Here is a 144,179-nt window from a genome sequence, read left to right on the forward strand (position 1 = left end):
CAAAGATGTTTGAGGTTCAATGTGATTCTTGTGGTGATTGCCTTGGAGCTATTCTGCTTCAAGAAGGGCATGCCATAGCATATGAGAGTCAAAGACTCAGCTCAGATGAGCAAGTATTGGGCATATACAAAAAGGAGCTACTAGCTGTCCTACATGCCCTAGACAGGTGGAAGCAGTATCTCATGGGGACTCCATTCATCTTACAAACAGATCATCAAAGCCTCAAGTATTTCATGATGCAAACCAAGTTATCCAACAAAAAAAGAGGTGAGCAAATTTTCTTTTGCAATTTAATTTTCATATTGCTCACATTGCTGGCAAGCACAATCAAGTGGCTGATGCACTCTTACGATGGCGAAAGGTAAATGCAGTATCCATAGGTACTCACAATGACCTACCTTCCATGATAGATGAGTATGCTATTGATCACAACTTCAAGTATGTCATTTGAACCCTTGCACTGGGGAAGAAAGAAGAACCATTCACTCTAGAGAATATTTTTCTTAGGTAAATGTAGTATCCATAGGTACTCACAATGACCTACTTTCCATGATAGATGAGTATGCTATTGATCCCAACTTCAAGTATGTCATTTGAACCCTTGCACTGGGGAAGAAAGAAGAACCATTCACTCTAGAGAATATTTTTCTTCTATATGGAAATAGGCTATGCATTACAAACTCACTCCGTGAGAAATTAATGTATGAATTTCATGCTCCTCCTTATGCGGGGCATGGAGGGATTCAATCTATTCTTTGAGGAATAGAAACGTACTTCTATTGGCCTACCATGAAAAGAGACGATCAAGAGTATGTCTCAAAATGTTTAATGTGCCTAGCCCCGGCAACAATTGTACCCATTGATAAATTGAAACAATACAATTTTATTGAACTTAAAGTGCCCATTTTTGTGAATTTTTGGAACTAGTTGAACAGAATGAAGATGTATGTGAGTGTCTACCTCTTGTAACTGCTGAAATGAGCTTTCAAATTCATGCAATGACACCCAAAACAAAGCTAGGACATGCATTTTAGGTAAGCTTGAAAATAGGGCCAAATTTTTCTAAGGGGAAAAGGGAAGTGTGGACGAGCATTGCATGGGACCTGACACATGTCAAGCCCACAAATCTGGGTTCCCCCTACACTCCAGTACAACTCCCCTTGACCCTGAGTCCACCCCAAGTTATAATGGGAGCTCCACTTGCCTATATAAAGACCCCTAGACCCCCCTCAATGGACACATTCGTTGCTATAAAAGCTCATTCAAGAGGGAGAGACTCTGCTGAATTTCACACACGTATTTGCATGCACACACATGCACGTACAAACACACATGCACGCTTGAAGTTAGAAGAGATTCGCCCGAGACGACGAAGAAGAGACTTGCAATCGACGTCTTGAGGCTTGCAAAATGAGTAACCAGAGGTAACCAAAACTCAATTCAGTATGCATACGCACTCTCTTATGATTAAGAGACACTCTCTCTCTTATTCAGATCCTTGAGTTTTCTCTCTCTAGAATTTTCTTAATCTTTCGTGCTACGTAACATGCAACTCTTGCATGTATGAATTTTTCTTGCATGAAGCCTTAGAAATCATATGGATCTCTAAAAGTTACAAAACTCTTGTATGCATGCTCATTATGCATTCGTACTTGCTCTATATGTGCATGCATGGACCTAGATATGCTTGTATCATCAGAATTACACATAATCACTCATAGATCATCAAATTTGGTTAAATAGCTATTAAACACTATAAAATTAACTAAGACCGTAAATTTTACTAATTGATAGCTAATTAACAATTAAGTATGCACCCAATGACGATTTTGATATCACTGATATCATAACTTTTAAAAATACTTTCAGCATGAAAAACATTAATTAAGATTTTTAACAGATATTGTTTAGCTTTAAAAATCCTTTTAGGCTTTAAAAAAAATGGATTTTACACTAGAAAAGCAATTTCAGCCCAGAAGAATTAGGGAGAACTAGTAAATACATTTCTAATTTTTTTTTAAAAATTTACAAAAGTTCTTGAGACTTGATTCATCTCTAGAAAATTTTTGGTGATTTTTATATAAATGCACAATTTCTAATAAATAAAATTTTACATAATTGCATACAAAAACGGCTTTTCACCTGATTTTTGGATCAAGTAGATTCACTAGACCCTTGAAACTAAGACTATTAATTACTTGGATGTTTTGATCGAATTAAGCTGTAAGGTCCCCAACCCGCCTATACCGAGATCGGGATGGGATCCTTGACAGGTCTCTAGGTCTTATAAAAATCAGAGTCTCTAGACAAGAAAAATCCAAGGAATAAACCTTTGCCATTGACAATGGCTTGGGTCTATAGCCTTAGAAGAAGACCTAGTCCTATCTCGCAGCGGAAACGGGACAACGTATTCAATACGGCCTATAAACAAATTCTTATTCCGGCCCTATAACTTCATTATTCAGATTATGGTTTCCTTAGCCAACGCTTTTTTCCCCCTAACATATGTGAGGGCACAGCCGTTGGTGGATTCCTCTTCCAAGTGAGAAGTTTCTAAAACGTTTTAGTGCACGGGAATGGATAGTTACCTGACTAATCAAGTCCACCCGTCCATGATTGACAACCTTAGTCAATCCCCACTTACCACCCCGCACTCACACAATTCATTTATCTTACTATCACATTGTTTTAACATTTAAAATTAATGGTTTCTTTTAACGTTTCATCATGGTAATTCCTTGAAGACAGTATTGAAAGCATTCTTTTAGAAAACAAACATCTTTAAACTTAAGACAGAGTACTCTCAATCAAAACATTATCCATAATAACCATGACCAGTACTCTTCTTGTCTCAAGACCACCTAAGGGTGAAAAACGGCACCCATTCCTTATTCAAATCCGGAGTGGACAAACCCCCACCCAAGGTTCCGGGTGCCCATACACCAAACCAGTTACCCATACAACCGGGCGGCTCCCCTAGGATAAAAACGGTATCCTAACTTAGGTAGAAACATCAAGACATGACACGGAGTAGAAACTCATCGTTCATGGGGGTAACCGACTTAACCGTGGCTAGAAAGCCAATCATTATCATCAATTTATATCAAGGAGTCGGAGGTGTCTTGAGACAAGCTGTCTTAAGGATGATCAAACATATCTTTCCTAATTCAACCAGTTTTAACCCAAAAAATTCTTTCCTATATTATAAACAAATGCACGTTGGATGTTACCTTCCGTTTTCAGTCAGTTTATCCTTCTTACCTATGCAATGCTAACTTATAAAATAACTTAAACTAATTAAAGACTTAATTGAACAATGGGACACCCACCTGGGACTGATTTTCCATATGCTGCTGCGCTGGCGCCTGAAGACTCTCCTCTGTAGGCCTACTACTAGGCCCGGCTTCATCGTCGTGCGACGCTCTAGTTTGTTTTGGAGCTACTTCCTCATCATCAGATGTAGGATTTGCTCAGGTTCTTTTTGGTGCCATAACTTCTTATCCTTATAAAAAGGACGTCTAATCATTAGGTAAATAATTCAAAATCTAGACTTAACCTTTGTATTCAACCGTAATCCATCCAAGGTTAAATTTATAGACTTAATTGATAAATTCTTGACCTAGTAATTTCTTATTTGTCTATATAAGCATGATAACTTTTTCCACCGCTTCCCTAAGGTTTTTCTAAGCTCTCCTAACTTTCTTATAATTTTCTATATCTTTTTCCTAATTTTCCCATCAACTTTTAAGCTAATAAACTACTTATTTTGGGCTTAATATTTATTGTATTTAATTTCTCTTAAAGATTTCATTTCCTTAATTTGATATCATAGGTTTACACTTACTATAATTTTTCTAAAAACTTTTAACGACAAAGTCTATCTATTTTAATTAATCATTTGCTAAAAATGGGACTTTTGGTCAATTATAATTTCATAACCTCACTAATTAACTATGGTAGAATTACCACAAGTAGATTATGATATTTTTGACTTCTTGTAATTATCTTATTATTTTCCGACTTAGTTATATAATTTCCATCTTCAATTTTTAACTAAAATTAGGATAATTTGACTTAAATAAATACTTATACTACTTTTGTAACCTTGACATATTTATCAAGGCCTCTTTATTATGTAATATAACTGTGATAAATAGAATGTAATCATATAGCATGATTTACTAATTTCTCCCTTGAAATTTTTACCAAAATTAGTATATTTTGACTTAGATAAATATCTATACTACTTTTCTAACCTTGGCATAATTTTCACCGCCTCTTTACCCTATAATACAGCTCTGATAAATAGCATGTAATCATATAGCACGATTTACTAATTTCCCTCTTTAATTTTTAGCTAAAAATGGTGTAATTTGACTTAGATAAATATTTATACTACTTTTCTAACCATGGAATAATTATCACGACCTCTTTACCCTATAATATAGCTCTGATAAATAGCATGTAATCATATATCATGATTTACTAAATTCCCTCTTTAGTTTTTAGCTACAAATAGTGTAATTTGACTTAGATAAATATCTATACTACTTTTCTAACCTTGGCATAATTATCATGGCCTCTTCTCCCTAGAATATAGCTCTGAAAAATAGCATGTAGTCATATAGCATGATTTACTAATTTCCATCTTTAGTTTTTAGCTAGAAATAGTGTACTTCGACTTAGATAAATATCTATACTACTTTTCTAACCTTGACATAATTATCACAGCCTTTTTACCCTATAATATAGCTCTGATAAATAACATGTAATCATATAGCATGAGTTACTAATTTCCCTCTTTAGTTTTTAGCTAAAAATAGTGTAATTTGACTTTGATAAATATCTATACTACTTTTCTAACCTTGGCATAATTAGCATGGCCTCTTCACCCTATAATATAGCTCTGATAAATAGCATGTAATTACAGAACATGATTTACTAATTTTCTCCTTTCATTTACCCCTAAAAATAGAGTAATTTCAATAGATAATTAGTTAAACTAATTATCTGAGATCAGCATTATCACGGGTTTCATACCTCTAATTAACCTCTAATAAATAACTCAATTCAATTTGAATCTATTTGCTAATTTCCCCTATTTAATTTGTATAAAAATCAGAGTTTTTCTACTAACATAATTATCTAGATTAATTATCATAGCTTTCCCTAGTTATCACTGGTTTCTTAATACCTAATTAACCCTTGATGAATAATCACAGCATTTGAATTAAATTTACTAATTTCCCCTATTTAAATTACTCAAAAAATAGAGTAATTCTGCTAACTTAATTAGCTACATTAACTTTATGAGATTCTCCTAATTATCACAGGTTCTTGAACACCTAATTAACTACTGATAAATATATCAAAATATTTGAAATCCATTTACTAATTTCCCCTATTTAAATCACTCCAAAAACAGAGTATTTCTGCTAAATTAATTAGCTAGATTAATTTTTTGAGCTTCTCCTAAATATCACGGGTTTCTAAACACCTAATTAACCACTTGAAAATATATCACAACATTTGAATTCCATTTACTAATTTCCCCTATTTAAATTTCTTAAAAAATAGGGTATTTTGGCAAAAGTAATTAGCTAGATTAATTTTCTGAGCTTTTCCTAATTATCACGTGTTCTTGAATACCTAATTAACCACTGATAATTATATCACAGTATTTGAATTCCATTTACTAATTTCCCCTATTTAAATTTCTCAAGAAATAGGGTATTTTAGCTACCGTAATTAGCTAGATTAATTTTCTGAGCTTCTCCTAATTATCATGGGTTCTTGAACACCTAGTTAACCACTGATAATTATATCACAACATTTAAAATCTATTTACTAATTTCCCCTAATGAAATTGTTCAAAAAATAGGGTAATTATGCCTAATTAATTAGGAAAACTTCTCAAAAATTATAGGATAATTTTCCTAGATTAATAACTGTCTAATGCATCTCTGATAAATAATTCAACTTAATCTAATCCTAATTAATATTTTTACCATTAATTCATGGTTAATTTGGCTAATTTCCGCCTTAATATGATAGGATAAATAATCAGCTTAGTATTACTAAGCTTAATTATAATAATCAGCAGAGATTAATTAATTTAAAGAGGTTTAAGGAGCATGCATAGGCCTAATCTTTGATTTATTAACAATTTATCTTAATCTAACCTTGCTAATTAAGAAGGATTAGGTTAATTACTGTTAGGGTTAATCAATTAGAGATTAAACTCTAATGATTTTTGCGTAGTGTTCTCTCTAGATGAGAGATAGAGTAGCAAGGCTCCGAGTCTGTCTAAAATGTGAAGCTAGGGGTCTTATTTATAGTTTTCTAGCACTCTTAAGCTCTCACAGGCTTAAAAAAGCAGTTGCTTGCAGTTCAAGCAGCCCCCTACAGGTCAAAAGCGACCCTTGCTGCTAAATGAGTCCCTGGCAGGTCAGTGATGACCCTCCCATTACCTACCAGCTTTTAAAATATCAATTATGCTATATTTTGACCTATTTTTGCTTAATTGGTAAATATCTTGTAAATATCTAGGAGGACTTTAATAAAGTCTATGCTTAAATGATTACTGTAAGCCTTCAATTTTACCTATTTTACTCAATTCACAGTGTAAACTTCCAGGGGTCATAACTATGCCAGTTTTTATCGGAATTCAATTCTGAAAATTTCTAGCCCGGGGTTTGCTGTGCTTAAGATTCCAAAAATACCAATATTCTCCATGGTCGGACAATTCTACATTGCTTTTTCAATAATCATATTAGTTTGATTAAGCTTTATACAACCTTTAAGGTTTCAGAAACTGGAAACCTTACATAAGCCCTCGGACATGCCTTTAGCATGAGAATTTCCCTTTTTCAACTAATTTTATCTTGTGCTGCACGATGGCCCGAAAAGTAGCAAAGAAGAACAACGATGGAGCTGGCCCAAGCCATGCTCCAATAGTCGAAGCAAACCAGCCACCGTAGAAGAACATGATTGCAAACCCAAACCAGGTACCGATTATGCTAAAGTTTATGCAATGTAGATAAGCATGACCTAGTTGAGCTTAGGGAACCGTAAGAAAAACATTGGCTGTATAAACATGACACATGTTTTCGTTCATAGAAACTTCGGTAGGAATTACTATTCGATGTTCAACTTACTGTTTGCATAAATTTTGGGTGAACTTCAAATGAATTGCATTTTTGAATAGAAACTAAAATGATTGGGTGGCAGCTTGATGCCGTGTTGGTGCATGTCATAAAAACTAATATCTAACTATCCCAAATGATTTTCTCATATTAAACTAATCATTTTAATGTGGGAAGATAAAAGGAAATAAAAGTTAGTATATTAGAATGTGCTGCTAGACTTATCTCACCAAGGGACCAAGAAGAGAGAGATGGTTGTATCTCTCTAAGCGTCCACAAGGGGATGGTCTACCAAAGAGCAATGTGCAACTAATGGAACTTAAAAGACCTTAAGTTAGCTTCATTAGAGACCTCCAAAGGTTAGCGTTAAAAGTCCTTAGACCAATGACCACTAATTAAAAACTATAACCAACATTAAACCTTAGGTGAACTAGAGCTGTGCTTAGGTGCTTGATGACTAAGGTGCTTGAGATAAGGTGTTTGATGACTAAAGAGTTTGAGGTAAAATTCCTATCGACTAAGGAGCTTGAGGGGCTTGAAGTCAACAAGCATGCCACAAAAAGGGGGCTGCCCTCTAGAGAGATGAGTTGAGAACACACACACATGCACAAACACTCCCAAGAGTCACCCTCCTACAAAAGGCACAAAGGACACATGTCAAGCCCTAGCTAAGCCCAAGCTATGTTTCCATCATAATGTGCCTCAAAGCCATTGGATATCCTATAGAGAGTTCAAATGAGAATTTAGTTTCATTAAAATAATTAATTAAGCTCTCTCTTTTAAAGGGGGAAAGAAGGACACTTGTCCAAATGCTACACCCCTTGATATTTATGAAGAAAGCCATTCATTGGCTAGGGTTAGAGGTGGACCAATGAGCTTCAAGCTATAGTAAAGATGCAAAATCAAACTCTCTCTCTCACACACACACATAGCCCATGAACCTCACACACACACACACACTCTTGGTTGTGAGTAATGAGCACAAGTCATCTCCTTCTCCAAGCTTGAGAAGTAGAGAGCCTACACCAACACCTCTTGGCTAGAGAATGCAAATCCAACCAAGAGCCATGATGAATGCAATGCTTATCATTCTCTTCGTCTTCATTATCACTATGCTAAGATATGCTCTAAAAGTGATTATGTGGAGAACACTTCTTTCTCATAAGAATACGTCTTCTTCCCTCATCTTCCTCACTCCCTACCAGCTCTCTCCACCTTCGACGGTGTTTGAGGTCTTGGGATTGAGGGTTCTATCAATTTCTTGTTTATTGCAGGTAGATTAATTGTTGTTATCAAGCCTAAGTTGGTGCATGAATCTTTCCATCTTCATGCCACAAAAGAGGTCTCCAGGAACACAAAGATTGTATTGTACCAAGTGTCTCTTTATGGGAGAGTCTATAATACAAATGTCTTTTGGAGGGGGGGCCAGCTAAATCCGGCCCTCAATTGTTGTCAATTTTTCTAATTCTATCTCTTTTACAAGTTATTGCTCATTCCATGTTAATTAGGAATGTGTAAATTGTTGCTATCTCCAACCAAGCACTCTCTCCATCTCCACTAAGTACTTTCTTAATGAAATACTCATTATGTGCAGTTCTCTTCCGCTACAATCAAGTTATTAGCTAAATACAATTATATTTGTATTAGAGCACATGGTTTCTTTTTTTTCTCCATGAAAGGTTGATTTGTCTTAATTAATCAAGGTAAGTAAGTTTGGAATCTATTAATGCGAGCATTAGCAACTTAAGACCTTGGGAGTTGTCGACTTAATAGTGGACTCTTACGGGAGGTATCGATGGTTTTACCGCTATTGAGCGATCGGCTAAGCCTAGCAAGCTTTTGTTGTTTCTAAAAGTCGTGCAATGTTATGACCCGACTTTTTGCTTTGCTTTATTAACACTAGAATGGTAATAGGACACTTTTATGTCCTTGGACACTTTTGTGTCCTGTTAAGTGACCATTTTGCTTGAATTATTTGAAGAGTATGAAAATGAATTTCTAGGTGCTATATATCCAAAAATTTGCCTTATGAGATGAAAAAAACTTAGCATTTTGTTTGGAGTATCGATCTCACCATTAACCTTACTCGTGCACAACATTTTTGAACCTAAACTGTGTGAAAAAACGGGTCCTGTTTTTGGCTTTTTTTTCAATTTTTGGCAACTATACCACTCTAAACTTCATGTTTGTGAGGTTTAGATGGCTAGAGGTTAGGCCTTCATAGTTCTCAACATGTTTTGATGCTTGTAGGGAGAGATAAGTGTTAAAATTGAAAGTTATGACCAATTTACAAGAATTGCATAATCCTGTTTTTTGGCCAAAATTAGAACTTTTATGATTTTTTTGGTGGCTTTCTTGATATCCAAATTCAATTTTGATTGTTTAAGTGTAATGTATAACATAAAGCTAATCTTCCTTGAGTTTTGGGAGACCTAATATGCTATATAGCATAGTATATGATGATGGTTGAGTTTTTTGATTGCTGAAGAATACGATACATTTTAGAGTAGCAAGTATAACTTTCTCAATATTGCTAGTTTCTTAGGCCAATTGTGTGTATTTTGTAGGTAGTAACCATATTTAATCATAGACTACAAACTTGGCTAGATATTGAGTAGTTTCTATGGGTTTCTAGAGGTCATAATGCTAAACCCAGGTTTTTCATGTTTGCTGTATTTAGCACTTTATACATTATCCTTTTGACATGCTCCATGGCTCCTTTTGGATCCAAAGGCCCAAAGGGAACTAAGAAAAAATGTATATAGTATCTGTATTGAGCGTGACTATAGAAACTTTGATGATAGGTCCGCAGAATGCCAAAAATGCAACTTTTTTGTACCTATTTTTTTTGCCCAAAAAAAAATTAGTGAGGTAAAAGCAACCATATGTTTTGGTCACCAACCCATTGAAGTTAACGGGGCATTTTATCGCATGTCCTACAAAAATCTCCACTCTTATCTATATGCAATCAACTATAAGAAATTGTTGTTTTGGGCAAAATGCACTGGTCCATCAACTTTGGAGGCTTGTAGTGACCAAGGGATGAGAAAAATTACAAGGTTCTCATTTTTTCCATATGTAGTAGTTATTGAACTATAAGCTCATGAAAGGATTTTTCGAAATGAGTGGATCTACTATGGTTTTGGAAATTTTTCCCAAAACCTTGAAAGGACACTTTTATGTCCTGTTAGGTTACCATTCTAGTGTTAAAGGATTTCTAATCATGGGTGTGGGTGCTTGAGTGCCAATTTTCAAGAGTAAGAGGAGTGGAAACTAGGGCTTTGAAGTGCCAAAGACTAAGTTAATCTACACATAAAATTCTATTAGCATGGTTGATAATAATAAAGAGAGTAGCATGAATATTGATAACTATGATTTTTCACATGAAGGTGCTATTGACAATGCTCTTATGCTTGTCAATCTTCTTGTTTCAAGGCTACAACAAGCTATAAAAAATCTTACTTTATAAGGTGAAGTATACCAACAACTTCACAATCATGGGATTCTCCAATCTCCCCAACAAGAGAGAGCACCTGTGAGGTCTCTTAGTGAGACTTTCAAAAGAGGGCTCTCTACGATGAGAGAAGAGGAGGACCCATACGAAGGGCTCCAATGACTACTTATGGACTTACCTTCACCCAAAAGGAGAGGTCAAGTCCCAAATGAAGAGCCCCCACAAAATGAAAGAGAAATAAGTGAGTCTCCTAATACTTCCGAAGATGTGGCCCCAAGAAGACGTCGGTCTCAACGATCTCCAACTCCTCCCAAGCGGAAAAGATCGCAGAAAAGTCCTCATCCCTGTAATCTCAAAAGGAAAGAGAGGTATCAAAGGAAAAAAAAGGAGAGAAAGAGGTCACCCTCTTCCCCATCTTCATCACCTTTCTCTTCTTCCGATGAAAGTAGTGGCTCTTCTCTCAAAGAGCCTAAGAGGAGAGTCCATCGCAAGTCCTATCCGGCATACAGTTCAAGGAGGGAGGAAAGAACATCTCTTTCCTTACCTATGGTGTCACCTTTGGTGCTAGGGACAAGTTCTTGGCCTTCACCCAACAATTTGATGCGGCCTTTGGTGATGAGGGCTTCAGAGAGTCCTCCAAGCTACATCATGTGGCTATGTATTTCTAGAAGTCCGCCCAACAACGGTGGGATAGCCTACGAGCCAAAGGTGAAGCTCCAAAGACATGGAAGGCTTTAACACTAGGTTGGTAACCTAACAGGACATAAAAGTGTCCTTTCAGGGTTTTGAAAAAAACCTCCAAAACCATAGTAGATCCACTCATTTTGTAAAATCCTTTCATGAGGTTATAGTTCAAGGCCTACTACACATGGAAAAAATAAGAAACTTGTAAATTTCTCATCTTTTGGTCACACCATGCCTACAAAGTTGATGGACCATTACATTTTCATCAAAACAATCATTCGTTATGTTTTGTTGCATAAAAATAAGATTAGGGATTTTTGTAGGACTTGAGATAAATTCCCTAGTTAACTTCAATGGGTTGGTGATCTGAACATATGATTGATTCTCACTCACTATTTTTTGTTTTTCCAAAATAAATAGGTACAAAAAAGTTGAATTTTTACCATTCTGCAAATCTATCATCAAAGTTTCTATAGCCACGCTCAATACAAATAATATATGCATGTTTTCTTAGTTCCCTATTGTCCTTTAGGTTCATAAGGAGCCATGGAGCATGTCAAAATAATAATACATCTCTTACCAAGGGGAATCTTGGGGACAAAGATGAAGTGCTAAATATAGCAAACATGAAAAAACTCGGTTCAACATTATGAGTTGTAGAATCCCATAGAAACTATTCAATATCTAGCCAAATTTGATCCTTATGACTAGATATGGTTACTACCTACAAAATGCATGTAGTTGTCACAAGAAACTAACAATAGTGAAAAATATATACTTGATATACTAGAATGTTTCATTTTCTTCTATAATTGAAAAAACCAACCATCGTTGTCTACTATGCAAAATAGGGTATTAGGTGCCCCAAAACTCAAGGAATATTAGCTTTATGTTACAATATGCGACATAGAAAATCAAAACTGCATTTGGATATCATGAAAGCCACCAAAAAAATCATAGAAGAGCTAAAATTGGCTAAAAAACAGGATTTGATAATTTTTGTAATTTGGTCATAACTTACAACTTTAACATTTATTTCTCCCTAGAAGCATCAGGACATGTTGAGGACTACTAAAGATAGTTCTCTAGCATTATAGACCTCACAAACATGAATTCTAGAGTGGTATAGTTGCAAAAAGTTGAAAAAAGCCAAAAACAGGACCCGTTTTTTCACACAGTTTAGGTTGTGAAATGTTGTGCAAGGACAAGGTTAAAGATGGAAGATATTCCAGAAAAATGTTGAGTTTTTTTCAGCTCATGAGACAACTTTCTAGACAGATAGCACCTCAAAATCCATTTTGAAACTCTTGACATGATTCAAGGAAAATGGTCATTTAACAGGACATAAAAGTGTCCCATTACCAACCTAGTGTTAAGAGCCTCCATAATGAAGCAGTTTCTTGCAAGCAATCCCAAATACAAAGTCCTTACTGAATGGGGAAGCTTGAAGCTCTCTCCCTACAAGTCTATCCAAAAGTATGTAGATAATTTTTGGGATTTACATCTCAAAGCCACTGTCTACAAAAAGATAGACTTTGGGGAGCAAAAGAAACAATTCTGCATGGGTCTTTTTGAAGAAATGTCCAAATATGATATCTCTCAAAGCCCTAGGACCATTTTGTCGATCATACACCATACTATGGTTGTTTCTCAAATCAATTTCCAACAAAAGGCTAAGAGAAATTCTAAGCCCATGGAAATGAAGGATCGAAATGAGTCCAGAGGGAAGAACAAGTATCAAAATTCTTCCAAAGGTAACTCTAGCAACAACAACAACAAATCAAAGGAGAATAGAATCTACAAAGGCAAGAATCAACTCTCTCCCAAAGAGATAGAGCGTTATCGTAAAGATAACTGATGTTTCAAGTGCGGGGAGCAAGGGCATGCATATCATGTGTGCCCCCAAAGGAATGTGCGTAATGAGCAACCTAGAGCTTCTATGGTAGAAGCTCCAAAAGAAGATGCTCATTGCCAAGGATCTCCCCTTTCCTATCCTTGGGGAAAGGTACAAGAGTATGATGCCTTCATCTTATTTGACCCTGGCTCAACTCACAACTTCATATCCATGGAGTTAGCCACAAAACTAGGCATACAAGCACATGAGATGGGAGATGCACTAAAAGCTGATGGAGCATTCAAGGGGCAAAACATCTCAATCACTCCCTTAATTGGGAAAATGAGGCTTCATGTCCAAAGCTATGTGGACACAGAGGATTTCTTCATCTCCCCTCTGAAGCATGAGGATGTCATCCTTGGGGCACCATGGTTCACTTGCATGACTGCCACCATGAAGCTCCCTGAAAGGAGGATCTATTTCAAGTACAGGGAAGAAGAAATGTACATAGATGTAAATGATTCGGGGAATACCATTTCCCTTGTAAATACGCTTCCTTTTGGTAAGTCAATGAAAAGCTCAATTTCCACATACATGATTTTTGTTAAAGAGTTTTTGAATAACACTAATGCTTTAACAAGTATCAATGAAAGGAATCAAGAGGAATTATGAGTTATCTAATTCGCCAAATGGATCCCAAGATGTTTTCATTGATGACATCCTTGGCGAGTTATCTTCGAAACGAGGGGATGACGACCATGCAATAGAGCTTTTACCAAGAAGCTCACCGCCTAATAAGCCAGCTTATCGAGCTTCACAAGCTAAAAAAGAGGAGATTATGAGGCAAGCACAAGAATTGGTAGAGAAAGGGATGGTGAGGCCTAGCTCCTCTCCATTTTTCCCACTAGTACTTTTAGTGCAAAAGAAAGACGGCACATATTGCATGTGTGTTGATTATAGAGCACTAAATAGGATCACTATCAAGAATAGATTTCTTGTGCCATGGATAGAAGATCTATTTGATCATCTACAAGGGTCTACCTACTTCGGTAGGATTGACCTAAAATGTGGCTATCATCAAATAAAAAATAGTGAACAAAGGTATCGTTAAGACCGCTTTTCGCACGACATTCGGTCTTTATGAATATCTTGTCATGCCTTTTGGCTTGAATAATTCTCCAGCTACATACAATCAAATGATGGAGAAGATCTTTAGGTCTTATCACAAGTTTATTGGAGTGTTCTTTGACGATATTATCATTTACTCCAATTCATTCGAAGAGCACAAGCAACACCTCTTGGTAATATTTCAAATTTTGAGAGAAAATAAGCTTTTCATAAATCAAAAGAAAAGTGAATTTTTCTTAGAGAAGATTCAATGCTTAAGCCACATTATCTCTAAGGATGGCATCCATATGGATCCATAAAAGCTAGAGATATAAAAGCAAAAGTCTAATCCAAGGGATTTCCATGAGCTACAAAGCTTTATAGGTATGTGTGCATACTATAGAAACTTTGTAGAAAAATTCTCGCTAATAGCAGGCCCATTACATGAATTAACGAAGAAGAATGCTACTTTACTTATGGACTGCAAAAGAGCAAGAAGCTTTTGAAAGCTTAAGGAGAAGCTTACCTCTCAACATGTGCTTACACTATCGGATCTCTTAAAGCCCTTTGAAGTCCAATGTGATGCTTCTGGTGATTGCTTTGGAGCTATTTTGTGTCAATAAGGGCATGCCATAGCATATAAGAGTCAAAAACTCAACTTTGATGAGCAAGTATTGGGAATATATGAAAAGGAGCTACTAGCTCTCCTACATGCCCTCGACACATGGAAGCACTATCTCTTGGGGACTCCATTCATCCTACAGACGGATCATCAAAGCCTCAAGTATTCCATGATGCAAACCAAGTTATTTGACAAAAAAATGAGGTGGGCAATTTTTCTTTTGCAATTTCATTTTCATATTTCTCACATCGCTAGCAAGCACAATCAAGTGCCCGATACACTCTCACAATAGCCAAAGGTGAATGCGGTATCCATAGCTACTCACAATGATCTATATTCCATGATAGATGAGTATGCTGTTGATCCCTACTTCAAGGATGTGATTTCAGCCCTTGCACTAGGCAAGAAAGAAGAACCATTCACTCTCAAGGATGGTTATCTTCTCTATAGCAATAGGCAGTGCATTACTAACTCACTCCGTGAGAAATTAATGTATGAATCCCATGCTCGCTCTTACGTACATGAAAAGAGACATACAAGAGTATGTTTCAAAATGCGTGGTATGCCAAAAGATGAATTTTGATAGAGGCAAGCAACCCGGATTGCTTCAGCCATTTCTTGTCCTTGATTCACCATGGGAAAGCATATCCATGAATTTTATCTTTGGATTGCCTAAGTATGTTCATTGGAATACATGAATATGGACAATAGTTAATAGGTTTAGCAAACAAGCCCATTTTATATTTTATACGTGTCAAAAGGACTATTAAGGCACGCACACCAAATGGCGAACCTCTTCATATCATAAACCTTCAAGTACCATGGCTTGCCAACATCTATCATGTTGGATAGAGATCCCAGAATGACCAGTAACTTCTTGTAGGGGTCTCTTTGAAAATCTAGCTAAAAGGTTGAGCTTCTCCTTGGCCTATCATCCACAAATGGATGGCCAAAGTGAGATAGCCAACCTTACGATTCTTGATCTACTAAAAGCCTATGTGACGGAAGTAGATCAATGCTCCCAATGGAAGAAGTACTTACCTTTAGTAGAGTATGCCTACAATAATATTGTACATACTTCTATAGGTAAAGCACCTTTTGAGATCATAGAGGGAAGATAAAAAAGTCCCTTGCTACTTAAGGTACATGGGAAGATCTTCGTTGCTAATGAGTATAGCTGTGACCTACAAGAATCTTTTAAAAATATTAAGGAGGCTATATCCATCTCACAACAAAGGCAAAAGGCTGCTGCTAGCAAGCAAAGAAGAGCCTTCATCTTTAAGGAAAATGATTGGGTCTTACTTAAGTTCCCCAAGGCTCGATTCAGGCACACTACGGGAAAGTATCCCATAGGCCATCAAAAGTATTATGATAAGCTAGCAAAAAGATACTATGGCCCCTTTCAAATTCTTAAGCCTATCAATGAGATGGCTTATCAATTGAAGTTGCCCAACCATTGGCTCATGCATAATGCATTTCACTTGAGCCTACTAAAGCGTTGTGAGCGGGATGGAAACACATACAACGCCTCTTTAATGACCCGACACACACTCTTGGGATGACACACACACACATTATGGGGCACCACTCGGCTTACACAACCAGCCTGGCCGAGACAGGAAACACACAGACGGAGTGAGAAGAGAGATTTCCCACTTGCCCACTCAATACTCACACACACACTCTCAATTCAGCTCAAAGGAGGAAAATTTCTGTTGTTTAGACTCAATGAAGCTCAGCCCAACACCAATGGGGCAAATAGTTTACACAGTATTGAGGAAATACACCAGATACAACCACAAAGTTAAGTAGAGGCTTCACTTACCGGAGAAGACTACACAAAAAAAAAGCAGAAAATCTTTGAGGAATTTGGCAATATGGATAGTGCCATTGCGTCGGGAACGCCCCAAAACCCCAGTCTACCATGTCAAAGTGCTCAAATCCGACCTCGGATGAGCAGTTTAGGGCCAAAAAATGCTCCAAAAACAGCAAAAACACACTTGCGGCTGTTCCTCCTCTCTTCTCCATGTTTTTTCTGGTCTTCTCTCAGTTTTTTCAGTTCCCACACTTAGCTTTATTAGTTGGGCACCCGTGGCCTTTTAGATGACCTCAAACGGACCACGAACAGGCCAAAAACAAACCTCGCAGTGCATAGTTGTCACCTTTTTGCATCATCCGCACACCTGGCACTCGGTTTTTCCAGATAATGCATCCCGCAACCACGTGAAGTGACCCCAAAAAGTGGTCCTCATGATGACCTTTCTGCATAAGTATCACAAAAAAACACCCACGTCGTGTCCATACTTCTCCGCGTGCAAGTATTGACCCCGTTCGACCTCTTGACGCCACTCGATGCCATCTGACGCACCTGCTTACCTCATGTCCTCAAACCGCGGATAGCTTCCTCGAGAAGTTTTACGTCCTACCAACTCCTCCTTATTGTAGAAAAAACACAGTGGTACTAGTAATAGTGAAAATCGATGCACTATGTACACCCTGTCCTACCTGTACACATGTGGGCCCCACGTAACCACCTGGCTCTGAAAAATGGGCAATTCTATATTTGATGCACCATGCATGTATATGTACATATGCGCAATCCCTTGCTCCAAAAAACTCCTGACATAATTTTCCCATCCCCTAGCCTGCTAGATCATTCATGATCAGCAGCAACAAAGAGAGATACGAAACTCGCCGCATCATAGGTCTCCTCATCCCTCACCAACATTGCTTGATCCACAGACAGCTCATCTTGCTCCACCATCATCAATCTAGCGTGATACAATTTAAGACGCAATCCATTTACCCTTGACTTATGTAGAACACCATCCAGGTTAGCCAGCTAATATGTGCCATTTGGAAAACACTCCACTACCTTGAAAGGGCCTTCCCACTTAATTTGAAACTTCTTTTGGAAGGTGTTGTCCAACTTACTGTTGTAGCACAAAACCAAGTCATGTTTCTTGATACCCTTACTTTTGACATTTTCATTTATCTTTGCCAAAGCCTTATCCTGCATCTACCCATAATGCTCCAATGCGCTCATCCTATCCAACTGGACCTCTTGTAACTGCAAGAGCCTCTCTTTGAATGCATCACTAGGCGGCCCAAGAAACTTCTCTAACATCTTGACCGCATGCAACTCTACCTGCACTGGCAATAGTGCTTCCTTTCCATACACCAAATGAAATGGAGTAAACCATGTACCTGTCTTCACTGAAGTACGGTAAGCCCATAATGCACTAGGTAATTCCAAATCCCAATTCTTTCCTTGGTGCTCTGTCACTTTCGAAAGAATCTGTACCAACTTACCATTGAATCTTTCATTTAAGCCATTACACTGTGGGTAATAAGGAGTGGTATGCTGGTGCCTAATCTTCATCTTTGTGCATAAGAAGTCTAGTAGTTTAGCTCTAAATCCTGGCCCCTTATCTGAAACTAGCTCTAATGGCACCCCAAACTTGCAACATATTTCATCATACACAAATTTTTGCACATCCTTTGCAGTGATCTGTTTTACTGCTATAGCCTCTGCCCATCTAGAGAGATAGTCCACCGCAGTCAAAATATAGCTTTTGCCCCTGCTTGTGATAGGTAACGGGCCTATTGCATCAATCCCCCACTTTTCAAACACATCAAATTCCATAATGGTTTTTCGTAGCTCTGGCTTCAACACTCTCTTCCCAAATGCTTCACACCTATTGCAAGACCTACACCAATGGTGAACATCCTTGTGCAAACTAGGCCATACATACCCCTCTTGCAAAATCTTATGCAAGGTGATCTTTAGAGAAAAATGGCCACCACATGCGCCTTCATGATTCTCTTCCAACACTCTGTAAAGCTCCTCCCTCCAAGGTACACATTGTCAGACATTTTTTGGATGAGTACAAAAGCCATAAATGATGCCAAAAAGACTTGCTAACCACCCTCATGTATATATATGTGCATAGTGCTTCCAGCTTTGAAAGTGTCCGTGTAAAAAACCCTGTACAAAGGCTTGGTTTTGGTCAAGTGGTTGGTTGAGTTTTGGGTTGGTCGAGCTTTCAAAAAATATCTTTTAATGAGCATTTCTAGCCGTGCTTGTTAGCTTGCAAATCGAACTCCGACATTATGAGTTACATGCACTCGAAGTGGAGGTTTTTTCACTTAAAAAGTGGCGACGGATGCACGTGGAAAGACGGCAAGTGGGCCGACTCGATGGTTTTTTTTAGCAATGGCATGTTTAAAAATTTCTAGAGTTAGTCGAGGTAATAAGTTCCAAGCCGTGCTTTACTGCGCTATATTTAGAGGTCGGGGTCACCCGCTACGTCTCCAAGAAAATGGTTCAGTTTGGGGGCAAAACAGAAAATTCAGGTTTGGGCATGGGGAAGATGGGGAAGTTGGGGAGAGCATGCCATGTGGTAATGGACTAAACCCACATGTGGGGGGTTGAGGGGAAAGTGGAGGGTATATGGAGGACTAGTCTATGGTGTACAAAATGGTAAAGGAATGCACTCAAGGCCTTGCAAGGGGGGCTCGTGGGCATTTTGGGGAGCTTGGGGTGCCATCTTGAGTTCCCACCATCCTGGCCAGGCACCTGGACAAAAATTTTGGTCCCCTGGACACTTTCCCCACCTCCCCCTTGGTCAAAATCACCGACATGGAGCTTTCCTTTCCAAAAAAAGGCCAAAAATAGCCCAATTAAAAGGGGAAAGGAGAGACAAAGATGACGGCTCAGAAAAGGGAGAAGACTCCACTTCAATAAAGTGGAAAATGCCCCCATTATTTTAGCTGTATTTTCCTGCACATTCTTTTTTGCTTACAGAGACTTGTTTTTTGAAGCTTTTGAGAGACCTTCCATCTTAAAAAGCTTGTAACTTTCTCGTCGGTTATCACAATCAAGCATATGGATGCTCTACGGAGATCCTCACGACACAAGCTTTGTCTTCATGGTCTCAATTTTCTTAAATTTTAGCCATGGTTTGAGTTAGAGCTGCTTCTCACCCACCTTCACAGGTGTTCGACTTTGGTGTTTTCTACCGTCATACAAGGTTTCTTTCCAACGGTGTGACTCGTGCAAAGCTATAGAGGCACTTGTTTTCCTTGTCGTTTGCACGCTAACAACGTCTCAACACGAGATCAGAACCTTTCATGTATAAGACATCACGAATCAATTTGTACCTGTATGCTCTAGGCACAAAGACATACTTCTCAGACTTCTGAATCTCCTTTGGAATGATTCCTGTTAGCAAAAACTCCTCTTCTTGAGCCAAACTTTCCCGGCCATGATAAAGAGGTAAAGTGCTCCTCAACACAAATAGCTCCCCAATCATGCCTTGAGCTTCTTCATGTGCCTCTCCATTTAGAGCACGTTCAATGTGTCTGATGATCCATGCTTCGAACTTTTTTAACAGGCCTTTAATTCTGAAGCACATTTTCTTCAATGAGGTGTTCTTGCTCTTCCACACACCCAGCACTTGCTTCACCACTAACAAGGCATCACCTTTTATGCTCTACCTTCGAATCCCATGCTTCAAACAAATGTGTAATCCGGCTTCCAGAGTAGCATATTCAGCCTCATTGTTACTATGAGCATCCAATTTGAACCCTCTCTTGCATACTAGCTTCCCCTCTGGATCATAAAGTGCTATACCCCCTGAAGCTGCATCATGGCTCTTTCTGTATGAACCATCAAAGAACAACACATGTGCATTGATGATCTGTGGCACTCCTTCAACTACCTTTCTCACCACCTCTTCCTTAACAATAAGGGGATTCTCCTTGTAGGTCAACAAATCAGTTAGGGTAGCCCTTGTACTATCTTCCACTAGAAAAGAGAACTCAAACTCTTGCAGCTCAATTACCCATTTCTTCACCACATTTGACATGTTAGTGCCATTAATTAACTGTGGCAAAAAGGCATAACTCGTCAAGAAAACAAAAGGTCGTGGTAGCAAGTAATGACGAAATCGTCGACAAACAAATATTACACTAGCCATCACTAGCTCTACTTCTGAGAACTTTCTCTTCGCTACCAACTTCACTCGGCTTGCACAATACATTGGCCTCATATAATAACTGCTCTTCCCATTTTGCAATAGCATGGCTCCAATGGCATCATCCCCTACTGAGGGATTTACATAAAAAACTTTCTCCCAATCAGGAGCCTGCATGGCTGACAACCCCCCTAACACCTCTTTCACCTCTTGAAACACTTCTTCACACTTGTCATCCCATTGCAATGGATCATGCTTTGCCACTTGTTGTAATGGATAAAGAATCTGAGAAGGCAATGGAATAAACCTTGCCATGTACTTCACTTTGTGTATAAAGGTTGCCAATAACCTGCCACTGAATCCAAGATCTGATCGATGAATGGAAGAGGATATGGGTTCTTCTTAGTGGCTGCATTTAAGGGTTTAAAATCTACAAAAATTCTCCACTTCCCATCCTTCTTTGGACTGACTACAACTGGACTCACCCATTCTGTGGTCATAGGGACTATGAACCCTACCTTCAATAACTTGTCCACCTCTTCTCGCAAGGCTTCCATTTGCTCTTGACCCATCCTTCTTAGCCTTTTCCGCATTGGCTTAGCACCTTCTTTCAACTCTATATGCATCTATTCACCGTTGAACCCTTTGATCTCTTCATATGAAGTAATGAACAAATCAGGAAAACTAGCCAGCATGTGCAAATATATATCCTTCTCCATAGTTGAGAGGTCTCCACTGATCATTTGTGTCATCAATTCCTGCTTCTTTGAAAACTCAACCTTGGCTTGCATCAGCCCTTCAATCACTTCATAAGGCCCTTCACTTTCATCTTCAACCTCATTCGCAAATGCAACTAAACCAAACTCCTGGATTTCTTTGTCCATCAAAAGAAATGCAACATCAGCATCTTCATCACTGCTGGTAGTGTTATCACTATCCTCATCTGTCACCGTGGAAGAGTCTTCATCACTAGACTCATCCTCATCTTCATAAAGCTCATCTAATCGTTTCTTGTGTCCATATTATAAAGCTTCTTGGTACCTGTCTTTCCATAGAGGCTAATCGTACCATGTCGCCAATCTTGAACAGCTCCCACTGCACGTAACCATGGTCTGCCCAGTATAATAGGATATGCTCCCAACCCTGCTGGCATCACATGAAAATCAACCACTGCCTTTGCATCATATGCCTCCACTTCTAAGCTCTTTACAACACCCAAGCATTTTACTTTTTGATGGTTTGCCAATGTGATTCCAAAACCTGACACCCTAGCCACTGTGAGACCCATCTTCTCAACGCATGAGTGTGTTATGACGCATATTTGGGCTCCACCATCCACATAACCTTGTCCCAAATTTTTCCTTTTATGCCACACATCTACTATTGGACAAATGTCTGGTAGCTCATCCATTGCCAACACCTTTACTGAACCTCTCTCTGGATCTTTCTCCATTGGGTTAACCATCCTCTTCCACTGTCGCTTTAGCTTGAGCACCATCTCTATAAGCTTCCCAAAAGTAACATCTGCCTTCCTGCTTGTTAGGTCCTCCTTCAAGTCATAGCTTAATTGCCCATCCCCTAGTGGAAAATCTGAATCATGAAACTTGCGACGAGCTCTCCTTTTCCTCTTGGCCTTGACATCCTGGCCTTCATGGCTCTTTCCTTTCTTCTTACTAGGACCTGAGGCACTTCTTCCTTCCTTATCCTCTGTGTTCCTCTTCCCAATAGGCATCACTAATGTATCCTCTAGCTTTGATGCCTTCTCCAAGGTGACTACACTTAGCACTTTTGTCTTTCCCTTTTCCTCCTGGGTAAGTCCACTCGTTCCTTCCTCTCCCTTAATTTCGATGCCATAATCATTTGACCTAGTTAGCACCTATCTTGGCAATGGATACATGTCTCCCCCCATCCTTGGTGGCTTATCACATTGCGGGCTAATGTGACCCAACTCTCCACAATTATAACATGTGGGCGTCTGCCTCCAGTACCTACCATTGCTTTGTCCAACACCATTCCTAGGCCTTTCTTCACCTCTTGGATGATTTTCAAACCTCCCTCGACCTCGATTATTTCCCACTTGACCTAGCATGTTTAGGCTGAGATTCTTCATCAAATCTACCACTTGCCTCATGTCTTGCCTTAGCCCATCATCTTGCACCGATGTAGTGACCACTGCTGGCATAACCTGAGTAGTAACAGGAACCACTGGTTCATGATGAACACCTGACATGCGACCTTGTAAAGACTCTATAGGCTGAAATTCAGACCTCATGGGCAAAGAATCCACCCCTAACTGTCATTTTCCTCAACTTCCACTCTTTGTTCCTTGCTACCTCTAGTGCATTTTCATATGTCCTAGGCTTCTTTAGCTCCACTTTCCAACATATATTCTCCCAAAGACCAGCCAAGAACCTGTCCTTCTTCATCATGTCAGGCGGGGGTACCTGTGGTGCTAAGGCATTGCACATTCGCTCCCATGCCAATGAAAACTTATGTATGTACGCATCTACTGACTCACCTTCCTTTTGCACCAAAGCCTGTACTTCTTGCCACAGTTTGTCAGGATCTTCTATCTTTACAAACTCCACTTCCAACCCATGTCGTAGATTGTCCCAACTCAACTTTACAGGTGGATCAGCCACACGCAACTCCTCTTCAAATGCTTTAGACCAAACTCGTGCATCACTCTTCAAACAAATTTGGAGAAGGCGTAACATCTGCGCAAGGTCATGAATCTGGTTGCTAATAAAGACAACCTCCATCTTTTCCAAAAATTCTTCCACATCTTCATCACTTCTTCCATGAAACTCCGGATAAGAGAAAGCCATGGCTACCCAAGTTATAATTCTTTGAGAACCCCTTCGAACACACGTGTAAGAACCCAAAACTTCTCACTACCCAATCCCCAGAAACTTCAATGGAGCTCAGCTTTAGATAAGGACAAACACATGCACATCAAATGAGTTTTCATAGTTGATTATCGGAATTACAACAGGCAAAGGACACTCCAAGATCTCTCGTAATCTTCTTGGCCCGAACATAAAGACTATGCGCTGCTGGAAAAAAATCTTCCTGGACACATGAACATTTATCTGGATTCTTTGAGTTAAATGAAATGGAGTGAATTGAGGGCCATTTTGATCATCCATTAAAACCAACCATGAAGCTCCCAAGAAGGCACACCTGACTTAACCTCTGATTTTGCCAAAATTTCAACAGCATAACAACATAAATGGCTCAAAATACCAAAAAACCAACCATCATAACTTGGAAACATTTTGGCAGAGTTTCCCCAGAAATAGAGCAGTAGGAACCCAAAATATAGACTGTATATGTATGCATAAACTGTCAACAATAGAACCCGAGCATCAAGTAGGACTCACTAGTACATAGCCTATGGCGAGGTCACAAAAAGGGTGCTCCAGCTACCTGTATCACCGAAAGGATCTCCACATTTGAGAATCCCCCAGCTCAATAAAAACCTCACGCTATCCACCCTCACACGAAGGCTAATGCAAATCGCGTATAGTCAAGTCTCAGAAATGACTATCTTCCAGACCAAGTCTCAGAAATGGCTGGGACTGCCAAATACAACCAAGTATGGCTCCACAAATGCGTACAATGGCACTTTCCGCAAGTAACGTACAATCCAACAGACAATGCGCTCAAATAGGCGCCAAGTGATGCATACCCACAACAACTGCAAGTGACATCACTGCTAGTATATCATTGTACTCCAGCTACCTGTACCTGTGTGAATCACCTATAACTGTACCTGTCCCTGTAACCTGTAACCTGTAGTTTGCAACCTGTAATCCTGAATCTCGAAGCTTGAAGCTCGAAACAGAAGGTACTCGAAGAAGATCCTTCGTGGGGGCGCCAAAAGAATGTGAGCGGGATGGAAACACATACAACGCCTCTTTAATGACCCGACACACACTCTTGGGATGACACACACACACATTATGGGGCACCACTCGGCTTACACAACCAGCCTGGCCGAGACAGGAAACACACAGACGGAGTGAGAAGAGAGATTTCCCACTTGCCCACTCAATACTCACACACACACTCTCAATTCAGCTCAAAGGAGGCAAATTTCTGTTGTTTAGACTCAATGAAGCTCAGCCCAACACCAATGGGGCAAATAGTTTACACAGTATTGAGGAAATACACCAGATACAACCACAAAGTTAAGTAGAGGCTTCACTTACCGGAGAAGATTACACAGAAAAAAAGCAGAAAATATTTGAGGAATTTGGAAATATGGATAGTGCCATTGCGTCCGGAACGCCCCAAAACCCCAATCTACAATGTCAAAGTGCTCAAATCCGACCTCGGATGAGCAGTTTAGGGCCAAAAAATGCTCCAAAAACAGCAAAAACACACTTGCGGCTGTTCCTCCTCTCTTCTCCATGTTTTTTCTGGTATTCTCTCAGTTTTTTCAGTTCCCACACTTAGCTTTATTAGTTGGGCACCCGTGGCCTTTTAGATGACCTCAAACGGACCTCGAACAGGCCAAAAACTGACCTCGCAGTGCATAGTTGTCACCTTTTTGCATCATCCGCACACCTGGCACTCGGTTTTTCCAAATAATGCATCCCACAACCACGTGAAGTGGCCCCAAAAATTGGTCCTCTTGATGACCTTTTTGCATAAGTATCACAAAAAAACACCCACGTCGTGTCCATACTTCTCCGCGTGCAAGTATTGACCCCGTTCGACCTCTTGACGCCACTCGATGCCATCTGATGCACCTGCTTACCTCATGTCGTCGGACCGCGGATAGATTCCTCGAGAAGTTTTACGTGCTACCAACTTCTCCTTATTGTAGAAAAAACACAGTGGTACTGGTAATAGTGAAAATCGATGCACTATGTACACCCTGTCCTACCTGTTCACATGTGGGCCCCACGTAACCACCTGGCTCTGAAAAATGGGCAATTCTTTATTTGATGCACCATGCATGTATATGTACATATGTGCAATCCCTTGCTCCAAAAAACTCCTGACAGCGTTACAAAAGAGATCCACCCAAGGAGACAATCATTGAAGACCCTTCAGAGATTGAGGACCAAGAAGATGTGATCGAACCTAAATCCATCCTTCAGCATACATAAATGAGGCCTCGTGTTGCATACATAAATGAGGCATCCAATCGCAGTTTGGTAAAGAGTGACATCAGCAGGATCGCCAGCATCATGTCGACTCAACTTCAAACCTATTTCCATGGGAGTGGCAATAGGTTTGCAATCCTCAAGTCCAAAGTTACATAGCAATGTCTCTATGTAACTTTCCTGACACAAGGCAATACCACCATCACACTGCTTAAACTGTATACCCAAGTAATGATGCAGCAGCCCCAAATCTTTCATCTTGAAAGTAGCATTCAAATCAGCCTTAAATTCAGAAATATGTCTCTCATTTGGTCCAGTGATCAACAAATCATGGATGTAAAGAACCACAATGAGAAGTACATCACCCTCACGCTTTACATACAATGTGCTTTCTATTCGACTGTTATGAAAGCCTTGTTTGACCAAATGAGTGTCAGCTTTCTCATACCAAGCACAAGACGATTGCTTCAACCCGTACAAAGCCTTCTTACATCTGCACACTTTGTCCTCTTGTCCTTTCTTGACAAAACCGCGAGGCTACGTTACATAAAATTCCTCAAATATGTCACCATGCAAGAAAGCAGTAACAATGTCTGATTGATGTACATCCCAACCAAAATGAGTTGCCAATGCACATAGAAAACGCACAGTAGTCATACGACAAGTGGGAGCAAGAGTCTCTTCATAATCTATGCCTTTTTGTTGTGCATAACCCTTTGCAACAAGTCGAGCCTTAGTTCGATCGATCTCACCATCCGACTTGAGTTTCAACTTGTAAACCCACTTCGTACCAATGGCCTTTTTTCCAAGAGGCAAATCACATAAAGTCCATGTGTCATTTTCTATAAGTGCATCATATTCTGATTGCATGGCAGCCATCCAATTTTATGAATTTTGTGCTTCATCAAAAGACAGAGGCTTCTCAACATCATGTAAGCTAGACACAACCAAAGCATAACAAGCTGATGCATAAGATGCATGGTGAGAGCCTGAACGAGTACGACTAGACAAAGGTGCATCCAATTTACTATCACGCAAAGTGTACACCAGCCATTTTGGCATACCTCTAGCCTGCTCATTTCCAACCCTTTCCTCATCAAGTACATCATGTACATCTGCATCAGTAATAGGCTGATCTGTGACATTTTCTAAAACCCCCATAGGCTCTACATTTACCTCATTGGAAATTACATTCGTATTTCCACCAGTGAAAAGAGGCAACAAAGTGTCATAAATGTCCTGTGAGCTTGCATTATTGTCTCTAGTACATGACAGCAAGGGCTGAGCAGAATCTTCCACAAACACTACATCCCGTGAAACCAAAATACGCTTTGTTTGTGGATGATATATCCTGTAACCTTTGCTTTCAGCACTATAACCAACAAAAATACATTTGACAGCCTTATCGTCCAATTTTCTACACTGTGTTTGTGGCACCAAAGCATATGCCAAACAGCCAAAAACATTCATGTGCTCAATAGAAGGCTTTCTATCATGCCATGCTTCATATGGAGTAATAGATCGCAAAGCTTTCGTAGGACACCTGTTAAGTACATAAGTGGCACACATGATGGCCTCAAGCCAAAAAGAATGCGGCAAAGCTTGACTTTTGACCATACATCGTGCCATTTCCGTCAGTGACCTGTTTTTCCTCTCAGCAACACCATTTTGCTGAGGTGTATAAGGCACTGTACATTTGTGTTTTATCCCATGACTAGCCAGAAATGCATTAAATCCATGAGACATATACTCCCCCCCTCGATCAGAACGGAGGTGCCCATAGTACATTTCGAGACATTTTCAGCCATAGCCAGAAATTGTTTGAAGCACATAAAAACTTTAGACTTCTCTTTAAGCGAAAATAGCCATGCATGCCTGGAGTAATCATCAATGAAAGTCATGAAGTAAAGGTAATTGCCCAAGGACGGAGTTTGCATGGGCCCACAAACATCACTATGCACAAGCTGCAACTTGCATGTGGCCCGAACTGAACCATCCTTTGGAACTTAGAACATTGCATCTTACCCAGAATACAGCCTTCACAAACATGTTTGACAGGTGCTTCAAGAGGCGGCAAAGAAACAACCATATCAGATTTCTGCAAACCCAACAAACTGGCAAAATTTAGATGACCAAAACGTGCATGCCAAAGTTTTGCATTTGAAATAGCCCTTGAATCTGCAACAACATTTGCGAAATTTTTTCCACACTTGTCATACAAAGTGAGCTTATACAGCCCACAACACAAAAGGCCAAATATAACAATTTCATCACCAAAACTAAGATAATGAATTGTACATCTGTCATCCACAAATTTGACTACAAGTCCAAGTCTAGCATGTGTGGATATAGACAAGAGATTCTTCTTGATCCCAGGTACATAAAGTGCATCAACAAGTGTGAAGGAACTTCCATTTGCAGCAGTAAGCACAATCTTTTCAACTCCCTGAATCGAATAAGAGGCATTGTTGGCACAAGTGATTGAATTCCCATGAGGGACAGACTCGAGAGAGGTAAACAATTCAAGATGTGAGGTAATGTGCTTTGTAGCACCACTATCAAAATACCACACATGTGAATCTACAACAACTGACAAGCATGTATCATGGACAACAGGATTGTAAGTGCACTCTGCATTAAAAGCCCATTCTGCATCAACATCAGCAACACAGTCTCCTTTCACAGAAGACTCAACAATGGCTACATTTGTAGTGGAACCAGCATTTGGAGTGGAACCCTCTTTCTTCTTAGCCTCTTTGGCCTTCAACTTAGGACACGACTTGATCAAGTGATCATTACTTTACAATAATGGCAACACATCTTCTTTTTGCTCTTATCACCACAATTTCTAGAAGAATTGCTGCCAGCAGAAGCATTCGCAGCAGAACCATAAGAAGTGGCCGCATTCTATTACCACCCTTTCTTTGAGAAGCAATAAAAACTTGTTCAACTGCATGCTGCCTAGTTCTGTTTTTTCTGGAAAGTGACTCTTGCAACAGCAATGTGCATAATGCATCAAACTTGACAACTTCAAGATTTCCTTGGGTCATCAGTCTCCAAGTACTAGCAAAAGTCTGGTAGGAATTTGGTAAGGCATCAAGAACAATCTGCACAAGGGAATTGTCTGAAATGACTTCACCTGCAAAAATAAGTTGCTCATTGATATCCTTGACACTAGCAAGGAAAGTGTCCATATCATCTTCCTCATGCATAATCTTCGACTTGAGATCTGTACGTAGCAAAGCAATTCTAGCTAGAATATCCCAAGCCTGTTTTGTAGATTTTGCTGAACGAATGTGAGGAAGAATGGTGCGCTTCACAGACAACGCAATCAATGCATGAACCTACGCGTCCTTTACATCCCAACGAGCTTGTTCTGCCGTAGGTAAAACAACTCTAATAGCAGCAATCCGTGCAGCAAGACCTGCAACATCCTCAACATCACCTACATCCTCAGAACTAGGATGTACATCAATGCCCTGCACAATGTTCCAGACGCCCTTTGATACAAGGACATGTTGCATCATATAAGCCCACATGAGGTAGTTGTCCCCATCCAACCTGTCCTCAGCAGCAAACATCTTAAACACATTTGTGTTGTTGTCAGCCATGGTAAATGCTACACCTGATGTAGAAACTACCCGAAAATAGGAGAAGCGGAGAAGGAACAACACGTGCTATATAGCACGAACCGTAGAAGACTATGAGGCACCTGTTATGCAAAAAATGGCACTGACAAAAATTCTGCACAAAATGACGAAATAGACTGTGCAGTATTGCCTGTAGTGGAAATGGAGGCCAAAATGAGCCTGCATCTTGAATTTTTTGTCGACTTGTGAACGCTTACCAAAGCTCACTGAAATCGGAGAAAGTGAGTATGCGTGTGCTGGAGCAGCTGGTGACTAAGCCCAGGAGAATGCAACCTGCTCTGATACTAATTGTTGGAATTAGGGTTGCAGAGAAACGCACACATCTTGGAGAAGATGAAGGAAGCTCAAGGCACACAATAGAGAGTGTTTTACTTAGTATGTAATGGAAAGATGGATAGCCCTAGAGTGATGGGCGTACATATAATGCTCGGGGGAAAAAACCTCCTAAAGAGGGAAAAATGCCCCGGCGATCCTAGTGTGTTCACACACATCACTACCACATGTATATGGTAACAGATGGACTTCTTGGGTAAGTCCTAAATTACGCATTTATGAAAATTATAAATTCTTGTATTTCTCCTATTGCATTTCTACGTACTAATTTTTTGTTTTGTTGTAGTTTGACGGGAAAATTTCTTCCTAAAGATCACCACATGCCTCTCGATCGTCGACGAGCCAGGTTGTATGTCACTGCACTTGGCATGGAGTATGAGCGCATCCACATGTACATCAAAGATTTCATATTATACAGATGCACATGCTACCTCATGTCCCGCTTGCAAGGAAGCACCTACCCCCCAAGGTATTGAGACACTTTCTACTTATCCCAAAAATTCAACACATGTTTAAAAGCAGGTCTATAGTGGAGCTTCTCACATGGCATGCCAACCACCACTCAAATGATGGATGACGTGTGTCCCTGCCAATTCACTAGCATGAAGTCACACCAAGACTCATTGGCCGGAGTTTGGGCTACAGCCTCGTCACTTCAAGCTTGGGTTGGCAAGTGATGATGTCAGTTCCTATGGCACCAAATCTACATCATGGAGCACTTGGCCCGTGGCGATCATCAACTATAGTATTCCACCATGGGAGCCTACAAAGAAGGGCAATATACTTGTGAACATACTTCTCTCTTTGATTGTGCCAAGAAGTACAAAGTGGAAAGTATGGATGTCTACCTTGATTCCCTCATCGAGGAGTTGGAGGAGCTACGGAAGGACAACCCCATTGTGGATGTTTCACTTCCAAAGGAGAGGAGAGAGACCATTGCGAGGGGCATCCTTATGTGGACCACACATGACTATCCTAGTCTTGGAGATATTTTTTGTATGTTATGTACATTTTTCTCTCTTTTAACATTTTGAAGTTTGACGATCCCTCTCTGAGGATATGATATGAGTGTAGGGCTGTCCACATCGGGTCACAATGCTTGTCTTACATGTGGGCCATCATTGGTGACAGAGTGGCGAGATGCCTTACACAAGGTATTCTATCCAAATAACCATTGTTTCTTGCCCCAAAGTCACATCAAATACAAGGCTCCAACAAATGGGAAGACACCTCTAAAGCTTACAATGGTAGATTGGGCAACCATTTGGAAAGAGCACTACAATAGTGATCCACCCCTCTTCTACTCCACCAAAAGGTATGTCAAGGTACTCCATATTGGAAGGACTTAAAAATACAAAATCTCTTGGATCCTATGCACATATATAAGAATGTTTTCCACATCCTACGGGATCACATTATGGTCAAAAAGGACTCTTTGGGTGCTAGAGAGGATTTGACGGCCTTGAAACGTCTCCCCACCTCTGTTGCTCCATGTCGATCCCCAAATGGGATTATTTTGCTTCCTAAAGCCCCATGGATTCTAAAAAAAGTTGAGGTAGATCGAGTGAAGGGTTCCATTGCATCTATTTGCACACCCACAGGGTACGTGAGGTCATTAAAGGGAGCTTTCACAAAAGCAAAGAAAGGTGGAAGCGTTCAACTTTATGGGTTGAAGACCCATGATTGGCACAAGATGTTACAGTTAATTATAAATTTCTTCTCTATCTTATCCCTCATTTTGTATAGATATTGAATGGCATGAAAGACTAAAATCATATGGTATTTTAATATTGATATTGTAGTTCATTTTATCAGTGAGTATGTGCATGTTCCGAGATAAGAAAGTGAGGGAATCTATCTTCAAACTCGTGGAGTTAGTAAGTACCTCATATTTCTATTCAACTAAACTTTTCAATATACACCATATCTTCTAGTGTGTTATCTTAGTGTACTTTTGTGTGTTATCTTGTAGGTTTGTGAGCTCCAAATTGAAATAGATGCTCTCCATGTGTTGCTCAGTTGCTTGTTGTGGAAACTGTGTGTGCCATTGAGGGAGCATTTCCTTGATCCGTTCTTCTTAGCCAAATCCACCTCTTGGTTCATGTGGTTGAGGAGATTTCTATATGTGGAGTAGTGGATTCACGATGGATGCTCTTTCTAGAGAGGTTTTTAACACTAGGTTGGTAATGGGACGCTTTTATGTCCTGGGACACTTTTATGTCCTGTTAAGCGACCATTTTCCTTGAATTATGTCAAGAGTTTCAAAATGGATTTTGAGGTGCTATCTATCTAGAAAGTTGTCTCATGAGCTGAAAAAAACTCGACATTTTTTTTGGAATATCAATCCCATCTTTAACCTTGTCATTGCACAACATTTCACAACCTAAACTGTGTGAAAAAACGGGTCCTGTTTTTGGCTTTTTTCAACTTTTTGCAACTATGCCACGCTATAATTCATGTTTGTGAGGTCTATAATGCTAGAGAACTATCTTTAGTAGTCCTCAACATGTCCTGATGCTTCTAGGGAGAAATAAATGTTAAAGTTGTAAGTTATGACCAAATTACAAAAATTGTCAAATCCTGTTTTTTAGTCAATTTTAGCTCTTCTATGATTTTTTTGGTGGCTTTCATGATATCCAAATGCAGTTTTTATTTTCTATGTCGCATATTGTAACATAAAGCTAATATTCCTTGAGTTTTGGGGCACCTAATACCCTATTTTGCATAGTAGACGACGATGGTTGATTTTTTCAATTATAGAAGAAAACAAAACATTCTAGTACATCAAGTATAGCTTTTTCAATATTGCTCATTTCTTGTGACAAATACATGCATTTTGTAGGTAGTAACCATATATAATCATAAGGATAAAATTTGGCTAGATATTGAATAGTTTCTATGGGATTCTACAACTCATAATGTTGAACCCATTTTTTTCATATTTGCTGTATTTAGCACTTCATCTTTGTCTCCAAGATTCCCCTTGGTAAGAGATGTATTATTCTTTTGACATGCTCCATGGCTCCTTATGAACCTAAAGGACAATAGGGAACTAAGAAAACATGCATATATTATTTTTATTGAGCGTGGCTATAGAAACTTTGATGATAGGTTTGCAGAATGGTAAAAATTAAACTTTTTTGTACCTATTTCTTTTGGCAAAACAAAAAATAGTGAGTGAGAAGCAATCATATGTTCTGATCACCAACCCATTGAAGTTAACTAGGGAATTTATCTCAATTCCTACAAAAATCCCTAATCTTATTTTTATGCAACAAAACGTAAGAAATGATTGTTTTGATGAAAATGTACTGGTCCATCAACTTTGGAGGCTTGGTGTGACCAAAAGATGAGTAATTTTACAAGTTTCTTATGTTTTACATGTGTAGTAGGCCTTGAACTATAACGTCATGTAAGGATTTTACAAAATGAGTGGATCTAATATGGTTTTGGAGGTTTTTTTCAAAACCCTGAAAGGACACTTTTATGTCCTGTTAGGTTACCAACCTAGTGTTAAAGACTCTCAAACATTTTGTGTGACTACAGGCCCAGCATGAGGCATGCATGACCAAAGGATGGATTGTGTGAAGGGGCATTTGTTTACATTTCAAAGTATTTGGCACAAGTTAATCCCTCAATGCCTCGCATGTGATCAGATGAGGAGGATGCGAGGATGACTTGACACCTACCAAGTGGAAAGGGGGAATTATTTAGCATGGACATGAATCTACTCCGAGTCATCAACAACTTTTGCATCCTCAATGAAAAGGTTATGACCAAGTGGGTAAATAGAAGGAGAATTACAAAGGCAATGTGTTTACAAGAGAGGGAAGCATGGAAGCAATCTCATGAAGGAAGGAGGGCACCCCTAGTTCCTCGACACCTTGTATGTTTCCCAAATCTCATTAGTACTAAGTGGATCCATGAGAGAATGACTGAAGCAAATGCATGCGGAGAGGACATCATGGACAAAGATTGGGAATATGCACAAGGTTGTGTGCCAAAGATATATATAGTACTCATATACATACTAGCTATATATATAGATAGCTAGTATGTAGTACTCATTTTCCTTGATTTTAAAATTGTAATTGAGTGTATAGTTTTTTTGTTGTACAGTGCCTTTCCTTTAACTCTATGTGGTCAAAGGGAAGACACGTTCACACATGCCACATTGATGAGCGTCAAACCACCATTGATTGTGGTGTCATGGGCAACTTTGACACAAATGGTGATGAAGCCAAGTATTGTGGGACTATTGAAAGGATACTAAAGGTCAATTTTAGAACCTTTCATACCTTCATCTTTGAGTACAAGTGGTTTTCAAATGTGTCTAGATGACATGAGAATGGGATCTACATGGTGGACTCTAGTGTGTATCACACGGGGAGGTATGATAGCTTAGTTTTGCTACGCAATTGTGAGCAGGTGAGTGTAAACCTTGTTTACCCTTATTTGCTTGTAACATAATACCAATGTCACTCATTACTCTTTTTTTTCTATATGTAATCTATATTGAGTCTATATCCCATCAATCCATTGATGGCCGTTTTTCAAATTTTGCTCCACCTCTCTCTTGGTATGCACTTGATGCATGAAAATAATTTTTTTTATAAAAACCTATGTATTTATTTTGTATATAGCTATGGGTTTGACACACTTGGATCTCGGAATAAGGAGAGGTACCAACAAACCCTATGAAAAGAAAAATCAATGGATGTTGATTCTACCCGATGGTCACTACCTGACGGTCACTACAGGTGAAGAGTAAAAGTCAATAGTGAAAGGGAGGAGAATCTTATGCATTTTGAGTTGGAATCAACAAAATATTATCAAATTCAAGCATAATTCACTTGTGGACACAAGGCTTGCACATGAAGTCAAGAGGGGACCACTTGGAAGACTTTTGGAAGGGAAAAGACGAACACTTATTTTTGTGGGATTTTTCTCTATTGTTTCCATTCCAATTTAGAAAACATTTCCAACAGCAAAGTTGTAGGCATTAAGCTGACCGCTCAGCCCCTATTCTTTTTATAATTTTTGGAGCTATGGTTTGGGATATATGGACAAAATGGTGGAGCCTATGTGTCCACATGGGAAGAATTCATGATTAATCAACTCCACACACACAATTTCTTATAGCTTTTTCTCCATTGGTGGAATGCCTCTAATTGAGGTTACTTTGTGATAACGCCTCTCACTAATAATCTCTTTCCTGATCACTCTCTTGGCCTATAAAAGGAGGCCTTCTATTTTGTAAAGGACACACTACACACACCCCTACACATACACACCCTTGTGCTACATGCTAGTAGCATGAACCCTAATCACATAATCACAACACCATCACCATCACCATGCGCAAAATGAGAACCATACTTCCATACACTTGTAATGAAGGGTTGAAGGCATGATTTCAAGAAGAAGAATGGCGGATACACTCATGATATTCCTCGCCATCAACTCCCATCTCTCCATTATGCCTCCTACGGTCTTGCTCCCTTCTCATCTTCTTGCCATACGCTACCTATTGTATTCATCTTTTGCAAGCAATCAACACACTCCATCTGTTAAAATATGATGTTAAAGAATATGTCCATTGTGCTATGGGCGGCTGGACACTGACTATACTATGTTGTAAATATACTTTGGATAATAGTTCAAAAGAGAAGAAGCGAGAAGAGCAGCTCGTTGAATGGCTGCTGCAGGGTAACGATTGTGTGTGTGTGTCTCGATGTGTGTTGGTGTGTGTGTGTAGTCTTCTTTCCTACCTTCTCCATCACCTGCGCACTCTACAAAGTGGTATCAAAGCTCAGTTTGAGGAGCTACAGTCAATACACAGGTTTCCACAGCTCTGAAAAACAACAAAAAAGAGAGGTTTTTTGGTCATAACTCTCTCACCTGAACTCGGAATACAGTGATCCAGGAGTCTATCTTTATGTTTTTGGGCGTTCCGGACGCATTGGCATACTCAGATTTGCCAAAACCTGCAATTTTTTGCAACAAACAGCTAGTTCACACAAGCATAGGAGATGTCCAGTTTTGCACTCGGCAGTAGATTTACAGGTTACAGGTGAAGAATTCAGCATTTACACAGGTTTTGGAGAGCGACATAGAGATTTTGCATCATGATATTTTGTTATCGAAGATTATGTTTGGTTGTTGTGGGTCCGTTATGGACAGCCGCTTATGTAAGAAAGGTTGTGGGAAGAAGTTGAGGCGGTTATATTGTCAGATTGAGTACTTTGTGGTTATGTATGGATATGCGGTCAATGTATTTTGGAAAACTGCAGCCTTTGTGAGGGTCGAGTGAGGTTTTTTGAAGCCTTGCCTTGGGAGCTTTGGTACCTGGCAAGGTGGATTAGGTACTGGAGCGAACCCCCGACTGGCCCCGCGAAAGACCTCATATGTCGTTTACGACTATGGGAAGAAGGTGGATGTATGGATATGTGGTACAGGACAGCGTATGGATTGCATTTGCATACAGGTCCATGTGGACATTGTTTTAGAGTATTTATGCATAGTATTGAGTCAGACTGTGGCAAAGTGAGTCAGTGGATTTTCCCTTGGTAGTGAGAGATTTTCTGTCAGCGTTTATGAGCACTTTGGTTAAGATTTTCACTTGAGATATTGTCCAAATACAAATGAAACTCTGCCGAAATTTTGTCAAAATCCTTTGAAAGAAATTGAGAGAGTGAAGATGGCAGAAAGTTCAACTCAAGTCACACAGATTGTTGGAGAGAAGCTGACCAGAGAGAACTACAGCATATGGTCTTACAGGATGGAGAACTTTATCATGGACAAAGGTTTATGGGATTATATTACAGGTGAACAAGAGTGTCCCGAAGTTGGCTTGGAACCAAATAGAGAGAATGTTGAAGCACATAAAACATGGAAAGCAGGAGTAGAAGCTTACAAGAAGTGGATCGAGAATTCAAGGAAAGTGATGCATTGGATTTCACTATGCATTAGTGACTTCTTTATACCACATGTGAAGAAGGCTCAATCTCCAAAGGAAGCATGGGAGATACTAGAAAGAATGAACAGCTCTAATACAGAACCACGAAAAGTTCACTTGAAGCAAAGGTTACATTGTGTATGGCGAGGAAATAGATCCATATCAGATTATGTGACAGAGATAAAGCAAATACAGGAAGATCTTGCGAGCATTAATGTTGAAGTTCTAGATGATGACTTAGTTTCAGTGACATTGAATGTTTTGGGACCGGAATACAAGTCATTGGATACATCTATATCTGTTCGAGGACACATGCCTGATTTTGAAGAGTTAGTAAACCTTTGTTTGCTAGAAGAGGTGAAGTTAGGCAAGTCAGGTCCTTCTACATCAAATAACAATTCCAGAGATCAGGTTTTTTACTCTAGAGGTCGTGGAAACAATAGAGGTGGAAGAGGAAACTATGGTCGTGGAAACAATGTTGGAAGAGGTCAATGGCAAAACCAACAAAGTCAAAGTTACAATGATTATAGCCAAAGAGGCAGGGGGAGGGACCGAACTCGTGGACGTGGAGGTGGACGATTTGTACATCCTCAAAGAGATAGATATTGTAACAGATGTGGAATTTATGGTCACTTTGAAAGAGAATGTTACACAAGGATAAATCAAAATCGTGATCGTGGTGGAAGAGGCCGAGGTTATGGCAGACATGGAGGAAACTTTGTTGGATACAATCCTCATGATCAAAATATATATGACAATAGGTCGAGTGGACATTTATTTCCTATGGAGCATGTTGTTGGAAGCATGGTGGAGCCACATCATACAGATGATTGGTATTTAGATAGTGGTGCTACAAATCATATGACATATCATGGTGAATGGTTTGACAGAAAAGAGAAGTTAGAAGAGGATGAGTTTGTCGCTACAGGTGATGATACTATGCATCGGATTACACATGTTGGTTCAGTTCCATTGCTAGAAAAAGACGGGACATACAACACATTGGGAGATGTTCTATATGTGCCTTCAATCACAAAGAATTTAGCATCAGTTGGACAAATGACAGATCAAGGGTTGCAAGTCCGTTTTAATCGTTATGGATGCTTCATAGAGGAGTTTCACAAAGGTAGACCAGGCAAGATATTGGCACATGGAAGAAAGAAAGGTCGCTTGTTCTCATTGGAAGCTGGAGATCCATGTTTACACAGTGGTATGTATGCAAACAAATCAGGCACTCGAGATGATTGGGCAAATTTATGGCATAAGAGAATTGGTCATGTCAATTTTAGAAGACTAAAGCATATGCAATCAAATCAAATTGTACATGGATTACCAAAGTTTGGCAGATTGAATTTTGATCATGTTTGTGAAGCTTGTCAATTTGGAAAGCAATCTCGTTTACCATTTCCAAAGAGGGGGAGAATTAGCCAAAGTCCTTTGGAAATTGTTCATTCAGATATTTGGGGACCTTGTGATCATGCTACGCCAAATGGTTGTCGATATTTTATCACATTTACGAATGATTACAACAGAATGACATGGGTTTACTTTCTAAAGGCAAAGTTAGAGGCATTTGAAGTATTTTTGGAGTTCAAAATTATGGTTGAGAAAGAGAATGGTTGTCAAATTAAATGCCTACGTACAGATGGAGGGGGAGAGTACATGTCACACAGTTTTGATGATTACTTACGTGAACAAGGCATAAGAAGACAGATTACTTGCAGATACACACCACAACAAAATGGAGTTGCTGAGAGAAAGAATAGAGTCATAGCAGAGATTGCAAGAGCCATGATGAATGAGATGAATATGCCATTAACATATTGGGCTGAAGCAGTTCTCATACAGCAGTACACATTATGAATTGAACACCAACAGATGCCATTCATGAAATTTCACCTTATGAGAGACTTTATGGGATCAAGCCAATAGTTTCCTACATGAAAGTTTTTGGATGTGTTTGCTATGTTCATGTTCCAAATGAAGCAAGAAAGAAGATGGAGCCAAAGGCAGTGAAGTGTATATTCTTGGGCTACCCAGTTGAAAAGAAAGGTTACAAGTGCTATGATCCTACGACAAGACAAGTTTATGTCAGTAGAGATGTCAGATTTTGTGAGCATGAACCATGGTATAAACCAAAGCCAGTGATGATAGAAGATGAGTATGAAGAGCAAGAGAATGTGCGTCATGTTGTTGATAAGCCAGGACCATCAACAAGAACTATTTCAGGACCACATATGGCAGAGGAGAGTACAGGAAGTGTCAACCCATGGAGCGATCGTTTGCGAGATAAGAAGCAAGATGAGAAAGGCAAGAAGAAAGTGGTTGAAGAGAGTTCTGGAGATGAAAGCCTCGATGAAGAGCATGGTTTACCACATTTGAGGACACCTGGCAGTAAGCATATTGAGAAATATGTACCCCCATATGCAAGAGTTGAAGAGAAGAGTGCACCATAGTTGAGAAGATCAGAGAGGGTGCGTTATCCAGTTGATAGATTGACATACAACGGTTACATGCGTACACATTATGCATACATGGTTTCACTTGTGCAACATAAAGAGCCTACATGTTTTCAAGAGGCAATTGGAAAATCAGAATGGGAGTCAGTTATGGATGATGAGATGGATGCTCTTGTGAAGAATGACACTTGGGATTTGGTTCGCTTTCCAAGTGGAAAGAAAGCAATTGGTTCAAAATGGGTATACAAAGTCAAGTGCAAGTCAGATGGTAGTGTGGAAAGATACAAAGCGAGGCTTGTTGCTAAAGGTTATGCACAAACAAAAGGTCTTGATTATGATGAGACATTTAGTCCAGTTGCAAAGATGACAACAGTCAGATTGGTGATAGCAATGGCAAGTATGTTCGGTTGGAAGTTACGGCAAATGGATGTGGATAATGCATTCTTGAATGGTGACTTGGAAGAAGAAGTTTATATGATACAGCCAGAGGGTTATCAACATCCAGAGTTTCCATATTATGTGTGTAAGTTGAAGAAAGAATTGTATGGTTTGAAGCAAGCATCTAGAGCTTGGTGTGAAAAGATAACCAGATTCTTGAAGAAGATTGGATTTAAACAATCTACTGCTGATCACTCATTATTTTTGAAGCATGTTGATGGAGAGATCGCCGTTATTGTTATCTATGTTGATGACTTGATTCTCACTGGAAGTCATGCTGAGCAAATTTTGCATGTCAAGAAGAGTTTGTTGAGAGAATTCAACATGAAGGACCTTGGTGAGTTGAGATATTTCTTGGGAATTGAAATTGTCAATACTTTATCAGGAATTTGGATGATACAAAGACAATACGCGTTGGATATTCTTGAGAAGTATGGAATGACAGCGTGCAAACCGGTTGATACACCTCTTGATCAAAATGTGAAGTTGTTTGATGATGGACATTACATTGAGGATGTCACTATGTATCACAAGATGGTTGGAAGCCTTATTTACTTGACAATAACAAGGCCAGATTTGAGTTATGCAGTGGGTGTTGTGAGTCAATTCATGAAAAATCCATGTAAAAGTCATCTTGATGCAGTGAGACGGATTATGAGATATGTGAAAGCCACTGTCAGTTATGGAATGTTTTATGAAAAGAATGGGAAGCTTTGTCTTTATTGTTACACAAATGCAGATTGGGCACGAGATTTTATGGCTAGAAGATCTACGAGTGGTTATGCATTTTCCATTGGCAATGGTATGATAAGTTGGAGTAGCAAGAAGCAATCAACTGTAGCATTATCAAGTACAGAAGCTGAATATCGTGGAGCAGCTTTGGCAGCATGTGAAGAGTCATGGTTGAGAGTGCTTATGGTAGACTTTGGTTTTGACTATCATGACAGTGTCATTATATATTGTGACAATATTAGCAGCATCATGTTGGCAAAGAATCCAGTCTACCATGCTCGCACTAAACACATTGAGGTACATTATCACTTCATTAAAGAAAAAGTTTTGGCAGGTGAGATTGATTTGGTATATGTGAAGACAAATGATCAAGTTGCGGATATATTCACAAAAGCTCTTGGAAAGGAGAAGTTTTGCTACTTTCGTGAAGCATTGGGAATCCATCATATGCAAGCTCACTCTGAGCTTGAGGGGGAGTGTTAAAGAATATGATGTTAAAGAATATGTCCATTGTGCTATGGGCGGCTGGACACTGACTATACTATGTTGTAAATATACTTTGGATAATAGTTCAAAAGAGAAGAAGAGATAAGAGCAGCTCGTTGAATGGCTGCTGCAGGGTAACGATTGTGTGTGTGTGTCTCGATGTGTGTTGGTGTGTGTGTGTAGTCTTCTTTCCTACCTTCTCCATCACCTGCGCACTCTACACCATCTTGGTGCCATACCTTGTGTTGTTTGGGATATACTTCATTGTGAGTATGGTTTATGCTTGCTTCTTTCCATTTTTCTTTTGTTGAGGTGTGTAGATTCGCCACCATATACACACTCTCTCTCTCCCTCTCATATTCCTAACGTCTTGCTACTTGCACCTTAAGGTGTGCAGATTTTCCACCTATGGTATGAGAAGTGAGCATATTATCTTCCTTACTACATGTACGAGTAGCAAGATCATTCTCACTCACTCACCATTCCTCTCATCTTTTTTTTCGACCACCCCATCCCACACTTGGGTGTGGATCTTGAAATTGTATGCATCCTAGCCGCATATATCGCTAGGTGGTGCCCCTATTGTGTACCTCCCATGATGAGGCTAATGTACATAATCTTGGTGTAGAGGCCACCAGTCTGTTTTGCACTTCCGCCTCCCATTTGGTGCCCCCACTGAGGAGGGCTTTTCAAAGACCTTCAGTGGACAAAGAGTGGCCATGCATTCCATCAATCATGGACGAATGGATACAAGATCTTTCAAAATGAAGAATTGAAGAAGAAGAGGTTGTAGAAGCACTCACATCCTTCATCAAATTGATACTACCAGAATGTAGCGTTGTTGATATCCAAGAGGTAAGCTCCCCATCTCGCATTGATTGTGCTAATCGTAAATCAAGAGCATCAAGTGGGAGGGCTACAAAATGTCATCACTATTGTCAACCAAAGCATTCTGTCACTGAGTGCCGACAGAGGACGTGAAGAAAGAACGGTGAGTTTTGCTTTTGAGAACCGCATCAACACTCTCACACCAGTCAAATTTTGTGTAGCACCTAGTGTTTTCTCTCCAACAGTCAGAGAAGAGTTGACAACTACATCAAGCACAAAGTCCAGGCCACAAATCCTAAAGCATTTGGTGGAAGCAAGCTGGCCTACGCTCTCTCTAGGCCTAGAGAGTTCAAGTCATGTACAACCACCAAGCGTCACCGCCGCATGCAAAATGGAAAGCCGATTGAGATAGACTCTTCTCGCCAACTCTATTTTGAACCCAATATGGAGGACCCGGGGGGTTCATTATGTGTAAAACTACTATATCACGTGCGTTCAAGACATGCTTGTAAAACCCCTTATCTGTGAATTTTGTTGGGAATGTAATGTACCCTTTTCTTTTAAAATCTATAAGTTTTTTTCAAATTTGAAAAAATAATGCCCTTCTGTATATATATTTCTGTAAGTTTCAAGAGCTATAAATACCCTTCTGTTGAACTCACGTGATAGGTTACATTTTTATTAGGTGACCTCCCCGGGATGGAGGATTATGTGGACTTCAACAAGAAGTAGAGGCCTGTGGTGAAGATGTCACCTTGTCAACACTTAAGGTATGCAACTCTAGTGGTTAAAGCCTTTCCCTATACGAAACATGGATAACAACAATAGGTCAGAAGTTTTTCCTATACATTTCCTTCGACACATGCATGTAAATGTGTAAATTGATAGGAAGATATTATACCAGCAAAAGATTTTTTTACTATTTGGATCAGAGATGCTTGATGAGATCCTTAGATCCCCACGTCCCATCATCTTTTCCCTTCTTGATTACTACCATTTTTTTTACGTAAGCATCTTTATTCTATTCCAGCCTTTCACTACTCAAGTTTTCCACCCATGTATAAACCTTTATGAATCACTAAGTCATTCCAAAAAAAAGGAAAAAATTGTAATTATCTACTCATTGATTTACTACCATGGCAAGTGTCTCTTTTCCCACATTCAACGGCGGCAAGAAGGGAGAAGACATCACCACTGATTTTCTGGATAGCTTTGACATCACTTGTGTGGTTTCCAACAAGGATGACGATGCCTCACGGCTACGAATATTTCCTCTACTAAGGAAAGTAGAGTCCCAGTCTTGGTACAATGCTTTGCCCCAATCTACCAAGGATGCATGGGACATACTACGTGTTGCATTTTTGAAGAGGTTTGGTGGAGGCACAACCTCATAAAATTTATGGCAGCTGCTGCTGATAGAGTTAAAGCAGGGAGGTCTGCTAGAGTATTCCACTTATGAAACCAAGTTTGTGAATTTGTGAGAGTGATGGGTTGCCTCACTAGAGGAAGTTGAAGGAGAGTCAAATTTCCTAAAGAAATATCATTTCATTTGTTGCTAGCCTGTGGTCGTCGCTTAAAGAGAAGGTGAAGGGAATATTCCCAGCAACATATGAGTTGGAAATGGAAGTAGCCCTCCTTAAAGACAAGAAGTTTCACATGCAAGAAAGAGTCAACGAGTCAGAGGAATCAAGATCAGTTCGACTAACCCTAGTGACTGCAACAGTCGTTCAGAGAACACAGCCACAAGAGGAATTAGAACAACAACAAAACGTGTTGAGTCGCATCACTACTCAACTTGAGAATCTATCTATGCATTTGGTGCAACAAGGGCATGTACACAATTGCAATCAAGAGCAAGAAAGAGGGAAATGAAGGCAAAACCAAGAATACCACTTCTACAATTGTGGGGAGGATGGCCATGGCATGTATTAGTGCCCACACCAAAGGAGGAAGAATTTTAATAGAGGAGCCAAACAAAACCAGGTTTCACCAGCGAGAGCAAGACCGCCACCACCAAGGGCACCACAAAAAGAACCACCTGTGCAAATCCTAAAACCACCTATTCAACCACATCCACCACCACCACCACAACCTCTCATTCCACCGTTATCCCCACCACCAGTTGGCAATCAAGCAGTAAGTGTCATCAGTCTTGAAGGTAAGGGAAAAGATAAAGTGGAGGAGGATATCAAGGGAGTGGCAAAAGGTAAGACCAACTTTAAAGGAGTGGATGACATGGGGGTGAAGCACACTACGCATGGTGAATCTTCCCAAAAGGAAGAAAAGATTAAAACTAAAGGAAAATCTGGCAAAAAGCCCTCCAGTCATCACGACGTAAAATTGACATTGTAGATTTCTCTTTGGGTGAATGTTCTAAACCATATGATTTGGTTCAAGATGTTTCTATGTAGGGCCCAAATCACCTGGCCCCAGTAACTCCACCTGGCACCTAGGGGGAGGAGACAATGGACAAAGATGGTTAGCACGAGACGACCAAAGCCAAAGATAGCTGGGGCTATCTTTGGGAGGAATCTAGATGACATACTACCAGTGATGGATGCTCACATCAAAGGGCAACACATATCCAATATCTACATCGATGGTGGTGCACAAATATGTGTCATGAGTGAAAAAAGGATGCACCGTTTGGGTTTAGAGGTGAGTCAGCCGGCACCATGCCGAGCCAAAACGACAAATAATGTAAAAGTTCAATGTGTTGGCATTGTAAATGCAATTAAGGTAAAGGTGTTCAACACCAAGGTCGATGTGGACATCTTTGTCATGACACATAAAGGAGAGGGCTATCCTATCATTCTAGGGAGGCCTTGGCTTATGGCTATGAGAGCTAAGCAGGACTGGGACACCGGCATAATCCAAATGAAAAATGCCAAAGGGAAGCCAATACTTTATGACATGAAGACAGGTCCGCAACGCGACATGGATCTAGAAACCTTTATGGATGAGTTTTCTAGTGGTGACTCTTCAACCACTTAAGAGGAGGAGTCCACAGTGAGTGAAGAAAGCGACAATAGTACTGAGGTGATGGGGGTCATTCTTAAGGACCCTAAGAAGATGGAGCAACCTGATGCCTCAAACCAAGGGGAGATACCAGGTATACAACCTGTGGTAGAAGCAAGTAAGCTACATCAAATGCTCTCTAGTGAGTTGTGTGGGAAGGAGCGTGAAGATTATATTTTGATGCTAAGTACTTTTACCAAATTGTTCATTGATGAATATGATAAAATCACTCACATCACAAGTAGTTCAGCATCACATTAAGCTTAAGAAGGGAAGTAAACTTGTAGTGCAGAAGCTCAGGCGGCTAGGAGTAATTCAACAAGACGCCTTGCTCAAAGAGGTAAGGAAGCTCCTAGAAACAGGTTTCATCTATCATGTTGAAGACTCAGAGTGGGTTTCTCCAGTGGTAGTCACACCAAAGGAGAATGGTAAGTGGAGGGTTTGCATTGATTACAAGCCTCTTAATGCAGCCACAAAGAGGAACCATTTTCCTCTTCCTTTTCAAGATGAAATTCTCAATGAGGTAGCAGGATGTGAGCACTACACAGTATGTGATGGCTTCTCACGCTACTTCCAAATTAGCATCGTTGAAGAAGATCAAAATAAGACAACCTTCATCACACCATGGAGATGTTTTGCTTATAGAGTATGCCTTTTGATCTCACCAATGTTCCAGCCACTTTTCAACGCTATGTGACGTTTTTTTTTCAACCATTCTTTGGAAAATCAATCTGTGTTTTTATTGATGAATTTTGTATCTATAGCTCCCGCTCTCTTCATTTGGAGAAAGTTTATGAAGGTCTAGCTAGGTTGCAAGCTTTGGGTGGCCAACTCAATGTGGATAAATGCCACATTGGTGAAATCAATGTTACTCTTCTTGGCCATGTGATCTTTGCTAAGGGAATTGAAGTTGACCCAAGCAAGGTTCAAGCCTTGGTGGCTTTGACCTCTCCCACCACAACAAAGCAGTTGGTCTCTTTTCTTCAAAAGGTAAGGTATTGGAGTAGGATCTTTCACCTGGTCTCTCAAGTGGTTATCCGTTTACAACAAGTTACCCATCAAGAGACCCTCACTTGGAGTGAAGAAAATGAACAACAGTTCAATGAGATAAAACAAATTCTAGCCTCACTTCTCACCATTGCACCTCCAAAATGGGACGAGCCATTTTATGTGAACCCTATGTGGCCAATGACACACTTGGGGTTGTATTGATGCAAAAGGATCCTCAAACTAAATTAATGCGTCCTATCTACTTCTCTAATCGCATGATGACTCCATCAGAAAAGGGACTATCATCGTTCTAAACACACAGATTTACTTTCTTTCGAAGGTTGGGACTTTGCATAAAACTCTCTCTCTCTCTCTCTCTCTCTCTCTCTCTCTCTCTCTCTCTCTCTCTCTCTCTCTCTCTCTCTCTCTCTCTCTCTCTCTCTCTCTTTTAAAATGCATGGCTTAAGTTGGTGTCAGAGAGGTTGCCCTGGCTGCCCTACTCGCTAGAGAGTGCATGAGCGTGAAATATTATGAAAGGGAGCATGATCATGATCAAACAGGGGCATGCATTATTATCAAAGGGAGTTGCCATCATGGGGATCACAAAACTTGTAAGACTCCCTGCATGTTAGCTAGCTGTTATATATGTATCCGGCATCGACCCCTGCATTTGTCATGCGCCTACACTAACTCTTGTTCCCTTTTATCCTTCCATACTAAATGATTAGTTTAACATGAGAAAATCATTTGGGATACTTAGATATTAGTTCTCTCTTGAAATTATAGTCATCCTTGACTATGAGGTAGAGAAGGTTAATTCCTAGTCATTAGTCCATTGTTTCATAGTGGGTAAAGAATCCCTTTCTACCTTACGCCATTATTCCAGAGTGGATGAATAGTCTACTTGGTACTAGAGAGACATTGTTTGCTGCAAGCATGTATGCTCTTTAGTCCATATCATACCTCCAAAGTAGAGTGACAAGTTCTATTTGGTGTTAGGGAGACGTTGTGGCCACAAACATGATCCTAAGCATGCATACTTCTTAAAAATTTGTGCACAACAAATTTCACTTTGCTATATGCACTCTCAATCTCTATCCCAATCTCATGTGATTGACTAGGAGGAATTCCTAGAAGAAAGGAAAAGTCTTGGAAAAGGTAACTAAACACAGTTGTGCACACACACACACACACACACACACACACACACACACATAGAGAGTGCTTACTTTCTATTCTTTTTGGCTTACAAGCAAGCTTTAGTGGCGTTTGGGCAAAGGTGCTTTGAATGTTGATTGGTTCATTTGCTCTTTCTTCATCGATCCCTTGCCTTTATTTTGTTTTTCCTCCAAATTGGGTTCCACACTCATTTAAAAGCCAACCTTATTTGATTTTGATCACATTTAGGTCCCTTTGATCATTTGGTGAAATAATAAGGCTAGGTTCATGCTACATTTTGACAATGTCCTCTCTCTCTGTCTCACAAGGAATTGCGAGATCTCACCTTGCTTTTCTTTACTGATATGTAACTAAGTTTGACAAGATATTATATATGTGGCTAATGATAGGCCTCACAAGTGCAACTCTATTTTTTGGGGATGATGGAGCCTTGTTATATCCTCCAAATCTTAAAGCTGATTGTCAGAGGTTTTGACGGATTAGGAAGTGCAACCTTATATATTTAGCTGAAGCTGAAAGTACTATAAGTGCACTAGGTGAAAGAGGATTTGCCTTTTCCTTTCATTTCCATTGGTAAATTAAAGGGTTGGTTGATTGTGCTGAAAACTGATCCTCAAAGCACGAAATTTATCTCTAAACTTGAGACTCAAACAAACAGTTAAATACAAGAAGTTTTGATAAACTTGTAGAAACCTGTTTTTGTTTGATGATGAAGGTGTTATGTCAATCAACAAGAACCAATGTAGGCTACACTTAAATCATTTTGAAGTTGGGTCAAAATTTCTTGAACATTCCCTCTACAGGTATGCAAGGGATGTCTGCAAGCTTCGATGATATCTACAAAAACATTGCCAGCATTTAGTACCCATCAAAGTTAAGCAATAAAATGCAATTTAAATAAACGAGAACCAATGTAGGCTACACTTAAACCATTTTGAAGTGGGGTCAAAATTTCTTGAACATCCCCTCTATAGGTATACAAGAGATGTATGCAAGCTTCGATGATATCTACAAAAACATTGCCAGCATTTAATACCCATCTAAGTTAAGCAATAAAATGCAATTTAAAATAAAAATTTCCTATTTTTAGCTATTCTTTTTATGATGACTTTCCATTTCTGGCCTTTTGAAGTCCAAAATGACCCTCAAAGTCTTCTTTACATCTTGGATCCATGTTCAAATTATTCATGAATTTTTTTTTCTGTTTGTTTTTGTCTTCATGTGAAACTCATAGTAATGTATTGCACATAAAAGAAACTTAGTTTTACTAGTGTAAAGCCTCATCATAAGTAAAACCCCAAGCACTTGAAGGTTCAATTCACGTTAGACAAGAATTATGAAACATGCAAGGTGGACATGTCAGAATTTGGCACTATCTTGACAAATATTTTTTTCCTGTCATACTCAAAATTGTGGGTGGAGTGTTATATTAACTCTAAGATGAAAGTATAACCGACCTCAAGCACTTCCTATGCCTGAGGGTCCAATAGTACAAAAAGGTTTATTTAGTCAAAAAATGAAAAACCCCTCCCCTAGAGGATTATGTTATAATTCTTTGAGGCATTTCTACATTTTGACTGGGAGATAGATACCTCCTATGAGTTGCCTCCAAGTTCTTGATGTTATTCAAATTTTTCTTCCACTCTTTAGGGTCCTTGTCTTTTTCTATACTAAAAGGTATATTTCCTAGTTTCTTGTATGATCTCTAAGAAATGGGTCACCACTAGGCTCCTCTCAAATACTCGATGGTTCCTTGTCTCTCATACTTATTCAAGATATTAGTAGCAGACAATTTGTGTTTTACCAAGAGAAGCTTGATTCTTAAATGACTTCACTCCTATGACTAGATCATTCTTGTAAAAAAATATTCCAAGTTTGTTGTACCCATTTGCAAATTTTACCCTTCAAACCTCTTGTGGATGGGCACTCTTTGAAGAGATGGATGGGATCTTCAATTGCAGCTTTACATCTTGACTCTACACATCCATGTCAATCCCCCATGGATTTGTTCTTGATTCTAGTTGGAATAACGCCCTAGAGTACTTTTCATAGGAAGACCTTCATTGGGCTAGGCTAGCTAGGACTCCAAATGTTATTTACCCACTTTGCCTCTACCCATTGTACTTGTTATTTCTTATTAAGTTGAGAAAACCAATCCACTTTGAACATTAGCTTGATATATGTTTCCCTTATTTGTGGAATGATAATTTTTTTACTTACAAGCCAATGCCGTGCATTCCAATCTAATTGAATCTCATTGGCTAGCATATCATCATTTCTTAACCCTTGTAGTATTTTGCTACACACTAGCCTTTCATTTTCATTAACACTAGGTTGGTAACCTAACAGGACATAAAAATGTCCTTTAAGGGTTTTGAAAAAAACCTCGAAAACCATAGTAGATCCACCTTTTGTAAAACCCTTCCATGAGGTTATAGTTCAAGGCCTACTACACATATAAAAAATGAGAAACTTGTAAAATTTCTCATCTTTTGGTCACACCAAGCCTCCAAAGTTGATGGACCAGTGCATTTTCATCAAAACAGTCATTTCTTACGTTTTGTTGCATAAAAATAAGATTAGAGATTTTTGTAGGACTTGAGATAAATTCCCTAGTTAAATTCAATGGGTTGGTGATCAAAACATATGATTTCTTCTTACTCACTATTTTTTGTTTTGCCAAAATGAATAGATACAAAAAAGTTGAATTTTTACCATTTTGCAAACCTATCATCAAAGATTCTATAGCCACGCTCAATACAAATAATATATGCATGTTTTCTTAGTTCCATATTGTCCTTTATGTTCATAAGGAGCCATGGAGCATGTCAAAAGAATAATACATTTCTTACCAAGGGGGATCTTGGGGACAAAGATGAAGTGTTAAATACAGCAAACATGAAAAAACTTGGTTCAACATTATGAGTTGTAGAATCCCATAGAAACCATTCAATATCTAGCCAAATTTGATCCTTATGACTATGGTTACTACCTACAAAATGCATGTAATTGTCACAAGAAACTAACAATATTGAAAAAGCTATACTTGATATACTAGAATGTTTCGTTTTCTTCTCTAATTGAACAAATCAACCATTATTGTGTACTATGAAAAATAGGGTATTAGGTGCCTAAAAACTCAAGGAATATTAGCTTTATGTTACAATATGCGACATAGAAAATCAAAAATGCATTTGGATATTATGAAATCCACCAAAAAAAATCATAAAAGAGCTAAAATTGGCTAAAAAACAGGATTTGACAATTTTTGTAATTTGGTCATAACTTACAACTTTAATATTTATTTCTCGCTAGAAGCATCAACCAGGGATATTTCAAGGATCTGGGCCATAGACCTCACAAACATGAATTCTAGAGTGGTATAGTTGCAAAAAGTTGAAAAAAGCCAAAAACAGGACCCGTTTTTTCACACAGTTTAGGTTGTGAAATGTTGTGCAAGGACAATGTGAAAAATGGAATTGATATTCCAAAAGAACGTCGAGTTTTTTTCAGCTCATGAGACAACTTTCTAGATAGATAGCACCTCAAAATCCATTTTGAAACTCTTGACGTAATTCAAGGAAAATGGTCACTTAACAGGACATAAAAGTGTCCCATTACCAACCTAGTGTTAAGGTTGAAGTGTGGAGCTAGCTAATATGCTTCTTTTGAGGCAAGGCAATTTCTATCCCAGAATTGTGTCAAATGAACTACTTCTATTGTAGATTTTTTTGGCTATTTCCGTCCAAAATGTGTTCAAGCAACCACATCCAACTTTAGAGAGCCAAGGGGACCAATGTATGATAAATTTTTTGAAGTATCTAGTTGTGTCTTCCCATTCCATTGCAACAGTTGCCTTGGTACATTTCCTTATTAGCTCACACATGCTACCTCCTAGGTTAATGCTTAGCTAGCTTAGAGCTAGTAGTTTGTCGCATATTTTAACTTGTTTCCATGAGCCTCCTTTGGATTAGGGCTTCTTATTGTAAATCATATCCTAAGCCATTATGGCCCATGCATGACCTTGATTAATGCCATGACAAACTTGACACATTGGTCCTTTGCAAGTACTATCAAGATGAGAATTTCAATCCCCTCTGTATTTTTGACCTAGCAACCCACTCTCATTTTCCATGTTGCCAAGGTGTCAAATCTTTTGTGTAGTTATTCCAAAAGAATATTTTGATTGGTTTGAGGAACTCCTTCCAACAACTGTATTTAGCCATTTTCAAGATTGGAGAGTAAAAGGACAGGTATGTGATCATGAACAAATTGACTTCCTTCACTCTATTATGGAAGGGAAGGAATACATATATTTGCACCTTCTCATCTTGATTGAAAATTTTTCCATGACCCACTATATTTTTCTATTACCAAAGATTCCTACGTCTAGTGGGGCCCCAAGCTAATAAACAATCATACCTTTAGAGACAATTTCTCCCAACCATTCAAAAGGTTCAAAGGAGGCACTTTTTGATAGAGATATGAGTCTTGACTTCTTGATGTTACCTTTTGATCTTAAAGATGTGGAAAAAATTTGTACAATCTTTAACACCTTTTTTAGTATTCGGGGTTTGGCTTTGAAAAACAACAAAGAGTCATCAACAAAGAGTTGCTCTATAAGTTGAAAGTCCTTGAATTTCCCCTTTCTCAAGGGAAGCTAAGGGATGTGAAGCAATTGCAAACAATAGCAGGGAAAGAGGGTAGCCTTATTTAATACATCTCTTTCCTTTGAGGCATCCCACTATTTTGTGGTTAAAGAGGAGTTCAAAACTGTTTTGTGTTCCTAGAGTGTGTACATTCTGACACATCCAAGTTCCAAATCTTAAATATTTCATAACCTCTTCAATGTATACCCAAGAAATACGACCATAATCTTTTCAAGATCAAGTTGGAGAAGTATATGGAGAAGGTTGCGTACTCAATTTTGACCATTGCTGCAAGAAAAGTTGTCATATACTGACCTTTCTTTGTTGATGAAGAGTTATAGTCTCATCAAGCAATGGGGAAAGTGTCACGGAAATAACCTGAGGAGTGACTGTATACTACTGTGATGATTGAGATTGGACACCATTGTTTCAATTGGGAGCAGGAAACCCAATTGGGTATGGGTTTTATGAGACCTCTTTTTACACTTTTTGTCTATGGCTCCTTTTGGAAAAGTTGTTCAACTAGTAATCAGAGTACACTGGTCAAATCTTGATGTCAGATGTCTACCTGGAACATGGATCGCGATCCATGTTGGGAAGCACCTGGGTATGAAATTTGGTTATGTGGATTCCTTGCTTCTAGTTGGTCCCAATTCTCATCCCTTTTTGGATTTGGACAAATAAAAGTTCAGCTTTCCCTTGTTTTTCCTTTTCTCCAAGGTTTTGGTCTGCTCACTCCAATCTTTTGATTTTTATGGCCTTCTAGTCCTCTTTTTCTCACCAAACTCAAGGTTCTGATGCCTGAGAGCCTGTCCTAAGCAAAGGAAATAGTTTTAGCACATTTTGCCAAAAAGGTACATGGATCATGATCCATGTTTGGCATGAGTTTTGACAGGTTTTTGCACAGTCTTTTTCAACAAGTGTTTTTATCCCCTTCTTGAAAGTTTTACTCGGTTTGGTCCAATTTTGAAGCTCTGACCATCACTTCTTCAATTTTTCCGAGTTATGGTCTTGAACACCAAAATAAGGTTTTTGGCAGTATTTCCCTCGATCCTTTTGGCCACAAATGATGGTGTAATTTGTTACCTAACCTACTTCTACAACTGAAATGAATATGCAAATATAATTGAACTTAACAGTATAGAAATAACAACATAATTAAAATTTCTTGAACATCCCCTCTATAGGTATACAAGAGATGTATGCAAGCTTCGATGATATCTACAAAAACATTGCCAGCATTTAATACCCATCTAAGCTAAGCAATAAAATGCAATTTAAAATAAAAATTTCCTATTTTTAGCTATTCTTTTTATGATGACTTTCCATTTCTGGCCTTTTGAAGTCCAAAATGACCCTCAAAGTCTTCTTTACATCTGAGATCCATGTTCAAATTATTCATGATTTTTTTTTTCTATTTGTTTTTGTCTTCATGTGAAACTCATAGTAATGTATTGCACATAAAAGCAACTTAGTTTTACTAGTGTAAAGCCTCATCATAAGAAAAACCCCAAGCACTTGAAGGTTCAATTCACGTTGGACAAGAATTATGAAACATGCAAGGTGGACATGTCAGAATTTGGCACTATCTTGACAAATATTTTTTTCCTGTCATACTCAAAATTGTGGGTCCACCTTGGCTCGGGCCATCTGAGTGTCACGTACTGACCAAAGGAAGTTCTTGATCAGCCTCTCTACCTGGCTGATACAAGAACTCAAGAAGATCCAACAGGAAGTGATGTACCACATAGTCGCCAACAGCACCTGGTTGGAAACTACTACTCTACCAGCAAGTGAGAGTCGTGATGAGCTCCAATATAACATCTTTCTCCTGATGGACAGGAGAAGAGGAGCAATCTGCTACTCAGGAGACCAGTCCAAACCAACCTGACAACCCAAGTACCAAATTGCAGTCCCTAGGGGAATCCACCTGAAACCCTCTCCTAGCATCCAATCTGGCACAGGAGCACTACCAACCGAGAAAGCCACTATCTTTCTCCAGTTGATCAGTGCGCCCGATGCACAACAGAAGGTCTCCAAAGCCTGCTCACATCTGTGAAGATTAGCCTCCTGGCCATCTAAGTACAAGGCTGAGTCATCGGCAAACTCAGCGTCTAGTAGCTCCTCTTCCCGAATAGGGAGTGCCAAGCCTCGAAGACCAACCTGCCGTGACACCAAAAATCTACTCATCGCCTTTGGATAGAACAGAAAGAGAAAGGGGGCAATAGGACAACCCTGTCTGACCAAACATGTGAGCATGAAGCGCTCACCTCTCCCTACTGCCAAAAGCACCTGATTGTGTCTGTACAAAGCTGACACCCCTCTGATCCAAGCATCTGAGAAGCCCATCCTGTGGAGAGTGCCCTCTAGAAAGTCCCAATCAACTCGGTCGTATGCCTTCTCAAAATCAAAAAGAAGAATCACAAGGTCCTCACCACGGAGTCGTGCCAGGGCAGAAGCCTCCCAAAAAGTAAAGATGTTGTCAAGGATACTGCATTCCTTAGCAAAACCTGTCTGAGTCCCATGTATAAGGCTCTCTAAAAGTGGCTGAATCCTCTAACTCAGAGCCTTGACAAGAATTTTGTAGGTTGAGTTGAGGATGGTGATGGGGCGCCACTGTCGAATCTCATCCAAGGAGCCACCCTCCTTGGGAATGAGGTAGATCAGGCCCTCACTCATGCTGTCAGGCATCACTCCTGTGTGCAGAATGTACTGATAAGCACTACAAAGATCTGGGCCAAGCAGGTTCCAATACTCCAAGAAAAAGCTGGGAGTCAACCCATCCTCACCTCGACAGCTACCACGAGGGAGGGACCTAAGAGTCGTGTGCAGCTTCTCAGGCCAAAGTGGCATCTCTAGCCTCTGGAGCATCTCCTCTATCACAAGACATGGCATCTGTGCCCAAACCTGCTCCCTACATGCATCCTGCCGCTCTGACAGAGGCTGAGTACCGACAGTAACTCACGGTAAAAGTCAGTAGCAACTGCACGCATATCCTCGGGATCACAAGCAACTGACCCATCGGGCCTCCTCAACTGAATGACCTTGGCATGCGAGTGCCGAGGTCCCACTGTCTCAAAAAAATCACCAGTCACTCTGTCACCCACTCTGTCACCCACTCTGTCACCCACCTGAGTCCACTGAGATGCCTGTCGGTGAAAGGGAAACTCATGACGCCTGTCCTCTATGCTAGCAAGCTCCTGTCGAGCCTGCTGTAACTGCTCCTCCAACCATGGACTGTCTGGATGCTGCTCTTGCATCCTCTCTAGTGAAGAAATGCCTCGTCTGAGACGCTGCTCCGCCTCTCTCGCTCCAGCCCGGCGAGCTAGAGACTCCTAAAGAAAAAGGTGGCTAAGTTGAGCTAGGCCTAAGACCACTCTGTCTGCAGGTGAAACCTGGTTGTCCGTGCCCTCCATCCAGAGAGCCTCTACCCTCTCTCTGAGTGTTGAGTCCAACAAGACCCTCTCTGGGATGCGAAGAATCGTGCTCCCAATCCTCTGTCTGTCTGCCACCGTGAGGATCACTGGTGCATGGTCCGAGAAGGAAGTCCCTGCCAGGATGCCCACTGAACGTCCCAAGTCACTGAAGTGGTCACTAGAGTAGAAGCGATCTATTCGCGATAGATTCACTCCTCCCACTCTGGGGTCCGATCTAGAGAAGGCAAGACTGTCTGGGGGCCTCACAAGACCAGAGTGCTGCCATGTATCCGAGACCCTCAAAGTCATACAAAACCTCTCCCAAGATCCCTGCTCGACTCCATGCACAGTAGCATGGATGCCACCAATCCTGTCAGAAGGGTCCTCCAGCATGTTGAAGTCCCCTCCCATACACCAATGATCGGCCTGCGGCAAGGACTCAAAAATCTGTGACCAAAACTCTGCACGAGCACTCGCCACATTGGGCGCATAGATGTTCAGGAAGCCCACAAGACCACCCTGAACCTGCATAGTAATCCACTGAGCCCTGCCTGGCACAATAATCCCTTTGCCCACAATGGCCTGCTGCAATAAGTCCACAATAGTCATACATACCCCACCCTGGATGCCTCCAGGTCCAAAAGCAGCTGACCAAAAGGTATCATAACATCCACGCAAAATCTGACCACATTGCCAAATGCGGCTCTCACACAAATGGTGCTCCTGAATCATAAGGAGATCAATCTCTCCTTCCACAAGGCAACGCTGAAGCTCCTGACGCAATCGGTCCCGCTGTCGCTGAAACTGGGGCCCACCTAGTTCTTGCACGTTCCATGAGACGATCCTCATGTGGAGCGAGAGAAACCAGATGCTGCCGCAGCTGCAAGACGGGCTATCTTCGAGGCATGCTTGGATGGGCAGTAATCCTCATCTGAGCGTCCTCTAGATAGGCGTGACTGTAGTGAGTGCCTAGCATAAGCCCAAGCAGAGCGAGCCATGCCTAACGCAACCTCCTTTGTCCACGAGTCCTAATGAATGTATACATAGCAAGGCAAACACTGCATATCAGCAAAGAAGTACACCACAAAGTGCCTACATCCTGTTGAGTCTGGGGGTGTCACTGCAAACTTGGCCAATGGCCACAAAGTCTGCATCATATCTGTAACTCCAAGTTTTCCCATGTGGTGAGAGAACTCTAAAACCTGTGTATGCAACCATCCCACCACTGAGTCGAGGGACCACTCTGTCTCGGCCTTACCACAGAGGGGGAAGGAGAAACCATCTGCTGAGTCCAAGGCCTCTGTCCCCCTAGCGGCGGCAAGGAACAAAACATGGACCCTGAAGCAGGCTGCCTCATGGTCTGCTGCGGAATCGCCGAGAAAACAAGTGAACCCGTACTCAAAGAAGTCCCAGCAGCGTCGGATGTCAATGCTCGTCAGCCCATGAGGGATAGCTGCAAGGGAGGATGTCTGAATCTGCAAAGGGGGCCGTAAGAAGGGCTGAACCTCTCTTTCTAGGCGACTCGTGGCAAAGGCGCTGCCAAGAGATCTCCTAGCCCCCGGAGAGGGACTAGTCTCCTGAGCCGACTGTGAAACTGGAGCAAGAGGGGGGGGGAGAAGGAGCTGGGGAGAGTGAACGAGAAGAGGGGCGGGATGGGGCCACAGAGGTAGAGGGGCGAGGTGGAGAGGAGATGGGAGGAGAAGGCGGGGAGGATGAGGAAGAGGGGGGGAACTCTGGGGGGGGAGCGGCTATCGAGGGAGAAGCGTAGGTGGGGGCTGGCATAGGGATCTCCTCCTACTCAAGAGTACCAAAACGATTCCCCGTGGGAACCCACTGCTCCTGAGTAGGCACATGAGGGCCACTCTGAGTGCTAGGCTGACGCTCTGGCCCCTCGCGTCGACGGCCACGGGCCAGCTGCCACCCCTCCTCCACTGGAGCCCCAGAATTTGAGGGTGGCTCTGCATTTGTACGTTGTGCCGCTAACTGTGGCTGCGGGCCAGCCCTGGCAAGCTGGGGCTAAGGCTGTGGTGCAGGTCGTGGCCTCCTCCGTGGACAGGACTTCGCTATAGATGGCCCATCTGTCGGCAAATGAAGCACTGGTTTGGGAGGCCCGAGTACTCTACATTCTGTCGAAACCAACCCCCACTCACCCGAGGTAAAAGCATAACCTTTGGGAGCGTGTGGGTATCTCTGACCAAAACTCGAACTGAGGGAATTCCAGCCACCTTGGCAGCTACTGATGCTGCTGTACGAGGTGTCTCCAGGACAGTCCCAATGGCGGAACCGATCTTGGAAAGAAGTGGTAGGTACTCCCTCCGTAAACCCGGAAAGCGGACTGAGATGGGGATGTGTGTCTCCTCTACTAGAACATCCGAACCTGGGTCAAAACCATGTCACCACTGTCAAAAGTGGGCACGTGATGCTCAGATGGCCAGTGGACTCATAGCTATGGCCTTGGACGCCATCTCGGAGGACTCAAACTCGATCTGATAGTAACCCCGTCCAAGAATCTGGACATCCAAGATCTTGCCCACCTCTGCGAGAAGGCGGGCCTAGAGAAGGTCTCGCAGCTCTCTTCTGCTAGGTCGGGTGCCGAGAATCTTGCAGATGACCGAGGTCGCCTGCAATCGCTCTACCTCTACGGTAAGGCTCGCTTGCTCTGTAGGTGAGAGAGCAAGTCAAATGGTGGGCTCAGCAGGGTCGGGCGAGGGGGCTTCTGGCGAGTCCTTCTGTGGCGAAGCTAGAGCCTCCATCTGTGTCTATTGTTGTGGCGAAAGAAGGGGACGACAGGAGCGTGCTGTAGTTGGGCGCGCCAAACACTGCTCCAAGGGATTGAAACAGGTGCCGAAAGTGCCGACCTTCGGGGAGTTTCCCAGGAGAAGGAACCAAACGGGCGGGCGAACAAGCCGAGGCGGGGGGGGGATAGCGGGCTGAGGCAAGCGGGCAGGCAGTGAAACAAGCGTAGGGGATAGGGCAGCGGGCGGTGGCAGCTCGGACTGAGGGCGGACGGACGGGCTGGGACAGGGACAGCGTGAGGGGGGGCAGCGGAGCTGAGGTCAGGCGGGAGGGGGGAGGCAGCCAGCAGGAGTACAAGGCAGCACTGGGGGGTGGGGGGGGGGGGGAGGTTCGATGGCGCAGCGAGGAATACACAACAGCAGCGAGCTCCTTTCTTGAATTCTCGGAGAAGTTGCTCAATACTTGGGAATTCTAAGTGGTTTAATGGTTGAAACCAAGTCAGTGTAGTGCCTTCTAATGTCAACCCAAATCCTTCATATTGAGTGTGGAAATTAGTTACCTGTTCTGCTCTCAATACTTGTTGGAAGACTGAAACATGGGCATACGGATCGCCATATCCATTATACTTTTTGGGTAAGCATTTTGCCACCTGAGATGGTCGCATACGCCTAGCCTCTGCAACCATTCTAACAACTCCTGGTCCCCCTGGGATGGCTTCGCTTGGTTCGTAATCTCCTCTTGGTACTAATCGTGGTATCCTATCCGTTCTTCATTCATCAAGTTGATCTCCTGTGATAGTAGGAGGGATTCCAGTGTTGTAAGTGAATTCAAGAACAAAGATGCCCCTATGTGTGTTCATGGAAGCCCTAGTTGCCCGTCGACCCTAAGGGTTATGTTCTTGGAACTCTTTCATGTCCATACGAATCCTCCTGTAACATTTAATGGCCTAAAATCTTATGTGTAGCGGAATTTAGCATGAACATAGTGGGCATTTCATTAGAATAGATTCCTAATGAGAATTACAAGAGTGCTTGGGTGGAGAGAGCAACAAAAAGCATAACACCTAGTTAGATAGCATCGACAATACTTTCAAAAGAGAGAGCAATTAAGCTATTGACAACAGTTGAGGACCGGATTTGCATGGAGCCGGTCCCCCCTCCAAAAGGCTTTGTATTATGGTTTCTCCCATCAAGAGAGACATTGTACAATACAATTCTTTGTGTTCCTTCAAGACTAGCTAGTGCAATGAAGATGGAAGCTTCATACACCAAGCAAAACACTTAATCAAACACAACTTGAATTATCCCCGTTCTCAGACCCAAGACCTCACACACCTTCGAAGATGGTGAGAGCTAGCAGGGTATGAGAGTAGATTGAGAGGAAAAAGAAGTATCTTACGAGAAAGAAGTACATCTCCTCACATAATCACTCATATTAGCATAGCTTAGCTTAGTAATTAGCTTGGTAGAGAAGATGAGCATGCATTGAAGCTTGGCTCTTGGTTGGATTTGCATCCACATGCCAAGAGAGTGTTGATGTAGGCTTCTATCTCACAAGCTTGGAGTAGGTGATGAGCTCTCCATTAAACCTTGGGAGGAGATAGAGTATTTTCCCTTCACACATGGTCAAGTGTGAGAGTGTGTGTGTGAATGCCAAGCAAAAATCAGCCCCCCTCTCTCTTGGGCGAGCCCTAGCTGCTAAATAAGTCTGGCTTTTGCCTCATTGGACCTCCCCAGGTCAAGCCAATAGGGATTAAGCAGCATAAGTGATAGCCTTTAGACATGTGTCCCCCTTTCCCCTTTTGTGAGAGCTTTAGGTAATTAAATAATTAAACTAAACTCTCATTGGACCCCTTTGCCTCCTGGCCAATAGGAATCAGGCAAGCCATGGGGCTCCTGAATGCTCATTGGACCCCTTGGGAGACTGCCCAATAGTCTTCTAGGAGACTTAATTCTCATTGGTTTCTTTTATTAAATGTTTTTTAAATTAATTAAACTAGATTTACTCTAGCTTAATTCTCATTGGTCCACTTCAAGGGTCTTCCAATAGGAATTGGGCACACCTTGTGGGCATCTGGCCTAGGGAGCTGACATGTGTCCCTCATTCCCTTTGTGTAAAGGGAGCCTGTGTGTGTGTGTGTGGCTTTCTCTCTCATCCCCTAGCTTTGGGGCTCGCCCCCTCCCATGTAGGGATGTAGAAAGACTTTTTGGGCACACACTAAGCATCCAATTTTCCCTAGGGTTGACCTTTGGACACAACCTTTGAATTTTGGAACCTTAGCATTTTGGAAGTCTTAATGGGCTGAACCTTAGGGTCTTTTTGGCCCATTGTTTCACATGGCTCTTTTGCAGATGGCCCCCCCTTTGGATCCCTATTTTCCCTCCTTTGGATCCCTACTGTGGCCGGTCTGCTAACTTAACCAATATTCTAGCTTTTTCTCCCTTGGCACTTCCCCACATTAAATGATCAGTTTAATATGAGAAAATCATTTAGGAGAATTAGATATTGATTATTATGACATTACCTTTCTCTTGAAATCATAGTCGTCCTCGACTATGGTGTAGAGAAGATAAAGCATATGCATGAGTCCTTTTCTTAGCGGGTAGAGGATCCCTATGTTACCCTACGACATCATTCCATAATGGATGACTAGTCCATTTGGCGCTTGAGAGCCTGAGGCTGCCGCAAGCATGTCTGCACATTAGTCCTATCAGTCTTCCATAGTATAGTGACAAGCTCTACTTTGGTGTTTGGGAGACGTCGTCCCCGCAAACTTGATCTAAGCATGCATACTACTTCATTTTTGTGCACAAATAAAGAAAAAGAGAGTCTTATAAGACAAAAAATTTTGTTCATTTTTAACATTTTGTACATTTGCTTACTCTTGGGAAGCATTGTAAGCATTGACAAGGTTTAGGTTATCCTTTAATTGTATGCCTTGCATCCATCTAGCATCTTCAAAAGGATAATTCTTAAACTTAATAAGATATCGTCGGATAGTCTTACCGCCTCTTAATACCTTGTCTTCATGTCGGAGAATGGACTCGGGCTGCAGCACCTCCTCGTGGTCCTCGATCTCCGGTGGGTCTTCAATAGTTGGTTCTTGAGGTGGCTCTCCTTTGTAAGGCTTTAAGAGGCTCACATGAAAAGCATTGTGTATGAGCCAATGATTGGGCAACTTAAGTTGATAGGCCATCTCATTGATTGGCCTAAGAATCTGGAAGGGACCATAATACCTTTTTGCTAGTTTAGCATAGTACTTTTGGTGGCCCGTAGGATTCTTGCCCGTCGTGTGCCTTAATCGAGCCTTAGGAAACTTTAACAAGACCCAATCGTTTTCTTTAAAGGCTTGGGCTCTTCTGTGCTTGTCAGCAGCAGCCTTTTGCCTTTGCTGTGAGATAGAGATAGCCTCCTTAATCTTTTGGAAAGATTCTTGTAGGTCTCGGCTATACTCATCTGCAGCGAAGATCTTCCCATGTACCTTAAGTAGCAAGGGACTTTTTGATCTTCCCTCAATTACCTCGAAAGGTGCTTTTCCTGTAGAAGTATGTACAGTGTTATTGTAAGCATACTCTACTAAGGGTAAGTACTTCTCCCATTGGGATCTTTGATCTACTTCCGTTACATAGGCTTTTAGTAGATCAAGAATAGTTAGGTTAGCTATTTCACTTTGGCCATCAGTTTGTGGGTGATAGGCCGAAGAGAAGTTTAGCCTTGTTCCTAAATTCTCAAAGAGACCCTTCCAGAAATTACTGGTCATTCTAGGATCTCTACCCGACACTATGGACATTGGCAAGCCATGGTACTTGAAAATTTGTGAAATGAAGAGGGTTGCCATTTGATGGGCTTTGATAGTCTTTTTGACAGGTATAAAATGAGCTTGTTTACTAAACCTGTCTACTATCGTCCATATTCCCGTATTCCCATGGATAGACTTAGGCAATCCAAAGATAAAATTCATGGATATGCTCTCCCACGATGAATTAGGGATTGGCAAGGGTTGAAGCAATCCAAGTTGCTTCCCTCTATCAAATTTTGTCTTTTGACATACCACACATTTGGAAACATACTCGTGTATGTTCACTTTCATGGTAGGACAATAGAAATATGTTTCAATTCCCTTTAGGGTAGACTGAATCCCTCTATGCCCTGCATATGGGGGAGCATGAGATTCATACATTACTTTCTCACGTAGTGAGTTAGTAACGCATAGTCTATTGCCATAGAGAAGATAACCATCTTGTAAAGTAAATGGTTCTTCTTTCTTCCCTAATGCAAGGGCTGAAATCACATCTCTAAAATCGGGATCAATAGCATACTCATCTATCATTAAAGATAGATCATTGTGAGTTGCTATGGAAACCGCATTCACTCTCGGGCGTCTTGAGAGTGCATCGGCTACTTGATTATGCTTGCCAGCAATCTGAGCAATATGAAAATGAAATTGCGAAAGGAAATTTGCCCACCTCATTTGTTTGTCGGAGAGCTTGGTCTGCGTCATGAAGTACTTAAGACTTTGGTGATCCGTTCACAGAATGAAAGGAGTCCCCAATAAATAGTGCTTCCATGAGTCTAAGGCATGTAGAACTGCAAGGAGTTATTTTTCGTATATGCATAGAGCTTGCTCAACAGGGTCGAGCCTTCGACTCTCATAGCCTATGGCGTGCCCTTCTTGGAGCAGAACAGCCCCAAGGCAATCACCACAAGCATCACATTGGACCTCAAATGGTTTTGAGAGATCCGGTAGTGTAAGCACAGGTTGAGAGATAAGCTTTTCTTTAAGCTTTTCGAAAGCATTGTTCTCCTTAGCATACCACGTATACCTAACATTTTTCTTTGTTAGGTCATGTAATGGTCCCGCAATTTGTGAGAACTTTTCTATGAAGCGTCTATAGTATGCACACATACCTATAAAGCTTCTTAGTTCATGAAGATTCCTTGGTTTAGGCCATCCTTTTATTACCTCTAACTTGGATGGATCCATTTGGATTCCATCTCTAGAGATAATGTGACCTAAATATTGAATCTCTTGCAAGAAAAATTCACTTTTCTTTCGATTAACATAAAGTTTATTCTCTCTTAAAACTTGAAATATTACCTGGAGGTGTTGCTTGTGTTCCTCCAATGAATTAGAGTAGATGATAATATCATCAAAGAACACTCCAGTGAAGGTTCGATGAGGCCTGAACAGCTTCTCCATCAAGCGGTTGAATGTGGCTGGTGCATTAGTCAAGCCAAAAGGCATGACAATGTATTCGTAAAGACCAAATGTAGTACGAAATGCGGTCTTTACAATGTCTTGATCAACTATCCTTATTTGATGGTAGCCACTTTTTAGGTCAATCCTACTGAAGTAGGTCGATCCTTGTAGCTTATCAAATAGGTCTTCTACCCGTGGAACGGGAAACCTATTCTTGATAGTGATCCTATTTAGTGCTCTATAGTCGACACACATACGATATGTGCCGTCTTTCTTTTGCACTAATAGCACAGGTGAGCAAAATGGAGATGAGCTAGGCCTAACCATGCCCTTCTCAACTAAGTCATGCACTTGCCGCATAATCTCCTCTTGTTGAGCTTGAGAAACTCTATAAGGAGGTTTGTTAGGCGGTGAACTTCCTGGAAGAAGTTCAATTGCATGGTCGTCATTACCTCGTTTAGGAGGTAGCTCACAAGGGATGTCGTCAATAAAGACATCTTGAAACCCCTTGAGAAAATTGGATAACTCTAATTCCTTTTGGTTGCTTTTATTTTCTTTTGCTAAAGCATTAGGTTCATTTTGAGAATCTTTAACAAAAATCATGTACACGGAAATAGAGCTCTTTATTGACTTGTTGAAAGCTGGTGTATGTACAATGGGGATGGTGTTATCCATCTCCCTAGCATCTATATACATGTCCTTTTCCCTGAACTTAAAGGAGATTCTCCTTTCAGGAAATTTAACATGGGCAGCCAGGCGGTCAAACCATGGTGCCCCTAGGATTACATCCTCATGCTTGAGAGGAGAGATAAAGAATTCCTCTTTGTCCACATAGCCTTGGACATGAAGCCTCAATTTCCCGATTAAGGGAGTGACTGAAGCTTCTTGCCCCTTGAAGGCACTGTCTGCGGGTAGGATATCTCCCATCTCGTAGGATTGTATGCCTAGCTTGGTGGCTAACTCCATAGATATGAAATTGTGAGTAGAACCAGGGTCAAAGAGAATAAAAGCATCATGTTCTCTTACCTTTCCCCAAGCATGGCATAGAGGAGATCCTTTGTGGTGAGTTTGATGAATCTCCTCCTCTTGGATTTCAACCAAAGAAGCTCTAGGAGGATCTTGGCGGTTGTTCTTTTGGGGACAAGCGCGGTACGCATGCCCTCGTTCACCGCACTTGAAACACCGGTTATCTTTACGATAACGCTCAAGCTCTTCAGGAGAGAGTTTATTCTTTCCTTTGTAAACTCCCTTCTCTTTAGCTTTGTTGGAATTGCCCTTAGGAGACTTTTGGACATTGTCCTTCCCCTTAGGCTCATTGGAACCCTTGTTTTTTGGGGGCTTATTATTTCTTTTACCCCCCGTTTGGAAATTGATTCGCGAGGCCACCATAGTATGGTGTATTACCGCCGATATGGTACGTGGCCTTTGGGAGTTGACATACTCCGCCATTTCTTCGGTTAAGCCCGCACAAAATTGTTGCTTTTGCTCTCCAAAATCCAACTTTTTGAAGATAGTGGCTTTGAGTTGTAGGTCCCAAAACTTGTCTACATATTTGTGGATGGATTCATCGGGAGAGAGCTTTAAGCTTCGCCATTCGGTGAGTACTTTGTCTTTGGCATCGGTGGCCAAAAACTGCTTCATAATGGAAGCTCTTAAAGCCTTCCATGTTCGTGGAGCTTCACCGTTGGCTCGTAGGCTAGACCACCATTGTCTGGCGGACTTTTGAAAGTGCATAGCTACATGGCGTAGCTTAGAGGACTCCGTGAAGCCCTCATCTCCAAACGCCGCATCGAATTGCTGGATAAAGGCCAAAACTTTGTCTGTAGCACCAAAGGTGCCATCATAGGTAAGGAAAGAGATGCTCTTCCCTCCCTCTTTGACTTTCTTCAGCTTGGACGACCTCTTCCATGCGGCATAGGATTTCCTATGGCCTCTTCTTTTTGATGGTTCAAAAGTTGCACCATCACTTTCTTCAGAAGATGAAGAATTTGAAGAAGGTGGAGAAGAGGGTGACCTCTTTCTTGCCTTTTTCTTGTCTTGATCTTTGTCGTCTTCACCATAGCTTTCATAAGAGGAAGAGGATGAAGAAGATGGAGAAGAGGGTGTCCTCTTTCTCGCCTTTTTCTTCTCTTGCTTTTTATCATCCCTCTTTGAATTATGGCGTGGAGAAGAGTGTGATGGTCTTCTCCGCTTTGGTGGTGATGGAGAGCGTTTAGCCCGCCGTCTTCGTGGAGCCATCTCCGCCGAGGTGGCGGGAGACTCGCTTCTTTCTCGTTCCTTCGGTGGATGCTCTTGAGTTCTCCTTTGGGAAGGAGATGCATCATCAAGAAGTAAGTTCTTGAGCCCTTCATATGGATTCTCTTCTTCTTCCCGAATCGGAGAGAGACCTCTTTTGGTAGTCTCACAAGGAGGCTTCCTAGGTGTTCTCTCGTCATGGTGATGAGCTTGGAGAATCCCGTGAGCACGGAGCTGCCGTTGCACTTCACTTTGGAGAGATGGATTGCCCATGGCTTGTTGAAGCCTAGAAACAAGATAATTAACAAGCATTGAAGCATCATTAGTAGCTTGCTCATGAGCAAAATCAAAGTTATCAACATTAATTTCACTCTCTTTAATATTGTCAGCCATTCTAACAACTTTTAGGTGTAAACTTTTTAGGTGTACTTTGGCACTTCAAGCCCTAGTTGCTACTCCTCTTTACCCCTTTAGAAAAAGCACTCAAGCTACTGTACCCGCGGCTCGAATACCATTAATTGCAAGGAATAGAAGAGAGGGTCTTTCGACACCAAAACAGCACCGGCTCCTGTCAAGCTTCTAATAGCTCAATAGTGGTTAAGCCGTAGGCAAGCCCCGTAGGACTCCACTATTAAGACCATAGCTCTCGACGGTGATGCCCCGTTAACTGCACAAAGGCAGGCGCACTGCAAGGCTGAAAAATCCCTATTCTACTTATTCACAGGCAATTAATAATACCAACCATTTGTAGCTAGCTTGAGGACCTCCCTTCTTGAGCAAGAAAAGAGAAACCTTGAGCTCTGATACCAATGTAACATTTAATGGCCTAAAATCTTATGTGTAGCGGAATTTAGCATGAACATAGTGGGCATTTCATTAGAATAGATTCCTAATGAGAATTACAAGAGTGCTTGGGTGGAGAGAGCAACAAAAAGCATAACACCTAGTTAGATAGCATCGACAATACTTTCAAAAGAGAGAGCAATTAAGCTATTGACAACAGTTGAGGACCGGATTTGCATGGAGCCGGTCCCCCCTCCAAAAGGCTTTGTATTATGGTTTCTTCCATCTTCATTGCACTAGCTAGTCTTGAAGGAACACAAAGAATTGTATTGTACAATGTCTCTCTTGATGGGAGAAACCATAATACAAAGCCTTTTGGAGGGGGGACCGGCTCCATGCAAATCCGGTCCTCAACTGTTGTCAATAGCTTAATTGCTCTCTCTTTTGAAAGTATTGTCGATGCTATCTAACTAGGTGTTATGCTTTTTGTTGCTCTCTCCACCCAAGCACTCTTGTAATTCTCATTAGGAATCTATTCTAATGAAATGCCCACTATGTTCATGCTAAATTCCGCTACACATAAGATTTTAGGCCATTAAATGTTACACCTCCACTCTGGTTCTCAAGGGACTCTCACATACAGTCTCAAGTCTGATGTGAGTAGTCGTGGTTTTTTCAGCTTCCGGATTTACATAGTATTGGTGGAGTGGTCCTCCAAAATATGTATATCTCTCTAACTCCTTTTGATCCATTGGGGAGTCCTTTTGGCCATACTTGTCCATGATGACCACCTAAATACTTCTACCCTCTGTGTATGTGTAAATATACAATTTTTTTTTTCCTGTTAATTCTTTGATGCGGGGCTCGTCACATCCGTAATAGAGTGTTTGTTCTCCATTATCGAACTTATAAAGCCCCACATATGTGTTGTCCTTGTTAAGGTGCTTTGTCTCATTGGTGCATCTGCGTACCGCGTGATTGTTTCTCCATTTTGGGTGGTGCATCGGCCGGTTCATTATCTACTTTGTCCTTGGTGCCAGTCATACCCCATTTATCCACAATATAAGGGTTATGAACCACTAGGTACATCATTCCCTCTTGGTCAAAATATATATCCGCATCATAATCAACATCTACAAGGTCTCTGAACTCGCTAGGCTTATTTTCCAACTTAACACAGTAACGGTCCATTCCATCCTTATAGATTTTGGCTTTAAGCACATTGTCATATTGAAACTTCTAATACAATAACTTCACATCAGATGTAGACTGAGAAGGACCTGCACCCATCGAAGCTGTTCCCTTAGGGTTTGACTTGTTAGAATCTTCAGTCATGAGGCCGTATGATCTCTTAGACAAAGTGTCAGAGAAACTCTCCTCTAAAATGGGTTCCAAAGGCGGTAGTGGTCTCTACTTCACACTTTCTTCCGTTGAATGATTACTCCCTTGATCAAAGATGTTGTGGTTCCTATTCTGGTACAATCTTCCTGATCATAGATTCATGAAGAATTGGTAACAAGAAAAATCCAAACCGAGTTACCTCATTAAATAGTTTGAATCTCCCGTTTTCTCCTGCTTGCTGGGTAGTATCTTCTAGTACCTGCAATCTGTCAAAATGTGCTTGATAGCTATAAGCTTACAGCTATTCTTGTTAGTTCTTGCTTTTTTTTTGACAAAACTTAGGACACACTTCCCTACACAACCTCAACAATTTTGATCCAATTTCAATTTTGAAAGCAGCACATGGTTGCTATGGCCTAGCTCCTTGTGTGGTAAGTTTCTGTTTTTGTTCTGGCTCAGAGGTGCATGGATCGCGATCCATGTTGGAAAGCCATTTGAATTTTTGTTGATACCATCAGCTTTAGCATGATTAAGAGATCTTATGGTATCAAAATTTTTAGAAATGAATCTCTGGATTGGAGGCTAAGTTGAGTTTGTCACTACGGTTTCTTGCATCCAATTTCAACTCTGGAAGGAACACTAGACTCTCTGTGATACCCTCTAGCTATGGTACTAGTTTGGTGTCAATTTGTGTCAGGGGAACATGGATCATGATCCATGTTCCTTTGTGTCAAAATACACTGAATTTTGTCCCACAACTAATCCTTGGCCTAGTGATGCTGACTATATGGTTTTTGAATGCTTTAAAGCTTTTTAGGACATACAAAAGTCAATTTTAGGGTTTATGTCAGTGGTTTCCCCCCTTGACCTGATTTTTGCCACCTTTTTCTCTCTCTTTGAAATTTCCTGATAAGGGTCCTTTGGGAGAAAGTGCTCCAATTGTTATCAATTCCTTGCTTGTCTTTTATCAGCTCAACCTTCCAAAAAGGTACATGGATCGTGATCCATGTTTGGCAAGATTTTGGACTGACTCTTTGTGAGTTGATCACACAAGGTATGATGATGCTATTCCCCAAGTCTTTTTGGATTTGGTAAGTTTTTTCCAAGTGAAAAGAAGAGTTTTATGTCTGTTTTGCGGTTTTTTGCAAACCACTTCTTTTTTGGTATTTTGACCAGCTTTTTTCACTTTTTGCCTATGGCTCCTTTTGGAAAAGTTGTTCAACTAGTAATCAGGAGTACACTGGTCAAATCTTGATGTCAGATGTCTACCTGGAACATGGATCGTGATCCATGTTGGGAAGCACCTGGGTATGAAATTTGATTATGTGGATTCCTTGCTTCTAGTTGGTCCCAATTCTCATCCCTTTTTGGATTTGGACAAATAAAAGTTCATCTTTCCCTTGTTTTTCCTTTTTTCCAAGGTTTTGGTTTGCTCACTCCAATCTTTTGATTTTTATGGCCTTCTAGTCCTCTTTTTCTCACCAAACTCAAGGTTCTGATGCCTGAGAGCCTGTCCTAAGCAAAGGAAATAGTTTTAGCACATTTTGCCAAAAAGGTACATGGATCATGATCCATGTTTGGCATGAGTTTTGACAGGTTTTTGCACAGTCTTTTTCAACAAGTGTTTTTATCCCCTTCTTGAAAGTTTTACTCGGTTTGGTCCAATTTTGAAGCTCTGACCATCACTTCTTCAATTTTTCCGAGTTATGGTCTTGAACACCAAAATAAGGTTTTTGGCAGTTTTTCCCTCGATCCTTTTGGCCACAAATGATGGTGTAATTTGTTACCTAACCTACTTCTACAACTGAAATGAATATGCAAACATAATTGAACTTAACAGTATAGAAATAACAACAATGTGTGTGGTGGAACAACCCTTTCCAAGCATGTGAAAAATCAAAGAACGAAATACTATCTTGTACTTCACTCACAGCTTTCTTTTCTCTTAAGGAATAGCACTGGCTAGTCTCGGACTCCAATCTCTATTAAGCACTAAACCTACGTCTAGCTGCTTCACTGTCTATCGGTAAGCGAAACGATTATCAAAAGCTTGAAGGGAGATTTTTTTTTATTTTTTTATTTTTTACACTGAGTCACTCACTACCTAAGGATCGGTTTCCCTGGCAACAGCGCCAATGTAAGCGGGTCGCGGCGACGGACGTCTGCAACATAGCTCTTTTGTACTAACATAATTTCAATATGCAAGGAAGAAACTCGGGGTGGGGCACGGAGACTTAACGAGAGTGTCAATCTTATCAAACTGAACCGTAAGGACTACTTGTTCTTATGACAAAAGAAAATCAACCACTTCCTAGTCAGACAATCAGTATGCGTCCATTCTCAACACTCAACATAATCCCGCCTTTTCAGTATCCAAACGAATCCGGAATGTCACGAAACATAAGGAGAGGTATCACAACACCTATGGGCTTAATCCTACCAAGTTCTGTCACCATCTGGGAAGGTACATAAATCACGATCCATTACAAAAAAATGTGCAAAAAACTGAAACAGAAGTACTTGGAAAGATCCACCTTAAGCATAGAAACACTTATCCATGGTCAAAACATCACAAAAGAACCATTTAACTCCCAAATCAATGCATTTAGCTCACAAATGGTACGTCATGAACCACAGCAGGATTGGAAATGATTACACTTAGATTGTAGAGCAAGAGACAAGGAACTCAATGTGCTATTCGGAATAGAATTCTGATTACCCATTCAGGAGAAAAGATGATTACAAGTTGTAGTCACAAGAAGCTTCCACAGTGCACGTTTTCTTCTTCTTCTACCTAATGATAATCTCCCCTTTAAAACTAAGGGTTTTGACTTTAAAAGTTAGGGGGCTTTCCCATGGCCATCTATTATAAGGGGTAGACTCAGAGAAAATAAAAAAGGGTATGGTCTAATCTCATCATGATTACAACTCATCTTCGGCTGAATTATAGGGTTTTTTCCAAAAAAATAGAGTGTCCACCGAGTTTGGTGTGCATACACTTGTATGCGTCCGTATCGACCAAACACTACCCAAGCAAGTGATTGGAGGTTTTCATGTTTTCCAAAATTCCTTGAATAATTTTGTATTCATTTCATCCCATCCTAGTGACTTTTCCTTGGCCATGGTCGATAGCGCAATTAAACATTCTGCTTTAGTGATTGTTTTTTCTAGGAGATTAGCTTATGTTTTCTCTACTGACACTACTAAGTACTCTTGATTTTTTGACCACATTTGAATGATCATCTGGCTGCCCTATTATTTATCTCAGATGCTCAAGCATCAGATTAGCTATTTTATCTGGGTTCTCAATGATATTTTGTAAGTCATCCATGATTGTTTCAATGCCTTCTTGCTTTTTATGAGTTAGCACATCCATCTTAGGCCCTCTTTTTTTTATTGATGGTCGTACCTTTCAAGAAAGTATATCCTAGGCCTCCTCCTGGATATCTTTTTCTAGTTTGATGAATGTTACCTTAATTATGTTTTTTGAATAATGGCTTAAATAGATGCTCCCCAGTAATGAGTTTCTTTTCTTTTCCTTCTGGGAAGAGTTGCTTGTCCCCCTTGGACCTTTTCAGCTTGATCCTAGTGGGAAAGAGGTCTAAAAACCTTTGGGAATAATTGACACCCATATCTACTACCAAAGGCAGCAATAGTAGTACCTGTCAAGTCTGGAATTTGTGTTAGCATACTGCAAGGTAGTGCCCATTTATTTTATTCAAACCCTACCAAAAGGCTAGACCAACCACATTGAATTCTCCCATCATTGAAGGCTAGGTAGACTTGTCTTATTTATTCTAGACCAACCACATTGAAGTCTCCCATCATGCACCAATCTTCCTCTATTAAAAAGTCTCTAAGATCAACCAATAATTTGGCCCTTCCTTTGGCATCACTTGGGTTGTATACATTTAAAATGGTGATTCACTACTCAACCCATTTGGCCCTCACTCCAATGACTCTCCCAAAAGTGTGGTTTCCATCTCTCTATCTTTAATGGTGAATACTCCATTGTAGAAATTATCAATTGGTTGTAAGGCTATATTTCTCATTAAATTCCTATAGGATTAAAACCTTTTGGCTCAAGAAACAAGTGGGATAGCCGGAGAGACAAGCAAAAGGTATTTCCTCTCTTGGTTGACCATTAGGAAAAATTTGGACTCACAAAGGGGCCTTATAAGGAGTTTGACTTTCTCTCTCATGTCCAAAACGGGCATGCAATAAATTTTTTGCAAATCAGCTTTGAACTTGGCGGAGATTTGGCAGTTAGAATCTACTCTTCAAGATCTTTCTATTGATATATAGCACGCCATGAGATTCCTCATATTTTGAAAGATTCTATTTTTGTCTCATTAATTGAATCTAAACCTCCAACATGGTTGAACAAAGATACTCCTATCTGGATGTATGGAGCTTCAAAACAAGGAAGCTTAAAAAGAGAAGACTACATTCTAGATTGAGAGTGTGATGATGCAACCTACATCCTAGAGTCATTTTAGAACATTTGTTTTATCCATTTGATTTGACTCAGATACTGGCTACAATGAATGTATGTGTCAATAAGTCTATACCTATGAAATTCTCCGATGAAGAGGGGTACGACAGAATCCCTATCCACATGGTGATCATTGTGCAGTTGAAAGAAGACGATCAATAACCACCCAACCTCTTAACACTAGGTTGGTAATGGGACACTTTTATGTCCTGTTAAGTGACCATTTTCCTTGAATTATGTCAAGAGTTTCAGAATGTAATTTGAGGTGCTATCTATCTAGAAATTTGTCTCATGAGCTGAAAAAAACTCGACATTTTTTTGGAATATCAATTCCATCTTTAACCTTGTCCTTGCACAACATTTCACAACCTAAACTGTGTGAAAAAATGGGTCCTGTTTTTGGCTTTCTTGAACTTTTTGCAACTATACCACTCTAGAATTCATTTTTGTGAGGACTATAATGCTAGATAACTATCTTTAGTAGTCCTCAACATGTCCTGATGCTTCTAGGGAGAAATAAATATTAAAATTGTAAGTTATGACCAAATTACAAAAATTGTCAAATCCGGTTTTTTAGCCAATTTTAGCCCTTCTATGATTTTTTTGGTGGATTTCATGATATCCAAATGCATTTTTTATTTTCTATGTCGCATATTGTAACATAAAGCTAATATTCCTTGAGTTTTGGGGCACCTAATACCCTATTTTTCATAGTATACAACGATGGTTGATTTTTTCAATTATAGAAGAAAACGAAACATTCTAGTATATCAAGTATAGCTTTTTCAATATTGTTAGTTTCTTGTGACAACTACATACATTTTGTAGGTAGTAACCATATCTAATCATAAGGATCAAATTTCGCTAGATATTGAATAGTTTCTATGGGATTCTACAACTCATAATGTTGAACCCAGTTTTTTCATGTTTGTTGTATTTAGCACTTCATCTTTGTCCCCAAGATTCCCCTTGGTAAGAGATGTATTATTCTTTTGACATTCTCCATGGCTCCTTATGAACATAAAGGACAATAGGGAACTAAGAAAACATGCATATATTATTTGTATTGAGCGTGGCTATAGAAACTTTGATGATAGGTTTGCAGAATGGTAAAAATTCAACTTTTTTGTACCTATTTATTTTGGCAAAACAAAAAATAGTGAGTGAGAAGCAATCATACATTCTGATCACCAACCCATTGAAGTTAACTAGGGAATTTATCTCAAGTCCTACAAAAATCCCTAATCTTATTTTTATGCAACAAAACGTAAGAAATTACTGTTTTGATGAAAATGCACTGGTCCATCAACTTTGGAGGCTTAGTGTGACCAAAAGATGAGAAATTTTACAAGTTTCTTTTTTTTTCCATGTGTAGTAGTCCTTGAACTATAACCTCATGAAAGGATTTTACAAAATGAGTGGATGTACTATGGTTTTGGAGGTTTTTTTCAAAACCCTGAAAGGACACTTTTATGTCCTGTTAGGTTACCAACCTAGTGTTAATGGCCTAGCAAGTTTTTCATCACTATTATGATGCAACCAATGAATCTAACAAAACACTGCTAACTTCTAATGACTTTGATTTAGAAAAGGAACATAGAATGAAGCGACAATAGGTTATTGACAATGCTCAAAAAGAAGCACGGATCCGAATACTGAAAAGAAAAGCTGCAATGAAGCTTCCTTTGGAACCAATTCCACTTAATACACTACAATTGAATACTATTTAATTTACACAGGCTTTTGCGAAAGATGAAGTGGAAACAGATGATGAATGGCTAGATGGGATGGACCTTTGTATCATTGTAAAGTTAAAAAATCGGTACAAAATTAAAGCTCTCACTGATACAGGCACAAGGATTAATGTTGTATGCTATTCAACATATAAGAAAGCCACTATGTAGCCATTTAAAGCTTGTCATACCAAGGTGGAAGGGTGCAACAAGAATTTAACACCTACCCTAGGTGCAATTAACTTAAATTTGCTAGTCAATCGATTCTCTTGTCCACACCATTTTATATGCCTTCCAGATAAACACATGAATGAAGATATGGTGTTAGGAGTCCCGTGGATTGTCACGTACAATGCAGTACAAAACTGGCAAACTAACAAGTTGGAACTCTCACTTAAAGGTGGATAAATGCAGATACCTTTTGCTTACAACAAGGATAAGTGAAAAGAAAGTCTTCAATACCCAAGATGAATACAACTAATGAAAGTGTCATGTCCACTCAAGGGGATAAGCCAACCTATGCCAATACAGCAAAAATTTACCTCCACAAGAATACATGCACGGAGTCAGGCAGTATTGGGTCCCAAAAGGTTTGTTACAAGAGAATCATAGATAGACATGGGTACCCAAGCTACACCACATGCCTCAAAAGCCAAAAGCTTGGACCAAAACACCATCTAAACTCTCTGTCATACCAAGGACACCTTGAAAGACAAACCAATGGGTTTGGAAACCAAAACAATGTCAACCTGAGAAGCCCAAGCCTAGAGTTGTTCAAAAATGGATGCCAACGATGAATCCATTTCAAATCAAGACAGCTAAAAAAGCAGTAGAAGTGCCAAATCAAAATCCAGTTTGCAAAACAATCTAGAAAATAGCTCAGCACTTGCAAAATTTTCTATTCAAATAACCCAATCCACTACAAACCTCGACAATAGAAGCCCTTGAGTTTCCTGCTTAAGTCCCCTTTCTTGGACAGCACTGTGTTCTAAAGTGCATTGACTTGCATAGATGGTAGAGCCAACTTGAGCTATGCATAGGCACGATCTTTTAACCCATGCATGACCAGCACACAAAACGCATTGATTTCCAAGTACTCCAAATAGGAGGGAGAGGAGGTAATCTCAAGAAAACCCCATAGCTATATTATCTACTATTAAAGGGAAATGTTTGAGAGTGGAACCAAAAAGTGCTTATGTTAACGTGTGGTTTTCTTGCCAAATCAACTTATAATGTCCTTATTACTAGAGAGAAGGGGATACATACACATCATATCCCCAAATATGCCTGTCAATAGTGTAAATACCAGTCAAAAAGATTAAAAAGATGCCAATTTTCTTGATTTTGTTGATTTTCTAGTTGTTTTGGGATTAAGAAGAAGCAAATCACCAATAACATAAATAAGCAATGCTTCTTAGTTGACTTTGCTATTTATTGGCTTGAAAAGTTGTTTTTGATTTTGTAATTTTCTAAGTTTCTTTAATTTTCCTAATGTCAAAAATTAATAATAAATAGCCACAACCTTGGATGGAGGATAGAGCATATCACAACGATCAGGATGAAAACACAAACATGCATGTCCAATTTGGTTTAGTTCTGAAAATATTGACGCAAAGCCCAAATTAGGCCACCAATGCGTGATTCTACAAACTCTTCATAGAATAGACAAATGGACTACAAATCGATGTGATTTTTGAAGCTAAAGTAGATTTAAAGACTTGTTGGGACTAACTGGAGAGTTTGAGAAAAATTGTCAAGAAAAGCTTGGGTATAGATATTCTAGATGGCTTAGGATAGCCTCATTTTCTTCTTGACACTCTAGAGGAGAGCTCTAGGGAGGGAGATTTTGGTGACATTTTGGGTCTTCTATTGCAGTCTATAGTACAAGTCTCATACCAGCTATGAGGGGTGAGTTCTTAACTACATTTAGAGCTTGTTAGATCAATTACCAATCTGAAAAGACCGACGCGCTCCACAAGTAGAGCACTTCAGGCCCATGCATTCATTTCATCTCTGTCACCTTAGCTACAGTTGCCTAATCCGGTACGGATCTGCAATCGACTCAAACTTCAAAGTGACATAACTTCTTCACCGTGGCTCCAATCGACGAGCCGTAAAGACAAGCCAGTAGATCACTTCAAGCACTACAGTTCTAGATCATAATCTCTTATCTGTGATCACTGCAAGCATACTCATTTTTCGTATCATTGAGCATTTGTTGGCCCTTCTAAGCCGCATCTGACATACATTAATCATTAAGCTTGGCCTGTTATCAAACCCTGATGAGTGCTCACTTAATGTGTAGGCTTCAAAGAAGCTTAGCTTGCATTTCTCTGCTCTTTTTCTCATCATGACAGCGGAGCTGCACGACACCGCTTTACACTTTGTCATGGTATCAGAGCATCAGGCTCTTACCTAGATTTCCACGCGAGCTTTCAGCCAAGGAGAAGACGCCAGCAAGGACAGCAGAGCACCTGCGTTTTTCAGCCATTCGTATACCTGCGTTTTTCAGCCAAAGGTACCTGCGTTTTCAGCGTACCTGTGTACCTGCGTTTTCAGCCAGAGGGGGCAGCCGGCCTTTAGGCGCTGTCGGGTGTGATTACCAAGTACCTGCTGCAAATTTCAGTCAAGGAAGGAGCTCTTTCGGAGGCAATTTCGAGCGGACTGATCGGGTTACGGTTGCTGAAAATTTCAGCGAAGGTTGGTGTTGTTTGTGTGGCAATTTTGGGCGGGCTGATTGAAGGAAGAGGGCTGCATTTTCAGTCGAGGGAGTCGAGCGACGGACAACCTCCGGTGGGCTGATTGGAGCAGCGGTTCAAGAGGAGTACGGGCTGATTGATCTTCCATGGCGGGCAAAGACGATTTCGTTTCCAACATTCTGGAGAGGAAGGTTCCGACGCTTCCGACCATTCCTGCGGATCAAAAGCTGGACGGCAAGAACTATAGCTTGTGGAAAGCAATGATGGAGGCTGTCCTGGAGTCTTACGATTTGCTCGAGATGGTGGAGGGTGACCTTGAGCGTACTCCAGTGCTTGGAGATGGTCTTACGACCACGGAGATAACACGGATCACGAAAGCAGCGGCTATGTGGGATGGGGAGAAAACTATATAGTAGACGACATGTAGAAATAGCTATCGACCGTAGACGACATGTAGAAATAGCGATTGACGTTTGGATACTCACTGATGACTTATGCTAGTTTATGATTTTAATTGAAGAAAGGTGGCAATCTGTAATAGTGACTATTCTACGTCGACATGGTAGCCGGCCCAATTGATCCAAATGTGGGTTGCTTTTGCGTTATAAAAGTCTTGATTGTTTAGAAGATCTAAAATTTCAATGTTGGTTTGTCAAGATCGTTAAGAGATGACATTTAACGTTTTCAAGAAATATTATTTGCTTAATTGAGAGTCTGTGAGCTCTTGATGCTTCGTAATAAAGCGATGCATCTCCTATGAGATTTAGAGAGAGCACTTAACGTGCGTCTCCTATATATGAGACATATATTTGGGTTGAGAGATTACACGTAGCATTTGAGCTTCATTAATTTTGTGAATTTTTAACTTGGATAATAGTTTGTGGATACTTATTCAACATGCTTTTGTTTGTGTATCCATATGTGTGGAAGAGAGAGAGGGTGGGGCATCAAGAACATCACAATACTTATCCTAAATACAACAATGTGCATTGATATGGTAGATGGTCTCTCATCATGTACACAATATGCACTTTGATAGATGGCTTGTAGTTTAAGGCCAAGGAAGTCAGGAAGACCTTTGCCAGACTGACTTAGATAGAGAAGAGGACATGCCCCTAGACATGCACACATACAAGATGGCTTGCTGAAGGCCAATGAAGCTGACAAGGCACTTGCCACATTAAGTTAGCTGAAAAGGGGGACGCACCCCAAACCCAATCATGTTCAACCCTACACTAGCCTGATAGGTGCCGCAAAAACTTAGTTGGAGTGAGGGGATGCATTCCAAACTCAATCATGTACAATGGCATAGAGGCCAAGGCCTCAACTTCAAACACATGTCACACCATTTGGAGGGGAGAGAGAGAGAATGAAAAATCTAAACCGTGAGCGTCAAATCTCATCATGAGCGTGAAAATCTCATGATGAGATTTTCATGCTCATTGCTAGCTTCTCTAGCAAGGCCTGTATCTTTATGTTAGCGACAGTAGAAGCTCCGTCATTGCCAGTGCCTACCTCTCTCTCTCTCTCTCTCTCTCTCTCTCTCTCTCTCTCTCTCTCTCTCTCATGCTCACGCTCCTTGCTAGCTTCTCAAGCAAGTCGTTTATCTCTGTGTTAGTGATAGTAGAAGCTGCACCATTGCTAACGCCTCCCTCCCTCTGATACTCAACAAGCGAGCCTCCTTGCCCTGTGTAATGACCGCATCAACAAGCTAGCACCCTTGCGTGGAATAGAACATGCCAGCTTGGAAGAGGTTATTGGAGATGTTGATGGAGAGACTCGGGAGGGGCCAGGTGCATAGCGAACTATTGAGATTGTTAATGGAAAGAGAGAGGTCTACCAATCGATGGAGGAGGCCAATGTGGTGGTGGAGAGAGCTAGAAAGGTTCATGGAGGAGATCATGTTGGGGTTTACCTGTAATCAATGCCTTGGAAGAGGTTATTGGAGATGTCAATGGAGAGGAGGGAGGGGCCAATATCCCAAAGCGCAGTGAGTAGCAGGCTGCTAAGATTGTTGATGAAAATAGAGAGGTTTACCAGGTGATGGAGGAGGTCAATGTGGGGGGAGAGAGAGTTAGATAGGTTCATGAAGAAGAGGTTGAGGACCTCTTCTAAATAAGGGGGAAAAGTGTTGCATTTGACACCCTTCCATTTTGAGTAGCTGGCAGTGTCTTTCCCTACTTCCATCCATTCGTCGAGATACCCCAGTGGGTCATTGAGGCTCTTCTTCATCTTTAGCGAGGTCTATATCTCATAAGGAGGTTGCTGGAGAGATCAAGTGTACAACTTCTTGAGGCGGCCAAAGCTTGGCAAATTGGCCACAATGCGGAAGGGATACCCCCCTCGAAGAGAATATTGTAGTAGCCCAAAATAGAGTGCTTGCCAAGCTCTCTAAGTATTCAGCCAGTGAATGCTCTCTCTCTCTCTCTCTCTCTCTCTCTAGGCCAATGAAGTTGTTGTAGGCATCAAAGACCTATTGGGAGGCAGCCTTGGAGAGATTGAGGGAAGGGAAGTGGCCTTGGAAGAGGTTATTGGAGATGTTGATGGAGAGAACGAAGGGGCTAGGCGCATAGTGGACTGCTGAAATTGTTGAAGGAAAGAGAGAGGTTTACCATGCGATGGAGGAGGCCAATGTGGTGGTGGAGAGAGCTAGAAAGGTTCATAGAGGAGATCATGTTGGGGTTTACCTGTAATCAATGCATTGCAACTTGCATGCAATGGCAATACACAAGAAGTTGCAAGCACTATTCAAGGAAGGTCGAGGCTATTGGGAGTGGACACTTATTTATTCTTTATGGTTTTTGCTTTGTTATTCTTTAATGATATGATTTGTATGGAAGTTAAGTGTTTCTCTATGTTGCCAATGACTCTTTCCAATAATGTGACTAAATGGTCTCTCTCTCTCTCTCTCTCTCTCTCTCTCTCTCTCTCTCTCTCTCTCTCTCTCTCTCTCTCTCTCTCTTCCGTCTGTAGGCCATCATAATGTGAATCTTGCACTAGAGCACATGTTGCCTGATGTTTCTTGCCAAATAAGATTACTTAAGCTTAAAACTTGAAGACACGTGGTTGTGTGCAAGAAGTTGACATGTGAGCTAGTACACGTTTGGACATACATAAAGTTTTTGACTAGCTAGCTTCATTTCTAGAATGTGATCTCTTGGTTTGCATTGATTGCAAGTTATGTCCCTTGGAATGCATCTATTATAGGTTAACCCCAACATGGTCTCTTCAAATGCATAGGCGATACACAAGAAGTTGCAAGCACTATCCAAGGAAGGTCTAGGCTATTAGGAATGATACTTTGTTATTCTTTATGGTTTTTGCTCTTTTATTCTTTACTGATATGATTTGTATGAAAGTTAAGTGTTTCTCTTTGTTGCTAATGTCTCTTTCCAATAATAGACTGAATGCTCTCTCTCTCTCTCTCTCTCTCTCTCGCTCTCTGCCAGCAAAGTTGTTGTTGTAGGCATTAAGGAACTACTGAGAGGAGGCCTTGGAGAGGTTGAGGGGAGGGAAGGAGCCTTGGAAGAGGTTATTGGAGATGTTGATGTAGAGGAAGGGGCCTTGGAAGAGGTTATTGGAGATGTCGATGGAGAGGAGGGAGGGGCCAATATCCCAAAGCGTAGCGGGTCGCGGGCCATATGAGATTGTTGATGGAAATAGAGAGGTGTACCAGGCGAGGGAGGAGGCCAATGTTGGGGGAGAAAGAATCAGACACGTTCATGAGGGAGAGGTTGAGGGCCTCTACTACATAAGGGGGGTAAAGCACTGCATCTGACGCCCTTCCATCCTAAGTAGTCAATGTCTTTCCCTACTTCCACCCATTTGTTAAGATATCCCAGTGGGTCATGCAAGCTCTTCTGTTGAAGAGTTGAAGAGCACAATTTCTTGAGGCGGCCAAGGCCTAGCAGAATTGGCCACAATGCGAAAGGGATACTCCCTCAAAGGAAATATAGTAGTAGCCCAAGTGGAGTGATTGCCAAGCTCTATAGGTATTCGGCCAGTGAATCTAAACCGTGCTCATTGTTGGGATTCAGACCACAACTCGCCGGACATCCCACTTACTACTAACCCCTATACTAACTTAACCATAATATACACTTACTCTTTAATACAAAAAAGAGAACAAGGAGCTGCAATAGGATAACGTTGATGGCGCTCCACCCAAGAATAGCTTCAATTGGTATCAGAGCGAGGTTTGTGCTTGCTATTTTCACGTCCGCGCACGCGCGCACTTTCAAAAGTGTAAACAGGTTTTCGATTTTGGCATCGGAAAATTTAGCGTTTCGAGAGCGTTTCCATCAGGTGTCCTCCGTTTTACCCCCCTTTCGAAGCTCTTCGTGCAGTCGAAAGCTTCATCTGAGATACTCTTCAGGAGTTGTATTTTTCAGCTCCACTTTTGCTACATGTATAGGTACAGGACTCAGGTGCAGGTTGCTCAGAGACTATTTGGGATTGTATATAGCCGTTTTATGCTATTATGTGCTATTGAGATGGTGTTTATGGGATGATTAGGAGCACATTTTTGCATCGACATTCTGTCAGGTTTTTCAGGCATCCATCTCCTCAGAGGTTCTTGCATACATACGGGACATCCAGGTTTCTTACAGGTTGCAGTGTTTTGCATCAGCACAGATTTCAGTGGGACTATTTGATGCGCATATGTATTGTTTTGGCACTTTTGATAGTGCTTGAGCTCTTTTGAGAGCGGTTTTACTCCCTGCAGGGATTTGTTTATTGCTTGCACATTTTATTTGGCGCATGTTTGAGTGCGTATACTGCACCCTGCAGTATTGTTGACAGTGGATGTACGTTGAGTTGCGGAAACTGCCATATGTACCTTTTGTGGAGCCAATTTGGCTTGTTTCTAGCAGTCCTGACCGTTTCTGAGACTCGGTTTGGAGGCCCTTTCTGAGTGGGCTGGTTTCTTGTCCGCATGACCTTTTGTGAGGTTCGATAGCTTGAGGTTTTCTTGAGCTGGGGGATTCTCGAATGTTGATATCCTTTCGGTGATACAGGTTGCTAGAGTACCCCTTTTTCCGTGGCCTCACCATAGGACATGTATAGAGGGTTAGGCGCATTTGACGCCATGTTGGTAGTCTTTGGGTCAGTTTTTGACTTTTCATGCACAATTAGTGATTGATGCGCCTGTCTTAAGCTCTGAGAGCATTACTTTTGATGTGTTACTGATCTCTTGTACCAGTTTTGAATTGAGATTCTGTCAGTTTTTCTAGGGAATCTCTGCCAAATTTTTCCCAAAATTACCAGTGTTTATCGCCATATTATCTTTAGCTTGCAGCCATGTCATCTAGCGGTGAAAAGGATATTTACAACATTCGAAAATTTGATGGGATGAATTTGCTATTTGGAAAGAGTAGATTCAAGATGTTCTCATACAAAAAGTCCAGCTAGATCTTATCATGGAGCACCCAGAGGGAGAGTATACAGATGTTGAGTGGGAGAGACTTGATGCTAAGGCCAAATCTACCCTCTGTTTGCATTTGGCCGAATCTGTGTACTTTACTATAGTTGGAGAAAGGATTACTAGAGATGTATGGGATAAGTTGTGTTCCAGTTATGAGAACAAAAGTGCCACTAATAAGGTTTTCTTGATGAAGAACCTGTTTGACCTTCGTATGAAGGAAGAGGGGACTATTTCTACTCACATTAATGATTTCAATATCATTTTCACTCAGTTGACCACTCAAGGTCTGGTCTTTGATGAGGAAATCAAATGTATCTTCTTGCGATGTAGTTTACCCTCGTCTGGGAATACGTTCTGTACTGTGATTAGCAACTCAGCACCTGGTACTGGTCTAGTGTACAATGACATCCTTGGGAGTCTGTTTACAGAGGAGATTCGCAGGAAATCTCTCGAAGGCAAAAAGGATGGTGATGTGTATGTTGCTAGTGATAGACAGAGGGGTCGCACTCAAAGTCGTGCCAAAATCAAGGAACGTGGGGGCTCACGCAGTAAGTCTCGGGGTTTTATGTGTAATATTGAGTATTATCACTGTCATAAAAAAGGGCATGTGAAGAAGGATTGTAGGAAATGGCAGCAAAGCAAGAAGGATAAACAATCCGGTGACACTTCTAAGTCTGATGATTCAAACAATGGCAAAGCAAAGTTAGAGGAGATCAATGTGCTAGAGTCTTCAAATGCTCCTATTGTAGAGACTCTTCGAGCAATTGTTATGCCACTTACCTCTGATGTATTGGTCTTCACAGCAGATCTACCTGTCGAGGCTCTTGTTACAGAAGATGCACAGTATGCACAGAATTGGATAGTAGATTCTGGTGCGAGTTTCCATGTGACACCACATAGAGAGTGGTTCTCTACTTATTCTCACTCTTGTGGCAAAGTGAGACTTGGTGATGCTTATGAACTAGACATTGAGGGTGTCGAAAACGTCAAATTGCATTTAAGGAATGGCACGCATTTTACTTTATGTAATGTCAAACATGTGTCCAAGTTGAGTAAGAGTTTGATTTCTGTTGGTCAACTTGATGATTTGGGCTACAACACCACATGTGGCAATGGTTCGTGGATAGTACATAAAGGTAATCTTGTTGTACTCAAAGGACAGAAGCATGGTACCTTGTATTCCATGCATGTGTTAGATGTTGGTCATGATATCTATAGCGGAGCTGCCGTCTACTGAGTTGTGGCATTTTTGGCTAGGTCATATTAGCCAAAACGGATTGAGAACTCTGATTCATTTTGGCTACTTACCTGTCTTGTCTTATGTTGACTTTCTTGTTTGTGAACATTGTATCCATGGCAAACAGACTAGGTCCGTGCACTTACCATTGGGTCAAAAGAGAGTTGAACCTCTAGATTTAATACATAGTGATGTTTGTGGTCCTATGTCAACCAAATCTCTATGGGGGGTAGCTATTTTGTAACATTCATAGATGACTCTACTCGAAAGGTGTGGGAATATCCTTTGAAACATAAGGATTAAGTTCTTCTTGTGTTCCAAAAATTCTTGGCACTCGTTGAGAATCATTCTGGCAAGAAACTCAAAAGGTTGCGGATTGAAAACGGTGGAGAGTATGTCTTCAAGGAGTTTGACAATTTTTGTGCTAAAAGGGGGATTAATATTGCACCATACACACCAGCTCACAATGGAGTTGCTGAGCGCATGAATCGTACGATTCAGGAAAGAGTCACAGCCATGCTTTCTAGTGCAAATCTCACACAAGGATTTTGGGCAGATGCCGTCTTGACCTCAGTGCACATTATAAATCGTTTGCCTAGTACGCCATTGAGTTATGAGATTCCAGAAGAGTTATGGTCTAAACGCAAGCCCCACTATGACCATCTACGTGTTTTCGGTTGTGAAGCTTATACTCACGTGCCTAAACAACTTCGACAAAAGTTAGAGCCAAAGTCACACAAATGTATTTTCATTGGATATGGTGCAGATGGAGAGATGGGATATCTTCTCTGGCACCCAGAATCTCGTCGTGTCATCCGTAGTTCAAATGTGATCTTCAATGAGTCGAAGATGCATAAATAACCTATCAAGGAAACTGTAACAGAATTACGCTCATTTCTTGATTTGAGCAGAAGAGAATTGAACATAGTGAGCATTCTATTAAGAGAATTACCTAGTGAAGATGGAGAGAGTGCTTGGTTGGAGATAGCAACAGTTTACACATTCCTAATTAACATGGGATGAGAAGGAACTTGTAAAAGAGAGAGAATCAGAGAAATTGACAACAGTTGAGGACCGGATTTACTTGGAGCCGGTCCCCCCCTCCAAAAGGCATTTGTATTATAGCTTCTCCCATCAAGAGAGACATGGTACAATACAATCTTTGTGTTCCTTGAGACCTCTTTGGTGGCATGAAGATAGAAGCTTCATGCACCACTTTGGTTTGATTTAAAACACTTAATCTACTTGCAAGAAAACAAGAAATTGTTGTAACCCTCAATCCCAAGACCTCAAGCACCTTCGAAGGTGGAGAGAGCTGGCAGGGAGTGAGGAAGATGAGGGAAGAAGAAGTATTCTTATGAGAAAGAATGTCTATTCTCCTCACATATAATCACTCGTTTAAGCATAGCTTAGTAATTAGAGATAATGAAGATGAAGACAATGATAATCATTGCATTAAGCATGGCTCTTGGTTGGATATGCACTCCATATCCAAGAGGTGTTGGTGTACGCTCTCAACTTCTCAATCTTGGAGAAGGAGATGGATTCCTTGCTCTTCACACATGAGAGAGTGTGAGTGTAGCTCCTAAGATGCAAGAATGAGAGAGAAAATTCGATTTTGATCATCCAAATACACTAGCTTGAAGCCTATTGGTCCATCCCTAACCCTAGCCAATGAGAGGCCTCATGCATTTCAAGCAGTGTGTGTAGTCTTTTGACAAGTGTCCTCCTTTCCCCTTTTTGGAGAGAGCTTGAATAATTCAATAATAATCTAAATTCTTATTGGACCCCTCTCTAGGCCATCCAATAAGATTCTAGCACACTATGAGGGCAACATGGCTAGGGGCTTGACATGTGTCCCCATTGCCTCTTATGGCTTGGGTAACTCTTGGTGTGTGTGTGTGTGTGTTCTCTCTCATCTCCCTAGAGATAGGGCTCGCCCCCTCCTTTGTACGAAGCTTTTTGACTTTAGCACCTCAAGCACCTTAGTCAATCACCTCAAGCACCTCAAGCACCTTAGTCAACAGCTTAGTCAATAGCGTAGTCATCAAGCACCTCAAGCACACCCCGTGCTTGCCTAAGGTCTAAGCATAGCCCTTGCTTGCCTAAGGTCTAAGCACAGCCCTAGCTTGCCTAAGGTCTACGCTCAGCCCTAGCTTTACCTAAGGTTTAAGGACTTTTAACACTAACCTTTGGAGGTCTTTAATGAAGCTAACCCTAAGGTCTTTTAAGCTCCATTAGTGCACATTGCTCTTTTGTAGACCATCTCCTTTTTGGACCCTTGTAGAGATGTAGGCATCTCTCTTCTTGGTCCCATGGGTGAGATAAATCTAGTAGCACATTCTAACATACTAACTCTTGTTCCCGTTTATCTTCCCACATTAAATGATCAGTTTAATATGAGAAAATCATTTGGAATAGTTAGATATTAGTTTTTATGACATTACCTCTCTCTTGAAATCATAGTCGTCCTCAACTATGAGGTAGAGATGATAAAGTCTTAGTCATGAGTCCACTGATCTTAGCAGGTAGAGGATCCCTTTTTACCCTATGACATCATTCCAAAGTGGATGACTAATCCACTTGGTGCTTGAGAGAAAGTGTCTACCGCAAGCATGTCTACTCATTAGTCCATATCATACTTCCAATGTAGAGTGACAAGTTCTACTTGGTGTTTGGGAGACGTCGTCACCACAAACTTGATCCTAAGCATGCATACTTCTTAGAAAAAATTTGTGCACAATAAACAAAAGAGATAGTCTTGTAAGGCAAAAACATTGATTCATTTACAATGCATGTACATTTGCTTACTCTAAAGCATCATGTAATCATTGACAAGGTTCATACTATCCTTTAGTTGTGTACCTTGCATCCACCTAGAATCTTCAAGGGATAGTTTCTGAATTTGATAACATATCGTCGGATGATCTTACCATGCCTTAATATCTTGTCTTCATGCCGAAGGATGGATTCGGGCTGTAGCACCTCTTCTTGATCCTCGATCTCTGGAGGGTCTTAAGTAGGCTCACATGGAATGCATTATGCATGAGCCAATGGTTGGGCAACTTTAATTGATAATCCATCTCATTGATGGGATTAAGAATTTGAAATGGGCCATTGTATCTTTTTGCTAGCTTAGCATAATACTTTTGGTGGCCCGTGGGATTCTTGCCCATAGTGTGTCTTAAAGAGCCTTAGGAAACTTGAGTAAGACCCAATCATTTTCCTTAAAGGCTAAGGCTCTTCTGTGCTTATTAGCAGCAGCCTTTTGCCTTTGTTGAGAGGTGGAGATAGCCTCCTTAATCTTCCTAAAAGATACTTGTAGGTCACGGCTATACTCATCTGCAGCGAAGATCTTGATCCCATGTAACTTAAGTAGCAAGGGACTTTTAGATCTTCCCTCTATGATCTCAAATGGTGCTTTACCTGTATAAGTATGTACATTGTTATTGTAAGCATACTCTACCAAAGGTAAGTACTTCTCCCATTTAAGGACTTTTAACACTAACCTTTGGAGGTCTTTAATGAAGCTAACCCTAAGGTCTTTTCAGCTCCATTAGTGCACATTACTCTTTTGTAGACCATCTTCTTTTGGACCCTTGTAGAGATGTAGGCATCTCTCTTCTTGGTCCCACGGGTGAGAAAAATCTAGTAGCACATTCTAACATACTAACTCTTGTTCCCGTTTATCTTCCCACATTAAATGATCAGTTTAATATGAGAAAATCATTTGGAATAGTTAGATATTAGTTTTTATGATAGAAATAGAGGTTCGGAGAGTCACTTTTGAGGATGGCGCCTCAGAGACAGTGAAATCAACTCAACGGGCTAGTGATGTACCTTCCACTAGTAATACTCCAGAGGGAGCTGATAGCAATGGTCAAGGAGTGAGACGGTCTACTAGAGTCTCGTCCACCTGCACGTTTTGAGCCAGGTCTTGATTACATCATGTTGACCGATTGCGGTGAGCCAAGATGCTACCAAGAAGCCATGATGACGGATGATATGGTGAAGTGGGAGCAGGCTATGGAATCTGAGTATAACTCGATTCTAGCTAATGACACTTGGCACTTGGTAGTACTACCAAATGATGCGAAAGATTTACCTTGCAAATGAAATTACAAGAAGAAATTTACCTCAGGTGATCCAAATCCAAAGTACAAGGCTAGACTTGTAGCCAAAGGGTTCAAACAACAAAAGGGAGTCTATTTTGATGAAATCTTCTCGCCTGTGGTCAAGATGACAACGCTTAGAACCGTACTTGGTCTTGTAGCGATTGAGGACATGGAACTTGTCCAAATGGATGTGAAGACAACATTTCTTCACGGGGATCTCGATGACGATGTTTACATGCAGCAGCCTGAAGGGTTTGTTCAGGAGCACGCATCTCGTGAAGAGCTAGTATGTAAGCTCCAAAAAGGCACTTTATGGCTTAAAGTAGGGTTCAAGGCAGAGGTATCATAAATTTGATGCATGTATGAGGTCTCAAGGGTATAAAAGGAGCGAAGAGGATCACTCCTTGTACACAAGAAAGCTACATGATGGCTCGATGATCATTCTAGTTTTGTATGTTGATGACATGCTTATAGTTAGAAAATCCATTGCGGAGATTTCCAACTTGAAGAAAACACTTAGCAACAATTTTGCAATGAAAGATTTGGGGCATGCTACACACTTTCTTGGCATGCGAATCAAAAGAGATCGCAAACGTCGTTTTCTTGAGTTATCTCAGGAAACATACATTGAGAAAGTTTTACATGGTTTCAATATGCAAGGGTGGAAAGCATTGAGTGTAATGGATTTGGCCTATTTAATTTGAGAGTAGCGGAAATTAACGAGAGTACTTTTGAGAAATGACTTTATGAAGATAGCAGGTGAACATAATTGAAGATAGCAACATAATCATAGCAATTAGTTAACTTGGCATGAACAATACTTTTGCAAGAGAGAGAATTTAGAGAACATGACAACAGTTGAGGACCGGATTTATGTGGAGCCGGTCCCCCCTACAATAGGCATTTGTATTATGATTTCTCCCATTAAGAGAGACTTGTTACAATACAATCTTTGTGTTCCTTGTGACCTAGGTGATGCAATGAAGATGGAAAGCTTCATGCATCACAAACATAACATAAACTTGAAGAAAGCTTTAACTATCCCAAGCCTCAGTCCCAACACCTCAAACACCTTCGAAGGTGGAGAGAGCTAGCAGGGAATGAGGGTAGGGAAGAGGAAGAAGAAACATTTCGTAGGAGAAAGAATTAGTTCCTCACTTATCATAACTCTTGTTGCTAGCATACATAATAGCATAGTAATGAAGAAGAAGGAGATGGCAAGCTTAATCATTGAAGCATGGCTCTTGGTTGGATTTGCACTCCATATCCAAGGGTATTGGTGTAGGCTCTCAACCTCTACTTGCTTGGAGAAGGAGAGGGAGCTCTTGCACTTTGCATAGCACACAATGAGAGTGTTTGTGAGTGTGTGTGGGTGAGTATACCCCCTAAGCAACCCCCTAGATTGCTTGGGTCGACCCCCCCTTGTAGCTCATGCTTGAAGCTCATTGGACCCCTCCAGGCCTAGCCAATCACAAGCAGGAGGCATTACAAGCAGCAAGGGTAGCCTTGAGACAAGTGTCCCCCTTTCCCCTTTGAGAGAGAGGGCTAGATAAATGCTAAATCATTTAATTAAATCTCCTAAATTATTATTGGACCCCTTGGGTGGCCAACCAATAGGCTTCAGGCACACCATGAGGGCAACATGAGGAGGAACTTGACAAGTGTCCCTTTTGCTTTATTTGTATCATGCATGCCTTGTGTGAGTGTGTGGGTGTTCTCTCTCATCCCCCCCTCATGTAGGTCTCGCAACCTCCTTGTAGGGATTGAATCTTTGAATTTTTGACACCTCAAGCCCCTCATGCATAGGCCCAATTTCCACCACAAGCTTGGCTCATAAGCACTTTCAGCTTCGGTTGGGTTCTCACCTCAAGTGCAACCTTAGCATCTCAAGCATGTCAAGCACCTCAAGCATCTCAATAATTAAGCACCTCAAGCATCTAAATCACCTTAATAATCAAGCACCTCAAGCACCTTAGTCATCAAGAATGACAAGCAGGACAAGCACCTCAAGCTAGGTCGGGTTCCCGCGCCTCAAGCTCAGCCCTAGCTTACCTAAGGTCAAAGGACTTTTACACACATTATTGGAGGTCTTCAATGAAGTTAACCCTAAGTTCTTATGCTCCATTTTTTAGCCTTGCTCTTTGATAGACCATCTCTCATTTGGGCCCCTTTACCATTGGCCCCGTGTTGAGATAGATCTATAAGCACATGTCTATATCTTAACACTTGTTCCCATTTATTCTCCCACATTAAGTGATCAATTTAATATGAGAAAATCATTTGGTTTGGTTAGATATTAGATATTAGATTTTATGACATTACCTCTCTCTTGAAATCATAGTCGTCCTCGACTATGAGGTAGAAGAGATAAAGCCTTACTCATTAGTCAATTTTACTTAGCGGTAGAGGATCCCTTTTTACCCTACGACATCTTTCCAAGATGGATGACTAATCCATTTGGTTCTTGGGAGACATAGCTGCCACAAGCATGTCTGCTCTTTAGTCCATTTCATTCTCCCAAAGTAGAGTGACAAATTCTACTTGGTGTTTGAGAGACGTCGTCATCACAAACATGATTCTAAGCATGCATACTAGTTAAATTTGTGCACAATTAAAAAGAGGACTAGTCTTATAAGACAAAAACATGAGTCATTTAAAAGAAATTTCTACATTTTCTTACTCTAATGTAGCATTGTAAGCATTGACAAGGTTCATACTATCCTTAAGCTTTATTCCTTGCATCCATCTAGCATCTTCAAAAGGATAATTTTTTAACTTAATAAGATACCGTCGGATAATCTTACCATGTCATAGTACCTTGTCTTCATGCCGAAGGACAGCTTCGGGTTGTAGCACCTCTTCTTGTTAAGTATGGAGCCTGATTGACCCTTGTAATTTTCTGTGGTAAAAGCGCACATTTGTAAGGCCCCCATTATGAGGAAAAGCCATCGTGCGTGAAGGAAAATCACTCATCGGAAACCAAAATTTTCACGGACAAGAATTAGGGACAACTTTTTTTTCGCCGGAATATTATGGCCGGACGGCGGCCGGAAAGTGGTCGGAAAACAACCGGTCGGTTGGCCGGTGGCCGGTAGTCAATGGCCGATGGCTGGTGGTTGGAAGTCAATGGCCGGTGACCGGTGGTCGAATTCAATGGCCGGTGGCCGAATTCAAAAGCGGACTTGTCTTCTCAAGGGCGGCCACACATGGGCGGATTGGAGGGTCCGATTTAGACTTATTCGCACAAGGGCGGCTACACATGGCTGTCTCTCATAAGAGAGGGCAGCCCTTTTGGCCTATAAAAGGAGGCCATTTCTACACACATTTCAGAGTGTGAAGTTGATGCAACAAGTTGAGTGTGAGTTAGTGAGAGTGAAGCAAGGCGGGAGCTCTATTAAGGGTTTAATCCCTTTGTAAACTACTTCTTCTTTTGAAGTGTTAAAGCCATTGAGTGGCTGCTTTCCCGTGGACGTAGCCCACATTGGGTGAACCACGTATATCGTGTGTACTCTCTCTCTCTGTCTACTCTATAATCTCTTGTGTGTGAAATCTATCTCTCTCCATTAAGTAATCTACTCAAAAATCCATTTAGCTACGTCTTATTTTCTAACACTTCTTGGTCTTCAACTTCGGGAGGGTCTTCAATTATTGGTTCAGTTGGTGGCTCTCCTTTGTAGGGCTTAAGTAGTCTTACATGAAAGGCATTGTGTATGAGCCAATGGTTGGGCAACTTGAGTTGATAATCCGTCTCATTGATGGGCTTCAAGATTTGGAAAGGACCATAGTATCTTATTGCTAGTTTAGCATAATACTTTTGATGGCCCGTAGGATTTTTTCCCGTCGTTTGCCTTAATCGAGCCTTAGGATCAAACTTGAGTAAGACCCAATCATTTTCTTTGAACATTAAGGCTCTTCTGTGCTTATCAGCAGTAGCTTTTTGCCTTTGTTGAGAGATGGATATAGCCTCCCTAATCTTTTGAAAAGATTATTGTAGGTCACACCTATACTCATCGGCGGCGAAGATCCTCCCATGTACTTTGAGTAGCAAGGGACTTTTAGGTCTTCCCTCAATGATCTCAAAAGGTGCTTTTCCCGTAGAAGTATGTACAGTATTATTGTAGGCATACTCTACAAGAGGTAAGTACTTTTCCCATTGTGAGCGTTGATCTACTTCGGTAACATAAGTCTTGAGTAGATCGAGTATCGTAAGATTGGCTATCTCACTTTGGCCATCCGTTTGTGGGTGATAGGCCGAAGAGAAATTCGATCTTGTTCCTATATTTTCAAAGAGACCTTTCTAGAAATTACTGGTCATTCTAGGATCTCTATCTGACACGATGGATGTGGGTAATCCATGGTGCTTGAAAATTTGAGATATGACTTGAGAGTTACCATTTGATGTGCCTTAATAGTCTTTTTGATAGGAATAAAATGTGCTTGCTTGCTAAACCTGTCAACTATTGTCCATATTCTTGTATTCCCATGGATAGACTTGGGTAATCCAAAGATGAAATCCATGGATATACTCTCCCATGGTGAATTTGGAATAGGCAATGGCTGGAGTAATCCATGTTGCTTCCCTCTATCATACTTGGTCTTTTGGCATACTACACATTTTGAAACATACTCTTGTATGTCCACTTTCATGGTAAGCCAATAGAAGTACGTCTCTACTCCTCGGAGAGTAGGTTGAATACCTCTATGCCCTGCATATGGAGGAGCATGGGATTCATACATAACTTTCTCACGAAGGGAATGGGTAACACATAGACTATTTCCATGGAGAAGATAACCATCCTGCAAGGTGAATGGTTCCTCTTTCTTCCCCAAAGCAAGGGCTGACATTATGTCTCTAAAGTCAGGGTCAGTAGCATACTCATCTATCATAGAGGATCTAGATCATTGTGAGTAGCTATAGACACCGCATTAACTTTAGGTCGTCGCGAAAGTGCATCGGCCACTTGATTGTGCTTACCAGCTATGTGAGCAATATGGAAATTAAATTGCGAAAGAAAATTTGCCCACCTCATTTGTTTGTCGGAAAGCTTGGTTTGCGTCATGAAATACTTGAGACTTTGGTGGTCGGTTCGTAGGATAAATGCAGTCCCCAATAGGTAGTGCTTCCATGTGTCTAGGGCATGTAGAACAGCTAAAAGCTCTTTCTCATAAATGCCCAAGACTTGATCATCAATATTGACGCTTTGGCTCTCATATGCTATGGTATGCCCTACTTGAATCAAAACGGCTCCAAGACAATCACCACAAGCATCACATTGGACCTCAAATGGCTTTGAGAGATCCAGAAGCACGAGGACTGGTTGGGAAGTAAGCTTCTCTTTGAGCTTTTCAAAAGCATTTTGCTCCTTAGCAGTCCATACAAACTTAATGTTCTTCTTAGTTAAGTCGTTTAGTGGTCCTACTTGAGAGAATTTTGCTATGAAGCATCTATAGTATGCGCACATACCAACAAATCTTCTTAGCTCATGTAGATTTCTTGGGTTAGGCCATGCTTTTATTACCTCTAAATTTGATGGATCCATTCAGATACCATCTTTAGAAATAATATGACCTAGGTATTGAATATCTTGAAGGAAGAATTCGCTTTTCTTTTGGTTGAGAAAAAGATTGTTCTCCCTCAATGCTTGAAAAATCACTTGGAGATGTTGCTTATGTTCCTCCTAAGACTTGGAGTAGATGATGATATCATCAAAGAACACTCCAGTGAATTTGCGGTATGGTCTAAAAATTTTCTCCATCAAACGATTGAATGTAGCTGGTGCATTAATCAAGACAAAAGGCATGACTAGATATTCATAAAGACCAAACGTTGTGCGAAACGCGATCTTTAAGATATCTTCATCCACTATCATTATTTGATGATAGCCACTCTTAAGGTCAATCCTACTGAAGTAGGTAGAGCCTTGTAGCTTATCAAACAGATCTTCTACCCAAGGTACGGGAAATCTGTTTTTGATAGTGATATGGTTTAGTGCTCGATAGTCCACACACATACAGTATGTACCATCTTTCTTTTGCACTAAAAGGACTAGAGAACAAAAGGGAGAGGAACTAGGCCTCACCATCCCTTTGTCTACCAACTCTTGTACTTGCCTCATGATCTCCTCTTGTTGAGCTTGTGAGACTCGATAAGGAGGCTTGTTAGGTGGTGAGCTTCCAGGAAGGAGCTCAATGCGATGGTCATCATCCCCTCGTTTTGGAGGTAAGTCCATAGGGATATCATCGATGAACACATCTTGGAATCCTTTTAGAAAATTACACAATTCTAACTCTTCTTGATTCCTACCATTTACATTTGATGAAACATTAGTATCTTTTAGAGACTCTTTGACAAAAATCATGTACGCAAAAACTGAGCTCTTCATTGACTTATCAAAAGCAAGAGGATTTACAAGTGGAATAGTGCGACCACGCTCACTAGCATCTATATACATGTTCTTTCCCCTGTAGGTGAAGTAGATTCTCCTTTCAGGGAACTTCATGTTGGCAACCATGCGATCAAACCATGGTGCCCCTAGGATAACATCCTCATGTTGGAGAGGATAGATGAAGAAGTGTTCTTTGTCGACATAGCTTTGGACATGAAGCCTCAACTTCCCAATCAAGGGAGTAACGGAGGCTTGTTGTCCCTTGAAAGCTGCATCAGCCACTACTATATCTCCCATCTCAAAAGCTTGAATGCCCAACTTGGTGGCCAACTCCGTTGATATGAAGTTGAGAGTAGAGCCAGGGTCAAACAAGATGAAGGCATCATGCTCTCTTAACTTTCCCCAAGCATAGGAAAGTGATGATCCTTTGCAATGAGCATCCTCTTTTGGAGCTTCGATGGTGGAAGCCCTACGAGTCTCATTGCGAGTATTCTTCTTGGGGCAAGAACGATAGCCATGTCCTTGCTCCCCACACTTGAAACACATATGGTCCTTGCGAAAAGCTTCAAGCTCTTCACGAGAGAGTTTTTTTTTACCTTTGTAAACTCCCTTCTCCTTGGACCGATTGTTGTTGTTGTTGGAATTGGCTTGGCAAGTATTTTGAACATTGGTTTTCCCCTTTGCATCATTTTTGTCTTTGTTTTCCATGGGCTTGGCATTACATTGTTAGACATTTTTTGGATGAGTACAAAAGCCATAAATGATGCCAAAAAAACTTGCTAACCACCCTCATGTATATATATATGTGCATAGTGCTTCCAGCTTTGAAAGTGTCCGTGTAAAAAATCCTATACAAAGGCTTGGTTTTGGTCAAGCGGTTGGTTGAGTTTTGGGTTGGTCGAGCTTTCAAAAAATAGCTTTTATTGAGCATTTCTAGCCGTGCTTGATAGCTTGCAAATCGAACTCCGACATTATGAGTTACATGCACTCGAAGTGGAGGTTTTTTCACTTAAAAAGTGGCGATGGATGCACGTGGAAAGACAGCAAGTGGGCCGACTTGATGGTCTTTTTTAGCAATGGCATGTTTAAAATTTTTTGGAGTTAGTCGAGGTAATAAGTTCCAAGCCGTGCTTTACTGCGCTATATTTGGAGGTCGGGGTCACCCGCTACGTCTCCAAGAAAATGGCTCAGTTTGGGGGCAAAACAGAAAATTCAGGTTTGGGCATGGGGAAGATGGGGAAGTTGGGGAAAGCATGCCATGTGGTAATGGACTAAACCCACATGTGGGGGGTTGAGGGGAAAGTGGAGGGTATATATACTAGAGGAGGACTAGTCTATGGTATACCAAATGGTAAAGGAATGCACTCAAGGCCTTGCAAGGGGGGTTTGTGGGCATTTTGGGGAGCTTGGGGCGCCATCTTGAGTTCCCACCAGCCTGGCCAGGTGCCTGGACAAAATTTTTGGTCCCCTGGACACTTTCCCTAGCATACATAATAGCATAGTAATGAAGAAGAAGGAGATGGCAAGCTTAAGCATTGAAGCATGGCTCTTGGTTGGATTTGCACTCTATATCCAAGAGTGTTGGTGTAGGCTCTCAGCCTCTACTTGCTTGGAGAAGAAGAGGGAGCTCTTGCACTTTGCATAGCACACAATGAGAGTGTTTGTGAGTGTGTGTGGGTGAGTATAACCCCTAAGAACCCCCTAGCTTTCTTGGGTCGACCCCCCCTTGTAGCTCATGCTTGAAGCTCATTGGACCCCTCCAGGCCTATAGCCAATCACAAGCAGGAGGCATTACAAGCAGCAAGGGTAGCCTTGAGACAAGTGTCCTCCTTTCCCCTTTGAGAGAGAGGGCTAGATAAATGCTAAATCATTTGATTAAATCTCCTAAATTATTATTGGACCCCTTGGGTGGCCAACCAATAGGCTTCAGGCACATCATGAGGGCAACATGAGGAGGAACTTGACAAGTGTCCCTTTTGCTTTATTTGTACCATGCATGCCTTATGTGAGTGTGTGGGTGTTCTCTCTCATCCCCCCCTCATGTAGGTCTCGCCCCCTCCTTGTAGGGATTGAATCTTTGAATTTTTGACACCTCAAGCCCCTCATGCATAGGCCCAATTCCCACCACAAGCTTGGCTCATAAGCACTTTCAGCTTGGGTTGGGTTCCCACCTCAAGTGCAACCTTAGCATCTCAAGCATGTCAAGCACCTCAAGCATCTCAATAATTAAGCACCACAAGCATCTCAAGCACCTCAATCATCAAGCACCTCAATCATCAAGCACCTCAAGCACCTTAGTCATCAAGCATGACAAGCAGAACAAGCACCTCCAGCTGGGTCGGGTTCCCGCGCCTCAAGCTCAGCCCTAGCTTACCTAAGGTCAAAGGCCTTTTACACACATTATTGGAGGTCTTCAATGAAGCTAACCCTAAGTTCTTATGCTCCATTTTTTAGCCTTGCTCTTTGATAGACCATCTCTCATTTGGACCCCTTTACCATTGGCCCCGTGTTGAGATAGATCTATAAGCACATGTCTATATTTTAACACTTGTTCCTGTTTATTCTCCCACATTAAGTGATCAATTTAATATGAGAAAATCATTTGGGTTGGTTAGATATTAGATATTAGATTTTATGACATTGAGTACCCCAATGCAGACATTCTTGAAACTAAGCAAGGAAGATGCACCCAAATCTGATGCTGAGCGAGCTGAAATGGCCAAGGCACCATATTCTTCTGCAGTGGGCAGTCTCATGTATGCTGTGGTTAGCCCATATATGGCAAATCCTGGCAAACAAGCATTGGGAAGCAGTGAAACACATTCTTAGGTACCTCAAAGGTATGATCGACAGGTGTTTACGTTTCGGGAATAGTGATGCATCCATCATGGGTTATGCGCATGCAGACTATGCGGGTTGTGTCGACAATAGGAGATCGATATCTGGCTATGTCTTCATATTTGTTGGAGAAACAGTATCTTGGAGGTCATGTCTTCAAGATTGTACGTCGTCTTTTACTACGAAAGCTGAGTATGTTGCATTGTCAGATGCAAGTAAAGAGGTTGTATGGTTATCTCCCTTGGTCAGAAATCTTGGCACTGATGAGACTCCAGTGATATATTGTGATAGTCAGAGTGCTCTTGCATTGGCAAGGAATCCCGTGTTTCACTCCAAATCGAAACACATTGAAGTCAGGTATCATCTCGTGAGAGATTTCTTGGCCAAAAAGCTCATTGATTTGGTCAAGGCACACACTGACAACAACCCAACAGATGCTTTGACGAAAGGCTTAGCTTTGGAGCAGTTTACACAATGAGTTGATGGGTATAGGTTGAAGCCACTAGATTGATTCACGGTTGTACATACCAGGTCACTTGGGCTGCGTTGGCCTTCAAGTGGGAGTTTGTTGGGATTCTCAAGCCAACTGGCCGGACATCCCACTTACTACTACCCTGTTAAGTATGGAGCCTGATTTACCCTTGTAAGTTTTGTGGTAAAAGCGCACATTTGTAAGGCCCCCATTATGAGGAGAAGCCATCGTGCGTGAAGGAAAATCACTCACCGGAAACCAAAATTTTCACGGACAAGAATCAGGGGCAACTTTAAAGGCCGGAATATTCTTTTTCGCCGGAATATTATGGCCGGACGGCGGCCGGAAAGTGGTCGAAAAACAACCGGTCGGTTGGCCGGTGGCCAGTAGTCAATGGCCGGTGGCCGGTGGTCGGAAGTCAATGGCCGGTGACCGAATTCAAAAGCGGACTTGTCTTCTCAAGGGCGGCCACACATGGGCGGATTGGAGGGTCCGATTTGGACTTATTCGCACAAGGGCGGCTACACATGGCTGTCTCTCATAAGAGAGGGCAACCCTTTTGGCCTATAAAAGGAGGCCATTTCTACACACATTTGATAGTGTGAAGTTGATGCAACAAGGTGAGTGTGAGGTGGTGAGAGTGAAGCAAGGCGGGAGCTCCATTAAGGGTATAATCCCTTTGTAAACTACTTCTTGTTTTGAAGTACTAAAGCCATTGAGTGGCTGCTTTCCCGTGGACGTAGCCCACATTGGGTGAACCACGTATATCGTGTGTACTCTCTCTCTCTACTCTATAATCTCGTGTATATAAATCTGTCTCTCTCCATTAAGTAATCTACTCAATTATCTATTTAGCTATGTCTTATTTCCTAACAACTGGTATCAGAGCAAGGTTTGCTCGTAGCTAAATTATCTCAAGGAAAGGATTCCTTAAATTGAGTGGGAGTTATGGCGGAGGAAGGGAAGCTCAAGATTGAGAAGTTCAACGGCAAAAACTATCAACATTGGAAGATGCAGATTGAAGACTATCTCTACCAGAAGGACCTCTATTTGCCACTAGGCGGTCTTGCGAAGAAGCCCGCAACAATGGCAGATGAAGCATGGATTGTCCTTGATCGAAAGGCACTGGGAACAATCCGGTTAAGCTTGGCGTCAACGGTGGCCTTCAATGTTTCGGAGATGAAGACCACGGAGGACTTGATGAAGTCACTTGACGACTTCTACGAGAAACCATCGGCATCCAATAAGGTATTTCTTATGAAGCGCTTGTTCAATCTAAAGATGGCAGAGAACACCTAAATGACTTTAACACAAACATAAGTCAACTTCGATCAGTGAAAATTAATTTCGATGACGAAGTGCGAGCTCTCCTTATACTATCATCTCTACCAGATAGTTGGGACAGCCTTGTGATGGCTGTAAGTAATTCTATCTCTGGCACAAATACTCTTAAGTTTGATGATGTTGTGGGTGTTCTCCTAAGCGAGGAAATGCGAAGGAGAAGCACAGGAGAATCATCAAGTGCTGCACTATCAGTGGAAACAAGAGGAAGGCTTAAGGAGAGGTTCAAAAACCAAAAGGGTCGTGATCACTCAAGGCGGAGCAAGTCACGCACAAAGTCAGTTCTTGAATGTTGGAACTGCGGCAAGAAGGGCCATGTCAAGAAGGATTGCTGGTCCAAGAAGAAGAAGGAGACAGAGTCTCAAGACAACAAGCCAACATCGGAGGCCAATGTGGCAGGTAAAGTAAAGCAAGATGCTCTAATTCTCTCATTAGACAATGTGTCTAATTCCTGGATAGTAGATTCCGAGGCTTCATTCCATGCGACACCACACAAGCAACATTTCCAAGACTACACCAAAGGTAATTTTGGGTATGTATACTTGGTAGATGATGAAGCTTGTGAGATTGTCGGCAAAGGTACAGTTTCTGTCAAAACTGCTAACGGAAATGAATGGAAGCTTAAAGATGTTAGGCATGTTCCTTCTCTTCTCAAAAATTTGATCTCTATAGGACAATTGGACGATGAAGGTCACAACATTGCATTCGGAAACAAACGGTGGAAGATCTCAAAGGGATCTTTGGTGGTTGCCAAGGGTGAAAAAGTCGGTACACTTTACTTGTGTACTGTTAGCACGCAACCTTCAGCTTGTGCAGCAACTACAGAAGTTGACAGTGCGGTGTGGCACTACCGACTTGGGCATATGAGTGCCAAAGGAATGCAACTCCTTCAAACAAAGAAGCTTCTACCAGGTTTGAAAGAAGTGGACTTAGAGTTCTGTGAAGATTGTGTTTATGGTAAACAAAAGAGGGTAAAATTTCAAAAATCAGGAAATGAAAAAAAAATAAAAAACTTGAGTTGGTTCATTCTGATGTTTGGGGTCCTGCAAGTACACCATCACTTGGTGGCTCATTGTACTATGTAACATTCATAGACGATGCGACTAGAAAAACATGGGTTTATGTCATGAAGAATAAATCCGATGTATTTTCCATATTTCAAAGATGGAAAGCCTTTGTGGAGAATGAAACAGGTACCAAGGTTAAATGCCTCAGATCCGACAATGGAGGCGAATATTGCAGCCAAGCTTTTGAAAGCTTTTGTGCTTGCAATGGCATTCGGAGGCAAAGGACAACCCCAAGGACACCTCAACAAAATGGGATTTCGGAAAGGATGAACAAGACAATCATGGAACGAGCACGAAGCATGCGGCTACATGCAGGCCTACCGCTTGAGCTTTGGGCGGAAGCTGTAAGTACGTCTGTGTACTTAATCAATCGGTCACCCTCAACGGCATTAGATGGGGGAGTTCCAGAAGAGGCATGGACAGGTAAACCGGTGAATTATGCATTTCTCAAAGTGTTTGGGTGTGAGGCTTTCATGGACATAGATAGAAGCCTAAGATCAAAGTTAGATGCAAAGTCCAAAAAGTGTTTCTTCATTGGCTATGGAGAAGGAGACTTTGGGTATCGCCTATGGAATCCTGAAGATGGTAAAATCTTAAGGAGTAGGGATGTAATTTTTAACGAACAAAATATGTACAAAGATTACTTGGAAAGAAAACAAACAAAAGAAACAGGTGATGAGTACATGGAGCTTGAGGACGGTGAAGACTCAAGGACTGCAAACGGTGACAATGTGCTACAACGTCAACCAAATGAGGAGCCTCAACCTATTCCCCGAAGATCTACAAGAGCAAGTAGACCTCCAAAAAGGTTTGTTCCTTCCTTCAACCATCTCTTGATCTCAGATTCTGGAGAGCCGGAATCATATGAAGAAGCTATGCAACATAAATCCAAAGAAGAATGGACGAAGAGCATGCAAGTGGAGATGGAATCACTACATCGCAACCAAACATGGGAGTTGGTTGAGTTGCCTAAAGGTAAGCGGGCACTTCAAAACAAATGGGTGTACAAGCTAAAGGAAGAAGAAGGTGGGAAGAAAAGGTACAAGTCTAGGCTTGTGGTAAAAGGTTTTTCTCAAAAGAAAGGTATTGACTTCAATGAAATATTTTCTCCTGTTGTAAAACTGAACTCAATTAGGCTTGTCTTAAGCCTTGTGGCTGCTCATGATCTAAATCTCGAGCAAATGGATGTAAATACGGCATTCCCTCACGGTGACTTAGAGGAGGAAATCTACATGCTTCAACCAAAGGGGTATGAAGTAAAAGGTAAGGAGAAAATGGTTTGCAGATTAAAGAAGAGCTTGTATGGTTTAAAGCAAGCATCAAGACAATGGTACTTGAAGTTTGATCGATGGATGTTGGATCATGGATTCACAAGATGCAACTCGGATCACTGCGTCTACACGGAGAATTTGGGAGATGGAAAATTCATCATCCTAATGTTGTATGTTGATGACATGTTGATTGCAAGTGCTAACATGCAGGACATCAAAGACCTAAAAGAGGAGCTGTCCAAATCCTTTTCAATGAAAGATTTAGGTGCTGCAAAGAGGATACTTGGTATGAAAATATCAAGGGACAGGACGAAGAAGACAATAAAGCTATCTCAAGAAGATTACATCAAGAAGGTACTAGAAAGGTTTGCAATGCAAAATGCAAAACCAGTTTGTACACCTTTGGCTGGTCATTTTAAACTAACGAAGGATATGTGTCCAAAGACACGAGAGGAGATAGCCTATATGTCTAAAGTTCCATATGTTGCAGCGGTAGGTTCTCTAATGTATGCTATGGTCTGGACAAGGCCAGACATTGCACATGCAGTGGGAGTTGTGAGTAGGTTCATGGACAACCCAGGTAAAGAGCATTGGCAAGCTGTGAAGTGGATACTTAGGTATCTAAAAGGGACAACAACAAATGCTTTGTATTTTGGAGGAACTAATATTTTTCTAGAAGGGTATGCTGATGCAGATATGGCAGGTGACAAAGATACTCGAAGGAGCACTACTGGCTACGTGTTCACGGTTGGAGGCACAGCAATAAGCTGGGCTTCAAAGCTGCAGAAAGTGGTTTCACTTTCTACCACGGAAGCAGAGTATGTAGCAATGACGGAGGCAAGCAAAGAAATTCTGTGGCTTCACAGATTCTTAGAAGAGCTTGGATTCAAACAAGACAATTGTGTCTTGTACAGTGATAGCCAAAGCGCTATCCATCTTGCGAAGAACTCAGCCTTTCATTCAAGGACAAAGCACATTGAGGTGAGATATCACTTCATACGCACTCTTTTGGAAGAGGGACAACTAAAGCTAGGAAAGGTGCATACAAGTGAAAATCCTGCAGACATGTTTACAAAGGTGGTCAACAAGGAGAAGTTGAGCTTTTGCTCATCTTCAATCGGCATTCAAGGATAAGAAGCCAGAATGGAAAGCAATCACAGGTTTGGTTTGGAGATCAGTCTCCAAGTGGGAGATTGTTAAGTATGGAGCCTGATTTACCCTTGTAATTTTTTGTGGTAAAAGTGCACATTTGTAAGGCCCCCATTATGAGGAGAAGCCATCATGCGTGAAGGAAAATCACTCACCGGAAACCAAAATTTTCACATACAAGAATCAGGGGCAACTTTAAAGGCCTTGGGGGCGGAGGCCCCCGATACTTTTTTTCGCCGGAATATTCTTTTTCGCCGGAATATTATGGCTGGACGGCGGCCGGAAAGTGGTCGGAAAACAACCGGTCGGTTGGCCGGTGGCCGGTGGTCGGAAGTCAATGGCCGGTGGCCGAATTCAAAAGCGGACTTGTCTTCTCAAGGGCGGCCACACATGGGCGGATTGGAGGGTCCGATTTGGACTTATGCGCACAAGGGCGGCTACACATGGCTGTCTCTCATAAGAGAGGGCAACCCTTTTGGCCTATAAAAGGAGGCCATTTCTACACACATTTGATAGTGTAAAGTTGATGCAACAAGGTGAGTGTGAGGTGGTGAGAGTGAAGCAAGGCGGGAGCTCCATTAAGGGTATAATCCCTTTGTAAACTACTTCTTGTTTTGAAGTACTAAAGCCATTGAGTGGCTGCTTTCCTGTGGACGTAGCCCACATTGGGTGAACCACGTATATCGTGTGTACTCTCTCTCTCTACTCTATAATCTCGTGTATATAAATTTGTCTCTCTCCATTAAGTAATCTACTCAATTATCTATTTAGCTACGTCTTATTTCCTAACATACCCCATATACTAACTTCACCATAATATACACTTATTCTTTAATACAAAAAAGAGAATAAGGAGCTACAGGATAACGTTGCTATGTGCTCCACCCAGCAGTAGGTCTCTCTCTCTCTCTCTCTCGCTGCTCTCACACTTGCACTCGTGCACGCTTCCGGTGGCACCTTCACTCATGTGGATTTAAACCATGCCCACGAAAAAACACAAATAATTGCTTGAGAGTCAATACAACATTGCCTCTCAACATGAGGTACTCGTGAGGTGCTGAATTTATGAATTGGCAAATACGGGCATACACCTTAAACAAGAGGGCATCGTAAGTTGGGATGCAATACAAGGAGGATTGGGCTTTGGATTTTCTAGGTTCCAACTATAGTGTCGAGGAGATTGTTTTGTTGATTATATCAGATTCTTTGTATGAATGCACTCTATGAAAGTGGACATATTTGATCTTATGAGAGTACACATACACATTTTTATGACATTCAACTTTCGATTCGTTTTTTATCTCTTTAGAGGAGGGTTTGAGATGTATGTGTTTTCTTTGGCTAAAAAGAAGATTTGTTGAACACTTTGTGTGTAAAGCTTGGTTTATCTTACTCATCCCCATCAAACTTAGAGATGCAAGCATGTCATAGTAATGCATTCAATCATCACATCTTAGCTCACACTAACCTTTCATAGATTTCTAGATGCGCTAAACACATCAAAATCTCGAAAACCTAATGTTGCAGACATTCTCATCTCAGATACTCAAGACAAAATCTATTCAGTTTGAAAGAGTAGATCATGTATTGTTTGTTGATTCAAACCATTGGGTGTGCAAGTTTTTGGTTTTAATTTTGATATTGTGTCTTTCTGTGACGATTTTTGCTTTATTATTTTTGAGAGCTATGATTTGTACGAGACAATTTTGATTTCAATAATATATGAGTGAATGGTTTGTAGTCTCCCTGCCCCTCCTCTCTCTCTCTCTCTCTCTCTCTCTCTCTCTCTCTCTCTCTCTCTCTCCCCCCATTCGTTCGTCCATAGGACGGGTCACACACTCTTCGTTCGTCCATAGGATGGGTCACACACTCGTCTATGTGATGGTCTCAAGCTCAAGACCTTAGAGAGAGAGAGAGAGAGAGAGAGAGAGAGAGAGAGAGATCATAGCCATTTATACTTTCCTTTAAAGAGATTGAGAAAAAGGAGTTTGCTCATTCTTTTCATGCATGGACTTAGGATCATCACTTCAAACGCAGTGCCAATTTGTCCATTACTACACCACAATGACAAGTCATATGTGTATGCATACATGAGCTCCACATAGACTACTATCCAGTGTGTGTGTGTGTGTGTGTGTGTTAGAGAGAGAGAGAGAGAGAGAGAGAGAGAGAGAGAGAGAGAGAGGTTTGGAGTAGGGAAAGGACCACGAGTGTCCTTTCCCAAGCAAAAGGTAACCTTGCCATGGCGATCTATGGAGGCCGGGAGGCATGCAGGGGGGCATTTTTCTAAAGGAAAGGACACTCGTGGTCCTTTCCCGGCCGTCAAGAGAGCTGGGGAGGGAGGGCAAGTCGGGAGTGTGTTGTGCGCGGCGATACCTCGATAGCGATGGAAGCAACTGTGAGAACAGGCGGGTGATAGACAGTCGTAGAAGCCAATGATTGGTTGTTGACCATTGACTATCTTTTTTTATTATATGTTGCTGAGTTGGCGACGATTTGACAGTCGAAAAAAAAAATCCTATCCAGAATGGACAGTAAATGGAGGGTGGCGATTCGCTACCCCCCTCCCAAGGCCCTTGACGGGGGAGGGGGGAGAGGGAGGCAAGCACGAGAAGAGCATAAAATGTTTTAATGTCATTACTGTACTACAACAACAGCAAGAGGCCTCAAATCTTCGATTCTAGAAAAAAAAAATTAAAAATAATATATATATATATATATATATATAAATATATATACACACACATAAAGTTTTAAATTGTAAGGATATAATGTCATTTTTCATGGCTTTCTTAGAGCTATCTAGACAGTGATGAAGCTTTACAACCCATAAAAGTATACGACCCATTCGTGCTTCCATCGAAAAATGATGTTTTTAAAATTACGTTCAAGTAGCAGCTCGATCAAGATAATATCTCAATCAAGTTATTATCTCGATTGAGATACTTATATCACTCTTTCTATAATTTTGGCAATCATTTGTCTGTCATGTAGGTCCTTAAGCTTAATATTATCGTGACCAATTTCGTGCATAGGGCATACACATACATAAAAGGTGTTGCCAAAATCAATCTCTCTCTCTCTCTCTCTCTCTCTCTCTCTCTCTCTCTCTTAACCTAGGGCCAACTTGGGACATTCCTTGTCCCCATTTTGCCCTAGTTTTTCTTTCATTTTTTCATTTTTGTTGATATATTTTCATTGGTACTCATTGGTATTTTAGCTAGTAACCAACACCAAACTTGTCAGAAGACCTCGTGCGTTTTCATTGGTATAACCATTGTTGTGCACTCCATGTATGGTGGCACTCTCAAAACTAAGAATAAAATAGGATCACCCTCAATCATGTAGGTGTGCTATTACAAATTGTGTGCGTGCGTGCGTATGAGAGAGAGAGAGAGAGAGAGAGAGAGAGAGAGAGAGATTGCTTACAACCCACAAAAATATAAAGCCTTTCTCTAGTATTAGAAGAATCAACATAGAATGCACAAACCATGAAATCTTCCTACGATAGTAGGTAGGAGAATCAAACAAAAAGTAAAATAACTACAAACATGGCTCTATTATTAAAGATATACTTCATCATCATGCATGCACGAAGAGCCATCCGTCTTCCTCCATCCAAGTTCTTCCAAACCAGTGGCAGATTTCACCCACGCCTCTGGCTTGGTATGAAGGTCTTGAAAGGCAATGTGATGTGGATTCCAATAGCTTGTATCATAATGGCAGTTTACAATAAGCTTATGGATGCTTCCATCTTCAGCTTGAAGAGTGGTGACAAAACTTTTTGTTTGTTTTGCATAGTGACAATAGAACACGCGAAAGGGGAAGTCCATATCATGGCAAGATACTGATGGCAGCTCATCAGGGTCTTGCTTGAGTGACTCCACATCGACAACTGTAAAAATCTTTCCAACGAATTTGACATTGCTTGCATCGAGAAGGGAATCATAGACCTTGATGGGTTTGCTAGCTCCCATGATAGTAGCAACAAAGTCTACTACATCTTCGAGTGATGTAAGGCATGCTTTTACCTCTGCATCTATACTATCTATAATGGGGAGAGAGATTCAGGTTGCCACATGTTAGCAAATCCTTGCTCCGGCCAACATCTCCTCCCCCCCCCCTTTGGCGTGTGCAAGTTCCGAGTTCTCCCCCAGCTTCGTATAGCGAGTTTACAACGGCTACAAATGAGTCTATCTGGAAACCCGAGTTTCATTCAGCTTGATTGTTACCCGCTCTTGCCCTATTGTGAGTTGTGCACACCTCTTCACCTTAACATGGCGCCGCTCCTACCCCGTCGTTTCTTCCCGTGCACACCTCAAGGCTTCAAGCTTCAGCCTGCTCCGTTCGCCTACTCTTGAGTCCTCACGTTTGCACCATTCGCCTACTATTCAACATCTTGGTCCAACATCATCAGACCTGCTCCCACTCTCTCTCTATCTCTCTCCCTATGGATAGAGCTTGACACTTCTCCTAGCGACGACGGTCTCCATGGGCGGCAAGGACGTCCTGCATCCTCCCTATACTCCATTTCTGACCTGATGGGGTGCTATCTTCTCAGTGAGGTACTGTGGGCCTTGGGATCTACATATGAGTGAGAGAGAGAGAGAGAGAGAGAGAGAGAGAGCTTCTGCGCTCATGGCTCCATTGCCATATGAGATTTAATGTGTGTGTGTGTGTGTGTGTGTGAGAGAGAGAGAGAGAGAGAGAGAGAGAGAGGCTTTCGAGAAATGGATGAAGCACCAACAGCCACCGACTCCTGAAACTTGCCCGCCTGCGATGCCAACCTTGAAAACTGTATACATTTGGTTCTATCCACCAGCCGGCTCTCCTAATAGGTCTCTCTCTCTCTCTCTCTCTCTCTCTCTCTCTCTCTCTCTCCGCGCAGGTTCATGCTTATCGTGGTGTATGTGTAATCCCACCTACAATTTTTGCTTCATGCAGCTACCCACCACCCAACAGATCTTCGGATAGACCCCGCCCCCCCCCCCCCCCCCCCCAATTTTCTCTCTCTCTCTCAGGATAGTTTCCTACGACGTTAAAACTCTCTTCTTCTTCTTCTCTTTCTACCTCTGCAGGTTCACACCGATTGGCAGCCCGCTTCTGAGTCCATTGAAAAGTATCCAGGTTAATTTTCAACAATAGATGCTGGATGGCTAATTGGCGTTGGCGGTAGGTGGGAGTTGAAACCAACTACCCAGCACAGTAGCATGCAGAGGTGAGGGCTGGGCCGTCTGTAGCTGGGGTTGTGGAAGGCCAGTAGGTGTACACAGATACGGGTTGCAGCTAAGGTAGAGACATTTATGGCTTAAAAGGGGCAACCTTAAGCTCCTGTCGCAGCACTGGGGCCATCGATGTTGGTGGTGAGGCGTCCGTCTTAGGAATCGGAGGTGGGGGCAACCACGAAATCTATAGGTGCTCACTATGGAGAGGATGAAGCTTCAAGCTCCTCGCTACCATCGGTATGCACACAGAGCCTGGGGAGCACGCGAGATGGTTGGGAGGGTGCTAAATTTAGGTTATGAAGAAATCTATATCTATACTATTTATCTAGGGGGAGGGATTCTGTACCCCCTCCTAGACACGTGGTGAAAGCTCTTTCATCCGGCCAAGTCTGGCGATAGTGTGCCCTGCAGAGAGAGAGAGGGAGAGAGAGAGAGAGCCCATTAGGCAGTGTTCGGGAAAAATGTGTCTCAGTTTACTATCGTGTCGTTTTCAATTTCAAAAATGCCAGTTGAGGGCAAGGGGGAAAGGAGAAATTTCGTTTCAAAATAGAGAAAAATAGTGTAAAAACCTAAAAAAGTAATCTAATTTTCTAAGACTTCCTATTGACAAACTCAAGGAAAGGAATTTTGTATGTTTGGAAAAATGATTTTTCCCGAACATTGCCATTAGGTGTGTAATTTGTGCAGTCTGGACTGTACGAGAGTTGTTTGCACGCTCCACTCACACTGTGCATCTCTGCCATGCAAGAGAGCGACGCATGTTGCCATGATGTACAACAGTATTCATAGTCTCCAGTGTCCATGTCTAGGGGTGATGGCAGTCGAGAGGCGTGGTCACTGAGGTGGACTGTTCGCGTTGATCTCCATGCTAATTCCATGCAGGTGAAACATTGTTCGTGCTTATTTACATCACACAATGATCTTATACAGTGTTCGAATCATTATTTCAAACATCGAAAATTCCTTTCCTTCAATTTGCCAAGAGAAAATTAGGTTACTTTTTCAGGTTTTTACACTATTTTTCTCTATTTTGGGGCGGAATTTCTCCTTTTCTCCTTGCTCTCAACCAACATTTTGGAAATTGAAAACAACATGATATTAAGCTGAGACACATTTTTCCCGAACACTGATCTTATATAATATTGTTGATGGCATTCCTGAGACCAATCATAGTACGGCGTCACAGCCCCCAAGCATCCCAAGTCCCCAAAAAACCAAGTCGTTGGTGCTGAGTCGTCGAAGTGGAGTGACAGTGACGGTGCTGACAGCGGACCGAAAGACTCGATGCTCATGAGTTGGACTCTCGCCAGCTCAAGCCACCTGTCATCACTAATGAACCAAATGCTAGATTAGGTCTAAAGCCTCTTATATAACCTTAGGTTTCATTGGTGACCTCATGGAAAGTGCCATTTCATCTCTGATGCGGTTGAGCTCATGGAAAGTGCCATTTCATCCTCTAATGCCGTCGACGCCTCTCTTTATATTGATGTTACTGAGCTCACCTCACCTCAAGCACCGCAATCATCCTGGCAAGTTGTCCAGCCTCAAAGCGTCACACAATGGTTATGATGCTATTAATATTAGATCTTCTCAATATACCCAACATAGAGCATTCACATTTTCATCACCCAAATACGTAGCTCTTTGCGACATCTCATGGTGATGGTGATCGGATGGATCTAGACATGCACCAGAGCATTCAAACAAGGATCATGACAGAATCGCAAATAATCGATAGCCCTCAAACACCCACTTGCAGCAGTGATGATGGTGCATGAGCTCAAGTTGTGTGCATAGCGGTGGTATGAGGTCTCGACTACAAGAGAGATCACGTGAGTGGAACTCCTTTCCAAAGATTGGCTTTTTATTGAACCAAGGAACTTGAAGCTAGGCTCATGCCCTGTTCCAAAGAGGAGCTGTGCCAAGTCTATAACTAGGATGTCTTTACCCGCATGCGATATGCTAGAGGCCTTATGTGTATTTTACAATGTGAATATGATAGGGAGGTTCTACCATCTAACTCTTAACAAGTAATACTAGATAACACCTTATCAGATATACAACACTTCACATCATTGATCTACACATAGGCTATGGCATGCAATGGGTAGCTTTTCTTTATGCACTCGCATTGAGGCCCTTTGGGCTCCCAAGTTGAGATTCATAGGAATAGGGCCTCTGGAGAATCCATTGATAAGGATAAGGAAGAAATTGAAGGACATGGCAAATACCTTGCACGTGTCTTTTTGTTTTTCTACTTAGTAATCTTTGGTGACGTCTCAGCTTGGCAGGTGATCACGACCGTCTTCTCTCTCTCTCTCTCTCTCTGGTCAACCACCCATCCCGGGGTCTCCAGCTCTCAAGGTTTGATAGCCACAATATTTGAGGCTTCTTCCTGTTTCTGTTGCTACTCTTTGTATCTACTGACTTCTTGGCCTCAATCTATGTCACAGTCCTACGGTAGAGAGACTTGCAACCATCATGTGCTCTCTCTCTCTCTCTCTCTCTCTCTCTCTCTCTCTCTCTCTCTCTCTCTCTCTCTCTCTCTCTCTCTCTCTCTCTCTCTCTCTCGCTAGATCTGTATGTGTGTGACGTGAGTCTATTTTGGTAAATTGGAGTAGATAGGTGCATTTTTGAAGGAACGCTTAGTCTAATGAGGCCAAGGCCATGTATGCGAGGCTCTTGCAAAGGCCTTCTTCTACCGCCATGCACATCTCAATAAGATGAAATTTTACTATGTTTCCATGTGTTTTATTGACTTTAAGCACACAAAAGCCTCTCAATATGGCATCATTGTGACCTTTTTGCAAAGTTGTGAGGGCAAGAACTTACAGTTCTGAGCTTTGATGGGTTGTGAGAATGAGTGCATGTCCTCCAAATCATTTTCCCTCTAGCCTTCATTCGTTGCTACAGTTTGGAAAAAAATCATTTTGGCATTTGCTACTGTAGGTGATCCTTAGTTAAAACTCCACTCTCCGCAATTCATGTTGCAAAGTGAGTGGAAGACCCTCACTTCCGAGGGGGGGTGCTGCCCAAGTGAAGGCTTTTTTGTACTATAATGGTTGTGTGTGAGCGTGGACAAGCGCTCTCTATCATCGGGCTGCTCTAAGCCCAACCTAAGAGGTTGTTTGCCAAAATTTAGGAGTATCTAGATAAAAATACACAATTTTTTTCCAAGATATGTAGGTTTTGTCATCCTCAAAATGTATCGTATGAGGTAAATTTCAAACTTTGCAGGTGAGATTACACTAGCTAGACCATCGGGACGTGGTGTTGGGGGGAGAGAGAGAGAGGGACCTTAGAACTAGAGCTCCATATTTTTTTTTTCAAAAAACTTGGTTTAATTCTCAAATACATTAGATTTTTCGACTCTTTTAAGGTAGATTTCAAATTTTGAAGGTGGGATTAAAGGCTAGACCTAGGTAATTTTTGAGCACTACTCAAAGGACGAGAGAGAGAGAGAGAATATTTTTCTTGATCTACTTTTATAAAATTTGTCAAGAGCAAGGGGCTTGAAGGTAAGAGGGGCCATGCCGCCGCCGGAGGCGGCGCCGTTTTACTAGTGTTGATAATCATTCTTACTCTGGGCCTCGCAATTGTGTATTGTTTGCTGCAAGGATCCTTTTGATATCTTCAACATGCTTTCTATCTTTGATCCTTCATTGTCAAAGGGAAATAGGCATGCTAGCTTTCGTGGCAAGAATGCACGCCCATCCACACCATGTCTATCACTAGCAAGATCTACATATATCTTTTTGCCAGTCACCAACACCTATAATTTCAAGTTTTGACAAAAAGAAAATACCATAGAAACACCTTTAATAACGGATATTGCAAAAGAGACTGTATTCGGAGATGCAAAAGTCTGTGAGATGTTTAGTGCATCTTTTGATAGGTTCCTTAAGCAATTATATGAAGTTTGCACAATCACATGCCACAAGACAAACATCATGCAAGTTGGCACTTACAAAATGACAAACAAACAAATGTTACAAAATGAATTTGTAAGCGTAAACAAACAAATGACAACATACGAATGTTACAAAATTGCCAATACCTGCTTCTCTCGAAAGGCATTTCGAACCTCATGAATAGTGCGTGATATCAAGAACCGACGAGCTTCCATGAATTTAGAGGGAATTCGGTGTAATGCTTCAGAACGTTCTTTATTGGGTTTCTTCGTTGATGCATCAATTTGCGTGATGGAAGGCTGTCGGCTTGATAGAGAGGGATGAGGTTCGTGGAAGACGCTGGGTCGTCGGACTGATACAAAGGGATGAGGTTCTCGGAAGACCCTGTGCCGTCGGATTGATAGAGAGGGATGAGGTTCTTGGACGAGGATTGCTTGACATCTTTTTGATAGAAAGGGATGAGATTCTTGGAAGACACTGGGTCGTCGGACTGATATAAAGGGATGAGGTTCTCGGAAGACGCTTGGTCGTCGGACTGATAGAAAACGATGGGGTTCTCGGAAGACCCTTGGTCGTCGGACTGATAGAAAACGATGGGGTTCTTGGAAGACACATACACATTTTTAGCCATGACCATTCATTGGTATCCATCTCCTGCACACCACAACAAAACAATTAAAGTTCTTCATAAAAAGAAGGTTGGTTTGAACCTTATAAACTTTTGGATAATTTTAAAATAAGACCTTGGGTCTTCAAAAAAGTTTGGAAGGCTAGGAATGGCCGGGTTTTTGAAAATTCTAGGGAAACGGCCAGATTCACAGAGATTGTTCAAGAAAGCAGAGGGGTCATTATAATAGCCATTGGGAGAAGGAAGAACTCGGAGGAGTGGAACGGGCCGGTCATTGAACACATGCTTAGGTGCAGGTGTCGATCATCTAGATGGGAGTAGGGTGGCTCCCCCTTTCAGCCGATTTGTCATGGCTCGTTACGAGCATGGCAAGTTGATGTAATAGTGTGTTATTCCACTCACAATTGTGAGTTTTGCCAAAAATAGATTTTAAAAAGTAAAACCTTGGGTAAAAATATATAAATAAACACCAGAAAAGAGAAGTAAACCATGAAGAATGAAAGAAAGATTTGAACCTGTAAAATAAGATATTTTGTAAATGACATTGGGGTAGGGATAGCCTAGGTTCACTACATTACTTCTCGTTTATTGAGCATCCACGTTGGTGCAAAGAACAACTTTATTTAGCATGTATATGCATATGCATATTATTTTATTTCACACTGTTGCACGACAATCTACATCTACATTTATTCTAGGAAAAATTACCAAAATACCCCTCTAATTTGTGGAAATTCCCAAAATACCCTTGTGTCTTTTTAATTGGGTGGATTTCTTTGGATTTTTAAAAATTTATTCCTTTTGACAATTAAGATCCATTTTTGGTTGCTTAACACATAATTTCTCATGAATTAACTAGCAAAAAAAAAGCATTTTTCTCTAAAAATAATGAAGCAATTCATCGTAAAAGCGTACCTAGCCAGCTCAAATTCTAGTTTTAACATTTTACAATGATAGATGATCAATCTTCTTATGAAAAGCTACAAAAAAATTTGTTTTTGGAGATGTTTAGTCTCCTATCCAGGGATATTTTGGGAATTTCAAACAAATTGAGGGCATTTTGGAAATTTTGGACAAAATATGAGGGGTATTTTGGGAATTTCCACAAATTAGAGGGGTATTTTGGGAATTTCAAAAAAATTGAGGGCATTTTGGAAATTTTTGACAAAATATGAGGGCTATTTTGGGAATTTCCACAAATGAGAGGGGTATTTTGGTAATTTTCCCTTTATTCTATCTACTAACATAGTATGGCGGACTACATAGCCCTTTACAAATGTCTCTCTCTACGAGATGAAGGCTAAACACCAAGGGAGATGAAAGGGGAGAGAGAGAGAGAGAGAGAGAGAGAGAGAGAGAGGGCGCCAAAGATGGCCGGCTGTACTCGTCTATAGTAAAGATAAAATTAAAGGGAGAGTGATTCCTTTCGCCTCGACATGTGGCTAGAGCTCCTTCATCCGACATGTGTTCCCTATAGCCCTCCGCCACATTGTGTGTGTGAGAGAGAGACATAGAGAATCTTTAGCTTGAGCACATGAAGACCTTTCAGCCGGCCAGTGCCTCATATACAGGGGTGTGCTTCGAGGTGGCAGTCACTTTTGAGAGCCGTTGCGTTGCCGGTCGACCGGTAGAATCCATGCCTGCCTCTGCCGGCCAGCTCTTCCACCTCCGAGGTCACGAATGACTGCCTCTCCCGCCATGCCTCTTTCCAAGGTCATGAATGACTGCCTCTCCCGCCACAGCTACCGCCTTCATGTGCTCAAGTCATCGTGCCATCCGGCAGGGAAGGGGATGGGCCCTATTTGCCGGCTGGAGGCTGGTCGCCAGCCTCACGTGCTAATTGCAAGAGAGGCAGCCGAGCTAGTGAGAGCATAAAAATGTGGATTCATACTCTCTCTCTTACCGTGCACATGTCTCTCTCCTCCAGTGTGTGTGTGTGTGTGTGAGAAGAGCGAGCGAGAGGGAGGGAGGGAGAGAAAGAAGTGTGCACAATCTATAGGGAGCATGTGCACGTGAGACAGGGAGAGCATGTGTGTGTGTGCGCGTGCATGCATGCACGAGAAGAAAGGAGAACTCAGCACCACTAACTACACCAGCATCAATGGCAGTATGGCAATGCATACCTCAAAGAACTGAAGAGAGCGCAATCGCAAGATTCATGAACTTTATATAGGCTAGGCCTACACACAAAAGATGATATGGTATGATCATGTGAGATGCTGCTACTTTAAAGTAAAGACGTCTGCAAAAGGAAAACGCAAAACACAGAAGAGGACATGGTATATTGATGGGAGATGCTGCTACTTTAAAGTTAAGACGTCTGCAAAAGAAACACAACAAAAGATGACGTGTTTTCAAGTTGAAACGTCTTCATCGTGGGACTGGAGCTGATGATGGCGACACTTATTAGTAGCTATTACAAAAAAGATCATGTAGCCAAATAAATATGGGCCCTCAACTCCTCGTGCTTTTTTACAGTGTCCTTTGAAAGTGAAAGGTCTAAAAGAATACAAAACTCAAAGCTTTAGAAAAATTGAGTGCTTTGGTAAAATGAAAACTGCTTCCCTTCCACTTCTTTTCATGCTCTTCGGTGGTTTGAAAACTTGGAAGGTTTTCATGTTGATTCAACAGAGATGTATAAGTAGTCTCACTAGCAAAATTGTGTATTTGATGAAAGAGAGAGGGAATAGTAAGCGATGAGTGAACCCTAGCTATGGCGATTTGACACTCATCATCGCCTCGCCTTTCTAACCACCATACTCCCACTCCTCTGCTACTTCCACTCCAAGTGCGAGAGATGTCCACTCATCCCTCCTCCCATGAAGCCACCTTAGATTTCTTGTCACCCCCCCCCCCCCCCCCCCCCCCCCCCAACCCTTGGCATTCGGGGTACCTTCCTCACAGTTCGCTGGCTCAAAACAACTTTCCAATTGGAAACACATGCCCTTCCCCCCTGCAATTTCTACAAAGAAGCCCTGAAGACCTGTTTCAGGACGCACTTCAAGCCCTCCCTAAAGACGTCATCGCACGGTTAGAAGAAGCACGGCCCCTCAGACATGGTGCAGGATTCTTCTCCCAACAATCTACTGTCCCAGGCTTCCCAGAGCAGCAAGTCAGGAACACCATTAGGAGTCTCCCGCTTGATCCCTTTCCGATCCTACCCCAAGTCATCACCAGGTAGGATGCGAAGGATCTCCTCAAAGATTGCATCGAGCTAATGTAGGAGGTAAGCCTACTGTCGTTTTTCCCTCTGCGCAAATTCGTAAAACTCAGGCTGAACTAGAAGTACATGCATGTACATGCATGGCCTGTGGCCTGACGATAAACCTATTACTGTATGGTCAAAGTATTCGGCTAGACCAATCATTAACTGCAATTCTAAGCAGCTGTCAAGTGACTCGTCTGCCATTCATGCAATCACGCAAGCGTGATTTGACAAGCAAGGCTCCAGCTACAAATCCTCAGAATACCAGTAATCACGCCACGTAGATACAAGGTACATACTTTGCAAGGAATTTTTATTTTTATGTTTTGCTTTTCAATACATTGTACAATTTGACAAGGTCGATTATTTGTGATTGCTCGACGAGGTTGACTTTCTTTTACTAGACCATTTGCCTATGAGCACGAGTATCTATAGCTCGGAGGCATGGTAGCATCCAAAGTGGGTCTACTGCAAAGTATCATGCAAAGACAAGACTTACATGTTCGGCCTATGCTATGAGCATACAAACTTAGGACGGACTTTGCAATATACCAGCAGGTTATTTCATGAGAAACAGACGGGCGTATATGATACAAGGGATGTATCTGTACATACGACAGACCCCACTTGTGCAGCAAATATCGCTATTCGCCATTTTTAAGTGAGTTTTCTTCCACGGAATATCGGGCCAATTGGTTACAGCAACGACCAAGTTAGTCAATGTTACAATCTTCTATTTTTTCATGTTTACATCTTTGATTGGAAACTATTGCTTTTGTGCAAAGCAAGGTGCTTTGACAATTTTATATGAAGCAAGGCTTCTTCCTTGTGCCAAGGTACTGCCCAATGACTTGGCATCAAAGGCATTGGCACACAAGTTCGAGAAACTGGAAAAATAGAGAGTCTCAGCTCACGAAATCCCTACCAGTTTAAATTGTGCAAAGCACTAATGGTTTTGGCTCTCACGTTTGAGGCCATCACTCTCGCCAAGGGCTTAAATTGGATGCAAGGCATACTAACCAGGTGACATAAATTCATCGCTTTCGAAATTACGCTTCCACTATCACACCAGACACTCTGTCACGACAAACTAAGTTCTAGATTGTTTAAATTTTTGGTTGCTGTCAACGTGCAATACCACTAAATGGAACCTAAATCTAGAACTTATTTCACAGGCAAAGTGCCATATTAAGTCATTTTTGTAAAGTCACGACCCCATACATGGTAAGTGGGTCAAGCTGTGGCTTGTGTTTTCTGTTTCCTCTCTCATGAGAGCGTTATACAGGAAGCTTGTAGCATACTTATAGGATAAGTTGCAAGTCAGGCATAAGAGGCATCAAAGCACACAGATTGGGCAAAAAGGCACAACATATACAAACTCTTCACTTAAAATAAAGTTCCTCAGCCCAACATTTTCTCTCTCTCTTTCTTATTTCTCTCCATGAATAATGAGAACTTTCTATGCAGTTTTTGGTACATATTTGGTTTGGGAGTCAGCCTGAGCCAAGGTGCTCTAACTCTCAACTAGAAATTGGGGAAGACGCCCTCTAATTTATTCTTCATCATTTTGTCGATTGAAAATGAATTGCCATACGGGCTATGAGCCACACACGCTGGCTAAGAGTCATTGTCAGATCTCGGGTATGACCCAACTGTTGGCATTCCTTGGGTGATTGTCCTTAAGATAAAAAAGATCTACCCACGGAACTACAAAACGACGTTAATGGACAAGCAAGAGTCTTGTTATTACGGATGTTTACGGTGTCATTTTTGCACGACATGGTTTCAGTGCGACACTCGAGTTGAGTTTTTGATAACCATAAACTCAACTCAACTAATTTCTACCATCGATTTTAGATGAAACATACCGTTGCGACAGTATGACTGTCCATAAGAGCTAGCCATTTCACTTGTGTGGATATCCGGCTCCCTCTATAGCACTGCAGATTGCCTATGGACATATTGTTTTGGGGTAAGACCCGGCGGGTGATCGCTATATCTCCCCATAGGCATTGAGGATCATAGTTTGATCTATCACAGTTCTACTTTCAAGGAAAGAAGCCAGTAATCTACCATGAGGTAGCGGACAAATTCAACTTTTTAAGTTGATTCCCATCATTCTGTGCACAGTTAACTAGGTTGGTTACCGTTACCTGCTACTTGTGCAGTTCTACAACGGGTCTTACCATGGCGTTTGACTACGTAGATCCTAATCCAAGGGCTTGTATTGAAAAGGTAACACCCAAGGTTCCCAGTGCAATGGCGTTTGTTTTTTCAGGTAGGGGACGTGCTCCTCTCCATTTGAATACGGGTAAGTGAACATTACGCTCAAATCTCCAGGTACGCATCTATTAATTTGGTGTTTTTAGTATGCTTTGCTTGGTTTTTCAAGACGTATAAGTATGCTTGAATGTTACAAAGCCATGCCAAGGGCATGTCGGCACAAAGTATTTTGGGCCAAGTGTCCAATCTATCTTTCTGCCTTATGTTGTTATGAATCCACTTGTAGGATTTGATTTGCCACATGTTGTCACAGGGGATACAACATGGTCTAGGAACCCAAGGAGTTCGGTTTAGCCAGTGTGGAGCAATGAATGAGGGTCCCTCTCACTCTTGTTGTAGAGTGTTTAGAGCTACCTCCACACACAAGTACATCTTGTACTTGTAGGATGCTCTTTTTTTAGACATCCTTAGTTGAGACATATTCCACATGTGGTAAATATGAGTCTCTAGGACTGACACTTGCGCCCCTATTTCAAATATGTGTCAAGACAAAGTCCCTAAGTGCTGGTCAAATCTGTTTTCTAGACCATTTTCAGCACGACGTATTAGGAGCAATTTCAGTGGCCAAAAATTGTTGGATACTTACGATGCCTTGTTCAGCTACAAGTATTGCTAAACAACATTACAGATGGTTGTTTATACATATAGCAAGGCTATAAGTTGTTAATGAAAAAGTTTCATTGTCTGTACCTAGAAGTGATCAATGTTTCACCTTCTATTGTGATTCAGACGTTTCAGCAAGGTTTGCAACAAATTGCAACTAAAAATATAAAAATATTTAGTTTCTTTTCAGAACTATTTACATTCCTTTTTAATGCATGCTAGGCGCATCCCATTTGCCATAAGTATTGGCAAGGATCATTATGGATATACAGGTTCGGGTTTGTTTATGCTAAATGCATGCACACTAGTTGTTATAGGCCCTAGTATTTAGCAAAGGCTGATTTGGAACGGCATGCATATTCCTTAAGTTGTTGCTTATAAAGCATTTTGCACTCAAGTGCAATCTCTCTAGGAGATTACTTTTGGGTCTACTAATCACCAATAGAGGTCATGGCTTGGTTTGGGTATTTGTGGATTTTTTCAAGTTAACAACGATGGCTATTTCGAACATTGTTGATTCCTCACCAATGTCATACATTACTGTGATTCCCCGTTTACCAGTCATCTGGGACAACTGTCTGTAAACCGTGAGGAAAACACACCTTTAGTATTGTCAGTTATCCAAGGGGATAGGCAAATTACAAAGAGTAATCTTGTGCTGAAGGATAAGCAAAGTGCGTACGTTAGCACCAAGCGATCCAATTAGTAAGCATTTATTGCTCTCCTTGGAGTTTACTTACTATCAGTTAATGCATGTTGCGACTCGGTAGTCTCTTCATGTATAAGTCAGGTTCTCAACCTTGACACTCGTTAGGGTGGGGTTGTTTACTGATGCAATTTGAGAACAAGTCAAGGGCTTACACTTGGCTGATGATTTAGGTCAGCAAGTTACTTCACAGAAAGTTAAAAGCGGTACTCTTTTAGGTATATCTTCGTCGTGATAACTCGTTTGGTATGCTCATGTGTGTTCTAAATGGAGTCTACACACTAGATGGTGACAAATGGACAACAATGTGGAAAATCAAGATGTTACTCTTGGTTTCATTGAACATCCTGCGGAACCGTGTTCCGATCAACCTAAACAGCTGGATCCATGAAGGATGCCACTTGAGAGAACATTAGTGTTCTTAAGAAGAACCTTCCCACTTTTGTTTTCAAGGACGAAAACTCTTCTTAAGGGGGGAGTAATGTCAGGACACCGTCAAGGCCGGACAAGACAAGGGCAGGACCGGGCTAGGCGGTGTGGAACGGGGAGTCCAACTAGGGCAAAGGGCTAGGGGCTTGCCTATTAAAAGGGTGGTTGGGTGGTGGACTCTCAGACACTAGTTTCCCTTGCTCTTACATATGTTGTTGTTGGTATGGGAGGAGTTAGTGAGACATTTAGCTTTCCCAATCAACATCAATATTGGCATCATCAAGTTACTCGACAAGAGAGGGCCCAAGGAAATCCTCACCAACTGGAGACCTCTAACCATGCTAACAACCGCCTACAAAGTATTTTCCAAAGCTATAGCGCTACAGATAATGCCTACTCTCATGAAGTGGATCAGCACAGAACATAAGGGATTCATCAAGGGAAGGGGGATCCTTGAGGCCGTCATCACAATGTGGGAAGCGATTGACTATGCTGAATCAAGTGGCTAAGAGTTTGTCTTCATTAAAATGGACTTTGACAAATCTTATGATAGGATGGAATGGTCCTTCATCACAGAAAGCCTTGCCACGATAGGTTTTGGGCCTATAATCATCAAATTTGTTAGCATCAAGCTCTAGAATAAATCATAAAAAAACAGGGGTTAGATCATCTCTCTCCCCCATCCTGGGGTGGATGGTCAAGCAGGGTTGTCATGAAGCCTTACAAGAGGGAGTGATATTTCAACTTCTAGGAATTCAATGGGCTTCAAAGTTACACTCTCCCAACACTGGAACTGGATCAAGGATAGACTTACCTCCAAGCCCAATCGATGGTCAGGCTTCCAACCAACAATACTAGGTCGTGCACTAGTAATCAAGTACTTCCTTTCTGCGTATTTGCTCTTCTTCCTATCTTGCTCTGGAGGCCCCCCAACCAGAACCTCAAAGATATTTCAAAGGCATGTAGGTACTTCCTATGGCATGAGATGCGTATAAAAAGTCTCTGGCCAAGGCCAAGTGGTCCATTTGTTGGTACCTCAGAGATCTAGGGGGGTTGGTACTGTTTGACATCAGTTTGCTGGGTAGACAAACTTGCAGTAAAAGTCATCCTCAGAGCTCTTGACGACCTCAAGCAGGAATGGTCTTTATTACTCTTTTGGGATCTTAAAATGTTCCAGCTTAAGGATCTCAAAGGTTGGAATGATCTCCCTTGGATTACAGTGTTCTTTAAGAATTTGACCATCTCCCCCAAAGGTGCTGACCTTTTGAAAACTCTTTTGAACGCATGGTCAAGGTATAGGCCGTGCATCAAAATTGATTGGGACTCCACATATAGCTACACACTGAGATCCAATGACTCCTTGTGGTGATCGCTTCCCCCCATTCCCCCACTAGACAGTAGAGAACACAGAACAATACTAAGAATTCATAAAAAAAGGAATATTAAAGAGATGGACGACAAATGGTCTTGCTCAGAACCACTCTACTGTACGCTAAACAAGAGATGGAACACAAACCTCACCAAGAAGGAGTGGTTGTTCAAGTAACTATGAATTGAATCTGCGCGTGATCGTTACCGCTCTGATACCATGTTGAGATGTAGAGAGAGAGAGAGAGAGAGAGAGAGAGAGAGAGAGAGAGAGAGAGAGAGAGAGAGAGAGAGAGAGAGAGACAGAGAGAGACACCATGTACGCTCCCAAAGATTGAATCATATTGAGGACAAGATACAAATATATAGGTGAGACCAAGTTGAGTAGAGTGAGCCATATATAGCTCCAACAGGTAGTTATTTTCATATCCCCACTCTCCCTTATCATATCTGAAAAGGTAGAGAGAGAGTGTAGCTATCTCCTTCCACTAGTCTCTATTTAAGTTTAGAAAAAATCCTATGAGGGCCTAAAAAAATCCTATGAAGCTACCTTTAATCATTACCCTTGTCCCTTTAACCACACACATTTTTAGCTTTAAACCCTTAAAATTAGAAATCCTTACAAAGCCCTTTTGGGGTTCATATTTCTCCTAATGCGGTTTTGCCGCGTTCTCAGCTGTTTTTCTTCTCGTTTTCTCTCGTATCTCTTCTGATGTCTAACCTTTTGGTTTGGAAAGTCAAAATATTTTTCTTCTCCTCCTCTCAAGAGTAGTTTAGCTCTAATGTGCTCCTTCTTTGAATCCATGTCTTCAGAGGTCCATGTGTCTTCTTCCAACTCATCAGTGGCATCATAATAATGATAAAAAAATACTTGTTGGGCCAATAATAGGCTAGGTGGTTCTAGTCCTGCCTCATCCAATTGCACAAGGGTAACCATGTGAATTGGGAGTATATCATATCCTTCTTTGTCGCAAAACCTGGTTGGTGTAGATTTGTTAACACATACGTCCATCATGGCCAATTTTTGAGTCCACTCAAATAGTTGTTCTAGAAAAGGTTCTGGAATATAGACTGCATCATCACAATCTCACTCTTATATGCAGTCCTCTTGCTTTTGACCTCCATGTTTTGAAGCTTCACACGTTCAAATTGGGTACCTTGTTAATACAAATAGGAATCTTAAATTTGGTTGATGAAGCAGAATCAAACTCTTGAATTGGCGTCTTCATAACATCACGATAACAGTGATCCTTCAAATTTACTCTAGCGATTGATCCTACTTGCTTTAGATACAAAGAGTTGTTACGACAGTCTTGGATTAGTTGAACTTGTCTCATGAATGGTCTGCCTAAAATGATTTCATAGTTTTGTTTCTTTCTGAAGTCCACAATCACAAAAGTGTGCTCCGCAAGAACTAACTATTACTTTTTCAAGCAATCCGCGTGGTCGTTCAATGTGACCATCGGCTAACTGTAGTTTCATTCTAGTCTTCATGATTGCATGTTTTCACCAAGACTCCCAGACATCCTTGGTTGCTATAGCAATACTCGCTCCACTGTCTAGTATAGCCATTGTCTCTACATCATTGATTTCACTGGAAGAGTAGTGTTCCCCTCTTCCCCTTCACAGTAGTCTCCTCCTTTGTTCATAGAAACTGACTCAAGAACCGTTGATTGATGTATTTCAAGCTTTATATCCTCCAAATGTTGAGGAGTTAGTCCTTTAATCCCCACTTTCTCTAGGGTCTTTTGAAGATATGCCACAAGTATGGACGAATCTTAAGCAGTTCTCCTAAAGTGAGAGTACATTGGATAGGTGTTGATATTATGGATTGAATATTCTCCACCTCTATTGTTTTCTTTGCACTACTAATTTTTGTAGTTTTACACACTACCAAGATTTCTTTATTATCCCCTAAATATGATGGTAGTGTCCTCATGGTTATAGGCTTAAACAAATCTAAAATATCAGATCCCCAATCTTTGTCCAATGATGGTGCTTTAATTCCACCATCGAATGGAGGACCATCGAGTCATACTTCTTTAATAGGAGCTGATTTAAACGTTGCACTCCCATCATTGGCCTCTCTTACTTTTTCCCATAGATACTTAGGTAGTCTTCTTCTACTAAAGGGTTCCCATCCTCACTATTAGGTATAATACACTTTGCAATTTCAATTTTCTTGTGAGGTTCTTCCAGGATCTCATCTTTAGTTTCACTGGGAGTTGTTTCTACTTTTTTAGTTGTTGCTTTTGTTTTTTGGTTCTCTAGCATTTCTTGCATGAATCTTACTAGATTTTGGTAAGTTTCTAGCTTTGGTCGCTTCCATGTCTGGGGTTGGGTAATTTGTACAATTTGTTTTCATGTTCTGGACAGCTTTCAATCTTGCTTGGAGTGCTTCCAAGGCAGCATGAATTAGCTCATATATCTTATCGACCAAAATAGATTCTCTAGAGTTGGGTTTTGATTCTTTAAATTCACTCTCAGATTTCTTAATGCGCTCTTCAAATAGTTTTTGGTCTTTCTTTTCAATCTCTTCTTTTTGTTTTTGTTTTCAAATCTCGTATCGTTGACGTCTTTTCCTCTTAGAGTCTTGTGAAGACTACTTGATACTCTCAAGTTCGTCCATAGAGTTTTGTTTTTGCTTTTTTGCTTGAGCTCTTGTAACTTGTGGATAAGACCTGCACTATATTAACTGCAGTGTTACCTTTGTTGGTTGGGTTTCTAGGACAATCTTCTGGAAAATGTCCTGCTTTCTTGCCACATTGCAGGGAATATGCCTCTATTTGTTTGGCATTTTTGTCAGGTTCTCAGCATTCATTCTTCTAATGGTCATGTGACCCAAAATTGTGACAATTTTCAATCTTGGGTTTATTCATAAGTTTCATCATTGGTGGTCTTGGGCCTAGACGAGCTACATAGTAGACTGGAGTAGGCTCTGGGGGAGCATAGAAAACTGGTTCCTCTACTAAAGGTGGATATAAATTGTACCAATCCCCTTCTATCATGACAGTAGGTGGAATAGTATCTTGATAGGGAGTGACTGGCACTAGAGCCTACTCATCCCCAGCTCCTTCAGAATTCATGTACTTCACTGGTATAGCATTAGCTCTAGGTAATGGTGGATGCTATCCCAAGACAGTCTGAGGTCTATCCATGGCCATAGGCATCTTTTGTATAGGTGCTATATTAGGTGGATATCGATACATTTGTTGCCCTGGTGGTCTCATGGATACATATTTCACATTTCCATAATACTTAGGCTTGTAGTAGCACTCATGGGTCTCATGATTGGTCCATTTTCCTTCTATTGTACACCATTTTTGTGGTCTTGTAGGTTGTCCAGGTGGTAGTCCTTGTCCAGGGCCTCTAACTGGCAGCTTCTGCAAGTTACTCACCACCTCCATCCGCTTCAGCATATCCTCTATGGCGGACATATGAGTAGTGGCTGTAGCTCCTACTTGGGTAAGTATTGCCGACACAGATTTTTCACTTTGAGAGTTTTTATTCGTGGTTTCCTCGCTATAAATGTCACAATTATCTCCCAAATCTATATCCTTTGAAATATAAGCCTCCAAAAATGTATGCTTCTTACTGTACATCATGGCATGCAAATCTCTATTCTTTATCCTTTCGAAAACAAAGAAACTAGTCGTTCTTCATCTAGGATTTTTAATTAATTCAGGGCATTTGGCAATATACTACTTCATGCGACTAGAACAATCCCTCACTGATTCCCCTTGTTTCTTGCTTGAAGCTATATATTTGAGCTATTGTGTTATATTTGTTCCTTGTTTTGGAGCAAGCAGCAACGAATCTTTTAGCTAATGTAGTGAGATCCATGATGGTTCTAGGAGGAATATTTTGAAACCAAGTCAAATCTTTTCTCTCTAACATCATTTCAAATCTTTTGAACTACGTGTGAAAGTCAAGAATAATTTCAGCTATAAGCACTCGCTTGAAGCTTTCCAAGTGGTCATATGGATCCCCAGATCCATTGTATTTCTTGACCCACTTTTGAAAGTCTGTTGGTCTAACTCTTCTATTTGGTTCTTGTCCACCTCTACACATGGTAGTTCCTGGTTCTAATCCTTCAAACCACTCATTCAAAAATAGAGACTCATGTAACCTTGTTGTGGCCTTAGTGTCACTCAGTTTTCAACGATTTAGATTGGATTCCCTCCCCTTGTTGTGGGTTCTACTTCCAATGGAGTGTTTTGGTTCAACTTTTCTCGATGTATCTCGAGTCCTACACCTAGGATCCAATCTAGGATTGAATATCCTTAGTACTTGGTCTCCTCCACCTCAACAGGAGTCATCATTACAAAATTATTGTTATAACAATCCCTAAAGAGGTATTGAGAGAGTTTTGCTGATCCTTTCTCCTTGATTTTGAAAACATATACTATATTGAGAGGCATAAGCTGCATTGGTTTTGCATGAAAAGTCCATAGTAAATCCTTAGGGCTACCATCCTCCCAATAGTAAACTCGTAGACAAGGGTTATCTGTTTTAATATGTTTAAGTGGTTTCACATCCACTTGTTCGTATCCCTTAGATTCTAGAATAGGCGGTCCTTCCTTGGTAGTCATATATGGGATTATAGTGTCAGCTTCTAATCCCCATTTGTCGATCACTTTGGGATTTACAACCTTCATTTGTTGTGTCCCATTCAGTCCATATATATGTTTCCCTTCTTGTTGGTCCTAACTTCTTCCTTGAATACGATGTCATGATCATCAATACGAACACCACACTCTTCATTAGGGTTTAGGTTAACCTGATCCCCATGGACATTGGTCTTATAAAAAATTAGTATGTGCTTATAGCACACTAAAGTCCCAACCCCCAATTGAGGTAAATAGGAAGACATATTGGATGTGGAATCTGAGTAGGTGTCTGACACTTCCTCAGAAATAGTTCCTAATGGTTCTCCTTAGTTTACACTCTCTTTTGTAGACACTCTACTAGTAGTCTCACCTTAAACTCCAGGGTTTTCTATTACTCTTCCTAACCTAAGATTCATAAACACTTATGATATGCGAGGAGATTATACTTACATGTCCCTCGAGACACTTACAGATCATTCTCCCAAGATGTCAGGCAATTGTTGTCAATTATCTCCTTGGATGCCTTTTGCTGCAATTCACTTGAACTTGTCAAATCACAGAGTTCAGTTAGTAGATCCCAAGAGAAATCAAGATTACTTTACTGAAGCAAGCCAATCTCTTAATCAACAGATTTGCAGTCTTCTCAATGTGCATTAAGTGTGAGCAGAGATTAGCTACAAATCTGCAATCTTCAAAGTGCTTAGACAAGTCCAGTTTTCAAGTAGTTTCTTGTATCGAAATTGTTCTAAACTTGACAAGTGGTCTCCTAAGAGCTTGTTTTCACTATGTATAACCCTAATGTGTGAAAATATGGTCCTTAGATAGCATTAGAAGATAATCATGATTATTTTCTTTTGCTCATTTCTAGTGATTTTCTCAACTTTAAGATGTTGAATTGGTATTACTTGTTCTTACTAGTCCCTTGGAAAAATTTCACTTAATTTGGATAAATTTGCTTCAGTTTACAGCTTATTCTGCTGACATACTAGAGTTAGAGAAGATTGGGCATAATTCTCACTCTACTGGTCCAAATGAGATCAAACTTGAAATAAGAGCTTACCTTAGCTTGCTCTAACCCTGTATGTCCTTGGTTTGTGTAAAAATATCAATTTTAATCCAAAACAAAATAATCATGATTATTTTCTTTTTGCCTAGAATTGATGAATTCTAGAACTATGAAGTTTCACACCCTTAGTACATCCTATTCCAAGTTTATTGTGAAAGTCTCACTAGATTTGGACCAATTTTGCTAAGTATCACAACACTTTTCAATGTGCTACTGACCAAGTCGGATCTGGTATGATTTTTGAGTCCAATTATGGTCAAAATCACACAAATCACTCATATAGGCATATATAGTTTATTGCTAGAATCATTCTTAGCAAATGCTGCCAAAATCCATCAGAAGAAAATAATCGCGTCGCGATTATTTTCTTCTACTCTATTTTGGACACTTTTTGATACTGTGACCTTATACATCTATTACAAACACATTCCAAGCACTTTGGTGGAGTTAGAATAAAATTATCTGAGTACACTCAATTGTAAGAAACTAATCTATATTTTTGTAAAATTTTAAAAACTTACCTTAAGTACACCTTCCAACTTACTCAAGGTTTCATATGAGTCCCTTAATTAGAATCTATGATCTGAACCTTAGTTTGGATAAATAACTAGTTGTTGTTAGACTCGTAGAATTTGAAACTCTGAAATCCACCCAAACAATCTCAAGGATCACTCGATTGGATTATGAACTGAATCAGGAATCAATCTTAGAGTCTACTTACCCTACTCCTAATGCTTGTTGTTAGCATCATCTAACACAAGGACCAATGATGCACCAAGCATAGGAGTTCATGCTACAATATTTCCTATTAGTTTGTATAGGTTTAGGCTTACATTTTGTATATCCTGTGGGGGCGAGCCTAATTTAACTACAATGTATAGTGGCTTGGAGTCCAAGCCTATAAAAGAAGCCCTTGTGTAGAGAAAAGGAATTCTTGGGTGAGCTCTCCTCTTTGTAGAGTTGATGGTCATGAGGCTTATGGGATTTCCATGCCCATATACTCTTGATTCTTATTAATCAAATGTACATACTTCTTTTTTAATATTGTTTGTTTGATTATGTGTATGTGAGATTGTATTAGTGTGATTGTAGATCTCTAATCTCTTCTTAATTAATCTCTACTAGCCATACCTTTGGCCATGGTGTGTGAGGCCTATGCCTTCCCTCTCTTTCTCTCTCTCTCTCTCTCTCTCTCTCTCTCTCTCTACGAAGTGTATGATTAGTATTAATGCATGCGTAGTAGCATTGAGGGGTGAACCGGAATGGCCACACTAATGTGAAGTAGGCATGTTAATCATGTTACTTGTGTATGTGTGTGATTAAGAGTTGTGAATAGAGTGATTAATGTGAGTGTTAATTTCAATTGTATAACGTGTGCAAGGTGATTAGTGACTAGGTTTGTGCTTTTGATTAGAGGAAGCCCCTTCCATGGCTTCTCTCTATGATGGTTAGAAGGATCCATTGAATCCTCTATTATGTCGATGCATCCGATGATGCTCAAGCCTCCAACCCCTAGCCATAGATTGACATTTATTGTTGGTCATTGGAGCTATGACACAATGGTACCCCCAACATTTGGTGCCATTACCGAGGATCAAATACCTAAGCTGGTGAGAAGAGGATGTTTAGAATAGAGTACATTACTAATTTCACTGGTTTTGAGAGTCTGTAACTCAATTTTAGTTTAATTGGATTGTGTGTGCAAAAAATTGAAGCTAATTTTTGAGTTATGAATACCTCAAACCCCAATTCCACTCCCAATTTCACTAATTTTATACTAACCATTACTAACCCGCTTCATTTCCATGCTAATTGTACCAATTTCATGCTAATTCTCACTAACCAATGGCTAAATTCACTAACCTAACCACTAATCTTTTGTGTGTAATATATGTGAAATCTTAATTAGAGGATCATTTCATCACTTAATCAATTTTCTTGTGCTAATCCATGTCTAATTTGATGATTTAAGTGATTAATGTTTTGCTTAAATTGACCAATTTTGGAGCCGAATTGGTGGTGCACACACTTGTGTGTGCAACATTGCGTCTTTGTGAGGAGAAAAGAAGTAGCTTCAAATTGATTATATTGTAAGTGCACTCACTTTTCATTCAATTTTTTGATTGATCAAAGTGTGCTATCATTGCTAAAATTAGGTGTTTAATTGGATTAATCTATGCTTTGCACCTAATTTGTGTGTGTGTGCAAAAAATTGAGTGTGTGTGTACCTAATTTTGGGTGTGTGCATGCATAAAAATTAAAATAATTGATGATATGTGAGTGTGTAATCACTCAATTGATGTGAATGATAAGCAAATCCAATCATTGATTATGCCAAATTGCCAAGAAATTGGGCAAAAATAGAATGTGTGTTCCCATATTAAGACCCTTTGAATTAATGATTAGTGGTAGATTTGGGCACCTAAATGGTTTTTAATTGCTTATTGTGCATCAATTATGCATGCAAGAATGAGGAATGAGTTCAATTACATAGCTAATTGATGCATGCAAGAATGAGGAACGAGTCCAATTGCATAGCTAATTGAGCCAATTTTGAACTTGTGTGCTTAATTTTTGAGTGTGTGCATTGCTTGATTATGTCAAATCAAGATTAAGTTTTGAGAAATTGATCATGCATGCATTTGTTTAGGCTTGATCAAGTATGCAATTTGAGTCATGCAATGTGAAATTATTGGATTAGTTACATAAAATTTTAGTCAAAATTTGAGTGTGTGTGCCGCCAATGAGGTGACATCCAATTGTGAATGAATAATTGGTATCACTTACCAATTACAATGACTAAATTTGTCAAGAATTGGTGTGTGCACCATAAAATTGGCTTGATTATTGAAATGAAACATTCAATTGGTACTCAATTTTGGAGGTTTAAAGCACATTGCCATTAGATTATGGAATGTACATTTCAATGAATGCACTCTTTTGAGCACCAAATGATGAATTTAATCATGCAATTGCAAATTAATAATGAGCAACTCCAAGTTGCAAGGATTAAAAAACGGAGCTCAACTCTCGAAAGAGAGAATTAATGCATATAGTTTGCATGTGGACGTTGCCCAATTTGGTGTAACTGATATCAATTTCAAATGGAAATATTAGATTCAATTTAGAAGCAATGGAGAAAAGAAGGATTATCATGATGTATGGCTTTAGTATGCTAACTATTTGTATGTTTGCCATACATGATGTATATGGATTTAGGAAGATGAAAATTATTATTTAGCTTGAAAATGCAAGTAAGGATGGTGAATTTATGAATGGATGTAGCCATACAACATTTGAAAGTATAAAAAATGCCAGTTTTATGTGCTAATTGAATCATCACAAATTTGTAGGGGGTCAAAATGAAGTTTTTATTTCACAAACGTTGTTGAACTGAGGCAACCCCTTTAGTGGGCACCCTATCTTCACTCCCAAATCCTTTCCATATTCCAAGCTATTTTAAGTTGCCCATTCAAAAATGTAGGGCACTTGGACCCATGTGGTGTGAATGCTCACTCTAGACAAAAGTTCAATGCCCCACCAAGCCAAAAATGACTTTGTCATCTTGGGTATGGCAGACAATCGACCCTAATTAGTGCACATGAATCAAACTTTGTCCTAGATTCGTGTTGGATTTTATTAGGCTGACCCCTACACACTCCTCGCGGCTTCCCCTCTGTCACAAGTCTCGGACTTTCCTGTTGTAAAGCACAAACAACTGGTGATGGGATTTAATGCAGCTAGCCAAGTTAGGCTCTCTTTGCATACGGTTGTCCTACCAATCCACTTGGCCCTCACCTGCAGTGCAACACCCGGTAGCCCTTTGTGCTTGGTATGATTTGCAAAATATGGATGGCCCCACATCCTAGATTCGATGATCTGTTCTCCTGCTCAACCCCACGAAGAGTCAGACCTTGGCTATTTTTGGCTCACAATATACCCACCCCTGCAGTCGGCCCTCATGCAACAATCTCAACGAGAAAATAGGCCACCTTTGGCACGAGTGCTTAGCCCTGTTGTTGACTCAAGGCACCCTATGCCCTTCCTGTGCCATCCCCTTAGCCCTCACCTGCAGCGCAACACTCGACAGTCCACCTGTGAGAGCCTGTGACCTCTCAAAACTTCAAAAGCAATTCCTATTTCGGTACTAGCTTGCGTGACCCGCCTACCGGTGGGACTCGCTCGCTGTTACCACCTCACTCTGTATGTGTTTGTGTGTGTGTATCTTTATACGTCTCTCCATGACACACACACAATCGAAACTATCACCAATAACCTACGGATACTTATTTACCCATTGTTCAAATGCAAGATGAGGATGAAATATCTCTCTTTCTCTCTCCATCCATAGTGCAGATGAGGATAAAATCTAGTAGTAGTAGTATTTTTGTTATGAAATCTAGTAGTAGTAGTATTTTTGTTCTAGTCTTTTTGTACCGAGACATGGTATTAGATTCACAATGTTGTAAGACGTTGGTCTCATAGGTCATTTTGGCCTTTTGAAGACGTTAATATAACATTTCATTTCTCTCTCTCTCTCTCTCTCTCTCTCTCTCTCTCTCTCTCTCTCTCTCTCTCTCTCTCTCTCCCCCTTCCTCTTCTAGTCTCATAGACCTTTCAACTCTTCTAAGGAAGTTAACCCCCCTTCTCGCTCTTTTTGAATGATGAAATTAAGTGATTGATGAAATCAAACAAACCACCTTACTGACACAAATTTTAAAGGTACACCAAATTTTCCCCAAATTCTCATCATGATATTTCTTACTTGTGTCAACATCTTGGATAATGTCCATCTGTTCAAATGCATATAGATGCGGCTACCTACCTTAGGAGAAAATCACTCACTCAAGAAATGCTCACTTCTCATATTGGTTGCATTTTAGGAGATTGCATGTTTGAAAGTACAACCACATTTGACATACATACCAAAGGCAGCTACCATAAGCATGGTGCTTAGTTGTAGAATTCTCTCTCTCTCTCTCTCTCTCTCTGTCACGCTCAAACTTAGCTGATGACTCTCTAGCTAACTGCAATCATGTGCAGTGCTAACAATCTTTTGCAGGTGCAGGGTACCGTAGCAATACCATAAGAATAAAAAGAGGTGCTTCAAGCTTGACACCACAGGCCATGTCTCGTTGCCATTCAGATGTTTGCATGTGCACACCAATTGCATACTAGTTACATTATAAATCCCAATTCTCTCCCTTCATCATCACTCTATGCAGAACTTGCACGGATTGGACTGTTGGACAAACAACAACTATTTCCAAACTCATTATCTATTCTATTAGTTTCTTGGTGCTTGCAGTGTGCATTCTCGGTCTCCAAGCTTTATAAACCCTCACCTCTGGAGTATTAGGTGTAGGTGGAGCTTGGTTTGCCGGACGTGTGTGTGTGTGTGTGTGTGTGAGGGGGAGAGAGAGAGAGAGAGAGAGAGAGAGAGAGAGAGAGAGAGAGAGAGAGAGAGAGAGAGAGAGAGAGAGAGAGAGAGAGAGAGAGAGAGAGAGAGAGAGAGAGAGAGAGAGAGAGAGAGAGAGAGAGAGAGAGAGAGAGAGAGAGAGAGAGAGAGAGAGAGAGAGAGAGAGAGAGAGAGAGAGAGAGAGAGAGAGAGAGAGAGAGAGAGAGAGAGAGATGTTAAGACACAGGAGGATATAGATCTTATGCTTGGCACGCTTTTGCTACATAAAGCAGCATCAATAATAACACCCGTTATTGCATGGATGCCTCTAATGCATCGGCAGTAACCCCATCATCTAGTACTAGGTTTGACGTCCCTACGGTGTCTTCACTCATGACGGCGCCATCTGTTGAGGCTAGTTCATAGCAGCAACAGTGACACCCGTTGTTGCATCGATGCCTCTAATGCCCGTCATCTAGTGTCAGGCTTGTCCCTATGGTGTCTTCACCCACGACGACGACGTCTTTTGAGGCTAATTCACTGCGCCCAAAAGTAGCGCCTTCTCCCTTCCCATTAGCTAGGCTCTCATGGGTCATCCCCTTCACCATCTGATTCAACTAAAAAAGGAAGGGAAGGAACATAGTTCAGCTCCTCAACTCAAGTTGTGGGAAGCCAATATGGCAGTGCTTGAGCTACGAGAAAAAAACTCTCGATTTGTGGGATATGAGTAAGGGAAGGGAATACCTACGTCTCTGTCTCTCTCTCTCTCTCTCTCTCTCTCTCTCTCTCTCTCTCTCTCTCTCTCTCTCTCTCTCTCCACTAAATATGAGTGAGCAAGGAGTTCGAGTTTCGTTCATCACCAAGCAACTAAATGAGCTTGAAAGCCTTCAAAGCTTTGCAGAGCCGGCACCAAGTAGCTGGAAAATATTCGTTCGCGTCTCTCTTTTTTGGATGTAGCCTTCATATCGCAGAAGATGACAAGTGGAAAGGGCAACCATGGCCGCCATATTATGTTATAGTAGATAGTAGATAGTAGATAGTAGATAGTAGATGTGACGTTTCATGGCTGCAAAACATGGGCCCCACACTCCTCAATGTGCTTCAAAAATAGTACCTCTCTCCACACACTAGTCAACACCACTAGCTCCAAGCAAGCAGCGATGCACGCGCTATTTTAAAAGTGTCTTCCATGCCAATATGAGTGGCCTCCCTTACCTGCCTGGCGTAGAAATTTTTGGTTGAAATCCTAGCGAGTTTGGTGCTTACCACACCTACCTGTGAGCTCCACATAGTGGGAGAAAATAGGCCTTTTTTGCTTCTGATCTACATACAAAACACATACAGATACTCATGGCCCTATATTTCACCATTCATGATGGCTAAGGTTTGCTTTGGAAATGATATTAATGGACCTAATTGATTTGTTAAAAAAACCCAAGCTGATTTTGCATTTGCATAGTCCTTTGGAGAGGATCTACATGAGCAATTTGAGTTTAGAATGAACCATGAATTTGATCACAAATTGAACCTAGTTCTCAAAGACTATTAGCTCTTTTCAAAAGAAATTGATTGTGTGCAGATGGATCCATATGCTTTTCCGCCCTTGCCTATATTTCTAGATAATTGCCATCAAATAGTTGACATTAAACAATAATGTAGGCATAACGTCTTCAAGAAGTGATTGTGTTGAGCGCAATCCCAAACTATACCCAGAATCACATTGCACACTCATAGTCTCCTATGATCAATTGTGGTCATTAACGTCCTTTGATTCTTAGATGCATGCAAACAACACAAGATTTTTTAAAGCAAATGACTTTGTAAAAGTGGTGACTGGATTCATCAAGTTTTAAAGTGTGATATTATCAATTCTTTGTGCCATTGATCATCAGCTTCTCTCTTTTGTCTTGTGATGTCTTGCACATATCATTGGTACCTTTCTCTATCTTAAGAACACTAGCATCATTTTTTGGGAGACAAGCCACCATGTAACTGCCAAAAGGGGAGCACATTCAAAACGCACTCTAAACTAGGCTTGTTGCTAGCACTTGGGGAAATTCAAAATCAGTAAAGGCTATGAAAAAAGGAGAGCATGTATTGATTGACAAAATTACTTAAATTGAGAATGAAATTAATGAGCACCATTGCAGCAAAAAATGGACAACACTCATGTGGTTTCCATTGAGAGCATGTTTAAAATTGAGTTTTTGGGCTTGAACTAAATGGCGTATGATTGTCTATGATTGATTGTTTTAGATCTTTGGAAGGTCTAGGGAATATGGAGTTCTATTTGCCTATTGAGAGTGTGCAATTAATTGCAGACTTGGCTTCCAAAGAGCCGCATTAATATGAGTTTTTGAGCTCAATGATTTGCATTAAAAAGTTCATTAATTCTCGCTTGTTAACTCATAATCGATCATCTACTCTCTCACTCTTGACCTGATTTGTGCTACATGAGAGCATGAAAGTTTAAATTTGTGTGCCTCTATTGATCAGTTGGCTAGTTTTCCATACAGTTCATTAAACAAGTTTAGATTTGCAGTTGAGCATTATTTTTAGTGCTTTGCAAAACAAAGTAAAATATTCTTTACATGCAAATTTCACTTGTGGGCGCTACCATTGGATGATGCAAAAATGCTTGGTCAAAAAGTGTGCATTAAAACTTGAACTTGAAATTGATTGTGCATTTTAGTGCTTGATTTGAATGCAAAAATCATTGCATAGCACTAATGATTGATCTTACTCAAAGACCATAAGATGCCAATCTGAATTTATAATGGAGCATGACATTTTTGGTGATTGATGTACATGTATAAACACTTTGGCACTAATATTTTGTTGAAGGGTAATTGGCTACAGGTATGAGATTTCAATGATCTAAGCAGGGGTCAACTTTGCAATATATTGCGATATTTGACTAAACAAGGCCATTCTATTTCATCAGAGCTTTTAATTGTTAAATTTCGCTTTCAAGACCCACTCCATTTCATTAAAAGTTGCATTATTTCTAGCTCATAGCTTGACTTAAAGTTTAAATTTTCATTGGAGCTAGTAATTAATCGACTTTTAATCATGCATGAGAGATTGCAAAAATTACAAATGTGCTGCTTATTTAGAAGCTTCCTCTCTCTCATTTTGATGTGTATGCATACATTTGCTACTAAAGAGCACCATGTGCAATTAACCAAAGGCACTTTTTCCCCATGTGGTTTTTTCCCTTTGGCAAATCTTGGTATCAAGACCCTAACCTAGGTTTCAAATAAATTTTGTCTTCTTTGTCTGTTTTTTTCAATAAAAAGAGTTCTTTCTCATCTTTTGGACTAACCCTTGATGTAAATAATTTATGTTTTCAATAAACACATCAAGATGACTCGATAGGAGGGACTACTTCAAGAATGACACAAATTGGGATAGAATTAGGTGAAATCCTTCCATGTTTTGCCCATTTCACTCTCTGAGCTCTCCATAAAACTTCTTTGCTTGATTCAAGTGATATTGCTCTAATTCATGGTTTTGTTTGGGCCAAATTTAAGTTGCCATAAAGTTCCAACACATTAGGATTTGTGCTTACTATTTCATTAAGAATTAGTTTTATTTTTGTTGATTATAAGTGTAGCTTGTGAAACTTGGTTAATTCTCATTCATACTTTAATAGTTTAAAAACCTATGCCTACCTTAATGTAGCATTCTCACTTAACATGGTCTAGGTTATGATTGAGCTTCTTTATCTCTTAGTCCAAATGCCATAAACATAAATTCAATCATGGAAAATGAGAAAAAAAGGTAAAAAATGAATATAATTGTGTCCAAAAGATGTGGCCGAAAGAGCTACCAAGACACTTGAATTAAAATTTCATGTTTATCATGTGTCTATATGTGGCCTAGAGCCTTATTAGTCTTTGGTAGGTGGGGGTAACCACCTTGGCATGCGTTGTCAAGGACCTAAGCCGATGCCTTAGATTGATAGGGGTTAGCTATCGCCTTGGTAGGCTAGTAGGCTTCTAGAGAAGGCCTTGTGGACAACAAGGAGCTGTGAGTCGCAGCTTGACCTGCCATGGGATAGTCGCCAATGTGTTGTTAATGTTAATCAAATGCAATAAAAATCTTCCTTGAGCTTTCTCATAATGACATTGTACTAATTGTAAATGACCTCTCTTGTGGCCAAGAACATGTATAGGTGTAGGAAGCTCCATTAAGTAAAAATCATATGGTTTTTTAGATTAGTAAGATTTTGAGTTTGCATTAACTTAGCTTTCATATTCTACTACTTGTATTAGCATCAATAGACTGGCAGTTTTGAATGACATATTATTCACAATAGTCTAGGTGTTTTCTTGCTTTATGACTGTTTACATTTGGCCACAAACTCACCCATGATTCTAAAAGCAAAATCACTTTACCTATTATGGTTTGTACTTCATGTTATATGCTTTTGAGTTAGCTTATGGTTCTTATCGAATTATTTTTCTTTCAAGACTACATTCCTCCAAGAAATTCACGACATACCTTTGTCACGGGATGACAAAGCTTAGGAGGGGGGGAATGTTAGCATCATCTAACACAAGGACCAATGATGCACCAAGCATAGGAGTTCATGCTACAATATTTCCTATTAGTTTGTATAGGTTTAGGATTACATTTTTTATATCCTATGGGGGTGAGCCTAATTTAACTGCAATGTATAGTGGCTTGGAGTCTAGGCCTATAAAAGAAGCCCTTGTGTAGAGAAAAGGCATTCTTGGGTGACCTCTCCTCTTTGTAGAGCTGATGGTCATGAGGCTTATGGGCTTCCCATGCCCATATAGCTCTTGATCCTTATTAATCAAATGTACATACTTCCTTTTTAATCTTCTTTGTTTTGATTGCGTGTATGTAAGATTGTATTAGTGTGATTGTAGATCTCTAATCTCTTCTTAATTAATCTCTACTAGCCATACCTTTGGCCATGGTGTGTGAGGCCTATGCCTTCCCTCTCTTTCTCTCTCTCTCTCTCTCTCTCTCTCCCTCTCTCTCTCTCTCTCTCTCTCTCTCTCTCTACAAAGTGTATGATTAGTATTAATGCATGCGTAGTAGAATTGAGGGGTGAACCGGAATGGCCACACTAATGTGAAGTAGGCATGTTAATCATGTTACTTGTGTATGTGTGCGATTAAGAGTTGTGAATAGAGTTATTAATGTGAAGGTTAATTTAAATTGCATAATGTGTGCAAGGTGATTAGTGAATAGGTTTGTGCTTTTGATTAGAGGAAGCCCCTTCCATGGATTCTCTCTATGATGGGTAGAAGGATCCGTTGAATCCTCTATTTTGATGCATCCGATGATGCTCAAGCCTCCAAGCCCTAGCTGGGCTGCCAATCCACGGATTGACATTTATTGTTGGTCATTGGAGCTATGCTACGATGGTACCCCCAACACTTGTTGATCATGGTTGGAAAGTGTCTACCTGCACTATTGTTGATCATTGGAGCTATGCTACGATGGTACCCCCAACACTTGTTGATCATGGTTGGTGGAAAGTGTCTACCTGCACTATTTTCTTGTTTTCTTCAATTTTTGGCAAGCTTTAACTCTAGACTTTGATGCAATCTAGTTGTCAAGCTATTCTCACACACAAATTCTAATCCTAAAAAGGGTCTTGGTAAGTACATTCACTCCCAAGTTACCTCTACATAGATAAGGACGACAATCCTCAACTGGCGGTTTTAAATTAAATTTTGTACTCTAGGTGATCTAGACAAAGTCAAGGAGAATGTTCACTGTATTCTCTTGTTTTCCCTATTTTAGGCTACTTTGCTCCTCGGCAACAACACCAAATGTGGATCGGATACCAAGCCTCACACTTGTCTTATTGCAGACATAGTGCTAACTACGAACATAATTGTCAATCCATGGAATGAAGTTGACTCGACTAGTGCATGGAACCTATGGGAGAGTGTCAATATCCTAGAAAACATACCTATCTATCTCATTTAGAAGCTACACTCAGATAAATGTCACTTGCAAAAGCTAGTCGCTAATCGGCGAGCTAATTGTGCTAGTTTCTTAGGCTTACCACTTCCAACTCTTACCAAACTGATAGGAAAAGTGTTAGTGCCTGATCTGTCAGGGAATCCCGGGTATTCAGGATATTATATTTTGAACTCTAACTAAGACCTTTAACTTTTGAACCTTAAGGATATGTGGACATTAGTACTTATATTTTTGGGTAGTTGTGAATGTGCCTTATGGTGTCTGATGGCGTGAGGAAGTTTTAGGATAACTATAGATGCAGTTCTCCTTCTCCTGATCTCGTACCGTTGTTTATGCTCTGTAATTGGCTGATGATGATGAAGATAATGTGATGGCAATCTCTTTTCCTCTTCCTTACGGTGTTCTTTGCTTATTTACTTTGCAGTATTGTGTATGAATACGCAGTTTACTGTTCTTGATTCCTGTAAACTGCATGTTTCTTGCATTGAATACCTGTTAGGATTGTGTGCCCTTAACATTTGGTGATCCTGCTTTTGGTTTGAATTTCACCTGAACCATATGGGCCTAAGGAATGAAGCAGGGAACTGATCTGATGGTTGACATTGACCACTTGCGAGAATTTTCAAATTGGGCAACCCTGCAGGAAGCGTCTGACGAGTATGCGACGCAATTATTGAAGGATTTCTTCCATAATTGCCAAGGGAAGTCAGAATTCTAATCATTGACAAGGTAGTTACAACATGTTTACCCTTTGACATTAGGAAAATATTGGACTTTTTTGGGGCCTTGTAAGGTTTGGGATTAAATTTCTAATTGGTAGGGGGTTAAGGGGAGACAAAAAACCTCTTAGTGGTTTTGAGCTAGAATATGCCAGTTTTCAAAAGAAATTGACTAGTGGGGTCTTTGGCCCATATTTAATAGGCCTTGGAAGATGGACCATTGGTTAATTGGAGGGGAAGGTGCAAATTGTTTAATGGGTAAAAGAGAAAGGCTCCATATGATGTGGGGGTGCAATCTTGACCATTGGATCTTACACAAGATCAAGGGTAGAGGTTGAAAGGTGCCATTTGAAGTGGGAGCTCAATCTCAGCCTTTGGATCTCAATCAAGATCAAGGGAGGAGGTGAAAAGGTGCATTTTGAAGAGAGGGGAGACCATCCTAGCCGCTAGATCTCACTCAAGATGAAGGGTAGAGGTTGAAAAGCACCTTTTGATGATATCCATTGGATGAAAAAAGGATCTAATGGTTGAGAATAAAGCCCACCCCCCCTTTCCCCCTCCCCAAATTCAAATTACATTGTACCATCATGTCATCTTCACTTGTCCATCTATCACCTCACTGTCACACCCCCTTTTCCACATTATAAAGGCTTGTAAGAGCATGGTATTCTCCTCTAAAAGGTTGTTTTGACCTAGTCAAACCAAGGGAAGGAGGGGACAAACTATGACACACCTAGCTCCTCCTAGTTGTAGAGTGTGACCACCACCCTCTTCCTATTGGCTGGCCTCTAATTAACCTTAATCCCAAAGGGCCCCTAGAGGGTTCATATTTCTCCTAATGGAGCATGCAATTTACCTTCATGTTACAACTTGTATAAAAGGAAAGTGCTAGTATAGTATTTAAGACATAGGAGAAGAAGCAATGCATGAGTGGATCAGGGCAAGGGTCCAATGTACCACAACATTCATATGGAACAACGCTTAGATTAGGAAGGGATTTATCTTCAAGAGGAAGACAAGGAGAAGAGTCAAGTAATGATGACCAAGAAGAACCAGTAGGGGAACTTGCTGCAGGGGCATAAATTGTTGGGGAGGGGACTGAACTGCATGAACCTGCAAAGAGGCTATAGGAAACCCCACCTGAAAACCAAGAAGGCCAACAAGCAACTCCTCCCACAGCATCTATCGAAAGGGAATTCAGTAATTGTAGGAAAAATTGGTCTTTAGATTATACCAAAAATTAATGTTTTACAAGGTAGGTCTCATAAAAAACGCCATTACAAGGGTGTTTCTGAGCACATGTTAGTTTACTGCTAACATTATGCAAATAATTCTTTAATGCAAGTTTTAGTATTGCTTGACATCACTTTGGTACTGGTTAATTCCCTTTTGGTATTGGTTAGCTCCCTTGTGGTACATGACCTGATGCAAATAATTCTATAGTGCAAGTTTTGGTGGTGCTTCTTGTCATCACCATGGAGATGGCTAGCTCCCTTTTGGTATCGGTTAGTATTAATTAGGTATTATTTAGGGGCAAGTTGGTACAAAGCCTAACCGTTGATGTACAACAATCTTAAATAATGAACAAAGAAAGTGAACAATAGCAAGAACAATGAAAAATCATGAGGAGAAAAAGATGTATTCAGTTTAGAAAAAAAAAATTAAATTCACTTGCCCACTTAGGGGTTCTGGAATTGTGTTTCAAGTAACATGGATGCACCATCGCCGCTGTCATCATCATCATATGGCATGCTATTTTATATGTTCTCATATACTTTAGTAGATAAATTGAATTGATTAAGGACCCCTGCAACATGCTCCATCAAGAAACATATGGCCCTTACAAGATGTAAGTTATGATTTATTGGAAATGTTTAATCCAAATGACTATTTGTATCAACTTTTCCTTCCACATGGCCATAGTACATGCCTTCAACAATCTTGTTATTCCACTTATCCTTTTGTGCTTTCATTGTTTGGTACAACACTTTCATGCATGTGATAAGGTAGAAGTCCTGTTTAGCATTGGCTTCTTTGACTGCAAATTATTCCCAATGGACAACATTCCATATAGCATTTTAGGGCTTTGTTCATACAATGGCAGGAGTGAAACTTGGTTCATCGGCATAGAAGCTGAATAGCCATCATCCTCCTCATCATCATTTTCATCATCCCTTCTTGTATTTAGAGACCCTGGTAGTGGTATGATGAAAACATATCTCCATTCTTCTATATGCGTTCTATTTTTGCATCTTCTCCATCGACCTCTTACATGGATTGCAAAAGCATGAAAGTGTTCTAAAGCGTATAGCACACTGGTTCTCCTTTGAATACCCATCAGCACAATGAAACAAACGGGAGCCAACAATGCACTGATAGTCCCACTCGAGATCGTGTTGTACATCATTTGTGGAAATAAACCAGAAGACTCTCTGTGTATTACACCTCTAAAACTATTTTCTTGGCTGAAAAGTTGCATTAAAAAATTTGACCACATCAACGGCACACTTCATAGGCCAGTCATCTAGTTTCAATTCCTCATGCGTCAAGGTTCTCTTGATGACTGTCCTTGCTCCATCATGCTCCCCTTTTCCATGGACGGATACTAAGAAGTTATGCATCATGTGCAAGCCTATCATTTGATAGTACCTAGCCACAATATAGTAGGTTTTATGGGCTTTGAATTGTGAAACAGCACCATTTGTCCACACCCAATGGTGCTGCAAACAATGTCCATGTTGTTTAGCCACTTGTCATGAAGCATGAAACAATGTTGTACAAACAATGTATCATGTTGCTTGTCATCTGATATGTAAAAGTGTAGCGTCTTTTGAACACCACCTATTGCATCTCTTATGTAAGTGATGTGCACAAGTATTGTGACTTGAGTAGACCACCAATGCATTAACAAAACCTCATTCTGAATTTTAAAAGAATAATTCTCTTCAAAGTCAATAACTAATACAACTACATTGCTAGGAAACATGAGCAAACAATCCTTGAATTGTTGGGCTTGCCACAGCGAAAGACAAAGTTATGCTTGATGAAGCTTGTGAGGAGGGCTAAAAATAGGCTAAGAAAAGTCGCAATTTCAATTCGCTTCACAATCACACATCCTTTCTCTTCTTCACTCCCACTTGCATCAATCTGTCATGTTCTAACATCCTTCACAAATAGCTCTGTGCTATCCTCTGGTATCTCATTGAGACAAAATGTCCACTTTTGTATGCCACATTTGGAGCAATCCCCCATCAAGAATTTCTTGGCATGCCGTTCATTATTTGGAGGCTTTGGGCACATGATGGATTCCCACATACTAGTGATATGCTCACATAGTGCTTGGTTTTCCAAACACTCTCTTGTATTGTCACTTCTACCACATATGGAGCAAGTACAAAGATAACCTTTCCAACGATGCCCAAATTTGTTTTTCTGCATTTGATTAAAAGGCTCCTTGAAATAGATCATCTGCACATGGTATACACAGCAGCAAGTATACCACTCTTTCAACTTCCGAACAAAGTATGGTTTTAATGCCTCAGAGCATCTCAAAGACACGACCATTGTAGGATGAGCCTTCATGAATATTTCGTATAGCTCACTTGTGGCACCAAATTAAAAAAGGCTAGAAAATTCTAGCTTTATGCAGATGGTGAAATACCACTCGTGCAGTGGTGCCCTAACTGACTGTAGAGAGTACCAAATATGGTACTGTAGGACCATCTTTGGTAGTCTACCAAAATGTAAATACCCAACATTTCTACCATCATTTCTACCTTCTTTGGTGCAATATAGAACCAATACATAGCAATACACAACGAAGTGGGTTCTTCTAAGAGCTGTTGGTAGTATACAACCATTGGTCCATTGCCCCATGAAATAGAAAAGAAGTTAAGAGCTTGACAACACCAAAATCAGTCACATTTGAGCCTATTCAAAGAACATTTGGTGCTATAAAAGTCCACTGCCATGTAGTGGAGTACCAAATGTTGTCCTCCATGTAGGCTTTGGTACAATACAAGTGGCTTTTGGTATTGTTACCTTATCTTTGCATTTAATGAGAGGTTAAAATCCAATAGCGTCTTCAAGCATTTGGTGCTATGTAGAACTCTTGTAATGCAAGAGAGTACCAAATTGGGTAGTAAAAAGATGCTTGGGTACTTTTCATGCAACCTTTGGTACAATAACATACTATTTCTATATTTGGTACTGTCTTTGGTCTTTTGGTAATGTATACAACCATTGGCATGTAGGACATCACCAAATTGGGCAGTTTATCGAGGCTTTAGTACTATACAAAGACCTTTGGTACTATGAAGGACCACTGCCATACTACAAAAGGTCAAATTTGATATTGTCTATCTACTTTTGACTTATAGTAGAGCTCCCTGCAAAAGAGTACCCATATGGGTACTTTGGAAATGCTTTGGTGATAAACATGAATGCTTTGGCATATACACGGAGTAGGTTTGGTACTTCACAAACACTTTGGTACTACACAATTAGGCTTTTTAAAGTAGAGTGAAGCTTTGGTACTCTATAGATCGGGTTTGGTGCCTCTAGGGTAGGAAAAGGTACTATACAAAGGCTTTGGTACTTTATAGATAGGATTTGGTATTACCCTTATACAAAGGAACTCTAAATTTGGTACTACATAGGGGATTTGGTTGTATGCAAGATAGCTTTGGAACTACATAGAAATCCATTGGTACTATCTTTAGGCATTTGGTGCTATTTGGAAGTCTTGCAATGCAGCAGAGTACCAAATTGGGTAGTTTGTAACATTTAATGGCCTAAAAACTTGTGTGTAGCGGAAATTAGCATGAACATAGTGGGCATTTCATTAGAATAGATTCCTAATGAGAATTACAATAGTGCTTGGGTGGAGAGAGCAACAAAAAGCATAACACCTAGTTAGATAGCATGAACAATACTTTCAAAAGAGAGAGCAATTAAGCTATTGACAACAGTTGAGGACCGGATTTGCATGGAGCAGGTCCCCCCTCCAAAAGGCTTTGTATTATGGTTTCTCCCATCAAGAGAGACATTGTACAATACAATTCTTTGTGTTCCTTCAAGACTATCTAGTGCAATGAAGATGAAAGCTTCATGCACTAAGCAAAAAACTTAGCAAACACAACATCAATTATCCCCGGTCTCAGACCCAAGACCTCACACACCTTCGAAGATGGTGAGAGCTAGCACGGTATGAGAGTAGATTGAGAGGAAGAAGGAGTATCTTACGAGAAAGATGTACATCTCCTCACATAATCACTCATATTAGCATAGATTAGATTAGTAATTAGCATGGTAGAGGAGAAGAGCATGCATTGAAGGTTGGCTCTTGGTTGGATTTGCATCCACATGCCAAGAGTGTGTTGATGTAGGCTTCTATCTCACAAGCTTGGAGTAGGTGATGAGCTCTCCATTAAAGCTTGGGAAGAGATAGTCTTCTTTTCTTCACACATGAGATTGTGTGAGTGTGTGTGTGATAATGCCTTGCAAAAATCACCCCCCTCTCTCTCTCTTGGGCGAGCCCTCTTGCTATTTGCTCTTGCTATCTCCCCATTGGACCTCCCCAGGGGTAGCCAATGACTATTAAGCAGCATAAGTGATAGCCTTTTGACATGTGTCCCCCTTTCCCCTTTTGTGAGAGCTTTAGGTAATTTAATAATTCAACTAAACCCGCATTGGACCCCTTTGCCTCCTGGACAATAGGAATCAGGCAAGCCATTGGGCTGTTGAATGCTCATTGGACCCCTTGGGAGACTGTCCAATAGTCTTCTAGAGGACTTAATTCTCATTGGTTCTTTTATTAAGTGTTTTTAAATTAATTAAACTAGATTTACTCTAGCCTAATTCTCATTGGTCCACCTCCAAGGCCATCCAATAGGAATTGGGTACACCTTGTGGGCATCTGGCATAGGGAGCTAACATGTGTCCCTCATTCCCTTTGTGTAAAGGGAGCTTGTGTGTGTGTGTGTGGCTTTCTCTCTCATCCCCTACTTGCTAGGCTCACCCCCTCCTATGTAGGGACGTGCAAAGACGCTTTTGTACACACACAAAGAATCCAATTCCCTTAAGGTTGACCTTTGGACACAACCTTTGAATTTTGGAACCTTGGCATTTTGGAAGTGTTAATGGGCTGAACCTTAAGGTCTTTTAAGCCCATTGTTGCACATGGATCTTTTGCAGATGGCCCCCCCTTTGGATCCCTATTGTGGCCGGTCTGGTATCTTAACCAATATTCTAGCTTTTTCTCCCCTGGCACTTTCCCATATTAAATGATCAGTTTAACATGAGAAAATCATTTAGGAGACTTAGATATTGATTATTATGACATTACCTCTCTCTTGAAATCATAGTCGTCCCCGACTATGGTGTAGAGAAGATAAAGCATATTCATGAGTCTTTTTCTTAGTGGGTAGAGGATCCCTATGTTACCCTACGACATCATT

General features: G+C 40.9%; 2 protein-coding genes across 7 annotated transcripts; one reads left to right on the top strand and one right to left on the bottom strand.

Moving 5' to 3' along the window:
* Positions 1–47,619: 47,619 nt before the first annotated feature.
* LOC147462280 (uncharacterized) lies at positions 47,620–113,510 on the bottom strand. Of its 6 annotated transcripts, XR_015184342.1 has the most exons (4): positions 112,907–113,509; positions 110,883–111,390; positions 67,572–67,638; positions 47,620–47,849 (listed from the first exon to the last, which is right to left on the bottom strand). XR_015184342.1 is itself a non-coding variant. In XM_086483358.1 (3 exons), the coding sequence occupies exons 2-3, from the start codon at positions 110,949–110,951 to the stop codon at positions 110,385–110,387; spliced, it is 282 nt and encodes a 93-aa protein (XP_086339484.1). In that variant the 5' UTR covers positions 110,952–111,390; positions 112,907–113,510; the 3' UTR covers positions 108,359–110,384. The 6 variants fall into 6 exon arrangements, 1 of the variants encoding a protein (XP_086339484.1); XR_015184341.1 differs by lacking the exon at positions 67,572–67,638; XR_015184343.1 differs by lacking the exons at positions 47,620–47,849; positions 67,572–67,638 and adding an exon at positions 47,908–48,020.
* Positions 75,507–79,200, top strand: LOC147462281 (uncharacterized). Its single transcript, XM_086525825.1, has one exon. It carries the CDS (start codon positions 76,446–76,448, stop codon positions 76,710–76,712), a length of 267 nt encoding a protein of 88 aa, XP_086381951.1. The 5' UTR covers positions 75,507–76,445; the 3' UTR covers positions 76,713–79,200.
* Positions 113,511–144,179: the final 30,669 nt, after the last annotated feature.

The sequence above is a fragment of the Adiantum capillus-veneris genome, chromosome 2 (genome assembly GCF_014529385.1).
Source record: "Adiantum capillus-veneris isolate H3 chromosome 2, ASM1452938v2, whole genome shotgun sequence".
Classification (NCBI taxonomy): domain Eukaryota; kingdom Viridiplantae; phylum Streptophyta; class Polypodiopsida; order Polypodiales; family Pteridaceae; genus Adiantum; species Adiantum capillus-veneris.

Bases quoted from the DNA above. Each gene is read 5' to 3' on its own strand.
- LOC147462281 (XM_086525825.1), top strand. From the start codon at position 76,446: ATGGCGGGCAAAGACGATTTCGTTTCCAACATTCTGGAGAGGAAGGTT.
- LOC147462280 (XM_086483358.1), bottom strand. From the start codon at position 110,951: ATGGAAGCTCGTCGGTTCTTGATATCACGCACTATTCATGAGGTTCGA. The intron at 110,598-110,882 runs GTATTGGCAATT...TTGAAATTATAG, and splicing joins ATGCCTTTCGAGAGAAGCAG to GTGTTGGTGACTGGCAAAAA.